The sequence below is a fragment of the Glandiceps talaboti genome, chromosome 14, assembly GCF_964340395.1.
Source record: "Glandiceps talaboti chromosome 14, keGlaTala1.1, whole genome shotgun sequence".
Classification (NCBI taxonomy): Eukaryota; Metazoa; Hemichordata; class Enteropneusta; family Spengelidae; genus Glandiceps; species Glandiceps talaboti.
This window is the reverse complement of record NC_135562.1, coordinates 10,670,591-10,775,133: the sequence shown is the minus strand read 5'-3', so window position 1 is coordinate 10,775,133 and position 104,543 is coordinate 10,670,591. Positions and strand designations below refer to the sequence as shown.

At 35.0% G+C, this 104,543-nt stretch overlaps 6 protein-coding genes across 7 annotated transcripts; 5 read left to right on the top strand and 1 right to left on the bottom strand.

Moving 5' to 3' along the window:
- Positions 1-2,557: 2,557 nt before the first annotated feature.
- Positions 2,558-8,125, top strand: LOC144445941 (xaa-Arg dipeptidase-like). Its single transcript, XM_078135596.1, has 6 exons — positions 2,558-2,935; positions 4,055-4,209; positions 4,519-4,661; positions 5,749-5,903; positions 6,184-6,424; positions 7,957-8,125. The coding sequence occupies exons 1-6, from the start codon at positions 2,558-2,560 to the stop codon at positions 8,121-8,123; spliced, it is 1,239 nt and encodes a 412-aa protein (XP_077991722.1). The 3' UTR covers positions 8,124-8,125.
- Positions 8,126-11,993: 3,868 nt separating this feature from the next.
- Positions 11,994-41,546, top strand: LOC144445645 (ras-related protein Rab-10-like). 2 transcript variants are annotated; one of them, XR_013481923.1, is made up of 6 exons: positions 11,994-12,181; positions 20,493-20,692; positions 29,477-29,566; positions 30,198-30,299; positions 31,156-36,547; positions 36,579-41,546. XR_013481923.1 is itself a non-coding variant. In XM_078135270.1 (5 exons), exons 1-5 carry the CDS (start codon positions 12,055-12,057, stop codon positions 31,237-31,239), a joined length of 603 nt encoding a protein of 200 aa, XP_077991396.1. In that variant the 5' UTR covers positions 11,994-12,054; the 3' UTR covers positions 31,240-41,546. The 2 variants fall into 2 exon arrangements, 1 of the variants encoding a protein (XP_077991396.1); XM_078135270.1 differs by having other exon boundaries at positions 31,156-41,546.
- Positions 41,547-45,626: 4,080 nt separating this feature from the next.
- LOC144445516 (ribonucleoside-diphosphate reductase subunit M2 B-like) lies at positions 45,627-51,548 on the top strand. The gene is made up of 9 exons (XM_078135103.1): positions 45,627-45,852; positions 46,317-46,379; positions 46,671-46,700; positions 47,055-47,093; positions 47,424-47,660; positions 48,271-48,404; positions 48,911-49,139; positions 49,544-49,762; positions 50,748-51,548. The coding sequence occupies exons 1-9, from the start codon at positions 45,763-45,765 to the stop codon at positions 50,898-50,900; spliced, it is 1,194 nt and encodes a 397-aa protein (XP_077991229.1). The 5' UTR covers positions 45,627-45,762; the 3' UTR covers positions 50,901-51,548.
- A 1,721-nt stretch (positions 51,549-53,269) lies between these two features.
- LOC144445654 (uncharacterized) lies at positions 53,270-75,219 on the bottom strand. Its single transcript, XM_078135280.1, has 4 exons — positions 73,717-75,219; positions 58,204-58,432; positions 57,451-57,621; positions 53,270-56,614 (listed from the first exon to the last, which is right to left on the bottom strand). Exons 1-4 carry the CDS (start codon positions 75,181-75,183, stop codon positions 56,097-56,099), a joined length of 2,385 nt encoding a protein of 794 aa, XP_077991406.1. The 5' UTR covers positions 75,184-75,219; the 3' UTR covers positions 53,270-56,096.
- A 981-nt stretch (positions 75,220-76,200) lies between these two features.
- Positions 76,201-85,604, top strand: LOC144445923 (squalene monooxygenase-like). The gene is made up of 9 exons (XM_078135565.1): positions 76,201-76,378; positions 78,696-78,921; positions 79,532-79,712; positions 80,625-80,721; positions 81,476-81,761; positions 82,158-82,373; positions 83,178-83,297; positions 84,373-84,460; positions 85,219-85,604. Exons 1-9 carry the CDS (start codon positions 76,274-76,276, stop codon positions 85,421-85,423), a joined length of 1,524 nt encoding a protein of 507 aa, XP_077991691.1. The 5' UTR covers positions 76,201-76,273; the 3' UTR covers positions 85,424-85,604.
- Positions 85,605-93,376: 7,772 nt separating this feature from the next.
- Positions 93,377-99,987, top strand: LOC144445172 (3-oxo-5-alpha-steroid 4-dehydrogenase 1-like). Its single transcript, XM_078134706.1, has 7 exons — positions 93,377-93,391; positions 94,326-94,550; positions 95,030-95,172; positions 95,680-95,772; positions 96,413-96,510; positions 98,489-98,669; positions 99,924-99,987. Exons 1-7 carry the CDS (start codon positions 93,377-93,379, stop codon positions 99,985-99,987), a joined length of 819 nt encoding a protein of 272 aa, XP_077990832.1.
- The last annotated feature ends 4,556 nt before the right edge of the window (positions 99,988-104,543 follow it).

Sequence of the window (104,543 nt, the reverse complement as noted above, 5' to 3'; positions counted from 1 at the left end):
CTGTCTGTCTGTCTGTCTGTCTGTCTGTCTGTCTGTCTGTCTGTCTGTCTGTGATGAATGTGTATTGGTTGTGTATGTATTATGTTGTCTGTCTGTCTGTCTGTCTGTCTGTCTGTCTCTCTCTCTCTCACTCTCTCTCTCTCTCTCTCTCTCTCTCTCTCTCTCTCTCTCTCTCTCTCTCTCTCTCTCTCTGTATGTCTGTGTACATGTTGGAGATGCTTTCAATTCATAATCATACCTTAACAGACTGAGAATGGATGCTTTAGAAATCACAATCAAAGAAAAAAAAAGAATATAAACCATTAGTTGTATTAAAGTTACAAATTTCACAATCAGAGATGAACAACAATGTTTGCCCCGGATACGCATACCCGCAAGCCCGATCTTCTAACGCAACGAAATATGCGAAGCCGAGTAAAGAGGCCCGTGGTTTGCGACCATGCGGATACTCGCATTATTATAGAATTCAGGAAGATTTTTTATCATTTTGCCATGAAATTAAAGTACAGACTTTTACTGACGAAATTACAATGAAACAATGATATTCATCAAACAGAATTTCACATCTCAACGTGAATATCTAAAATCAAAATGCTGGACATTTTGCTACGAAAGCAGTGTGAGTCGCTGGAATAAATAAGACATTTTTTTCGAAATATTCTATGAAGTAAGTGCAAATTGATCTTTACTTACATTCTAGCTCGTTTCTTTGGTTATGTTGGTATTCTCATTTCTGGCAACTTCTGATCATTAATGTCTATTTTATTGTCTTTGGGTGCACCACAAATCAATTCTCGCTTAAGTCCAACAAAGGACTGACTTCTTCGGCTTCTTTGCTATTTTACTAGTCTCCAATGTGGATGTATTAGCGGTGTCTTCTTTCTGAGGAACGACTCCTCCCATCAACTTTGCCCTCATTCGGGAAAATGCTGTCATTGTAAGCTCTTTGTTTATAATTTCGTTAGATGGACCGGCTATAGCTGCTTGCTATGAACTTGTGCTGGGTTTCGTAGGTATCTGTTTTACATTCAGCAAGGCCTGATTATTAATTTCCACTTCATGAGGAACGACTCCACCCATCAATTTTACCCTCATTCGGGCAAATACCCATATATCGTGAATTCGATGAAAACGGTTTTATATTTGTCAGATGGTGTACATATTTCTAGTCCGATTTGTCATCTTCCGTTAGTGCTCCTTTCGATGCAGAGCTCGAGACCAAAACAATTCAACTTTGAATAAAATTAATTTTATATTCACTTAGAATTTAAAAACTTACCTTAGGATACTGGGGCGGAATACTAGGAAATGGCATCATGATTGACTGCTTTCAGTTACAAAATATGCGATTTTTAACGTATTTTGGTTCACTTGGATGCAGTATACAAAGCTTCGTCAAAAGAAGTTCGAATGTATACGTAAACAAAAACTTTACGCGCATCCTTATGCGCATAACATTGGTCTCCTAGGAACGACCATAGTTTCTATAATTATGTGGAACGCGTGCTCTGGTGGTGTGCGCGACTTCTGTCGATCACGTGATTGTATTCTATCAACTTCGACGATTGTTCGATCGTTTATACCGTGTTTATATGTACTGGATGACATCTACATTAAAATGAGTACTGAATCTTCGACTTATTTCACATCTCGTGAGCTTCTTCAAGAAGTTTAACCGAAAGGCTGACGACATACACAGTGCGGCTGTATTGCTCAACGCGATCGTATGAAGGTATAACATATATTTTGGTGATTCCGACATAACTTTACAGTGCGTATTCGTCGCGATCATTTCAACCTAAAGGTGGTATCGTAATTATTAGAGGAAAATAACAAATGTAAACAGAAGTATAGTAGTTAACATAGACGTTGGAGAGAGACACATCTATCGACCTTTTAAACGAATCATCACCGTCAAGTAAACTGGTTCGAAAGTGTTACTATAATTATGTTAAAAGTTTCTTTTCAGTGCACGTGTGTTTGTTCGTTTTTTCTCTTCAAAAACCAATGGTATTTTTTTCATATTGATGCATTCTGTATAAATGACTACATTTTAAATAAATTTATTATTTTTTATTTTAAATTTAGTCATTCATGGAAAGTCTTTATTTTATGTTTAAGGTAGGTTTTCACTATTGTACTTTAATAACTTTAATACAAAACAGTCTTCCACTGTTCTTACAGAATGTACATGTAAGTTCTCTATTATTTTAATGAGATACACTGGATATAACACATTTGTATGATATTTCTCTTCGGAAAACAACAATATCTAAGCAATGATACATGTACATGTATGTCCCTGTGGCCTTGGGTGTTTTGGAGTTGAATATGTGTTTTCAAACTGATCCCCATCTCTGATGACCAAAGTCAAAGTGACCATCATACCCCCCCCCCCCCCCCCCACCACCACCACACACACACACACCCAGCTTACAAGATTTAGTTTTACAGCGGGCTGTAAAATGGTTGACCTCAATATGAGGCCAACTACTAGCACGTGATAAATCACCTGACACATTACATTCACAGTACGGGTGTGCTATTTTAACTTAAGATGAGTGACATTCCTGATCTTAAAGCGAAAGCTTGCAAAGCTATAGATACAGCAAGTACAGAGCTAAATGGACTGAGTCAAGATATATGGTCGCATCCTGAACTCGGTTTTGAAGAATATCACGCTCACAAAGTGTTAACAGATTTTCTGGAGAAACATGGTTTCCAAGTTGAACGCCAGTATAAAATGGACACCGCATTCCGTGCAACATTTGACATGGGGGACAAAGATGGGCTGAATGTGTGTGTTATTTCTGAATACGATGCTTTGCCAGATATAGGCCATGCTTGTGGACATAATTTGATTGCAGAAGTTGGAGTGGGTGCCGGTATCGGAGCCAAAGCTGCCCTGGAGGCAGCGGGACAAAAAGTTGGAAAGGTACGTGAATCCTTGGAGTTCTACTGTCACGGAGTAATACTAACAATATAATTACTCCAAGGTGAATCTGACAATGCATGTGTGATGAACTCGGGGACCTAAGGGGAGAACCATTTGATTTCGGGGGGGGGGGGGTGAGTATGGCACCAATTTTTTCCCCCATCACTATGACAACAAGTTTTTTTTTCTATTGTCAGTCCTGCATCAATTTGTTTTCCTTATGCAGAAGCCATGCAATTTTTTTTTCTCGGTTACCAATCTTGTAGCCCATCACAAGTTTTCTTTAGTTCTTTCTGTTGGAACAATTTTTTTTTCTCAAGCCATTATGGTATCAAGTTGTTTTTTTCCCCTTCACCTGCCGACAATTCCCTCCCCCCCAAAAAAAATCCCCCCCCCCCGAGATCAAATGGTTCTCCCCTAATCTGTCCAACAAAGGTATTAATCAGGAGTCCTTTATCATATTGTATGTATGAACCATTCAACTGCATGGAGCCTAGGAACCGTGTTACAAACAAACAAACAAATAAACAGATATGCATATTATATAGAAACATAAAATATATTATTACCCATGCATATCTGTTTGTGTTGTTTGTTTGTTTGTTTGTTTATTATGATTAGTTCCTTGCAACCCTAACAATTAGGCAAATTTTAAAAAAATGTGTGTGTCCAATAACATGACTTCAGAAAAAAGGGTAGGTAGGTTGGGATTATATTTTATTTTACATTTTATTTTTTAATTACTTTGACTCAAAGACAAGATACTGGTTGGTCACAATATTTCTCTAACAGTTGATGAGGTGTAAAAGAAGTAAATGAAGACAATTATGTGATTAAGAAATACATAAACACAATATGAAGACTGTGCTGTTATAGACTGAAATGATATCATTTCTCTCTGGAAGGTGTTTTTTTTTTAAAGTAACCAAAGATACAAGAAAATCTACCAGGAAATAGATGTAAATTGTCATAATTTTGCCTTTTAACACATTAAAAAAATGTTTAGGGCTGGAAGCTTAAACTAGGGTTGGTTGTGTTATCAGAAACACACTATTTTTTTATTTGGTCTTTAGTAACAATAATATTTTCATTATTATTTTGAAATGAAACTCTCCCCAGTTGATAGTTATGGGAACACCAGCAGAGGAAGGTGGCGGTGGGAAGGTAGAGTTGATCAAAGCTGGAGCATTTGAAGACATCGATGTTGCTATGATGGCACACCCATCAGATAAACAAAATAATGTACCTACAGCCATACATCTTGCTAAAATACAGTAAGTTCGATTTTGATGTTCAATTTTATATCCACACAGATTCAATCGTAAGTTCTTGCAATATCTTATCAGTGGAGTCATGAGGATAGATAGAATTGTTCAAAAAAGAAAAGAAAAGAGGGAAAGTAATTTTTTTGGAGATGATATTCATCAAAGCCCTGGAAAATAGTTAGTTTTACCTCAGACCACTAGAATCTTTGTAGTGGTCTGAGGTTTTACATTCATTTGCATATATACTGGAAACAAACAAATGTATGAATTTAATAACCAATTATGTTTGCTTAATATTTCTGGCTTGTCCAACCACAGAATGGGTGTAATATTTCATGGTAAAGCAGCCCATGCATCCTATGCACCCTGGGAAGGTATCAATGCTTTGGATGCTGCCGTCATGTTTTATCAGAATATGTCTGTGATGAGACAACAACTCAAACCATCATGGAGAACTCACGGTAAGTAATGCCGTCATGTTTTATCAGAATATGTCTGTGATGAGACAACAGTTCAAACCATCATGGAGAATTCATGGTAAATTTGAAATTGAAGTTTCTTGCCTGTATAACATATGTTGTTGAACTTCAGTCTTGACAATGCATTGAAATAAACATTCTGATATCTAGCGCCCTCAGTGATAGATGTAAAGCCGTGGTTTAAGTACAAAGATATCACATGACTAAATATACTGATTGTATATACTGTAAACATACTGTACTAAAATACATTTCATTACTGGAGACAGCAGCAGGATAATTTCTATTGATTTCCAGTGTATTGCTTACATGGCTTTGAAACCTTGATAGTGAAAACACAGGGAGCCCAGGAACCTTGTTACAAACAAACAAACAAACAAATAAATAAATAAACAAAGGTACATGGGTAAACAAAGTGTCATTTTAATCTCATGTATATCTAGCTATATACATGTATACAGTATATGTATCTAAGGGCCTGTATACTCTTGAAATAATATACTACTTTTCTATATATACTCATCCATACAAACCACCCAGGAGATATGACTGGATTGGGCTGCAGGCTCGTGCATCACTTCCTGACCCTCAAAAACCACACAAAATGACGATATCAAAATGTTGGGTACATAATGTACTTTATCATCACTCGCTGATTCAGCCCCCCCCCCCCCTTTTCTTGGCCTTTCATCGACAGTAATCGCTCATCCTCCTCATTTTATAGATCCATGAGTTTAAAATCTTTCATTTTCCCATGTACATTTGTTTGTTTGTTTGTTTATTTATTTGTTTGTTTGTTTGTTTGTAACATGGTTCCAGGGCTCCCTATGGTAAAAGGGGGAAACTGAAGTAAGATGTATGAAGATATATGGAATTATTTTGGATGGAAAATCTATATGGTAAAAAATATTGTGAACTTCAGTATCCGTTTCTTATTATTTCTATTTTACATTGTAAGTGACATACCTGTTAAATCCGTACAAGTTTTTTCAGAAAAGTAGCTTTCTGGATAAAGACATTGATGTTCTCTTCATCATTTTGTACACCTCCTTGATATTTCTTACTACAGGTGTAATCACCAATGGTGGTGCTAAACCTAACATCATACCAGAGAAGACAAGGCTACAGTATTATCTACGAACTCCTACTGATGCAGAACTACCAATTTTACAAGAGAAGGCAGTGTTGTGTGCAGAAGGGGCTGCCCAAGCTACAGGGTGTACAGTACGTCACAGATTGTGATGTTAAAACTTTACAAATTCAATCACCACTGAAAGTAGTTTGAGGGAATGTTATGTTGGATTAGTGCTCTGGGGTTGAATCAGTTCTGGGTTGGGGTGGGGGTTTGGGGGGGGGGGGTGGCTTAAATTCTTTAATGATTTGTATTCTTATCGATGATGCAATAGGACTTGTGAGGTTACTATGGATATAAGATAACACATATTATGACTTAATAAGTAGTATATAGTATAAAATATGGAACGTCCTTTCATTTGTGTTACAGATGGAATATGAATTTTTTGGTCATTATGCAAATGTCATCCATAATGCACCACTGATACAACTTTATAGACACAATGCTGAACAAGTAGGAGTTAAACTGTTTACTCCAGATGAAAGCAACAAAACATATGCTGGGTCCACAGACATGGGTGATGTCACTCATGTGGTACCAGGCTTCCATCCTAAGTTTGGTATTGGTTGCCAGGCAACTATTCACTCCAGAGGATACACAGCAGAAACAGGTAAACTTTATGCATATGTTGCCATGGTTACACTAGACCTGCACAGGTTTTAGTATAATTCATTTTTTGTGAAATGTTATCAATCAGTCAATCAGTCAGTCAACTAATCAATCAATCAATCAATCAACTAACCAACAAACAACCAATCAATCAATCAATCAATCAGTCAGTCAGTCAGTCAGTCAGTCAGTCAATCAATCAATCAATCAATCAACTAACCAACCAACCAATCAATCAAACAATCAACTATTAGTAACCAACCAACCGACCAACCAACCAACCAACCAACCGATCAATCAATCAATCAATCAGTAAACTAACTAACCAATCAGCCAATCAATCAATCAATGAATCACTTGATCAAACAATCAATCAATCAACTGACCAGTCAATCAATCAGTCAATTGCTCAGTCAAAGTATCTATTAAAGTGGCCATATGGATGAGAATTTGGTATTTATTTTGGATTTTTATTTGATAAAACAAATTCACTATGTTTTTAAGAGCATATACAAAGTCCATGTTCATAACTCAATACATTGCAAAAAGATGGAAAAAGTGTAAAAAGTTTGTTATTGTACGTACAATAACAAACATTTTATACATTGTTTAATGTTTTGCAGTTTATTGAGTTATGAACATAGAATTAGTATATGTTATTTCACATTATTTTTTCAAGTAGAAAAACATAGTGAAGCTGTTTTATCAAGTAAAAATCCAAAATAAATACCAAATTCTCATCCATATGGCCACTTTAACGAAATTGCTTCAAATAATTCTTAATCTACAGACTATAATACCAATTATGTTACAAAGAGCTTACATCATATTTTATTCATTGTTAGATTGTAGAGTTTACGCAGGTGCAGTGACATTTTGGCACTCAGGCATAACTGTTTTAGAGTAAACTGTACTATCTCATACACAACTAATGACCAATAGGGAACTTGCAATCCAAACTGAGCATGCTCAGATGCAAAAGACTATGGGATTATCTGTGGTTATCGTAATACCTAATCTGGAGCTACTGATAAAATTAACCTCCCACAAAGATCAGGGTGACTATGAATTGATCATTCCTGGTTATAAACAATGTAACAATATTGTTTACAATGCTAATTGATTAGTATTTATTATCACATTTCCCATGATGTAACATTCAACATAGCAGGTTTGCAAGTTCCCTATTGCATAGAGTACTCTTCATGATGCAGGTTACCTGGAAGTTTTCCAATTTGAAGTAACAACAACCGGTCAGATTGTCACATTGTTTGATAGATATGAATCACGTACTGTTAACAATTTTGATGTTGATTCAACAAAACCAGCTGTAGACCAATAAAACTTGATGAAGTTGTAGCCATTTGAACGTTGATAATTGTTAAACAAAATATGCTATCCAAATTCACCGAGTTGTATCAGATTTGTGCACAAGTCAGTTTTGTTAATTCCAAGTTGGATAGTTTAATATCTCTCCTTTAATTCTTCATCTTTGATATTTGTTCTGTGTTTTTCACTCATCTCTGCAAATAGGTAAACCTGAGGCACAGATACCAGCCATTCAACAAGCTAAAGTGTTGGCAATGACTGCACTTGATGTGTTCTTTCAGAAAGGTGCCATCAATGAAATCAAAGAAAGTTTCAAGAAAGATATGGCGAAAGAGAAAGCAATGCTTGATGGGAGCAATAAAGCAGATTAATATAGTTGGCAGGAGTTGACAGAAGAGGTCTGTCAGTGTGATGATCATGTCAAGAGTCAATAAGTTTCCTTTCACTAACTAGTAGAAGGCTTACTTTTAAATTTCAGATATCAATATTATTGTAGTTGTTCAGGTCTGGTAACAATTTTGATGCCATTTTATTTGTATTTTTCTTTATCGCAACGATAATCAGATATTACAAGAGAGCTCAACACCCCCATTGCTTGGATCAGTAGCAACATCAAATCAGTGTGGTAAACTTCCTATGTCTTGAATAAATTATAAAATTCAGTACTAAATAGATACTTTTGGATGATATACTGATTTATGTAGAGCGCCCTCTATCGGGCACATGTGACCTTATAGGGCGTCCTCTATCAGGCTACATATGCCAAGTTATAGTCATGAGTTATATACATGGATGTCATCATGCATAGCCTAATTTTGTGACTGTATACATTACAATCTATCTTTAGACTTTATACGTCCAAAACTGAAATTTTAAAAGTAATATTTGAAACATATCCTGTATCCATATATATTTCTAATAAATTGATTGTGTACAGTTCAGCAAGACCTTTAGTGAATTTTGTGGTACGGTTCAAATTCTGAGTGAGCAATACTAAATGAGCTACTGCTTCAATATGTAATTTCTAAGTAAAGATACTCGCTGTCATTCTGGGGTATAGATGAGTTTTATAGTGTAGAAGAATTAATTGTACATTTTTGTTCAAAACAATGGTGAAATTATAAAGAATGGACATCAAGATAATGTAACAATCATATCACCATGCTTACAGCTGCATATCTTGATTAAATCAATATTGCAAATACCTGATTACGATACTTTATTTTTTTTAGTGTGAAGGAAACAAGAACATGTAAACTTTCTATTTTGTGTATCATAACTTTAAAAAAATTCAAAATATTGTACAATTGTTTACATCATGCAAATAAAAAGTATTTCATGTTCAATGTGTACAGAAAATATGTAACATATATGATGCATAGTGTGGTGTGTATGATATGATAGTGGTATTATTATTTTCAAAAATTAATTCTAATACCAGAATTCAAATGTATGTTTAATAAATTATTAGTAGTATGAGCAGCTTTCACTTTTGTGTGTTCATGACTTGACCATCACCATGGTTACACAGTCATTGATCCAGCTAATCACAGGATGGGTTCATTTCAGAAAATCGCTGTTTTGTTGGCACAAGCATGGGTAGAACAGCCATTGGTAGTTGACCATGCAACTCTGGTTTATGTTAGGGAGCTTGATCCATTCTCTACTTCAAACTTCACTTTGAGGATGACCTTATTTTTTCCGACCAACCCAAATTTTAAGCTGCGACATCAAAAAAATGTTTCTTTTTATTTTACCGCCTTAATATTTTGTTGAACAGCGCCCTCTCTGGCAAGAATAAGTAAATGTCTGGATTGTCGATGTCATCTCAAGCTTCAGTTATACTATAGTGGTAGCCACGGCGCTTGTTCATGAACAGAGCATTTCTTTCATGACGGAAATATTCAAGTAGGGGCCTGAGAAGATGAATTGTGTATTGAAGTTGGGAAAGGGCTTGGAATCCAATAAAAAGAAGATAGAGAGGAGGAAAAGGATAGGCAAAGAAACGTTTAACATGAAGATGATTTTGTACTTTTTGTAATTTTTTTAAATCGACCGACCGACCGACCGACCGACCGACCGACCGACCGACCGACCCATAGTTGCTGTGAAAAAGTAATGAGAAACATGAACATTACAAAAGTAGGGTCACCCTGTTACAAAGACGAATCTATATCTTTTGATGTGAGCCAGTGTTCACTATTCTTACCCATCTTGGGCGAACAGCATTTTTATAGCTTAAGTTGCATTTGGAGAATGTCACAAACTTAGTGACCTGGATATTATATTTATCACTCAGTTTATATAAACAACAGCGCTGTAAACTTCCAGTGCTTGTCAAGTCTTGATATGAATGAGTTTAAGGTATGGAACTGTTCCCTCCGAAATTAAGAATAATAGCCCTCCCAGGCTCCAAAAAGATGTCTCCCCTTCCTTCACCATTTTTTCGCACAATCGATTTTTGTTCATTTTCATCCATATCGGCCAACACATGGCTTTGCATCATCTAGCATAAAAACTGGTAAGATAGGTTGTCCAGACGATGTCTGAGAATAAAACTAATTTAGGTATAGATTTCTGTTGTAAAAATAATCATATGATATTTTCAAATTTTTCTAAAGCTCTGGAATGAGAAAAGTGCGCCCTCGACATATTTGAGAGGACCTATTCTCATTCCATCATGATTACCCACCCTGCCATCTTTTTTCGACTATTTTCCCATGCATCGCCTATTGTTTGTGTAGTGGATAAAATGTTGCAGTAATAATCGGTAATTAATGATCACTATTTTAAAAAATCGTACTCAATTTTTAAAACATGCCAGTTTAAAAAAAAATCAAGGTGTGCTGTTGCTATGTTGTTTCACTTTTCTTTTTTGTCCTACCGTCGTCCGTCAAAAAAACTTGAATACCAAAAGCTGTAAAATTAAACTAAACTTTCTTAAAGCATTTTAACTTTACAACCTCGGCGTTAATCTATATGTTGTTTCACACGTTTTCATTTTTCATGTACAAAGACACAGTGAAGTTGTTTTAAGATTAAAATAAATATCCAAATAGTTTCACCATGAACGGTAAAAGAAAAGCGATATGCATGTAGCCGCGATTTTACCGTGACTAAAACGATGTCAAATTTTTAATTATTTTTAATTTATTTTTTTTTCGTCATTCAACTTGAAAGATTTCAAATTATAACATTTGAGACTCTGCTACTTCCGTACTAAGTAGTCTGATGAATAACATGTATTGACATTGGTTCAAGAGATCCGTTTGAGTGGCCCTAATCTCAGGTTTATAGTGCTAGCTACTTTACAGTAACTCTTTGGTCAAATACTACTATTGAAAGTCAGAATTCCATTCATAAATTTGAACGGAAGAGACAGGGGAGTCTGTGTCTTTAGGTAACCTTAATGTTATAAATACTGTATTTACGATAAAACCGCACCAAGTCGTCGTAAACCATGGAAGTACTAGTAGAACCCCACATTTCACATATCCACGAGTTTGCATGAGCAATGTAGATATATACAACCTGATAGGAATACATCAGGCAGTACTGTCTTTTGCACCAGCAATTCACTTTACACATGTATAAATCCTCTTCTAAGTTCTAAAGTGAAATTTGTGAAATGTTAAGATGCTTTCCCTATTGGTTACCACAGTTACTGTATACCTAATATAATATATTAGTGTTTATATCATAGAATAGCAAATAATGTCTGCGCTTCGGAAATCGTGGGTACATTACGTCAGTGATATACTTCCATGGCGAATTCCCGAAAATCAAGTGCATTTGGTAATGAATGTACCATTGTTTAATTTTATTATGACTTCTTTCGCGACGTGGAATGCCTTGCGTGTCCGCAATGAATCAAGACTATTGTGAGTGTGTTTCGGGGCACTCTCCCTTTGTGAACGACGTTGGTGTGTTGTCGAGGAATGTCAGGCTCGTCAAACTCACATGATTCTACATATACTTCCCCGGATGTTATTAGCATATTATGATATGACATCATGGTTCAAAGTTTATTACCCTGTTTCTAGGTGTCCTTCATATCCCATGATTCCGTACTAATGTTAGATCTTCAATGACCGACGACTCTAAATCAGGAAACATAATCACTATTTCACAGAAAATACAGAATTATGCAGAATATTAAAGAAAACAATTTTTTTTATCTCTACCCCCACCCATCGTGACACCGGAAGTATTGAAAATATTGATGTGGGAGTGAGGTACAGGGTTGCAGCCATATTGGATTTGAATGTGCGAAGACACACTTGAAGTTCTAACATTATAATCATGGCAAAGAAAACATACGATTTACTCTTTAAACTTTTGCTTATTGGAGACTCTGGAGTGGGAAAGACGTGTATCCTGTTCAGATTTTCAGACGACGCTTTTAATACGACGTTTATTTCAACGATAGGTAAGTTGTTAGTGTGGTGTCAACATGAAATACATACACAACTGGTTGCATTTGTCGTAAGATAACGCCCTGTATTTGGGGTATGTATGTTTGATGATTTTATGGTCGATTTGGAAAGGTGAATGGCGAAAAAGTGTGATGACAGCTTTTAATGGGGATAATACGAAGAAACTGTGAACGTTTTTATAGACAATGTCCACGCCAACAGGTGATGTATTGTTTTGACTGTAGCGGGACATTTTGACACGGCCATCACCGAACGAAACTGGGCGTTTGATTTTCGTCGCTCGTTACATCGTACAAAATTGACATTTTATTCCCGTTCTACTTAAAGAACGATGGCAGGGAATGTCAGATTTGTTTGTTTTAATCTGTTCTCATAAAAGACAACAAACAGTGTTAATTAAGCGCAAAATAGTAGAATAAACAGAGATTTAATTTATTTTCTGTCCCAACTGTAATTGCTGTGTCACTCCACAACAGCGGCTTGTGACTTATTTGACCAGTTTCCTGTGCTGTATGCCAAGTTCTAACGTTACGCCAGTTTTATTTTTATGGTCGTTATTATCTTTAAAAAGAAATGATTTTTCTTTTAGAATATATCTTATTACGCATGTAAGGAGTAACTCCAGACCTCTAGTAATAGCGTCTGGCTTTCAAGGTCACACGCACTAGCTAGTGGGGTCATACGTTGCATCATTTCTAGATCGTAATACAACTTACAAGACTCTTCATGGAGATGTGTGATGTGTATCATTTAGTGGACTGTGCCCTGCCCTAGTCTGTCAGCATACCCGGAACTAGTGTGCCATCAGAGAATTGTATATATGAGAGTGATATCACATTTCATACCTTGGTATTCTGGATGATGACACATACAATGATGTAGTAATGTAACCTGATACATTGAATGACATAGTTTCATGTGCAAGTCATAAGGATGAAATTGTTCATCATCATGTAATGAATTAAATTCCATGTCGATTAAAATAATTTTGGTACATCATCCCTATCTCATACTCAATTCAAGCTCCATTATAAGCAGTGTTCCCTCTAACAATAGCCAAATTTTGTTGCTGTGAGTCAAAATGATAAAAACTGGCACTTCTAGTGAGTCGCCACATAGTAAGTGATACGGAACACCAAATTTTGATGCATCACTAGAAATTGTGTGTGTCAGTGGCATGTCAAATTGGCTTAGAGGGTACGTTGATTGCAAGTGTTTTGATGTGATCTCGACGCCAAGTAACAGAGAGAATGAAATTTGTGAGAGTGGATGTTCATGGACTTTCAGTCTAGGTTCCTGGTTACTAATAAAAACTTCTACTCAAAGAGTCAAAACATTTTTTGGAAGTGAATCTCAAATTTTAGTAAGTTTTGTTGTTGCATAATAAAACAAAACAAATTCACATTATTCTCTCCTATCTTGCCAATTTAAGATTTTTGTGTGTGAGAGATTTCCTGGTTCCATGCTTTGAATTGTCATCAGCTGAAAGGAGGGGGGGGGGGGGTTTGAGCCATTTTAGGTCTCACCCTACAAATATGATTTTACTTTTAATGGGTCTGTTTGTACCCTTAATACTTCTTTAAAAAATGCCAAATTGAGAAATAGAAGAATTTTTGCTATAGTAAATGCATGGCAGTAAAATAAAGTAAAGTGTCAACAAAAGAATTATTCTTTACTCACTTCATACTGACATTGTATTCATAGCACTACATACTGATTTAAAATTGATTGTGCTGCCTGAAACATTTTCAATTTTGGCCAGTTTAGTTAGAAAGGGGGCGGGGGAGGGGATTCTAAGGCTTAACTAAACAATTTTTTTAATTTTACATTGAACTATTGATCTCGCCCCAAAGTCAACAAATGTAGCTGATATTTATAATTCAACAACAAACATTTAACTTGTTAATAAATTCTTTGATCTGTTGTGTGAACATTTTTTTGCAGAAATGATACACACAGCTGGTTACATTTAGTATTGCAGATTGATCAAATTTGATCGAAATGCCATATTGCAGCAGACTTGAAGTGATTTGCCATGTCATCATGTGAATTAATAAGTACTGTGTCTAATAATCTACCATACATTCTTTGTAGCAGGGCAGTGGCTTGTTACATTTGGACATTTGAGAAATGAGAAAAGTGATAATGTACATTGCTTTTAATTAGATACTTGAATAATAATAATAAGCGAATTTATAATATGCCTGTTCTCCGAAGAGCTCCAGGTGCAGACATAGACCTATGAACAAAATGATAGGATACAAAGAAACAGTTTCGGTTTTGCTCAACTTGTATATGTTTGTGTACTACTAATACCCCCTCCCCTCCTTCCCTAGAGAGAAGATTAATTATGTTAGACAAATCCTGTTTTCTGCAAGGTATTCTTAAGCTACTGTTCTCATTTGAAAAAATATTAACTAAACAAATATTGCAGTAAAAATTAAGCAAAAAAAAGTTTCACAGATGTTACATCCAATAACATATATGAAATAAACCTCATGGTAATACTAATGGTACTAATGTGGTTTGCAGACGTGTATAGGTCAAAGGTAGGATATCTCTACAATATCAAGTTCAATGGTCCACAAAATATACACACTGTTATCAGGCCACTTCAACAAGTACAGTGTTAAAATTGATGTACATGATGATGTTATGATAGAAAATTAGTGTTTTATAACTTGTACATTCTGATGAATTTAAATGGAAGTGGACATAGCCAAGTTTGGTGTAATGTAATATAGGCGGATCAACTATTAGTTTCCTATCAAAATATATTTTTATTTGATTTTCATATTTATGTCATAAAATATGGTTATAATGAAATGAAACTAATAAATGTATTAAGTACTGCTGTTACAGAATTATGTCTACATTGACATCAGATAGCATTTATTGCTATGACAGTATGGTGTAACTGAGATCACAGTGTTTCTTCATTTGTTTAACTGAAATCAGTGTATTCTCAGTTTGTAAAACTGAAATCAGTGAATTCTCAGTTTGTATGCTGTAAATCTGTGTGTTCTCAGTTTGTATAACTGAAATCAGTGTGTTCTCAGTTTGTAAAATTGAAATCAGTGTGTTATCAGTCTGTATAACTGAAATCAGTGTGTTCTCAGTTTGTATAACTGAAATCAGTGTGTTCTCAGTTTGTAAAACTGAAATCAGTGTGTTATCAGTCTGTATAACTGAAATCAGTGTATTCTCAGTTTGTATGATTTAAATCTCTGTGTTCTCTGTCTGTATAACTGAAATCAGTGTATTCTCAGTTTGTATGATTTAAATCTGTGTGTTCTCAGTTTGTAGAACTGAAATCAGTGTGTTCTCAGTTTGTATGATTTAAATCTGTGTGTTATCAGTCTGTATAACTGAAATCAGTGTGTTCATAGTCTGTGTAACTGAAATCAGTGTATTCTCAGTCGGTATAACTGAAATCATTGTGTTATCAGTCTGTATAACTGAAATCAGTGTGTTCATAGTCTGTATAACTGAAATCAGTGTTCGTAGTCTGTATAACTGAAATCAGTGTGTTTACAGTCTGTATAACTGAAATCAGTATGTTCTCTGTCTGTATAACTGAAATAAGTGTATTCTCAGTCTGTGTAAACTGAAATCAGTGTATTCTCAGTCTGTATAACTGAAATCATTGTATGTATATCAGACTTATTCAAGATATAATTGACCTTACCGAAGAAGAAGAAACGGCAGGAGCCATCGTATTTTTAGATTTTTCAAAAGCCTTCGACACCTTGGAACGGAATTTTTTATTTGCATCACTGCATAAATTTGGCTTTGGGGAAAAATTCATTAGGTCAATTTCAACAATGTACAACAAATGCGAAAGTTGCATTTTAAACAATGGATGGGCGTCTTCCTTTTTTAAATTAAATAGAGGCATTCGACAGGGTTGTCCACTATCCGCTTTGTTGTTTCTACTGGCCGCCGAAATTATGGCTATCAGCATTAGACAAAGTCATGAAATTCACGGTATATCGGTTAAAAATACGTCCCCAAACTACCCTTATTTAACAGAAATAAAAATATCGCAAGTCGCCGATGATACGTCGCTTTTTCTAACTGACGTCGCTTCAATTCACAATGCTATAAACGCGGTTCAGAATTTCGGCAAAGTTTCTGGACTTCAATTAAATGTAAGCAAGTCGGAAGGTATGTGGCTTGGTCCCTGGAAAATTAGGAATGATAAACCGGCAGGTTTAAAGTGGAACAAACGACCTATTAAGTCACTCGGAATATATTTCAGCCACGATCGTTTAAACTATATACTTTTGAACTGGGAAAAGAAAATAGAAAGACTAAAAGCTGTTCTAAATTCGTGGTCAAAACGAACACTGACCTTGTATGGAAAAATAACAGTCATCAAATCTTTAGCCCTACCACAACTTGTTTTTGCAATGTCAATTATTGGCGCCCCTTGTAATATAATCAGACAGGCAAATCAAATTCTTTTTCGGTTCCTGTGGAACAATGGCCCTGACAAAATTAAAAGGTCAACGGTCACCGCGGAGTACGAGCGCGGTGGTTTGAAGATGCCAGACTTGTTTGCTCTCCAAGAGGCTCTTTTTGCGTCTTGGGTCAGACGGCTGTGTGACCAAAGCAACGCAAGGTGGTTAGCGATCCCGCTGTATTGGCTAAGGCATTTTGGCGCTGATTTCATGATTTTTTTTTTTAATTATAATGATGACAAAACCTTTCCCTTTTTAGATTCAATTCCCTTTTTCTACAAAAATGTTGTTATTGCATGGCACAAAGCAGGCGATGGATGTAACAACATTCCCAAGCCTAGTCACTTGGATATACGGAGTCAAATAATTTGGGGTAATGCGTATATATGTCATAATGGGACGTCTCTCTTTTATCCGGGTTGGATTAAATCTAATATTATTTATGTACATGATATTATTGACCAATATGGTGACTTCATAAAGCCTACTTGTTTGCTTCAAAAACTGCGGTACAAAACAAATTGGATAGCGGAATGGAATAAACTTGTGAACCTGATACCTAAACAATGGAAATTGGCATTGAAAGACACCCGTATCGACTATTTATGCAGAAAAAGGAAATTCATGCTTGTCTATGGTAAACACTTTTCACTTGAAGGAGACCTTGAAAAATTGTCTTCAAAATTTCTGTACAAAAATCTCTTGGCCCCTCGCATTACCGAGCCAATTTGTGAACATAGCTGGAATGGTCAACTGCAATTGTTCAGCAAAAGTCATTGGAGAATAATATGGACGAACCAAACGATTCTTCTATCACAAGACAGAAAATTGTCAGATTTTAATTTTAAAATTATTCATAGAATTCTACCAAGTGGAATCAACCTTTGTCGCTGGAGAATAAGCAACAGCGACAAATGTAGTTCATGCAATGTACCGGACACATATGAACACATGTTCCTTCAATGTCAAAGACTTGGTTTGTTCTGGGATCACGTTCAGACTCTTCTTGGTACGAAGCTGAACATACAAGTTATAATAGATTTTAATGTTATTGTCTTTGGTTACAAACCACTGAGTGTCGCTCCAATAATTAGATTTATTAACATGGTGACTACTATTGCAAAATACTGCGTATTTGCGGCTTGGGCTAATTTCAATAATGACCCACAAAATCCCAAATCGATCCCAAGCTATGACTTATTTCACAAATATCTATCTTTTATGTACAAAATAAATCAAACAAAGAAATGTACTTATTTACCATTCTGGAAAAGATTATTATTTTGAGAGTGTACTATTGTTAACCTTTGTATTTGCTTTCAGTATGACAAACACTTTTATTCGGGGCAGTGCTTTTTTGACGGATTAATTTATATTTATTTGTTACGAACTGTAACTATTTTGTTGTATGTATATTTATTTTTTCCAGCTTGCTTGTGATATGTAAGATGTTTTTGACAGAGCAGTTATGTAAATAAATAAAAAAAAAAGAAAAAAAAAAAAAAGTATGTTCTCTGTCTGTATAACTGAAATAAGTGTATTCTCAGTCTGTGTAAACTGAAATCAGTGTATTCTCAGTCTGTATAACTGAAATCATTGTGTTTACAGTCTGTATAACTGAAATCAGTGTGTTCTCTCTGTATAACTGAAATCAGTGTATTCTCTGTCTGTATAACTGAAATCAGTGTATTCTCAGTCTGAAATCAGTGTGTTCTCAGTCTGTATAACTGAAATCAGTGTATTCTCAGGCTGTATTTAGTGAAATCAGTGTGTTATCAGGCCGTGTAACTGAAATCACAGAGCTGTGAATCTGTCAAAGTATGTGCAACAGATGGTTTGTAAGTCGTGAATCTCTCCAATAATAAATAACTGGTTTCTAATTAGTAATTTGTATGATGAACATAATGAACATAAATCAGTTGGAAGCAGTGGAGTAAGGAGTAGTTCAATATAGTAACAGCTGTTACAGTTGAGATTAAAATGATACAATTTCAAAATCTTTGTTTTATGATTTGAAAATACTAGTATTATGATTATTATCAGTGTGAGCTGTACTGTAATGTGGTACAACTTCCACAGTGTTGTTGGCCAAGAACAGCTTGTACGCAAGATCATTTACCGGGATTGCTTTCCAGAGCTATTTGATGGATCTTGAAAAATCCTTGGTAACAAAATCAGGCTTTGTACAATGTATGTATGAGTATTTTATGTAAATGTCATAAATGGGTGAACTCTCTGACAGGGACAGTATCCGGTATGATGTATATTGTAATTGTGAAAGTGCATAACTTGTGCTTACATCACTTTCATTTCATTTATTACATGTATCCCCCTCCGTGATCTCATTACAAATATATTTTGAAGAAAATTTAAAAAGAAATTAATTCCCAGAGCCATTCTGTATGTATGTATGTATGTGTGTGTGTACATACGTACGTATGTATGTATGCATGTATGTATGTGTGTGTACGTACGTACGTACGTACGTACGTACGTACGTATGTATGTATGTATGTATGTATGTATGTATATATGTATGTATGTATATATGTATGTATGTATGTATGTATATATGTATGTATGTATGTATGTATATATGTATGTATATATGTATGTATGTATGTATGTATGTATGTATATATGTATACATGTATGTATGTATGTATGTATGTATGTATGTATGTATGTATGTATGTATGTATGTATGTATGTATGTATGTATCAGGTATTTTGTTGTTATCATAGTCATTGTGATTGTGAGTATTACTGGTGTAATTACAAAGTCCATTAGTGCTAACAAGAATAATAATTAGAAATATAATATGTGGTATGTTTATGTTAATGACAAAACTGTCATCAACTACATGTAATTAATAGTTACTAGGTTGGTATGTAATCCATAACTTGTAAGTTGTAGAACTATACATCTTGTAAAATAAGGATATTGTACATGTGATTAGCAGTTAGTTCTTGACTCTATGCTGTGTTTAGAACTATATGTACACAATAAGAAAATTGTTAAGTTAGTTTACATTTGTATACCCATGCACAAGCCAAGTTACAAAATGTATTGCTTTGAACAGAAAAATATGGATACAGTGTGTATATACCCGGATAATACTATTACCATGGTCGTTGTACGTCATGACAACCTGTGTCTACATCACTACAAATGTAGTTATGTTGTGTTTGAAATGTGTTAAAACATTCTAAATCGTCATTATTTTCTCCAATTTTTCATAGTTTATGCTGTATTTTTCTAGTGTCTGATATGACACTAGTAATGTTTGTACATTTTATGTAGGCAAGTCACCATAGTAATGAAAGGATTGATTGAGAATTTATGCTTGAGGAGGTATAACTATATTATTCCCAGTATTTTTCTTCAGTCAGCCAGAAATACTCATGACTAAATGTTTGTCACTATGTTCTAGTGTCTCTTAGTGACAATACCCCTTAAGTCACTCATATTTTTCTTGGTTGAACAAAGAAAAGTATTGGGTAACAATATGTACAGATACAATGTACACTAGGATAGGGTTAAAAGTACACTGGCCTTTATAACAGATGTGTGCACAGTGCAGTGTACATTGTGTGTGGACAGTTTTTTTTGCAAGTAAAAATTAACAACATGCCTTATAATTTATTGTTATAATACACTAAAGAAAACAGAATAACATGGCAGTTGTTTTCTTTCTGTGTTGTGTTTGTCACATCAGTTGAAAGATGCCATCTGTGTTTTGCTTATAAATGTACATGTAATAGGATTTGATTTAAAAAAAAATTAAAACAGTTGAAATATGCCACTTTTTAATACTGAGTTCTTTTTTGTCTTTCACAGGAATTGATTTTAAAATCAAAACAGTTGAATTACAGGGTAAGAAAATCAAGCTGCAGATATGGGACACAGCTGGACAAGAACGATTTCACACCATCACCACATCCTACTACAGGGGAGCAATGGGAATTATGCTGGTCTACGATATCACACAACCTAAAACATTTGATAATATAACAAAATGGCTACGAAATATTGACGAGGTACGTACAGAACATGTTGCTTAAATGTATGTAAATTGATAGATTGGGAAGTAGTGACAAGGTATGTATGTACTATTAAAACAGTAATAATGTAAAACTGACTATAAGCATAATGTAAGAATATGTACAACTACAACAGTGATAATGTAAAAAATGTCCGTATTAGGATGATGTAAACATATAATGAAGTATACGACAAGATATGTACTACAACATAATGTAAAAAAAATGTTACATATAATGTAATAGTATGAAATATATGACAAGGTATCTACTACAACATAATGTAAAGAAAATGTTACATATAATGTAATAATATGAAATATATGACAAGGTATTTACTACAACATAATGTAAAGAAAATGTTACATATAATGTAATAATATGAAATATATGACACAGTATGTACTACAACATAATGTAAAGAAAATGTTACATATAATGTAATATGAAATATATGACAAGGTATGTACTACAACATAATGTAAAGAAAATGTTACATATAATGTAATAATATGAAATATATGACAAGGTATGTACTGCAACATAATGTAAAGAAAATGTTACATATAGTGTAATATGAAATATATGACAAGGTATGTACTACAACATAATGTAAAGAAAATGTTACATATAATGTAATAGTATGAAATATATGACAAGGTATGTACTACAACATAATGTAAAGAAAATGTTACATATAATGTAATAATATGAAATATATGACAAGGTATTTACTACAACATAATGTAAAGAAAATGTTACATATAATGTAATAATATGAAATATATGACACAGTATGTACTACAACATAATGTAAAGAAAATGTTACATATAATGTAATATGAAATATATGACAAGGTATGTACTACAACATAATGTAAAGAAAATGTTACATATAATGTAATAATATGAAATATATGACAAGGTATGTACTACAACATAATGTAAAGAAAATGTTACATATAATGTAATAATATGAAATATATGACAAGGTATGTACTAAAACATAATGTAAAAAAGGTTACATATAATGCAATATGAAATATATGACAAGGTATGTACTACAACATAATGTAAAGAAAATGTTACATATAATGCAATATGAAATATATGACAAGGTATGTACTAAAACATAATGTAAAGAAAATGTTACATATAATGTAATAATATGAAATATATGACAAGGTATGTACTACAACATAATGTAAAGAAAATATTACATATAATGTAATAATATGAAATATATGACACGGTATGTACTACAACATAATGTAAAGAAAATGTTACATATAATGTAATAGTATGAAATATATGACAAGGTATGTACTACAACATAATGTAAAAAAATGTTACATATAATGTAATAATATGAAATATATGACACAGTATGTACTACAACATAATGTAATTTTTTTTACATATAATGTAATGATATGAAATATATGACACAGTATGTACTACAACATAATGTAAAGAAAATGTTACATATAATGTAATGATATGAAATATATGACAGTATGTACTACAACATAATGTAATTTTTTTTTACATATAATGTAATGATATGAAATATATGACACAGTATGTACTACAACATAATGTAAAAAAATGTTACATATAGTGTAAGAATGTTACGAGATATATGACAATATATGTACAACATAATGTAAAAAATGTTCATATGGAAATGTAAGGATATAATGAAACATTGACAATTTGTATATTGTGTGCTAAACGTGATAATGTAACAATTTCATATTGATGTGACAAAAAATATGTATGTAACCATGAAATATTACAAAAGGTACATACCAAAACATAATGTAATGACTAGGTCATGTGGTGTAACAAACTCATGATAATGTAAAAACGCACTTATATGATAATGTAAGAAAATAATGAAGCTGTGACAAGGCATCCACTAAAGCATAATGAAACAATCAGTTCATATGGTAATGTAACAAAATATGTACTAAAATATAATGTAAAAAGATGTTTATATAATATAACAACATAAATGAAGTGTTGACAAGATATTACAAAGACATAATAATGTAACATGTTTATATGTTAATGTAACAAAATGAAATGTTCACAAGGTAGGACTAAAACATAATAATGTAGCATGTTCACATGATGACAAAATGCGCCTGAAATGGGACTAAACCATTATGCAAGGGGGAAAGTTTTGGTTTGTCATGGAATGTACCATTGAAAAACTACTAATGTTATACGAATGTTTAGTCTCACTTCTCAGCCAAAAAAATTGGATTTGAAAATTTTGCCAGTTTCTCTTTCACTCTAATCTCATCTACTTCAGACATGTGTGGTCACATTGTCTTGATAGAAAGTCTGAGTTTTGAAATCTTGATTAGTTTCTCTTTCATGTGTATTCACACACTCACAGACACTTTGATTGCACTGTTTACTTTGTCGTACTTTGAAGTATGTTTGAGAGTTTTGCATAGGCAGAGAGAGAGAGAGAGAGAGAGACTGACACCAGTCCCTTGAAAGATTGTTTTTGTCTCATAATCTTCAAATTTTTTTGAATTTGGTATTCATTTCAAATTTTGTGAAAGAAAATGTGGTCAACTTTCAAATTTGTTTTTCCCAGTTACTAGTAGTCTCCTGGGCTTAGTGTTCGCCTGATTGTTCACAATCACTCACTCAGGTCGCTAGTTCACACGAAAGAACACAATTGTGTTCAAAAAATGTTTTTAAATGAAGAGTGAAAAAAAGCCGAGAGACTTGAGCAAGTCTAAGGCAGTGAGAGAGAGAGAGAGAGAGATCCCCATTGGTGGTAAATACAAACTGCTATCAAACATCCACAGTTCATATGTACCAGAGATATTGTACGTAACATATCCATAATTAAACTCATTCATTTTGTAACCACAAAGACAAAACAGAATGGTCAGCATGTATGTAGATAGCTAATGATAGCCAATGATATGTCTTGCATCAAATTGACAGATTACATTTTGTATATATACCAGTGAAGTACTGTTAGTTCACAGGATAACTTAACAAAGGTAACTGACCTGGTTAAAGATAAATTGTTACAGGTCAACTTTTCCCTAAAACATTGTAACAGACTTCATATTGGGAATTACTTGACATGTCCTAACTTTTAGGACAACATGTGGGTGAGGTATTAGGCAGATTGATGTACATGTATGAGTCATAGTGGTGGGAGTATTAAACAATGTGGATGTTTGGGTGGTAAAATACTGATACATTGTACATCCTGACTTTATATGTAGGGTTCACTAGTTAGCACTTTCAGTTGAGATTAGGGCCGTGACAGTTTGAGGGTGTCTGTAAGTTTCAAACCCCCCACACATGCTAAAATTTTACAATGCTGTTCTACTCTAAGGTGTGCCAGGATTAAAGTGCCCGTATTAAATAATCCAGTTTATGTATACCTATGCATGACTCAGGTCCAACCACTCCTTGTCCTGTCATACAATAGAACACTGTTTTCAAAGTTTCAAAGTTTGTCATATAATAAATGACAGTGAAGTGGGTTTACCTAAAATACACAAGGCTCCATACATACAGTTTGATTTGTACTTTGCTTTCAAAGACGTAACAAATTTCTGACCTACTGTAGAGTTCTTAGAAAGATATTTGAAAATATTTATATTTGAATCATAGAGTGCTCTTAATTTGGTTTTGTAGCTACACACATGCACACACACACACACACACACACACACACACACATATACACACACATATACACACACACAGATACACATCCACACACACACATCCACACACATACACATGCAAAGATACACACACATACAAACACAACAAACATACCTGCATACATTTACACACACACACACACACATACACAGACACACACACACACACACACACACACACACACACACACACACATGTACATTTCCTACATTTACTTATAACTGCATGTATTATCTATACACACACAGTAATGCAAATGCAGGCAGCCGCTGGAGACAAACACAGATAAATAAATGTACACGCATTCAAAAATGTGGAAACATTAAAAGTCATACACACAGTCTGTGACACAAATACATACAGTACTATACTGTCTTTGTGTAGTTTGAAGACTGAGATTGATACAAGATAGCAAATGAAGGGAAAAAATCACACTAGCGTAAATCAATGCCTACAGGCAAACACTATCTAGTATGAAAAGTAGATTGAGGTCAGAGGTCACAGCCTAGAGATAACCCTGTCATGTCATTTCAGAACCCCTTTCCCTTCTGTATGTAACTGATGTAGTATAAGTAGTTGTATAGTTTCTAGCGATGTGACATGAAGAATTCAGTGGTGTATGCAGTTGTCATGTTATACATATTGTACAGTATAACAGCTGCATAAATACTATACAGGCACTGTCAATTTATTGGTGGGAAGCATTTGGCTAGCCTCAAGCAGTATCCTTCACTCTTAGAATATTTGCAAGAAGGAAAGCCACAAGATCATTCATGTTTGGTATTTTTCTCTTGGTGTGGAACAAAGTTGTTGTGGTGACAGTACCACTTATGTTACTTATATTTTTCAGTGTTGAACAAAAGTTGACCAGCCCACTTATGTCACTTATATTTCTGTGTTGAACAAAATGTAATGGTAACAAGAGTCTAGACCACTTATGTTACCTATATTTCTGTGTTGAACAAAATGTACTGTGACAAGACCACTTATGTTACCTATATTTCTTGGTGTTGAACAAAATGTCATGTGACGAGACCACTTATGTTACCTATATTTCTCAGTGTTGAACAAAATGTACTGTGACAAGACCACTTATGTTACCTATATTTCTCAGTGTTGAACAAAATGTCATGTAACAAGACCACTTATGTTACCTATATTTCTCAGTGTTGAACAAAATGTTATGACAAGACCACTTATGTTAACTACTTATATTCTTATACTTCTCAGTGTTGAACAAAATGTTATGGTGACAAGACCACTTATGTTACTGGTATTTCACTTGTCTTAAGCAAGAATGAATATTTTGGATAAAGTATTTTCTGGAAGTGATAAAATTTATTGACATCTCACTTCCTGGTATTATAACATTAAGAGTTTCTTCCTTGGTAAAGTTTTCTGTAATATGAGGAAGTCAAAGTCAGATCTGAAAATAACCATAAAGATTATTTTCTAAGGAAGTAGGAATTTTTTCCAAGAAATATACAAGGATACTTCAGTTAATATGGACTGGATATGATTAGGCCAAAAAAAAAAATTGTTTGGTTCCGGTAACCCGACCCAATCTAGTTTTTCACCACCAACTCTAAAGTTGTTTTTTTAGGTACATGTAATTTGAAAAAATGTTGAAAAATCTAAAGTTGCCAGAGAAATAGTCAGATTTTGATGACAGCATTTTGTGATCAAAACAACATGGCAGAATACAGTGTAGCACAAACAGTCGTCTGCATATTATACAGAAAGTGTGAGCTCATCGATGAGAAATCTCTGTTGACCTCTACGTACATTGTACGTATGTACAATCTGAACCAGACCAAATTGTTATCTGAACCACACACTTATTTAGTGTGATGAAAAAGTAGGGTTAGAGATTGTCACAGGTTACTGAAATAACTTTTCAGATTATCATAGTGTAGGCACTACCTGTGGTAGGTATCTAATCATCTCTAGATCTTGAGATTTGATGCCATGGATTATCAGGATAGCACCAGACAAGATTGTCCAGACAGTTGATAACTTTTAACCATATCTTTTACTAGTCTAGCTGTAAGACCCTTAGGTAATTCTGTTACCTCTAAAAGTTACCGCAGGTCGCATAGATCCAGGGGGCAACTATCAAGGGGTTGCCCACACCTAAGGTTCAGTCATTTTGTTTGACAACCTTCCAAGTGCAGATTAGGGATTTGCTTCAAGACTATCTTAGATCAAGATCTTCAAGATCTTTCTTAAGACACGTTGTAAGACACGGCATCACTGATTTCATTGTCAGCTATTTTGTACAAAGATTTATACCAGACATCAGACAAAATCAGGGAAACTGTATACACAATGTACTGAGAAGCAAAACTGGTTTTCAGTGAGGCAGCATGTATGAAATGTTGAGAAATAGAGACAGATAGTGAACCAAAAGCAGGAAGTGGTGATGTGGGCTTGATGGGGGGGGGGGGGGGTTTCATGTTTGGAATACTTGGAGATTGAGATAAGACGTTTTCTTCAGAGATTGTGTGTCTGCAAACTGTATTGCAAAATACAAACTCTCATCAGACAGGCAAAATGTTCACACTTTGAGATAAAATGAGGTAATTTTTCTACTTTATCTATGAAATACAGACTGTCATTAAAAGACCAAATCAGAGAAACTGTTTGTACAAAATTTCCTCAAAAGTTATCGAGACAAAGGTGGTTGTCAGTGAGACTGGATTTACATAATGTATTCAGATTGACATCAGACAGCACAATCAGGAGTCTGACTGTACAATGTGTGTACTTGGCCACGGAACTGTTTTGTCAATGAGATGACATTTCTACATGCATACATGCATAAAATACAGAGTGACGTTTGACAGCTTTATTTGCCAAGATCTGATGTATGCCTTTATACAATGTGACATATTCAAAGGAATGAGTGCACTGTATAGCCCACCTTGAGATCAACAATGTGACATCGTCAAAGAAATGACTTTGTATAGTCTACCTTTGGACTAATTCATCACAATATGTACCATGTGATTGTCAGTACCAAGTAGAAACTGTCTCTGTGTGTGGTGACTGCATTCACTGTTTTAGATTTATCTGTAGAACATAGACTCACTGGGTTTAGTCGATCAGACAAGGTACTTTCTGTTCTTTGTGACTTGATTTAGTATTCTTCTAGAAAACTTAGACTCGCTGGGTGAGATGAGGTATGTTCTGTTGATTTAGTATTCATGTATAAAACACAGACAGTATACAGATAGCTAGCAGACATGTGAACCATTGTGATGTATCTAAATATAACCTACCCTAATTATATAATTGTTCCGGACAGTTACAATGAGTGGATGTCTTTACATTGTAATTAGATGTACATGTATACTAGATTAGCATTTACTTTCAAGACTCTGAGACTGGGGTCCGGGATCTTAGAGAGGCATTGTAGTGTAGATTGTTTTCGTAATGGGTTGTAAGCTGATAAAATCTACTGGGGTTCTCCAGTTATTTTTCTGGAGTTCGACCATTCCCAAATAAAGTTATGATATATTGTAAGGGAAACTACAAATGTATGCAACTGGTACCCCATACTGTTACCGAGGTTCCACACCCTTAGCTAAACACAGGCACAGTATTTAACATTCAAGAGAGGGGGTAATGTTGCCTCAGTTTATTTAAGCGTACTTAGATTATTCCAACCCGTAAATATTTAAATCATCTCTAGCAAGTTGTGCAGTTTTCATCAGAATAGTGTATGATGTCAAAAAACTTTTACATCAATTTTTTGACAAATCAACAAAAATCACCTGTACAAAGATCATTGATAGAGGGCAGTATATCCAATGTACTTACTTTGTGAGGTAAAATGGCTGCCTTGATGGCATTTGTTAAAAAAAATAACTCCAAGAAGATCTCAGAAGAGGGAACATTCCAACACATTGTAAAGTACAAATAAACATAAATATATACAATATGAGGTTTACGCAAGTTTTTTATTTATTTACGTAATAAATGTCAACTTTATGTCACTTTTAAAGCAGTTCTCCTGAAAATCCCAAAGTCCTTTCACTTCAGCAAACCGCAGGTTTCAGGTCGTTAAAGTTTGAGTAAGTTTACCTGCCGAAGAATAAAATAACATGCAGAATTGTACTGTAAACTTGTTTATTTATAGGATGTCAGTTTTAGTATTTACCTTGAACATCACAACATTGGTGTGATGGGAAGAAACTCAAATCAAAACAAACAACACAAGATGTTCCCTTTGTACATATATGTATATATTATAGTAGTCTAGGACAGTGTGCCCTCTAATGATAGCCAAATTTTGTTGTTGTGAGTCAGTACGATAAAAACTGGCATTTCTTGTAAGTCATCACATGGTAAGAGTTAGGGGAACATCAAATTTTGGTGCATCACTACAAATTGTGTGTGTCAGTTGTACGTCAGTTTGGCTTAGAGTGCACACTGGTCTAGGAACTAAACATGTGGGCTCATGTTCTATAATCTCTTTTTCCTCCGTATAGTCAAAGGGAGTTCTCTAGCACAACATTCTGTTCATACCACTGACAGCGGTAGTTTGAGGCTATTTGAGTATCAATATAAACGTGATGACGTTATTGCATCCCCATGTGACTTACTTTCAGTCTGCAGGTGTAGTTTGTAGTAATTCCCACGATTGTCAAACACAGTCTAGTACTAATTAATTCCCACGATAGTCAAACACAGTCTAGTACTAATTAATTCCCATGATAGTCAAACACAGTCTAGTACTAATTAATTCCCATGATAGTCAAACACAGTCTAGTACTAATTAATTCCCATGATAGTCAAACACAGTCTACTAATTGAATATTCATGAGCAACTGTCTGAATGAAGTAACCAACTACAACCACCTATTAGTGTGTGGATTACTATTGACTTGTGCTGTTCACCCTTTCCACAGTAGGAGATTTAGCTAGATTTTTGCGGTAGAATTTGTCCATTTGGCTATACGTGGAGAGAGAGCGATTGTAGAAAGAAGTCCATGTGTATAGTTACTCGACTAACAGTATAGGTTCTTATATTAATGTTTAGAATCTTGTTTGTATTTGTTACAGCATGCCAATGAAGATGTGGAAAGGATGTTACTGGGAAACAAATGTGATATGGAAGACAAACGAATGATTGCCAAGGAGAGGGGAGAATCAGTGAGTCTTAATACCTACATCACCGTAATCTGTTCAGTATACTTTTGATAGTGAAACACTTCTTGATTTAAAGGGGAACAGCACTCCCGACATTTTGATAAACTACGGGTTCTGGAGAGTCATTTCATGACTTTACATCACCTACAATTACTTGCGATTTCAGAGAACCATCAAGTTGATCTTGTGCCTTTATAGGATATCTTTGCTATGGGCTATTGCATCATGGGAGTCAGCAGAAATAATATATTCATGGTTGAACAATGGATATTCATGAGATGTTTTACACTGAAGGGAATAAGCACTTAGGAGTCATGAATATTCATTGTGCTACCATTAATATATAATATGTGATGTGATGTAATGTAATGTTATGTATCTCTCTCTCTCTCTCTCTCTCTCTCTCTATATATATATATATATATATATATATATAATAAGACATGTTTAGAATATGATAAGTAGACTATGTCATACATATAAACCTCCTACTGACAGACAGAAAAATCAGATGTTTTTGTGGCAGTTTCATCAAATAGTGAAATACGAAGTACTACTATTTTATTATGAATTTATGGCTGTATTTCAGTTTTGGTACCATGTTGATGGTTTTGTGTGTTATGTTTGTTTTCAGATCTCAAGAGAACACGGAATTAAGTTTCTGGAGACCAGCGCTAAATCTAATATCAATGTTGAGAAAGCATTCATGACATTAGCAGAAGACATCTTAAAGAAGGTAAGTGTCAGAGAAACAAGGTAATAAATAGAGTGTAGTTCATCTAGAGTACACTGTCTGGTGTAAAAAATACAGCAATAGACCTCTCCAAGAAGGTGTGCCCTCTAGAGTGAAAAACAATAAAGCTTTCCAATTAAGAGTGGCGTTTAGTGAGAACTTGCCATTTGATGAAGCCATTGATTGTGAAAGAGACTAAAGGCAGATCTGTTCTACAAAGTGCGCCCTCTAGTGAAAAAGACAGACAGGTCAGTTTTACAAAGTATACCTATTTGTGTAAGAAACTATCCTGTCATACAAAATATACCCTTTCTATAGTCAGATTTAGAATTGTTTCAGCTTCAGTTTTCTATTAAATGTCCATTGGTCTAACAGTCTATCTCCTTTAAATTTGGTAGTCTAAAATCTGATGTTTAGTTGTCTGTCTGCCTAGAACTATAGCTATTTTCATGCCCTGTGTGTGATAGACCTTATTCTTGCTGTGTACATAATTCATGTTATGTGTAATTAGAGATTATTTTCAATGTTTTTCTTCATTCAGCCAAGGAAAATACAAGTCACCTAAGGGGCCTTGTCACGATGAGTCACTAAATGAGTAGTGACAAACCCTTAGGTCACGAGTATTAATATTGGAGAATAATATAATTATACTTCCTCAAGCATAATTCATGAAAGATCGGGAAAAATAATGGTGATTTGGAATGTTTTGACTCATATTTCGAGCACTGCAGGAACCAGTGACATAGACACAGGTTGTCCTTACATAGAACAATCAGGGTATATAATCCATATTTTCTGTTTGCAGGCAATGTCTTTGCTTGTGCATGATATCATAAAATATATACCTTATACTTTTCAGACACCGCAGAAAGATTCAAGTACGGATCCCAACGCAGTGAATGTAAACAGAGAACAAAGCTCTAGTAAGGCCAGATGTTGTTGAAAGTTGTATCGTCTATGTCTAAAGTGCTAGAAATGATGTCTGCAAGTCAATGGTGTGGACTGCTTGCTGACAATTGCAGAGCTTCCAACTCCTAAATCTACCACAGACTGACCACTAAAAGCACATCTTTTCTGTCAAGTGCAGTATTTAGTGCAACCTTTCACACACATATAATCCCTAACATTACCTTGTCTATATCTTGATCTGGGATTTCGCTTTACTCCTCACTAACTGTTTGTGCCGCTATCAATGCCAAACTGTTAATTTAGCCCAGCCCTCAGTGGCCAGCAGCGTGTCTGTTTGTAGAAATTTACATAATATTAGCCGATATGTAAATTATGTCAGTGTTAAATCCAGTGTTCATCTGAGTAATGAGTGTTCATTTACATAATGACTTCATTTGAATGTAGTCAGATAGTATGACAGTGTTATCACTCCCCATTGTGACCAATCAGTTTGAGTGTTCATTTACATAATGACTTCATTTGAATATAGTCAAACAGTCTGATGCAGCGTTATTATTCCCCAGTGCAGCAATCAGTTTTAAATGGCTTCATGCTGATAGTATCACAGTTGCTAGTGAGGAACGAAGTAAAAACACAGATCGCTATGTAGACAGGTTACCCAAATATTACCGGGGCAAATAATTCAATGAAGCTCACACCATATATACACAAGCCAATATATAGCAAGAACAGGGGATACCTGCATGCATACTTAGAATTATAGGTTTATTTGGCAACATTCATATAACAATATAGTCCAAGACAAACAAACTTTTTGGATTTATTTTAGATTTTGATGCAAAACGTGATGGAAACTAACTTGAGTACAACTGAATATGTAACCAATACTGTGTAATATAAAGCAACCCAATATTATGTAAATTTGATGTTCGCCTTTACGTTTCTTTTGGGTTTTTTTCTTTCCTTTTTTTCGTTACAAGAAGTAACTTCAATTTGTAAGGCCATTTTACGGAAAATAAATAAGAAGCTAAGGTACACATAAACTGGAAAGACTGGTCTTATAAGAGTTAATGTCTGATGGTCGGTTTTAGCTGTTATTCCTTCCTTGTATGGAATAATGTCTTGATGAATGCATGAGTAAGAAAATTGAAAAGTTAAATAGTGATGTGTTGAGATATTTTGTCACCAAGTATAGGCACAGATGTTCTGGAGTTAATCTCTATGTGTTGATTGTTGGTATGTGTGTATTCAGTTGCAAATGATTGCCTGATTGGGTTCTCTGGACCATGTAGTATAAAACTGTATTTGTTTTATCTGAATGTCCTGCTGTGTTGGTGTCTGAGAAACCAACGTTCTGGTCAAATGAGAGTGAAATCAAAAAGACTTGTCCATGTAAAGTCTATGGCCTTTATTTTGAAATCTAGTCATTAGTGGTGATTATATATTACTCCATACAAGTGCATGGAATGTAGCATATTCACACACCACCATAATTGGGTATTGGGTACATCATCAGTTAGTGGGTACATCATCAGTAAGTGGGTACATCATCAGTAAGTGGGTACATCATCAGTAAGTGGGTACATCATCAGTAAGTGGGTATTGGGTACATCATCAGTAAGTGGGTACATCATCAGTAAGTGGGTACATCATCAGTAATTGGGTATTGGGTACATCATCAGTAAGTGGGTACATCATCAGTAAGTGGGTACATCACCAGTAAGTGGGTACATCATCAGTAAGTGGGTACATTATCAGTAATTGGGTACATCATCAGTAAGTGGGTACATCATCAGTAATTGGGTATTGGGTACATCATCAGTAAGTGGGTACATCATCAGTAAGTGGGTACACCATCAGTAAGTGGGTATTGGGTACATCATCAGAAAGCGGGTATTGGGTACATCATCAGTTAGTGGGTACATCATCAGTAATTGGGTACATCATCAGTAAGTGGGTACATCACCAGTAAGTGGGTACACCATCAGTTAGTGGGTACACCATCAGTAAGTGGGTTTTACTGTAACATTGGCCATTAGCTTTTGATTTGAATATAACAGGCGGATGTCTGATTTGTTGATTTCTTGAGATTATCTGTGACCTTGGTAATGAAATATTTCAATACATAATGTGTTTATGGTGACTGTAACGGCATCACTTTTAATTTAGATGCAATATCAACAACTACACAAAAGATTTGTCAGTGTTTTTTTGCCTCGGAGTGGTCACAACATTTGTCAGAATCACTCTGTGGTAAAGAAGACCATGACAATTCTCTGGGCTAATCAGCAACTGGCAAGTTTAGATAACTTCAAAATGAAAATCATAAATAAGTACCTGAATAGAATAGAGATACAGCTGCAAATTTGATGTTTTATAAAAAGAAGTGTGTATGTTTTCTCAAACACCACTTTCATAAAGATATACATATAGGAAGAAATGGCAACTGCCAACATTGTATACAGGATTATGCCAATACTGTCCTAAGATAGAAATCGTCAATTTTGCTATATAAAAGGAAGTATTTTTGAAATAATTATTAAAAAATGAGACTTATTCCAAACATCCATACAGGGTAAAATATCTGAATCCTATACAAAGAATCAATTTAAGTAAAAAATTATTTGTTTTCTATTATAGTCAGTTTATTGTTTGAAAAGTGCACTTTTATCCGTTTTTCAGCTAAAATTTCCACAATTTTGTATGAAACGTTAAAAAGAGCACCTTGGTTTTAGTTATGTAGTACATTAATCCAGAGTTCACAATATAATTTTTTTTTGTCTTTTAATCGGTAGGCAACATCCTTAAAAATATGTTAACCTTTAAGAAAGTAAGGTCAAAGGTCACAGGTCAAATAACCACCTTGGTACAGCCAAAAATAGTCATTAAAAATGATGTGATCAGTATCTCCTTTATTTCTTGTGCTGGTATTTTTGTTAAAGTTGAGAACCTAAGTGGGGGAAATGTTGTAAAATTTACAGTTTCCTCTTTATTCAGTCTAGAGACTCTGATAACAGAGAAGGGTGAAATCATATGAAGTGTACGGTAATCACTGTATCGTCTCGTCAGTGCGGAATGGTTGTATCTGCTATGCATTTGTATAGGCAGATACGACGACTTTACCGTACTGAAGCAACGATATACAACATGTGGTGGGAGGCTAGTGTAGATTTTACATACATACCCCTTCACAAACAAATATACAAATAAACACTTTGTACAAGTATATAGAGTTTCAAGTGTACTTGACTAAGAAAAGATGTGCTAAAGGTGAAGCCAGTTAACGATAGTCCCAACGACAGAGAGGCCTTAAACGTTGAAATGCCATCCACCACAATGTCAAATTACTAACTCTGTACATAATTATTAACCACAGAGATTGCTGTGGGATGCTATCAATACATATACACGAATTCCTGAATGCTGTATTTTACCAGAGACCTTGAAATGACTGTCAGGGTCTGTGATTTAGCCTTGAAAGGTATAAAATCTGTTTCCTATTCAGGTTTACATTTTGCCAAACTTTTGTGTCCCTCAAAGATGTAGACACAACATAGACAGACAATTCGTACATAATTTTTTTTGTTCTGAAAAATTAGTGTAGTAATCTTGTTTTTGACATTTACAAGACGATTTCTGCAAAAAACATTTGGTACTTTGGAAGATTTTTTGATGTTTAGATTGTTTAGGGCAAGTATGGTTTATTGCTGGCATCCCACTCCCTCTATTCTTATTATGAGTGATGTAATTTGACATTTTAAAGGTCAAAGGTCAGGATGACATATAAACATAGATGATTGGCTGATTGCCAAATGTTCTAGACAGATGACCAATCAGAAGTTTGGAACTGTTATTGTGATTGTCATCATTTTTTTTAAGTTGAGGAAAATCATATCAGAGTTTCATTGTAGATTGGCCAAAAGTGAAGTCGGGTACAGATTGGGAGTGTTTTCTGGATCCACGTATAGTTTGTAGGTTTAGATTCATTATGCAGGTATACAAAGACAGATTTACACATATACATAGTATTTTCAGTTTGTTGTGTCAAGTTTTGCTATTTTTTTGTTTTAATTATTTGGAAGGGGGAGGGGGAGGGTTGAAAGTTTTGATTTTGTTGCAGATGTCTGGACAGGTAGTTTTTATTGTTTCACAGAAACATGGGGAAAACAGTTTCTTAGTTGCTATGGTTATTATAAGCATTTTATGGCAAATTTGATAAATACTGTAATTTTTATTTTCCAATATATGACAAGATGTCCTGCATGGTGTTGGTGTTGGTGTGTAGATATTGGACTACAAAGAAGTTCTTACAACAATTTATATGATAATTATTCTGGTTTACCGTCAATGAGTGTGTATCTTAATATTTTAATTACTTCTCATGGTAAGCAACAGACCAGAATGTAATGCTTTGCTATAGTTGTAGGAATAATTTAAAAATGTAAAGGTCATTGACATACCCTGACCCAGTTAATAAGGTCATTGACTACCCTGATCAGGTAGAGGTCAGTGACCTACAAAGGTAAAAAAGGTCATTGACATACTTTTGTCACATTAAGGGCAGGAAAGGTCATTGACCTACCTTTGCCCAACTAAAGGTTATTGACCTAACTTGATCAGATGGTCATTCACCTAACTTGCCCTGGTAAAAGGTCAGGAAAGGTCGGACCTTCTTGACTTCGTCATGATTGTCTGCAGCCTAAAGCTGTGTTGTGTAGTGCTTGTGATTTCATCACTTGTTTGAAGATTTTTTTGTGCTTTACAAACTAAAACCACCATTTTGCTAAAATTATGACCCAGATTCAGCAGGAATATGAAATTTTGGTTGCTGGAATAGGTAAAAGTCTTTTTGAGATGTTTAACCCTTTGACAAGAAACTTGGCAGCAAGAAACTGTTGAAAGGGAAGAAGTGAGAAAAACCCTCTTGAAAAAAAGTCAGAATTCTTCCCCTAGAGATGTTAGCGGAAAATATGTCAATTGTTGGTACTTACATATCACACAGATAGTAAATTTGAATGTTGTAATGCTGGCAAGAGGGCAGTAGAGTAACATAGGAGTCCAATCTTCCACCCCCAGTTTTCCCATTGTAAGCATGATTGTATGGAAATTTTGGAACAGCATGATGACAAACGTGTACAGATTTTATAGTACAAGTATTTTGAATTTCCACTTTCAAATGTGGAACATACCCACTGATGTGTAGAGGTCAGTTGAGGTCAAGGGCAAAGGTCAATAGTTTTGAATCTGACTTACCAATAGGCAGAAAGGTCAAATGCAAAAGTAAGGCTGAGAATCTATGTACCTGGTAGGTCATAGGTTACCAGATAAGTAAAGGGTCAAAGGTTACAAGTGCTGATATGTCAAGGGTCAAAGTTACAAGTACAGATATATCAAGGGTCAAAGGTTACTAGTGTAAGTAGGTCATGGGTTAAAGGTTACTAGTATACCCCACAACATAAAAAGAGTCATATTGAAGTAATGTTCAGTTTTTGAACCGCCTTTCCAATATACTGAACATCCTATGCAAAAATTATGAAATAATGCGATTAATTTACGTTATTCAGCACGGCATGCACAAAGTGACGAAAATCAACTACACATTGAGATATAAATGTTAGAAGCAATCTGTAATACATATATACATATATCACAGACTTTTATAGTTTGGTTGCTAAGGACAACATGTATATTTTTCCCCCTACATGTATGTGTGGAGGGTATTTCTTTTTTTTGTTTTTTGTTGTTCACAATAATGATGCACACTGCAATGGAAACTGAAATTGCTAGTTAGTTGAGTTGATGGTAGTAATGTACACATAGATGATATGTTAACAAATCCACACATACACATTTATATATATACATAAACGGACAGGTCTTTATTAGTGGCCCCGCTAAGGTTTTACAAGTATTAGTAGATCCGTGAATTTGACAGTCTGAGGGTAGCACGTTTATGGCACTTCCGGTATATTCCGTTTAATCTCTCATTCCACAGAGATAAAACGGAATAGAGATGTCAATAGGCCTTTCCAAACTGCCAACAGGAAATTGAGAATACAGCGCCCTCACTCAAATTGGGAGTATCATCACCTTATAGTACCGTTTCTTAAGATCTTTGTTCCTTGCATTCTGTAGACATGTAAATCAGAGATGTTTTTTCGTATTGTTTAGACATCGAGGAAAGAAGCAGTGCTCTATGATTAACTGAGTAACCTACACCATGTATACCCCCAAGGTACACACAGACAGGAAGTAGAGCGCCACCATGGCAAATTTTGGAAAGGCCTATTCATGCCCTCCTCTCTACCTTACTCCCCACTCCCCTCCCACCTACCATCTTCCCATTCCTTTCTTAAAGTATGACAGCTGCATGTATCGGGAGTATTTCATGAGTGATTCGGAGCAGGAAGTTTGTGCCTATTTGGGCAATTGATGGTAATGTTCCGATTGAAAAAATGATCATCTTACTTTTTGTTGTGGAAACATATTTCACTTCAAGTAGGTCATGATAAGCCTTTGAGGGAACACTGTACAATGGAGTACTGTATATATACGACACCGGTTATTGAGCCTTCAGTTTACTAAGAGACACAAACTAAATCTATTGTTCTTCAATGTGGTAGATTACACAAGTGGGTGATAGCAGTTCCTCTGCTGTGTGATTCTAATCACCCTGTGATCAACATAGTGCAAACATTGGAAGTCCCAAAACAGCACTGCAAGTTCATGGAACTCTAAACAAACTAGTTTTTAGAGACGCCGCCCTACTGAGACTATAATTAAACCAACGTCCATTCAAAAGCTCATCACTGTTCTATCAACATATTGCAATAATAGGTTTAGTTCGTGTAGATCTTAGAAAACCGGAAGGCTCAACTACCAGGGTAATATAAACCTTGACAATAGCTTAGTGATTTATGATATAGTTTTATCATCTGATGCTGCTGTTGACAGGCTTTCCTGTAAAAGTGTTTATCTTGGATACTATTCTTCCTGAACATAGCACCAATATGGGACCTGTAAACCTTACGTGATTACCAATTTTTTTACTTCTAAATGCATAGTGACATGGTGATACAGGACGTAAACCGTCAGCTGTGACATGGATGACATATTACTCAATCTGTTGATCTTGTAATATGGAAATCACTAGACTCTCTCACAGTCCTCGGCGCTTTGCGTTGCTAAAAGGGTTGTTTTGTATGTACTGATATCCAGTGCATAACTATACTCGAATATCCTTGTACTGTGCGTCCTCAATGATCACATAGGGCTAAGCATTCGTTGATGTGTTACTGTGAAGCCAGAGCTTCGCGATAACACAGTGTGTCGCAGTAAAATGTCAGCGACTGGTTAGCCGTCTGTGATCGATGAGGGCGCATAGTACAAGGATATTCAAGTACAATTATGCAGAAGATGTCGGTACATACAAAAAAAACAAAAAACAAAAAAAATTTAGCGATGCGAATCTCCGAGGACTGTAAGAGAGTCTAGGAAATCACCTGGCTTGTCAACATTGCCAGATTGTTTTATTAACTGGTGATGTCACCATACAGGGTTAAATGATGTGTGAGGGCGCCCCACCATGGTATACCTTACAGACTAAAGTTACAATTGCCCAATGAAAAGCCTAACATGTCACCAGCATGTCACCACCTGTGATGAGTTGCTTCATCTGTCACCCGGGTAACTGGATCTTAAAAACTCACATCACATCTAGTGATGTACTGATGTAAATTTTATCTCTGCAAACAGTCCAAAAGCTGTGTATGTGTAAAATAATAAATCTAGATATTTGTGACCACAAATACTATTACGGTAATCTCAGCATTATGTCTGCCATTAAAAATTTCAATATTGCACATGGACCAATAGTGTTATCAGAGGATGTGAATGAAAGCCAATCTAATAACCAGTAGTAAGCATCATAGTCTGTAGCCTGGAATCCAGGTGAATTGGGGATTTTGAATTTGTGATTTCCCCATCTCGTGCTGGAGAAATAACAAATTTAAAACCCGCATTCCATGGATTCCAGGCTTCATAGGTTCTAAGGCACATTGTGACAGAGCGCCCTCACACATCAGTCAACTCCTTTCACGGGTGTGTGAGGGCGGAACGACACGATGTATCTTACAGTTGACAAGCACCATTGACATCAAGTTTAATGCATAGTTTTCGTATCATATAAGGACCAATGATATAACAGATACCATCCATCCAACAACCAATCAGCATACTTGGTTTAAACACCCAGGAGTCTCCTGTAGTGTTAGCATCGTACAGTTTGATTGGTTAGACATCAGAAGCATCTTACAGTTGCATTACAGTCAAGTACTTGACACAAGACACATTTTGCAAAGTGGTTATGCTATATTTGTATCCTGTAAATTTGAAATATATTTTAAACTGGAAAACATGCACAGATTTTAACTGTCAACATTAGAGGGAAGCAGATTTTCTTTTTTTTAAGTTGATAGGTTTCTGTCATTTTCATGCTATCTTTCTTGTAGTAAACATTGTATGTATGGATTTCATGACACAAAAAACTATCACAGTCATTACCATGGTAACAACTTGTAAATTTTATAGACAGCTTTTTGTAGTCACTGTATACAGTCTTTCTGGTATTTCCGTCTTGTTTTGACATGGTGTAGATTTTGTTGAGTGTTCGTTCCAAATCACCATTTTCATGATAATGGTATGTGTTGACCACATCATGTTTAAAACAGTGTCTTCTGATCTTGCTTCATTGATAAGAAACAAGCCATGACAAGATTTAGAAATGTCAGCAAAAAATGTGACAATTAAAACATCAGATTGCATTATGTGCATGTCTTAAAAACCACAATACAAATTTCACAGTATTTCACAGCTATTGTAAGTAAGAAAGTCAATACCATTGTGTAATGTATGTTTACAAGGCTTAATTTTGGTAAAATTCAGTATAAATTCTCCTATTTTTGTAATGAAGCCTGCTATGCTTGGTAGATTTTACCTCCAAACTCACAAATACAGGTCAATTTTGGTGATAATTTTGACAATTTTCAGTTTGTGGCTATCAGTGTTACCAATACATATGTGCATTTGTTCCATTACATTTTACATTCTGAATTACAACACACTATCAAACCATTGCTGTTGGCATTACCTATGTGCATTGATTAATTTTCCTATACATGTAGTAGTTTGAGCTATAACACTTGTAAGTTCACAACTATTGTGTTCTAATCAGGTTACTACATGTCATTGGGTAGGTGTTGATACAGACACTGTACAACCCTGTATGGCTTCCATTGAGTCGATATGTAGATAGCTGCTATTGTTAGATGTAGTAATGAAATATTGTGTGAAATTCTAGTTTTGCATGATTCCAGGCTGTCCTACTCAGCAGTTTGGCATTACTGTGTGCAGCCTTGAATCCATGCTGTCCTGTTCTACTATACAGCATGGCTATTTGTAGCTTAAAATCCATGCTGTCCTGTGGTATACGGCCTGTTTTGCTGTATAGCATGGCTGTCTGTAGCCTGAAATCCATGCTGTCCTGTTCTACAATACAGCATGGCTATTTGTAGCTTAGAATCCATGCTGTCCTGTGGTATAAGGCATGTTTTGCTGCATAGCATGGCTGTCTGTAGCCTGGAATCCATGCAGTCCTGTTCTACAATACAGCATGGCTATTTGCAGCTTAGAATCCATGCTGTCCTGTGGTATAAGGCATGTTTTGCTGCATAGCATGGCAGTTTATAGCCTGGAATCCATGCAGTCCTGTTCTACAATACATCATCGTATTTGTAACCTTGAATCCATGCTGTCCTGTAATTATATCAGGCCTGTTTTTCAGCATGTAGTATAACTAACTGTAGCCTAGAAACCATGCTGTTCTGTTCTATTCTACAACAGCATGCCCCAACTTCTTCCTCCTGTTCTTGAGTATTGTTCAAATTATTATTATTTTCATTGACACTGTAGATAGCTGCCACTGCTAAGTATATAGTCCTAGTAAATATGTGAAAAATAGTCCACAGCAGCATTAGGAGATAAACCCTGAGATCGGCAGCAGCAGTAGTAATGACTGGGGCAGACTGATCTAGCCACAATACCACTAATAAAAGGAATAAATAACTAAGTAAATAAATAAATAAAAGATAGAAATGTAGTCAAGATTAGAAGATAACTTAGTTCTGTGTCAAGTTTTTTGGCTCTTTATGAAGTTTACACATTTGCAGTCTATCATTATTATGTACTATAGAAAGCTTGTATGTACAAAATAAGACTTGGCGTAACAACAAGTGCACATTACCTATGTACATGTTTGTGCAAATAAATGAGAAAATAATTCTACTCATGTTGGATTATATTGTGTGTGTGATTTGTATGAGGAGAATATACTGTAAATCTGGAAATTATCGCTCGACTTATTTTCGCTGATTTTGTTGGAAAACAAAAACCTAAAAATAAGTAGTGACTAAAATGCTTTCTTGTACATGAACATAATGTACCAGTCTGGTAATAGGGAACTTGCAAACCTGCCATGTTGAATGTTGCATCATGGGAAATGTGATAATAAATACTAATAAATTGGCAATACTGTTACATTGTTTACAACCACGAATGATCAATTCATAGTTACCCTGACAATTGTGGGGGGTTTATTTTGTCGGTAGCTCCAGATTGGGTATTACAATAACCACAGATAATACCATAGTCCTTTTCGCCTGAGCATGCTCAGTCTGGATTGCAAGTTCCCTATTAGTAAAAATTGGTGTTTCAGAATTGGCTGAAGATTGCAAAATCGAAAAATTTTCTGATAGCGAAAATATGTAGGTTTACAGTATGATGGACTATGACAGACGACTGATAAACTTTGTAAGTAATTCTTTCACCATAACAATGACCTCAAAGGTTTAATATGGTTGTTCAGAAATCAGTGTGGTGGTTGACGCATTCTTATCTTTATTAAAATCTGATTGGGGTGGGTGTGTGTGTGTGGGGGGGGGGGGAGAAGCAGTGTGGTTATCCAATGAATAAACAAAAGAGATTATAAGAGTTATCAAGCAAAGAGAGGAATATGGTAAATGAATGAATCAAATCTAGCCTGATTTTAATCAGATTAATGGTTGACTGACATTGACAGTTCTCACAAGGAAAACTTTTCTTGTATGACAGTCAAAGTTATAGATATCTCTCTCTCTTTGTATCTTCATTTCTCTGAATGTGAATATGGATATTTTGTTTGGCAATAAATTTGACTGATTTGCACAAGTACAAGTATTTATAGCCTGGAATCCATGCGGATTGGGATGACAAAACCAAAATTTAAAATCCCTATGCTGAAGTGTATACACATTTATATTTAAAGTTATTCAAAATAAAATTCAAAATTCAAATGGTGTCACCACACACTAGACTGTAAGATACATCATGCAGTGTAAGATATGTTGTGGTGTTGATATTGCAGCCCTATCAGGCTTCATAACCAGTGAGTGCTGGCTGATAGGCACGAATGTCTGTATCTTACAAACTAACCACATACTTGCTACTTTTTATTCAACTATTTATAGATTGTTTTTCCATTTTCCATTTCTTTTAACCTTGCCAAATTATACATTGAGATATGGGATATGGGTTGGATATATGAAAAGTCTGTAAAATGATAATCAAAGTTACTATACAGTATAATCCATTATAACAATTACGATCTCATGGCCAATATTTGTTTATACTTTACTAAATTGAGCTGTAAATGCAGCCAAGAACCCATATAACAAGACTTTGATGGAACTCGGTGTAAAATAGAAGGTAGCCTGGATCCCAGTCACTTGTGAGCTAATATTCTATTCCAGAATGGTAATATTCTAGTCTCGGATGATCATAATACAAAATAATGATGTTATTAGGTATATACAATATGTCACAAAATACTGTCGGTGGTTACTATTTTGCTCTCTTATCCAAACCAGTAACCAGCAACAGTATTTTTTGAAATATTTATCCGAATACTAATGTCATTATTTTGTATTATGATCATCTTAGACTAAAATATTACCATTCTGGAATAAAATATTAGCTGACAAGTGACTATGCCTGGAATTCATGAGGATGGGGATTTTGAATTCGTTATTTCCCCAACACTAGGGAAAATCAAAACTCAATATCCCCAATCGCCTGGATTCTAGGCGAAATACAAGATGGCGTCCTTTGAATTTTGATACCAAGCTTTGCAGGGTATTGTTATGCAAATAAATGTAAATGTATATGATATTACTTTATGAAAAATTCTTGATCCATAATAGTCTGTATTGTGTGGTTTCTTTGTGAATGACATTTGACTGTAATTGGTGTAAGCCCCTATAATGATGCATGTCTGTTCTCTGGAGGAGTACATTCAAGGATAACATGGTCCTTGGTGTACATGTAAAGGACGAAAGGTTTATTATTACAATTTTTTTAATTATATTATTTTATTTCTTGTAAGAAAACACAGAAAACACGCTCATGTGCATCTCAGGCGTTGTACAGACTGAAGTTTAAAAATTGCAATAAAGTAAAGAAAATAACAGCACAAATAAAGGGACAAGTGCAAAACCGACCGACGAAAGCTTTACACACAGCTTTCTAAAACTGTGTTGGAAATTAAGAAGTTTAAACTACATTTATATAGCATATGGTGGTGTGTGTTTATTTTCTTTGTACCATACCTTTGTACTGTTATGTAATAAATGTTGACAGACTTGGTCCAAGACTTGGGAGGTCCACAACTTTTTATTTGAACACATAATAATTACGATATTCAGAGGCATTACTCAACATGTCAAAGCTCAGATGAAATAATTGGAGTAATTGAAAATTTACATTAAAACTTAAAGATAAAAGAAAAACAGAAGACAAATTAAAATAAAAAATAAAATCTATTACATAATTGAAACATGTAATTGATATATTCTTGAACAAACCAGCTGACCTTTGGTTTATTTTCTAACTATTTCCATTGTAGTTAGGCTCCAGGACCATATAAATATGGGAAAATATGTATTTACAAAAATTAAAAATTGTCACTAAATGAAAAGAATAAAAGGAGAGTAAAAGTCTATTTGAAAAGACTATTTATACACTAAGCCTAAGCCAATGGTACATTTTTTCATCGCAAGATGGCATTTGAACACTTTTCGGGTAACCAATTTCCTTTTAAGCTTTCTTTCCTCTTTACATGTAAACGTAATGTCTGTTGAGATGTGTGTTGTGTAATAATAATAGAAGAGTAAAGTTGGTAACACTTTACTTCCTCAAAAGGTAAATACTGTAATCTCATCCTGCAGATCAGAACTTTTGTATGCTGCTACAAAAGTTTGTATTATACAAAAAAATATACATTTATTTAAAAAAAAAAAATTAAACATTTTTCTTAACCACTTCTTTGTGTTACACTAAACAGCATTTATTTTGAACCCATTGTCCGTTAAAAATCAATTGTCATGTTGTTAGATAAGTGTAGACTCTGCAGGGGGTCTATGGACTAAATAATTTTCCAATTTCATATGTTGCCTTTATAATTGTTACATAGCTTAGTACAATTTTTATGTTCGCATTTTTTTCTCTCCAACCAACATTCTGTAAAGAACGTAAGCTATAAACGCTGGCAAGATTTCAGAATTATTTCATGTCCTTTTGTTTTCTTTGTTGCATTTATTCTTTGTCTCACACTGTTTACATTTAGTTTACACATACACGTACACATAACCCAGGGGTTGGTCACCGGCCTTGAGGAGAGAATATCACTTATTTGAAACGGTCGTTTTGTGACCAATGGCGACATAAATCGTATGTGAAATTACGTGTACACGTTCGATTCTTTTTGGTTTGTCATTTCCTTCATAAATTTTTGCAAGTTATGCTCTCTGCATTTGCCAAATACAAAGAGCGCCAAACATGTACAGCTAGGTACTTAAATTTTGGCGGGTTATCTACGTCATCAAGTTTATTGAGGCTGAGGACACGATCCTGCTATTCTTTCTAATGGTTTACCCCATGACCAGTACATATCTTATACTTTTGTACCCGAAGGACGACGAGTAATAAATGGAACAGCGCCGACGCCCTCGATTATGCAAGCAGACGATTTTGGATTTACCGTTTCTATTGTATGACCTGATTGGCTGACGATATGGCTTGGTGTTCTCCTCAACTTTGCTATTTTCGTAAATTGACGCACATAAAAATTTCATCTGCACAATATTAACTTTTTGGAAAGTCCATGTCACCAATCAATCCAACTTAATGTTCACATTATGCCTGGTTCTGTGTAGAAATGCGGAATAAGTTCGATAATCAGTTTGAGAAATAAACCAATCAAAATACTCGTTTTCTAAGTTCTTTTGCATATACTTTCGTATTCGGCCAATCACAAATAAAACGGTCGACAGCTGATATCGGAGGGAATAACAAGGCGCGAAGTACAAATTTTTTCCACTCATTCCATAGCTAGGTCTCCAGTGCTAGTAGTTGCCTATTTCATTGCTTCTCTTATTTTCTTTGTCCGTAAAACATTCCAAACTTAAAAATGTTGTCTGCACGTTCACCAAAGAGCACCCAGATGGATTTGGCAAGAAATCTGAAGGAATCTTGTAATATTTCCAACCAAGAAAACCAGGTAATATAACGTTTCTTATTTTATTTATCGATCCGGTACCCGGCCTTTGTCGTCCACTTATTTTCACCAGATAAAAAACCGGCAAGAAAGCCTGAAGATTTCACCAGTTTGTAAGGATCCGTCATTTGACAGCACAATTTCTGTACAAGTCTGTAAATTTACCCTTTAGTAACGTTCTACACGAAGACGTCTTTTCCCGCTATATTTTATTTTCATGATTGTGAAATCTCCCACCTGGTCGTTAGATTCCAACATATGGCAGGATACAATCATGATTATATCGCCTGACAATGTGTCAAGCATGAATTTTGCTGTTAGGGGAGAAGAAAAAACCATACATTGACTGTACATTTCAAACATCTTCGAAATTCGAGTGTAAAATACTACAAACCGACAGTTCCACTTCGACAGATTAACTTTATTTATGACGTAAAAATAACCTTTGTTTGCTATCTTTATTCCAGATCCCTACACGGTCACTCGCTAAGAAATCAGCTGCAAGAGTCCTAGGAGAAAGACAAGAACAGGTAAAATCACTTGAAGGATTATCAGAAATATCGTTTTTGACCATTTGGTTGTGTAACCCCAAAATTTTTCTTTATGTAATGAAACCGATTTCGCGGGAAAAATTTGCCGGGAACCTTGTAGATTTGAAACGATGAATATTCATGCGCGTCGGTTGCCTTGTTTTGTTTCATGTTGATATCGCTGGCGATACCTTTTTAGGCTTTAGCAACTAGTTTTATGGTTATTTTTTTCGAATTATTAATAACAGTGGTGAAACTAAAAATATTTCTTCTTTTTTTTATAACTTTTAGAATATCAAGAAGATAGTTTCTGACGAGTTGGTAAGTACTTTTCAACATTTTTGAAAAAAAAGAAGTTTTAGTTTACTTTTCTTTTTGTAAGTTGTAAGTTAGATATGTACAATGGGTGATGAATTGATGAACACATTTTGGTCGATACACGTAGTAAATATTGTAAATGTTGTTGGCACACCCTTATTTTGCAATATTTCATGAAATGATTGTGCTCCATGAAGAGCATATTATACCTACTATTTCCAGTTTCCTTTTCGACTTTTGATCATGTTTTCACTGAAGCGGCCTCTCTGTTCATGGAGGTAACCTCCATGGTCTGTTATATGAATACACTGTGTTTTTCAATGTAATCATGTTTCTACATTTTTGTCTGGTTTGTAGGTAAAGTCAGAAAAAGAAATCAAGAAAACCGTTGAAGATGTAAGTACAATATTGATTTTTATATTTCACCGCAGTACTGAAATGTTAGTTTGCATGCTGTTAAAATAAAAAATAACTAATCTGGTAGTGAATACATTGTGTGACATGTAACAGCTGTTCAAATCCATCATGGTGTTAATTGCAAAGTCTATTGGGTATTTTTTAATAAAAATGTCCCATGTGCAAATTCCTGACAGGAATAAAACCGTACATATGGAAGTAAACTCTGTAGCATTCTGTAATTTCATTTCACTTTTTAGTTTGTGTAAAATGAACATGAGATACCAAGCGAAAGCTAATTTGTTAATTTGTGTGTTTTTCACCATACAGTACAGCAATGAACCTTTACTCCGTGAAAACCCTCGTCGTTTTGTCATATTTCCAATCCAATATCACGATGTCTGGAAGATGTACAAGAAAGCCGAGGCTTCATTCTGGACTGTAGAGGAAGTCGACTTGTCTAAAGATTTAGTTCACTGGGATAAACTTAAAAAAGATGAGAGACATTTTATTTCACACGTACTTGCTTTCTTTGCTGCTAGTGATGGAATAGTCAATGAAAACTTGGTGAGTACATTTTAAATAAAAAAACACCAACATTTCTTACGCAGTACATACTTCATTGAATTTCTTGTATAATGCAACATTTGAAATTGAAGACTATACAAACTATTTTCGTGGCTATGGATTGGCATTTACTAAACCCCATTTTAAAGAAAAATGTCAAATATTATACTGTAAGAAATCGCTGTGCATCAGTGGACCAGTACATTGAATTAGATTAGAGGGCATATACTGGTCACCACCTTGCATTTTCCATCACTTGGATTTGCATTTTGTAGATCTGTAGATACAAGATCTTAATTAAAGTGGCACAAGCTGAGTTTGTAAGCATATTACTGAAGTGAAAAATACTGTATTAAGTTATGTGTAATGTTGATGCATGTCTTCTGTAACAGTAGGATTGTTTGCTGGGGTGGTTCACAGCTGATTGCATAGTACTGATTTCCTGAACATTTTTTGATACATGTAATAAATTACGTCATCAAATTGTTTGAGTTATATCTAAATACTCGGTTTGATTTCAGTCAATTGTGTGAGTGGTGGTTGTGTGCTTCAGTAAGTACAATACTGATGGTAATTCACTCATTCTAACTGACTTTTTGTTGTATTCCAGGTTGAACGTTTCAGTCAAGAAGTCCAAATTACAGAAGCACGCTGTTTCTATGGTTTCCAAATCGCAATAGAAAATATCCACTCTGAAATGTACAGTTTACTCATAGACACTTACATAAGGGACCCCAAAGAAAGGTAAGACCTAGTTTGTTGATAATTATTATTATTGACATGTAAAAACTTTGTCTGTCAGGTTTCTACTGAGGTGAATGTATCACTTTTTGCACGTTCAGCTCTGGTGCGGGAATAATTCTGGATGTTCAATTATGTTAATTATATTGTTTTCATTTCAAGAAACGTGTGTTTGATTCAAGTTGTTTGTATCTTACACATCCAAGTAAAAAGTTAACAGTCCGTGATAATTCTGGTGCTTCAGAGTTTTACGTGGGCTGTTATTCATGGCTTCAAATTAGTAGTAGTCCATGGCACATAGACTATCAGTTCTAAACATTTGATCTTTGCCAGTAGTATCGGTAAAAATGGAAATACGTAAACAATTGTAGCTGACACAGTTCACACTGATTTCCAACACATAGAAATTACATTCAAGCCCTCATGTTTTTGAGTCTTTCATGAATACTTTGCATTTGTATGTAGCAATTATTAACAAATGAACAATACCTTGTTTATTTCTTTGGCAGAGAATTCCTATTTAATGCTATTGAGACACTACCCTGTGTTAAAAAGAAGGCAGACTGGGCCATTAACTGGATCCAGGCAGAGAACGCATCCTACGGAGAAAGAATCGTTGCCTTTGCTGCTGTTGAGGGCATCTTTTTCTCTGGTTCCTTTGCATCTATCTTCTGGCTGAAGAAGAGAGGACTCATGCCTGGTTTAACATTCTCCAATGAACTCATTAGCAGGGACGAGGTACGATGACTTGTCTTGTCAAGTACAAAGTATACATTTAAGATTTAAAAATGTGTCAGGACACCGAAATATGAACCCACATGATACTCCTATATCTCATGGCTGTCCTAAGTCCATGTAAGAACTAAATATAATAGTAATACCCATGCAGACTTCCACTTGATATTTGCTTTGTAACTATCGCCAAGTTTCATTTCACAAGCTAGCAATACCATTTTCGATCCAAGATTTCTGAAAACATGCTATCATGTGTTGACTCATACGATCCAAGACTGATAAGTAAAGATAGAAGCAACATCACTCCATGGCTGTCTTGAAAGAATAGTTCCAATTTGTACTTTGTTTAATCATACAGGGTCTACTCTACAGTGACTAATTCATATTTTTTTTTAATAATCCCACAGGGTCTTCATTGTGACTTTGCATGTCTGATGTTTAGTCATCTGGTCAATAAACCATCCAAGGAAAAAGTTTGTGCAATCATTGAAGACGCTGTCAAGATTGAGCAAGAATTCCTTACTGATGCATTGCCTTGTTCCTTAATTGGCATGAATGCTGGACTTATGAAACAATACATTGAGTTTGTAGCAGACAGACTTCTACTTGAACTTGGCTGTGATAAGGTGAGTTGATGCAATCTATAGACTATGGTTGATGAGATTTTAACGCACGCACACACAAACATTTATCAGACACCTACTTAGCCAGTGAAACCAAAAGTGATTCATTTTGACTGGATAATTATAGCCCAGTGTTGCCAAAAGTTATTCATTTTGAATGCAAAAGACACAAGTTAGGTACTAACCTAGAATCAAGTATGTGGGGATTTGGTTCTCGCTTTTCTCCCACCATGTCTGACATTTTGCTCGTGGTTTTTTACTCTATGAAGTGTCAGCCAAAAATCAAGTGCAAATATTGAGTTTTACATTTTCCCCTGTGAGTTAGTAGCCCTGTCTAGACGTAGGGAGTCCTTGAGGTAGGATAGGTTTGTGTCTGCATGCAGGAAGGTTACAACATAGATGTCACGCATTCCCTCCTGACTCCGTTCTGACATAATAGGACGAAGTCAGGAGGGTTTCAGGACATGTTTACATCTGCACAGGCTTCAAACTATCCTTAGTCCTGCCTCAGGTAGGATTTTTAGTGCTGTGTAGATGGGGCTAGTGTCATCATATGATTAGAACCAACTCAGACAGTTAAGGTATACAATGTGAACAGAACTACCATATTTAATTGCCAAGAAACATTAAATGTAATTTTAAGTTTGAATAAACAGCTGCTAGCAAAATGTCAGGTGTGGTAGGAGAAAAGTGAGAGCAAGATCTCCACACGACCAGATTCTTAAAAATAGTACTGAATGTCAATTGAACTAAATGCAGGGTTAGGATTCTTTGTTGAAACTACTTCATAGGAAGGGTTTTAATCTATGGTTAACTTTGCATATTAAAAATTGTATTGTCAGCTAGTCTAAGTACATTCTCGCAAAACCAGAGCTGTTATTTCTTCTGTTGCGGTGCGTCTTGAACGGTGCCGTAAAAGAGGGTGTGGTTTACAATGATGTGAAAAGATTGCCCATGACTTATACCATGTGTTTGTTTGACTTAACAGATTTACAAGAAAGAGAACCCCTTTGACTTCATGGAAAACATCTCTTTGGAAGGAAAGACGAACTTCTTTGAGAAGAAGGTTGGTGAATACCAGAAAATGGGCGTTATGTCAGATACAAGGGACCATGTATTCACACTGGAGGCTGACTTTTAAAACCTTTATCAAGATTGAACGACAATGGAGCCATAGCGCTATCAACAGTATGAGATGGTGGCAAAGATTCTGCATTTGCAGACTGGAACAATCTCTGTTTTCTCAAACAGGGGAATGTCTTGCTATTTGCTGAACTTGTCACATGACTTGGCTGAGCCAGTCATATTCTGTGTAACAAGCTCTTACGAGTTTCATCTCCATGAGATGGATTGTAATTGGATGATTTCCTTGTCACATGACTTGGTTCATCCAATCCTAGGGTGCGATGTCAATCTACCACTGATGGTATGCACAGTTGGCAGCTGAATTTTACAAATGTTCATATTTTATAGTCCACTTGCTTGTTTTTTAATGGTCAGACTGACAAACCGATTTGTGGAATTTTGCAGCCATGGTCAACTTTTATCGTTCTCATTTGCGAGGGTAGGAGCGGTGCTGTTACTTGTAAAATATCTCCCATTTTTAAAAAGATCTCTAGTGTAAACTGTACAGATGATGGAAGCATTTACCCAGGTGGGCTTTGCAGATTTGCTTACTGTGTTGTCTTAAATGTTGCAATATTGTTTTTATAATTTATAAATATCTTTATTCTGAGCGCTAGTAAAGTTTTTATGTATCAAAGCACTGAAGGAGACCTAGCCATGGTAACAGTATAATTTGAACTTTATAAACTTGTAAGTTCTTTTCTTTTTGTTGTTTTCTTTTTAGTTCATTTTAGTCTAATTACTTGTACAATGTGATTTAGAGAGTAGGATGATCTTGCTTAGCAATTAAGTTTTACAGATTTTTACTGTTTGTCTTAATTTTTAAAAAAAAGTTGTAATAAATAATTTAATATTATTCTTTTTGTCTATGTATTGCTTCACAAGTGACTTAAGTATCTATGTATGTATGTATGTATTGTTACTATGTATGCATGCAAGCCCTATGTGTGTATGTACTATGTGTCTGGCTCTGTGTAGTGTGGTGTGTGTATGTACTTATTACTTCACAAGTGACTTGAGGGTCTTAGTCCAGGGAAGGGTTGTGATAAAGTTGAGTGGTGGCACTCTTTCTTGCTGAAACCTTCATAAAGCAAAAGACCATCTTCAAATGTAAGGCATAGGGGAAAGGTGATACAACTTCTGACATCAGACCGTGGACAAACAGAATCTGTTACAAATAGGTAAAGTAAACAACTGAATTAGATTAATAACACTTTGTACAGCATGTTGGAAGTACAGACTTGTATTACATTCCATCATTTGATAAGAACAGTTTTATGGCCTTTTTAAATAATAGTTCAGGTTCACAAACAAATTTCCAGTTCCCCTGGCATTTCATGTAGACATAAAGAGGCCATAAAACTTCTCATCAAACCATAGTGTGTAATAAAAGTCTCTGCTGTTCCAACATGCTGTGCCAAATATTATTAATCCAATTCAGTTGTGTACTTTCTCTGTTTGTAACAGGTTCCATATGTCCACGGTCCGATGTCTGAAGTTGTAGCAAAAATCTCACACAACTGGATCCTAGGCTAGCATAATCCCTACCCTGCTTGACTTTCATCTTCAATATATTTGTATTGAAATTTGCCCAGTAATCTGAGTAGTTTTCATCATAGGATCATCAGAGATAAGTTTTTTGAAAAATACACTTAACATGTCTTGACCTAATATTTGATGGGGTGTTTCTGAGGTTGTGTAGATGAAAAATTACACCGAAAATGATGATCCCATCAGTAATATGCAAGTTAGGTCTAAAAATGTTAATTTTGGTCAAACAGATGTATCTCAAGAACTATTGGGATGATGGGGCTGAAATTTGATGGGTATGTTTTTCTAGATGTGTCAGTCTGAAGATGTACAAAACATTGACACATCTAGCCCTAGCAGCCATGACTACTTCCCTTGGCAACAGCAATTTTCATTTCATTTTGAAAAATAACATTACGTTATTGAGAAGGGAAATAAATAAAATTCAAAAAAATGTATGCAAATATGCCTAGCAACGAGAGTGCAATCACAGCAACAACCAAATGATTGTGTATGGCAAAGAATGGATAGGCAAGTGGATAACCATTCACAAAATGAACACATTTATGCATAGCAACAAGAACATGACCATGACAACAGCCAAATGATGCATAACAGAGATAACAACAGAGACAAATGGATAGGCAAGGGAATAAACATTCCAGAAATGAACACACATGCCTAGCAACAAGACAAAACCTATAGCAATAGTGAAATAATGGTATATATTGTAAAAGTAACACCAGGGATTGAATATGGATCAACATTTTAAAAAAAATAACGCAAACTGTACAGTTGTGCTACAACGCCAATGGCGCTATTTTTAATCGTTACCATCAATTGATACACACATTATTTTTATACAAAAAAGCTCCCTTCTACTCTAGCGTGCAATATTCAGTCTGCTTGTTTTGAAAAAAAAATCAACAAAGATCCATACATCTCAATATTTGAGTCAGGCAAAAATGTCAACAAGTGATTGTTTGGTAAAATTTTTTTTAGGAAGTACTAATTTGATATTATCTGGACACTCGTGAAAAACAGTGAATTGATTCTCGGTATTGTACACATATATATATATATTGCTACAATTTAGAATCTAGAATATATTTGAATGGCACCATATCATACACATTTTTTTTACAATGCAGCAAAAATCATGAAACAAATGAATACTTGTAAATATGCACTGTATAGTTGATTTCAACACAACTTTAAATTCATTATTAAAAAAAATGTTTTAGCCAAATTTCCACAACACATTAATGCTTAATACTGGTCATGTGTTCTGCCTTTATCATTATACTTGTTTCACGGTCCAAGTATTAAAAAGAGTTCAACACATTTAATTACACAAAACTTGTAATAATATACAAAAATTGAAATTGTTTTCACAATATCACACAGCTTCCAACACTATTTATGTAAACCTTATTATGGACAAAGCTCGTTAAAACTTACGGTAAACAATTACATGTATTTTCAACTGACAAGCAGTAAAACTATTAATATGACTACATCTAGAATTTAGCAGTTCTACTGCATGGGTCTTTATGCATGATGTAACAAATTCTACACACTGCTACATTTTGACCCATTGGCCATTATGCAAATAAAAACATATTTTTCTAACTGCTACATTTTGACCCATTGGTCATTATGCAAAATTATAAACATTGCTACATTTTGACCTATTTGTATTATGCATAATGTGACAAATTCTACTAACTGCTACATTTTGACCCATTGGTCATTATGCAAAAATTATAAACATTGCTATATTTTGACCTATTTGTATTATGCATAATGTGACAAATTCTGTTCACATGTACATTTTTATGCTCTTCTCTGTATGCATAATGTAACAAATTCTACACACACCTTCAATTTGATATATACATAGATCTTTGTGGCATAATGTAACAAACACTGCTACATTTTGACCAATTTGTTAGGCATGATGTAACAAATTATAACTACTGTTTTGATAATCTCTCTTTAAACATAATGTAACAAATTGCAGCATTATAATACCCATTTGTGCTTATGCATAATGTAACAAATTCAACACACTTCTACAATTTGACACAATTAAGGCACTTGAAAGTGTAATTTTCAGTTTTAAATTATACTTAAGGTATTCAGAGTATGGCATTGAAAAAATGTTGAAACAAATCTGATATCGGTCGATTTAATATATCTGTAGGCAACTGACACAGCTTACTTTTAAAGTGAGACACAAATGCAAATAAACATAAATAAAAACATGTATTAAAGTATGTGGCCATATGGATGACAAATTGATAATTATTTTTGGATTTCACTTCTTATTCATAAAAGAACTACTGTTTTCCTATCTGAAAAAAAAAGTGAAACAACATATACCAAGTCCTTGTTCAGTACTCCATGAAGTGCAAAAAATAAAAAATGTGTAAAAAGTTTATTGTACACACTTTTTAGACACTCTAGTTTTCCCCCCAATTTATTGAGTTACAAACACCGACATTGTTTTGTTTTTTCAAGTAGGAAGCCAAAGTAGTTGTTTTATGATTAAAAATGCCAAAATAATTATCAATTTATCATCCATATGGCCTCTTTAATGAACCTACTTCACATTACTGAGGATGATTTTGACTGAATTTCATCTTTGTATTCATATTCATATTCATATTCATATTCATATTCATATTCATATTCATATTCAGTAACATTGCAAAGATACGACAAATAACCTCTGTACAATTCGAGTGGACGGCATCATTCACAGAATATTTCCTTTGATACTAAGTGGGCCAAATTATGGAATATTTTCCATGGTACTAGGGGACAGAGTTACATTTACAAAGAAAACAAGAAATCATCTGATATTTGGTGGAAAAATTTATGTATAAGGCACAAGGAGTAATTAAATTCAAAACACAAACCTATATACATTTGTTGACATCAACATTCTAGATCTGATGCAGTTACGGCAAGAAATTGAGACTTTATCATTCTAAAATTTCCTGGCTCTTAAAAACTCAAAAGAGTTTTCTTTCTACATCTTCACTTGATGGCTTAGACTTGTGACAAGTGTACTTCCTGAACTGCGAGGGCACTACTGATATTCATTGACTTGTGATGGGTAAATCACGTAACCATGTGATGAGCGTCCATCCCATCATGACCTGTGGGGGCGCTGTTGATATTGACCAACTTGTGATGTATGCTCACTTGTGGTGGTGTTACTGATATCTAAAAACTAAATTAATCATCTTTGGACTCACTGTGCTGACAATTTTTGAAACCATATCAAATGGGTTTGAAACTAATTTTCATTGTACAATGAAGGCACTTTTGAAAATTACAAGAGGGCTCGGCACCCATAACCTCGTTCAGGAAGTGTTCTGCACATTAAAGAGTCAAAATGTGTTAAATTGATAGCACACATTCAAACACAACAGTGAATTCATTTTACTAGAGTTCTAATCATGGTAGATATAGTTCCTGTGACAATGCTGTGCAATCTCGTCCATGCATGCTGAGTGATCACGTATGAGCATGTAATCCGTTACAATTCTGTTTGAAAATGTTCCCTTCAGGACATCTTTGTGATCAACTACATCACCTAACACAATGTCAACATGGCTGCCATGTTACTTGGTTGCCATGGTGACAGCTTGGGGGGCTAAGGCTTGGAGCCTTACATTGTTGGTTTGTTTGTTAGGCACTTCCTAATTCTCTCCAAGACTTGGTGAAAGTTCTGTTTGAAGAGTTTGTCGTTACTCAGGTCTATCTGTACAGTCCTTGCCAACATTTTCTTAATGCTGGGTTGTGCCGTATCGGGTGGCCATGCAACAAACCTTAACAGAATGGGAACTATGGGCTTGCCGAGGTGTTCTGCCAAGGTCAAGTCTTTGATGCAGTTATCCGATTGGATGTAGCGTGGCGTTATACAACACAGCACCACGGCTGACGACTTCATATTGCGTTGGATCGTTAACTCTAACGTTTCTGCCTTAATCTCTGGTTGACCCGTTACTGATCCCCGTGTGCTCACACCGCTGTGTCCTCTCTGAGACATTGTCGGACTGATGTCTGCCCAGCAAGGCAGTCCATTGGTTTCTAGGATTCTCTGAATCTCATGGACCTTGGTTTGATTATCCCATTGGTAACTGATAAACACTTTGGGTTCTGGGAGGTTTTCACTGAATGACACAACTGTAAACGACAAATACATTTCTGTCATTATTATCCAAATTATTCATTCACTCGGTATACAACAAAATGTAAGTTATTAATACAAGAAACATCCCAAACTAGTACGTCAAATCACTCTCTGGTTACTAACTTTGCAGACATTCACAAAAGAAATGTTGTGAGGTTTCCAAAATCAGGTAAACGAGGGCTAAACTTTTGCTCATTAATTCTAATCACACTTAAGTACACTAAACAGTCAACAAAATGCATCAAACAGTAACCCCATTCTTCCATAAGCAAATAAACAGAGGTATTTGAACTGGCTGAACATTTAGTTAACTTTGCCATGAAACACAGGAATTTTTCAGATTCTATACAGTACCCCTAGTGGCCAAACTGTATATTCTTTTGTTTTTCTGAAAATATCAGTACTGTAATAGACCCCTCTGTATGACTTAACTGTTGCATGAGTGTACATAAAGAAATAATGTTATAAAAATACTAAATGAAAATGTATAGCTTTCAGTAATAGATTTTCAGGTTTACTACAAAACTGCTTCATCCTGACAAAGAATTGGTGTTACTTTCAACCCTGTAATTGTGCTATCACTGCTGCAATTCAGGTTTGCAACAGGGCTGTTTAACTCCTTGGCCTGACAAAAATAAGTACCATTTTCAGCCCTGTAACAGTACTTATTTCATTGATGGAATTTTAGGTTTGCTACAGGACTGTTTCACTTCCATGCATAACAAAGTATCACTTTTAATTCCAATAACAGTATTACAGAAAGTTATCAATGTAAATGGTTGAGAAATAGGTATGTATATAAACTATATAAGAAATAAGACAAGCTTACCTGTAGAAGCTGCTAGGATCTGCAATGGTTTTAAACCATCAGCCATTCTATTTAAATAGGCTTGTTCTAATACAACACCAGGGACTTTACGTAAGGGTTTAATTTGATGTTCCAGTACATCCATACTTTCTGAGTACATCTTGGTTTCGAAATCAACGGCAGGACATTCACCTGAAATGTAACATAGTAAGTGTTGTCAGTGAGTATCAGCACACACTGTCACTATAATAACCGCAATCGTGTGTGCATATGCTGTCTTGTAAGGTTTATTACTTGGTTGTGAGTTTACCAATGACAGAACATTCACTTGAAATGAACACAGTAAGATAATATTGTCATCATTTTCAGCACAGAGTGTCATGTTTTGTTTTGAAATGCTTTGACCAAGAATACTGAAAATCAACTTTTTTCTGCAAACATGAATACAGTAAAATAACATTGTGTTATCAGTGAATAAGTTTCAGTACAAAGCATCACTATAACCATATCTTGTCTTGTAAAGTTTATAACATGGATATGGGTTTACCAGCACAGTAGTATTAGAACCAAAGATTATAGCTATGACAAAAACAAAAGATTGTACGGTTTGGCCACTAGGGGTGCTATTCAAAACCAATGAAGTGGGCACCATTTCAAATTTTAAAGGTTGTCAATAGTATTCTTAGCCAGGATGGTATGACCAACTTTATCTAACCATAGCGGTCCACATGGAGGGTCTATGGTCTAACCAATCAGTAAACAGAGCTCACTTACCTAAAACTGCCTTGACAGATGGTCTGAGTTTTGACCACACATTCTTGAACATTGCTGTCACTAACGTCTTTCCTAACCAATCAGCGAAGAGTACTTCATGGAAGACGAACGGTGATGATGCAGAAGCATCCGTCATGACAACGATAATGTGCTTGGCTGTTGCTACGTGAGGACCATTGACTTGTAAGAACTCATCTTTTGATTGGCCAAGTTTCTCATGTGACAGCACCTATAGAAACAAGACAGGAGATGATTTTGTGAGAAGTTCCATCCTGGTTCTGTGGAATTTAAATAAAAAAAAAAATGTTCTTGTACATCCCAGATATTTCATGTGGATAAAACTTTCTTCCTAGCAATTAATTTCTGAACAGCCGTGAGTAAAATATAAACAGACTTCTTTTTTTTATGGATGACTTTATTACCTTTTTTTATGAAGTGAATAATAAAGAACTCAACGTAAACCCTGAAACCATAATATTTCATATAAAATCTGTTTACAGACTTTACCTTGAGTAAAGAAAAAACTGAAATATATCGTTTACAAATGTACTTTCTCTTCATAGTTGGCATACAGAAACTTAAATATGTGATCATATTAAATTATTACCCATGTATTATAAGTTTAGAATTTGGTCGTGAATTTGGACTTTTTACTTGAAATCATGAAGGACAGGATATTGTAAATGTAGATATATAGCTACCAAATACACAGGCAGCTTTTATTACAAATACTAGTAATGCTCTAAATGCTTCTCAGATGTTCTACTCTGGTGTCGGTTCTAAATGTTAGCACTGAGATAGCCTGGTGTTAATATCACTGGTTTGGTGTGGCCATTCACCCTTCCAGTTACTAACACATACAGGGGAGGTGTTAGTACCAGCCCAGTGTTAGCACTGAGATAGCCTGGTGTTAATATCACTGGTTTGGTGTGGCCATTCACCCTTCCAGTTACTAACACATACAGGGGAGGTGTTAGTACCAGCCCAGTGTTAGCACTGACTTAGCCTGGTGTGACCATACATTCTTCTAGTTGCTAACACATGCCGATGAGGTGTGTTAGTACCAGCCTAGTGATAGCACTGCTGCTAACATTGGGCTGGTGTAGGGAGTAACCCTCCCAGTTGCTAGATAACACATGCTGGTGAGGTATTAGTGTAAGCCAAGTGATACCACAGAGTTAGCCTGGTGTTAACATTGAGCTGGTGCGGCCATTCACCCTATCAGTTTCTAACACATCAAATCAGTCCTTGGCTCATTACCATTTCTTTTCTGACTTCAACTTTTTTTTTATATCTAACTTGTATTGTCTCATTATCAATATGTTTGTGTCCAGCTTTTGTTAATTCCTTCCTGTCTTTAGTATTCATTCTTTATTTATCTCAATTTAAGAGCACATTTGGAAAGTTATTTTCCATAGTAATTCACAGGTATACAAGTATGGCAATGAATTAGATAATACCATGTACGAGCTAAGTTATTGTCTTTGAACAGAAAATATGGATTATATATCCTGATCGTTCTACGTCACAACAACCAGTGACTACGTCCCTGGTTCTGCAGTGCTCAATACATGAGTCTAATCATTCCAAATTGACATTATTTTCACCGATTTTTCATGAATTATACTTGAGGAGATATAATTATATTATTCCCCAATATTTTTCTTCATTCAGCCGGAAAATATCTGTGACCTAAGGGTTTGTCACTACTCGTCTAGCGGTTTGTAGTGACAAGACCCCCTAGATCACTTGTATTTTCCCCCTTGCTGAAAGAAGAAAAATACTGGGGAATAATATAGCTACACCTCTTCATGAAAATCGGGAGAAATAATGACGACTTAGAATGTTTTGACCCGTACTTTGAGCAGAACAGAACAGTGACATAGACACAGGTTGTTGTGACCTAGAATAACCAGGGTATATAATCCATATTTTCTGTTCAAAGACAATAACTTGACTTGTGCATGGTATAATTAAGTACATTAATACTTAATGTGAGATACCGTGTAGATCGTCTACATATTATAGACAAATATACATTGTAGAGATAGATACAAATTGTAGATGAAAATACACTATAGATGGGAGTACCGGTAGATATATAATATATACAGATTTTGTAGACCAGTTAAATTTCATTTCAGAGGTAGAATTTAAAGCTTCGTCTTGTGTCAATTTCACCAGTCACAAAGCCAGGTTTGTTTATCGTATTGATTGGTATACCATAAAACAAACCCACTATGCATCAATCAATACACTCACCATCACAACTAACATTCCGTATGTATCACAATAGAAGGTAAACTCAATAGAAGAACCACATAGACTGTCTGACATTGGACAGACTAGCTGGTATAGCTAGTTATCACAATAGAAGGTAAACTATAGAACCACATAGAATGTGTGACATTGGACAGACTAGTGTATCTAGGTAATTAGCTACCTCTAAGTAGACACTATAGAGATAATTACTGGTATACAAAAGAATTGACATTGAGAATGTACAGGAATTGGCAATCGTAATCGGCAGTGATCAAAACTTAGATAGTATACTACACAATGTTTAAGACATTCTAACATTGCATACACACTAGATTTACCATCATTTTCAACAATCTTCGCTAAGGTTTTGGGAAAAATCTCATAAAACTATCATACATCACCAGTGTGCCCTCTAATGATAACCAATTTTGTTGTTGTGGAGTCAAATTGATAAAAACTGGCATTTCTTGTGAGTCACCACATAGTAAGAGATAGGAGAACATCAAATTTTAGTGTGTCACTAGATTTTGTGCGACGGTGTGCATCAGTGGTGCATCAAATTGACTTAGAGGGCACAATGGTGGGAACCCAAGTAAAATATCTGTGAACTCAGGTAGAATTTACCTACATGTATGTACTACTACCCTAAGTAAAATTGCCACTAGAACTAGATACATGATGCAATACACACAAAAAAATAAATAAATAAAAACCAATTACAGTATGAGAATATCTGACTCTGAAAACACACAGAGCATTTTTATAATTACTATCAATGCACGTTATAGCCCATAAATATTCAAGTCAATTCACTAATTTCCAGAGATGACCTTTATGTAGACATACAAAATCTAAGTTTTTTTTTATCCATTTTATTTTTTGTCATAAATGTACAACTTGCAGTCTATAACATTAATAATGTCATTATCAACACTCCAGTAGCATAAACTGTTGCTGTCAGTGGTAAGAACAGAATGCTACGCTAGAGAAATTTGATTATACGAGGGAGACGACTATAGCATTTATAGTTACTACTACTAGATACGCAGAGATGGTTGTAATGATCTAAGGTTTAACCAATGGAGTATTAGTTTGAACACAAATAATTACTACTACATGTTGGAAAAAAAAACAGGATTAATTTATTTCTAATACAATTTAATATACAAGATGATTTTTTTAAATTACAACATAAATCTACAAACTTGTTAATACTTTTCACAAACATAGTTATCGTAAACTAATCTTAGATGGCATTATTATCAACTATTAATCATAAATAGATTAGTTTTGCAAGGACAACTACAATTAATATTGCAATGACAAAGAGTTGATTATCATCCGATACAAAAACTTTAATATTAGCTCCGGTAGAGGACTGCTAATCCTGTACATGTCAAACATTGAGTCAATATATTGACAGCTAGAGGGTATAAGAAACTTTCTTACTGCATGTCTATGCAGGTACGTAATCTAAGTCCAGCTTTACATATCATATGATCCATATGACCTTTAACCTTTTAATTAATCTACCTCTCAGTATCATGGGGTGGGGGGCACTTCCTTTATTCGACTTTAGACACACGTAAACATCCCAATTAATGACAGTTGGAATTTTACCAGGGTTCCTTAAAAGTGTTTTGAGAAAGTGGTATGTAACCGAGTCAAATCTCCCTGAATTCCCTAGTTTCATTCTACTAGGGTTCACTATAGTTGTAAACCACTGGCTTTTTACCAATGTTCTGTCAAAATCATGTTTAAATAAAGAAGATTTCTATCACACTTATTCCTTTCTGTTACTAGGGTTCTAATACCAGCTTAGCGACAACTTCTGTAATTTATAAACCAATTTGTAGTACCCCAAAGACAGAGGAATCCTCCATCCAATGATACAAGCAGAGTACCCTCTAAGCCAATTTGACAGATGCACACAATTTCTAGTGACACACCAAAATTTGGTGTTCCCCTATCTCGTACTATGTGGTGACTCACACGAAATGACAGTTTTTTTTCTCGTTTTGACTCAGAACAAAATTTGGCTATCATTAGACTAGAGGGCACACTGAATACAAGCATAGACATTGGTACAAGTACAGATTTAGTGACTCAGACTACATTTACTTATACATTCGTAAATCCTTCTTGTGTATAACCATTAAAGAAGTGAACTCATTCTGTGAAGGAAATCCCAGCTTTAGGCTTAGGTATACAATGGCTGACATAATTCAGAAACCATCATACAATACAGAACACGGTTTTTACCAAATAATACCAGCTTTTGTATTGAATTGACAGTACGGCCGTCATGTATTATGCGTTCTCCTCTCAATCACATCCATCTACAAAGAATGACAACAGAACAGAAGAGACCAAAACAATAACAACCACTGCCAAGAGGAGGACGATAAGACAGACCCAAAGACAATACAAGAAACGGCTACGAAAACACTCAAGACGTTGATGTATAGAAATTCCTCACAATGGTAGATGAACATCTTAGCAATAGCATGTCTTGAGAAAATCTCTATTTGTCAAGAAATGGAAACGTCAACTAGGATAAAAACAGAGGTGTTAAATTTCAAGTTAAATGTAACATACATTTATCCAGGGAGAGTAATTCAATTCGTGTTACCATGGCAACTAGACACTAAGTCTTTCAAGGTATCCTCCTTTTCAACTGCACACATTTTGAATTGACAAAGGATACAGAGAAACTATCAAAACAAACTCAAGTTGTTGATTTTCAAAACACTATTTTATCTCAGCAGCTAGTTTCGAGGCTACTTGTGGCTTTCAAGATCTCTTCACCTCGTCTGAAGATATCCGATGCCATAGGCAGTCTCTGTCTCAGTAACAGTTTTCTATTTGTCTGTGGTTAACCAAAAGAAATGCATTGGGCCTAATGAAAAAAAAACAGTTTTTCACGCTGACCCTAAACTTATTTTTATGTATTTGAGAAAAAAAATAATAAAATCATGAAAATTGTGAAGTCTAGAAATAATGGATGTGGAAACTGACATCAACTTAAAAAGACAATATAAAAAATATAAAACTGTTCTACCATTCTGTAATGGCTGTACATCTGATGAGAAGAAATCAATAACACAGAGACCATATGAAAAACATAAGAAAACACAACTACCTGAACTAGCCACTCACATATGAAAAAAACATATAAGAAAAATTACCAACCCCACCTACTCTAAAATTGAGCGGAATGAGAACCACACAATTTTTTTCATTAGGCCTTAAAAAGAAATATATTTCTTATTAAAGCGAAGTTTATACTTTTTGATCCACACAAATTCCAAAACATTGAATTTTTTCATAAAAGTTTTTAAGTCATTTACAAAATTTTGTCACTCTGAGAAAATGTAAGTGTTTTTGTGAATTAAATGAAAATGAGGTCCTCGTAAATATCAACACTGACTTGACCCCTCCATGTGGTGGTATCAAAATGTGGATAACACCAGCATAGCTAAAACGAAGGGTGCATATACAGTAAAAGAATTGCATGGGGTGGTAAATAGGTAAAATCTACCTCAGTTCCCCATGGGTATTTTACTAGGATTCCCAATATTATGTTATAATAATATTAATGTATTGGAAACTACTAGTATGTCAGTTTGACCAGATTTTCTCATTTCTGTTACCATGGTTCCTAGCCCTTAGCAAAAACAGTGTAGACTAAGATCTAAAAAATCATGCTGAATTCCTGGGATATTTCACTGCCACTCGAAAACATCCAATAATTTCTTGATAGGAAAGCCATTAACAGCCTTGAGCATTCACAAACCTTGTTGATTTTACCTACATACCACCCAGTACAAAGGTACTAAAACTAATACAACATGTCTATATTATTGTACAGGGTGTCTCTAGTCATGCATTCATCAACTCTTTCTACACATTTATCTAACACATGAATGATTCCCATCAGTAATTTTCTACTCCAGTAGTACTAAAGTATTTATCTTCAATACTGGCTTTATTTGTAGTCATAAAAGACAACTCAAGTAGAACTGACATACGGTATCTACCTGTGTGTAGAATTGACATATCTACCTGTGTGTAGAATTGATATATCTACCTGTGTGTAGAATTGACATATCTACCTGTGTGTAGAATTGACATATCTACCTGTGTGTAGAATTGATATATCTACCTGTGTGTAGAATTGATATATCTACCTGTGTGTAGAATTGATATATCTACCTGTGTGTAGAATTGACATATCTACCTGTGTGTAGAATTGACATATCTACCTGTGTGTAGAATTGATATATCTACCTGTGTGTAGAATTGATATATCTACCTGTGTGTAGAATTGACATATCTACCTGTGTGTAGAATTGATATATCTACCTGTGTGTAGAATTGATATATCTACCCGTGTGTAGAATTGACATATCTACCTGTGTGTAGAATTGACATATCTACCTGTGTGTAGAATTGACATATCTACCTGTGTGTAGAATTGACATATCTACCTGTGTGTAGAATTGACATATCTACCTGTGTGTAGAACTGACATATCTACCTGTGTGTAGAACTGACATATCTACCTGTGTGTAGAATTGACATATCTACCTGTGTGTAGAACTGACATATCTACCTGTGTATAGAATTGACATATCTACCTGTGTGTAGAATTGACATATCTACCTGTGTGTAGAATTGACATATCTACCTGTGTGTAGAATTGATATATCTACCTGTGTGTAGAATTGACATATCTACCTGTGTGTAGAATTGACATATCTACCTGTGTGTAGAATTGATATATCTACCTGTGTGTAGAATTGATATATCTACCTGTGTAGAACTGATATATAAATGTAAGTACCTGTGTCCAGAAACACAATCCCTTTATTGATAGTCACTACTATGTAAATCTGTGATAGATATCTTTAATACGATTCCATGACATATAATCTAATCTGTTTATGAATTTGTAACACCTGAACAATCTCTAACTTGGTTACTACATTGAATGTTTTTTATCAGACAACCAATAATATATTCACTGAAAAATGTTAAAATATCAATAATTAGATATTATTCATCTTGATTAGAAGTCTATTTTATCTATAAGTAGTATAGTAATAAGTTGAAATTGTGATTCATGGGGGGGGGGGGGGGGCTGTAATTTGTTCGGATATATTGCACCATGTACTGCTACACAAATACATTTACCCACAGGTGATTCAATAATGTACATAGAGTATGGTATTATGATTAAGTCATTACATCTAAAAACAGTTTCAATAAATGTTGCAGTCTGCAGCTGGTGATGAACTAAGATATTAGTCCAAACACAATGTTGACACCAAATTTCACATCAAAATACATATACAGGACACTTTGTCTATGTGCCATCACGGTGCTACTCAAGTAGTTACTAATGCATTGCTTAATTTATTGGTATTACTTTGCTCTCAGAAAAATACTGAATTATGATTTTAAAAATGCATGAAAACATAAATCAGCAATTGGGTTGTCATTCAAGAAAAGTCTTTCTTTATACATACTGTACTGTAATTAACCACAGTGTTTATTTATACTGTTATCAGCCTCATACATGTATGTACACAAAAACCACCTGTTGATTCAGGTGGCTTCATACACTATTCAAAAATATAACACTATGCATGTTCATCATTGAAATACTAAGATACCTACACAAGTTCTCTTCTTCCACTTTTGGGTGACTGAGAAACAGACATAATCACTTGTCCTTCTTCAAAGTCTCACTGGATCTGACAAAAATGATCCAAATTTGCTAGAGGTGTTGAATATATTTTATACCAGAGGTGTGAAAAGATTAGCTTCAATATATGTAAATTTAGGTGTGAAAGTACTTGTCAGTTTAATATGTACATCTAACTGTCCACCTTCTGTGATGATGTCACAGTAGACTCAATTCAAAAGTGTGTGTGTGTGTGTGTGTGTGTGTGTGCGTGTAATGTATGTATGTATGTATGTATGTATGTATGTATGTATGTATGTATGTATGTATGTATGTATGTATGTATGTATGTCATGTATGTATGTATGTATGTATGTATGTATGTATGTATGTATGTATGTATGTATTAGAAGTTTTTGTTTTAGTGTGAATAGGTCAGTATGTGTTGTTTACAATTACCCACTTTATATATAAATTGTACCACTGTAAAATACTTCAAGAATGTCTTCAGGGAACGTTTAAAAGAAACACTCAACTGTGACTTTCACTTGTTTACCAACCTGTATCTACTGACTGTGCTGTGTGTCAATTTGTGTGTGTGTGTGTGTGTGTGTGTGTGTGTGTGTGTGTGTGTGTGTGTGTGTGTGTGTGTGTGTGTGTGTGTGTGTACGTGTGGGTACTGGGTATGTGTGCATCTATGTGTGTCTGTTTGAGTGAGTGAGTGAGTGTGTGTGTGTGTGTATCTATGTATGTTTAGAGTACAGAATCCTGGATTTGTTTACTGTTGGCATGGTGTCTGTGAGTGAACTTGAGTACATACGATAAACACACACAGTAATGAAACACCTTGGTCAATATGGGCTTTAGATGAATTCCATTGTTGCACCACAATAAAGTGGCAAGTATTTAAAAACTGACTGCCACTGTGTATTTGTACAAATGCTGTATTCCTAACACGGTCATTTGCAATAATGGAATGTGAAATTGTTTCTCAATACAATTGCAAATGTGCGAACAACATCATTTTAGTTGTTAAACAGACCATAACATGCCAAAAAGTGAGTGTGTAGACATAAACACATAACCACACTACCAGGACTGGTTAACATAAACACAGTCTACAGTAGTCAAAGGCCTGTATATGCATGCAATGAGTGTGCTTACAATAACACACCACAAACCACAAATACAAATTTGTACTCACAGTAAATAATGTCACAAATAGAATTCCAACAAGCTACTATTTAATATTAAACTTAACTTTTTAGACACTTTCCAATAATTTGGTATAAACAATCTAGTAACTGGGAAAATTCTTTGATGAAAAACATGATGCCACAGCAATTTCTTTAGTAGTTGTGTGCTCCCAGTGGTGAAAGGGTTAAGTTATACTGACAACACCATGGCTCGACTATGAAAGTATCACTTAATATTTTTAAAAGATATTTCAAATTGCAAAGTATATATATCAGAGTGGTATAGTAGCAAACATACTTCACATTTGAACAAATAAAATGTGATTGAAAATCTTCCTTTTCTTTTTTTTTTAAGAATTTTTTTATTCAAGGAGAAACAAAAGACAAGCTGCTGCATGATAAAAATCTTCCTACCTACTTTTTAGCTCAGTTTTGCCAGTTTTATAGTAAACAATGCATATACATTTTTTTCCCAACTTCGTTCGTTTTTTGGACAATTTTTTTTGGTGGGTTGGTGGGGGCTGGGGGGGACTCCTATAGTTGGCACAGTTACTAAGTGACCATTTCGATACTGTGTTATGCTATCTGGGTCACTCTGAGTAGTGATAGAGGTACAATGTTACAGTGATATAGTTACTACCAGTATGTTATGGTTTAGATACAGTGTTACCAAAGCCACTCAGTCTGTGTTAACTGATACACAACAAAGGCCACTGGAGGGGTTCCATTTTAGACTATTAAGTCTTCCATCTATGTTACAATGGTTTAAAAGTGACAGTGTACTATAAAATTCTTTGTCACTTCAAGTACATTTCATAACATTGGATACTTTCCAGGCTAGCTGGCTTGGTACCTGTTTTCTCCTGTATGCAGATAGATTGTCAGATGGGAAATGTCTATCATTCCAGGCTACTTTTTTTCATCATAGTTAACTTGGTAACTATGGTTACCAACTGTTGGTAACCATAGCAATTAAGTTATGCCGAGTTCTGACACACAGGTATTGAAAATTGACGTCATCAGGGCCTTCATCCTTTGAGTTCCATACTGTTTGTATAAACAGTTGGCAGTTTACTATCAGGTACTTGATAATTCCACTTGTTGAAAAAATATCAAGAATGTCAAACTTGAAGTGGTTGAAGTACAAGAACACAATACAATGTATGCACAGAGATCATGGCTTAAGGCCAGCAGTTCAGGATACAATGAAAACACTGTATTCTTTCACAATAGCAACAAAATCTGAAATAAGACATCATTTTTATAAGAAACTCATGAATCAAACAAAACCAATGAAATAAACAATCTATAGGGGGAAGATTTGGAACATTTCCACTGAATTTATCAAAATAATTTTTTACACTTCCTTCTGCGTAACCATGAAGTTACTACCATTATTGAATATCATAAAATTTGCCCTGCTGAAAAAAATATCCACAATACATTTTAACTTTAGATATATTTTTTTCCACTATGTCTGAGGTACCATACTTGGTGTAATAATCCTGAAAATGGATTACAAACCCCCCCCCCCCCCCCCCCTTATGTTATTTGAATAATATCCCCTCCCCTTCATTGTTCATGTGATAAAAATAATACATGTTACAAAACTGTAGTTTCTCGTAGACAGTAAAAAATGACATTATTGCTACATTCAGATCATTATTTTTCAATTTCTCTATAAAGCCCACACCCTGATGATAATATACTTTGTTCTGGTAAGCCATTAAATGACTGCGTGGACCAGCTGACAGGTATGGTGCTTGCAATTAATCACCACGATAACACACATTAAATTGGAACAAACCAATCATTTCAGGTAAACTGCCAAAAATAATTGACTATGTTATTTATTAACTGGTCATGGTAGGAATAGCATGTTTACGACGCTTACGGAATATTCCGTTCAATCTCACTTATCCTATGAGATATTAATTAAATGGAGTATACCATTAACAGGCTATGATGGGAAAGTCCCATAACAACCTGTTAACATATACTAGTATATAGAAAAACATGATAAACAATATCATAATATGGTATTTATTCTTGGCGAATTTCTTAAATGTGCGTGTGATGATTATGAAAATGACCAAAATTAAAATGACCAAAATGGAGTAAAATAGCAAGTACGTATATAATACACATAAATCCAATTTCAAATGCGAAAGCTCAAACAGACCACAAAGCGTTATTACAAAATAAAAATAACCATACTTGCTTTATACTATGTGACATGTACTTTCAAAAAGATAACCATGCCAACATGAAAATGGAGGAAAACAAAAAAGTAAAAAAACACCCCAAAAATAACAAAAACAACCCACCCTTTTAATTAAGCACTTCCTGATTGACATAACAAAACTAAAGAGCATCTTAATTTAGCAATACATGGACAAAACCTTAACTGTATTACGTTGACAGTACAGTTCAAGTGAGCATACAAAACAACCAAACTATGTAACCATAGCAACTAAAACACTGAGTATGTGGAAAGAGATTGACAGTTGACCTGACTGAAACCGTTGTAATAACAAAAAATAAATTTATATTTGTTTTCCAAAGTAAACCAGATTTCAGTGGTTTAAAAACTTTATATAATTTATAAAGTTACTTTTTGACTAATTGATTCATTTACAGGTTTAACTATTTAATATAAGACCTACACCACAATTGGAATTGTCGGTGGCTGAGTGGTTAAACCACTTGCCTCTTACCACTGCGGCCAGGGTTTGAAATCATTCTGGGTTTGATTAAATTTACCACACTGTAAGTAAGAAGAGTGTCGTTCAGTTTGACGCAGGTTTTCCCCAGGTACTCCGGTTTCCTCCTGCATTAACACTGCGGGGCAGCCCTCACTGGACTTCTTGGGAGACAAGTGTTTATATACTTAAAGAACTATCTAGTATAAATAAAGATTATTTATTTATTAATTAATTCTAAATTGTCAAAGTCTGACTAGACACATTCTACAACATGTTGTAGGTGTACACATATTTCAAGAAATAGAGTCAACACAATTTTCAATTAGATATATTACATAATTGATTATACAGTAAATTTTGTCTAAATTAAAGATTGGATAAGATAAGATATGGAAGTAATCAGTGATTTTCATTAGTTCTGGGCTGTAAGTAAGTAAAATCTACCCGAGCTCCACAACCACTTTACCACAGGTAGATTTTTTATTTTATTTTATTTTGTTTTGTTTTTTCTGTGTGCGTGTCTAGTTCAGGTTTTCCATGTTTTCCAAATGGTCTCCGAGTTGTTTATTTCTTCCTATCAGATGTACAGCCATTACAGATTGGAAGAACAGTTTTTTATTGCTTTTTTTTGAAGTTGATGCCAGTTTCCGCATCCACTATTTCTCTTGAGACTTCAAAATTTTTGGGATTTTATTATTGTTTTCTCTCGAATAGCCAAAAAAGTTTAGGGTTGGCAGTGAAAAGCTAGGTGGGATCGGGTAACCGGAACCAAACAATTATTCTTTTTAGGCCCTAGTACATTGCACAGAGGGAAATTTTAGTTTTTACCAAATTGCTGTCATTCTGTTTCCAGGGTTCCAAAACCTGAACAAAAACGCTACCTGAAGTGTGAAGTATGTATAAACATGTATAAATGCCCCCCCCCAGAAATTCCATATACAGGTATCATGTTGTAAAAATAATAAAAAAATTTACGGTTAAAGAAGAACCTCAGTGAATCCATATATTATGTACAGAGAATAAATGGTATGAAACTACATGTAAAACCAGCCTAGATAAAAACAGTCCTGCACTGTACTGTAGCAAGCTTTTAGTTCTACAAATACACAGTTGGTCACAAACAGCAGTAAGTAAGTTCTACTCTTCATTTTAAAGTGACCATTGAATAGTTGCAACAACAGGACGCCTGGTAGCCAACTTGTAGAGCAATATTCACCACTAGAACGACCATGTCAACAGTACTACGTTGTCTATTGTTATGAAGACCATAGCTACTACACACAATGCATATATCTTCACCCTAAGGTGAGTCTGTACATATATATGTGACAACAACACAACAGGTCTTTGTCCACCATGTTCTGCCCCCCTAGAGTATTTTCAAAGTCTTTATTTATTGGCTTCAGTCATTTACATCTTGACACCACTAAAAGGCCATTTGTTATATGCTGATAGGCGTAAAAACTGACAGCCATTTACAATGTTGTAATGACTTTGCTGAGTCTGCTAGCTCTATTCTGCACAGAGGACGATTTACTGCTACATCATATCAAACTAGAGCATGTACAAACTCTTCAGACAATCCCTTTGTACTTATATTTACATTTTGTACCATGTACAGCTGATAAACGAAAATACGGCATACCTTTAAACTCACCTTCATCATTTACATCAAATTTGTATACTATAAGAGCACAACATACACTTCATATTGCGTAAATATCTCTGTGGAACCAGGAAGCATAGTCAGTGCCACTGGAGTGAAGAATATGATAGCTATACATGTAAGCAAATCTGTGCACAACAACCACCAGTGTTAACCTAAATTGTATGTGATTGTAGTTGATTTTAATAGAGTTATGGATAATCAGCCCAAATCAACTACATGTACAAGCATAGAATCTAGGCTACTGCAGTGTGGGTCTATGACTTGCAGACTAGTAGAGAGACTTGGCTATCTGACTTGACATACTGACTTGACAGTATAGCCCAGAGACTTGGCTATCTGACTTGACACACTGACTTGACAGGATAGCCCAGAGACTTGGCTATCTGACTTGACATACTGGCTTGACAGTATAGCCCAGAGACTTGGCTATCTGACTTGACATACTGGCTTGACAGTATAACCCAGAGACTTGGCTTTCTGACTTGACATACTGACTTGACAGTATAGCCTAGAGACTTGGCTATCTAACTTGACATACTGGCTTGACAGAATAGCCCAGAGACTTGGCTATCTGACTTGCATTTCTACTGAGACTATTTCTTCACCTTCAGACTGACTTCGTTGACAACCACTGCACAGGTCTTACAAGGTTAATCTGTCACTTCCTTGACATTCCACCGTATCTACTCCATACCTAAATACACATTGATGGTTCAAATTGTAATCTTATAGCTTACACTACAATTACTGATTATTAATGATATAAATATGATGTCATTTCATCAACTCTGAATCACACAATAGTAGCCTGGAAACAGAGTGTAAGAAGTGTATACACTACTCAACTTAGATACCAGTCTATGTGAACAGTGCAGTGTTTACATTTGTTGGATCTACATACTTGTTTAGGCTACACATACATGTGAACTGAGCTGTGCTATGTTTACTTGTAAGTAGCTCCATACCTGTGCTGTTTATAGTTTAGAATACACACCTGTGTGATATGTGTGCAGTGTTTGACTATTTCTTAGGCCCATACCTACAAAATGCACAGAGGCTGTAGACATGAACGGCTCAGTGCTTTCAATATGACTCCTGACTCCCCCGGCCCATCACTGTACACATTTTGAAATTTTCATATAATTTGTGCAACTGTGTGCTTTCCATGACTTGACTCTCCCTATCAACATCACCTACATATATATAACTAAGACGTTCTTTGATGGACTATTGTTTGCATCATCAATTTCCATTGCCATGACTACAATCTTCATCATCTCTCTCCTCTGTACAATAAATACTTACAACATAGGCAACAGATAACCTGAAATTGATCTCAACAAAACTCTAACGCATACACACACACACACACACACACACCTACAAACTAGAAATTCCACAGTATTGTGGTATACTGTACTTATTACAACTTCTCCATGATTGTGCGACCAACTGCACACAGTGGAGTACATCACTGTACATGTATTTCATTTCATGGGCATTACCACTTTTCCATTGTTGAGTAATTGGTAAAAGAAGCCCAAACCCATTTGTATCCAGGAGTGATGTATACAATGCTGTCTGGGCTCCTCCTAAGCCATATAAGTGAATCTTGAATTCAACTGTAATTTTGATAAATACAATGGAAAATTTACATAACAATATAATTCTTTGTTATGCAAATTTACCAAGCCTCCATTACTCTCAACAGGATAGTGATAATGATAACATTACAACTTTCCTTAGCCATTACTCTGATAATGGACGGAAGGAAGCTATTTAGAATGTCCTGGAATGGCTAACAGATTCGCCCCATTGCATGTACTGTAATGTTTTCAATTTGTCTGTCTGCAGGCATTGACTGAGACTGTGCATTAGTGGATCAATGCAGAATCCAGTGCTGCTTATAGACAGACTGTAATTATGAAGGTAAACATACTTTTTAACTCCATGCTATGACTACAGAGAAAAAAAAGTGAACGTTTCACCTACCTGTAGATTTTTCTTTCTCAGGTCTTGTTTGAGGTTCTGTGCCAATCTGACATCAGTTGGGTCATAGACCAAGTAGACACTATCTGGTCTGGCACGTACAGTCCTTGATCTAAGGTGCCAATTATCAGGTAATTTGTGTTCCTTCTCTAGTATTACTAGGATCTGTTGTAGGATCTTCTTCCTTACCACCCTACTATCCACACCAAGTATGTCTTGCATATCTCGATCCATAATGGACATTAGAAGGAACCCATCTACCTGGCTCTCAGCAAAACTTTGACGATAAAACTCACGAACTCCCAAGTTATACAACCACTCCTGTAAATCGTACTGAGTCCACTGACAGATTTTCTTCTTCTTGTATTCACATGTGCACTCAGTGGGTGGAACTACAGGCTGGGGGGCCGCATTCACTAAAGCAAACGGCTCTAGTTTCTCCATCAGGTTGCCAATGACGATAGATGCTTTCTCTGCAATACTGGTTTTAGCACGAGCTCCCGTCAAATCAACAAGGTTGTGCAAAAATTCATTGTACATCCGGGGTATTTCTGTGTGATTGTACAATACTAGGAATATCTGAGGTATGGAAGGCCCACTCTTAACTCTTTCCAATAAACACCGTCCTTCATAAATTGATACTGGGCACTGGAAGTAACTTTCTGATAAGAAACATATCGCTGCCTTACATCTTTCCACAGCTTCCATCCTCTGAGAAAACCAGGCTGGACTATCTGTATTCTTCTCATCTTTATCGAACCATATATCCTCACTTAGGTTATTTTCTTTCAACTGTCTAACAGCTTCACTTACAAACTTTCTCTCCAGGAACCCTGCATCCGGCGAGTACGATATATAGATGCACTTCTTCATCTTCTTTCCGCCCCCCTGGTGAGTTTTGCGAGGAGCTGCAGGTACTGTTCTTTGTATTGTCTTTTCCATTTTCTTGGCTTCTTTCTGAACAATATCTTCTATATTAGCAGCTTGCACCATGTTGATGTGATCCGAGTCGGACGGTTTTTTCTTTGTCGGTTTTCTTTCAGTATCAACCTCAACGTCTTTATTTGTCGTGTCACCTGAATCTTGTACCGCGTTGACGTGTTCAACAACACGGTCGTGATCATCGTGACCGTTCTCTTGTGTTACCTGGTTTTCGGAGGTTTCGATTACTTGTTGACCGTCTCCTTCACCCATTTTGTGATCTTTTACTGACGTGTGGCCGTTTTGATCACTTTTACCTTGGCTGCCACTAGCGTTATCGTCTACGTTATTTTGCTGGGAGGGCACCACAACAGGTGCTTTTGAGACGTGATCTACAACAACTCCGTCGCCTTCCGGCAGTTGCTGTTCAACGGCATTAATCTCTGGGTTTAGGTTTTCTGACGCTATGATCTCACCCTTGTTGTCCGGTAGGTCCCCTTCTGGTTTTTGGCTGTCAGAAATATTCTGATCTTCGCCGGTTTGGCTCATTTTCAGGGCATTGATCACGTTGTTCACTTGGTCACTCCGCCACCTTGCAGTGCTGAACACTTAGAAACCAAACACTGCTAAGTTACTTATGAATATTCAATTAGATAAAATGGCAGCTCACTTAAACATTTGCACCCCAACTTATACACAATGTATGATATAGATGTCATTTTAAGTTTTTAAAAATCGACGTGAAATTGAAAAGATTATAAGGCGGGGATTCCTAAGATTTGATCATCTTAATGGTTACTCAAAAGTTAAAAGTTCACCTACTTGACATCACTCCAATTCCCCATTTGCCATGAATGCATACGTATGCTGTTCTATTAGTTATCAACACACCAATTGGAAATGGAAGGCACCGCTATTCTCGCGATACTTCACGAGAGAATGAGACGATCAGGCGATGCTATATTTAGCATTTATGACGTCACCATTTTTATTAAGACGTCCAATTCGCCACAAGAGTCTTGATTGTTTAGCTTTAGCTTGTTACATCTTCATCAATAATCACTGGGACTTTGTCTAATAATAATTTTTCAACCAATTTCATCAAAATTGAACAACTTTCACTCGATAGAATACCGACCATTCATTGGCTAATAGTCATCAGCAGAGTTTACCATGAATTTGATTGGTTGAAAGACGATGTAATACTGGGTGACCTGAGGTCACATTAATTGGGAACAGAGAGACGGCAGACGCGCTAAACTCCAATGAATGGTTTGTTGTGTGATGTTATGAATATGTACACTGTCGCGTGAAGGAATAAGTGGTAACCGACCACCGGAGAAAATGAAGAGAATCAGCATTTTGGATTAATTCATCTCATGATCTTGGAAACTACACTCACTCATTGAATTTTCCACAGGATCTCCGAACAGATACTAGATTTTACGTAACCATCGCATTTCAGTCAACATTGAAGTAACGTGTTACGTGACACGACTCGCAGACAGTTTCGTAACATAATAGAGAGAGATATATTTTGCAGATGTTTCCTACGCTACAGTTCCTGAGTTTTTAGATCATACAATACAGAAAATTATCCACTGAGATTTATAACGGACTAAAAAAAAACCCCGCAGCAATGTTTATCAAAGACGACCCACAGTCTCTTGCAATAGTCGTCATTTTTTGCTCCATCGGTTTGTTACTTTACGTAGTTTTTGGGAATCCAAAGCAGAAGAAACAGGTAAGCCTTTGATTTTGTATCGTTAATTTCCAAAATGACAGTTTTTTTCTGCAGAAAAGCATGCTGTAAAGTTATTTTTTCAGAGAGATATTTTTGTGTGTGTAGTTGGTGGTACAAGTTTGTATAAATTTGCCCTACCCATTTTTTGTGTGCTAAAGACAGCAAACTCGTTTCCACAAACATTATTAAAATGTATCATAAATGTATTAGCACAAAGTTATTTGTCAAATATGAGGGATTAACATAAACAATATGAAAATAATTTAGAATTATTAAAGATATAAAAATAGCATTATATGAATTACGTACCTGTAGTGTTTACAGGCTAGACGTAGACCGTCTAAGATAAGGAGGAGAAAAATTGCAGTTACTAAGTTAGGATAGCTGAAAATAGTAGTGTCATCCGTCAATCAAGAGTATAGCCTAGGCAGGCTATTGTGGGAGAAAAAAAAATTGAATCTTGAAAAGTTACTTCATATATTAATATATCACGGGAAAAAACACTTGGTGTTAGAATTGTATGTATAACGGTATATAACTGTCTTGCATAGAAAAAAAATTAAGTCATATGGTGTAGTACCATAAAGTCCTTTTTATCTTGAGTATGCCAGCACATTAGCTAGCCCACAGATCTACTGTGGTAACTGCAGCCTGTTATGGCCATGAACATAGTCTGTGGGCTACCATATGACATACCCTCTACCAATGATGCAATAGACACAAATACACACAAAAAGTCATACTCCACTCGCAGGTTCCTTTCTACTGTAATTTATTTGGAAGTACATTACACCCAGAATAAGTGAAAATGTTAAATATGTATCAAAATTAACAAAAATGACATCAGAAAATGTTTCCGCACCTGTAATTGAGACACATCACACCATATGACATCACACAAAGTGCACGGTAAAACTGCACCCACTTTGTTCACAAAGTGTTCCGTGTACTTTTTAACCATGGCAACAGTTGCTAGGTGTTGACTTGATTATTTGTATCAGAGGTGAAATCAGAGATGAGGTTGTACAGTTATCAGACATTCCTCAGATTTGTGGTCTGAAATTGTGTCATGTGACATCAGATGTTAACTCGGTGATGTCAATTTAGGTCAGTGGGCCATAATGTGCCATGTGATAGGTACTGATTATTAGCTTCAAAGTCCAACTATACTTGTGCTACTGATATTAAGTTGAACCATTGTGTGATGCCTATTAGCCTTTAGAAGTCCTGAGTTGTAATGTTTGCTTTCAAAATGCGTTTGCGGTGACACAATGTTTTTGTAACTTGACTATTTGTAAAGTTATGTTAGAGGCAGCGATATAAGAATTAAGATTGAAACATGAGCACTGAAATTATTCTACTTACCTTCATTTTGAACTTACAAATTTATGTGTGATTTGAAACCATTCAACTACCCATAGGGGCATGTAGTATTTCTTAGATTGTTGTTTTTCTTGTGTAGAGTCTAAATATGAATACATTTCCCCTACCTCTGCAGAAAGAACACAATGTTTAATATCATATTGGAATGCTTATTGTATAGAGCATAAATTGATACATTTGTAGTAGCAGGATTCGTGTGATGTTTACTCAGGAAAATAGCAATCTAAGCAATAATACATATCCCTTTGAACCTACCAGTAGTCTTGAAGGACTATATTGCTAACTACACTAATATTCAGATATCCTGACTGCCATTTTATGGAAAACGAGAGAAAATTAAAAAAAAATCTTGATTTTTGATTACCAAAATAGCAGTTTGATAACTGAAATAGTGTAGTACTAGTAGTGACTACAGGCTATGCAACCATAAAAAATGAGATGTTAAAATAATTCTCAAAATTCTGCTTCTACTTTTGTAAAAAAAAATGTATTGATGTTTTAAATCACACAGGTGGACACCTGTAGAAATGACAATTTTAATGTATCATGTCATGATTTAAGAATTTCCAACTTGTAAGTGAAAAAAACCTGTAGATTTATGATACATGAACATTGGCCAGCTGCTATAGTCATGCTATATTTCTGTTGTGTACACAGTACTTACAGGTAAATAAAGCAAACTTTCAAGATATGTCAACCATGCAGACATGTTAGTTTGACCTTTGACCTCTACTGACCTACTGACTTAGAATTCAGTCTAAAGGTATACAAGCTATTGAGCATTTTGGCATCCAAACAGAAAGAAACATCACCAACTGATTATTGTCTCATTTTCCATTTATGCTGATTATTAAAAGTACATGTACTTTGTTCTCAACAGAAACATACAAAACATTACCAACATATGCTGAATAAAGTATTTTGTTCCCAACAGAAACATAGAAGACATCACCAACATACCAGAGACACAGTAAATGATGAAGAACCAGAAGTACTTGTCATTGGATCTGGTGTTCTAGGTTCAGCTATGGCAGCTACTCTAGGCAAGGATGGACGACGAGTCACGGTTATTGAGAGAGATCTGAGTCAACCAGATAGAATTGTTGGTGAATTATTACAACCAGGTGGTTTTAAAGCTTTGAATGCGCTAGGTTTAGGAGGTAAGAAAGATGGTATCAAGATATTATTGCCCAATATTTTTCTTCGTACATCCAATGGAAAATACAAGTGACCTAAGTGGTCTTGTCACTATGAGTGCTAGATAAGTAGTGACAATCCCTTAGGTCACGAATATTTTCTGGATGAATGAAAAAAGTATCGGGAAGTAATGTAATTATACCTCCTCAAGCATAATTCATGAAAAATCAGGAAAACTAATGTCAATTTGACTCATATTTCATAGACATGGGTAGTTGTTGTGTCGGACAACCAGGGTATATAATCCATATTTTCTGTTCAAAGACAATATCATTGCTTGTTCATTGTATAACTATAAGTAATGTCATTTTTCAACATCAAAATAGTGAGTGTCTCAGTGTCAAACTGAAACCAAATAATGCTGAAGGCTTTTTTTCCTCAATAAATTATGTGTTTACTTTCAAGATATGTATGTTTAGCAAAGTAGCAGACAAAAAAAAGAAGTGGTGCATTTGAGAAATGTTTTATTCCCATAATTGGTGTAAATATTAAAAACTACATGGAAATGTAATGTTGATAAATTTTGTATGCTTTGACTCAGTGTAACAATAACAATTTTGAATCTTTATACAGATTGTGTTGCTGACATAGATGCCCATGTAACCCATGGTTACATAGTACACGACAGATGTACTGATAGTCATGTCAAATTAGAATACCCACATAATGATGATGGCTCCATACAGACAGGTAGAGCTTTCCATCATGGTAGATTTATTATGCAGTTAAGGAAAGCAGCTCAGGCACATAAAAGGTAAGTCATCTAATGGTATCCAGTTAGATGTTTGAGTTGTTGTGCCACCCAATCATTCAAATGAATGAGTGGTGACAGATATAGGGATGGTGGTAGATATGTATGGCTACACAAAATATCACATCTTACAGACTACCAGTTGTAGTATCTAGCAACTCTACATCTGAGATTTTATAATGGTTGCTCTGGAACAAAGATAAACAAATGATTCAGAAGTTTATCAAATTCAGTTCTGAAAATGACCCTTGTAAACTTAAACTGTATGATACATCATGTTGTTCAGCCCTATCAGACTTCTAAACCAATATAAGATATGTTGCGTTGTTCAGTCCTATCAGACTTCTAAACCATTGTAAGATACATCATGTTGTTCAACCCTATCAGACTTCTAAACCACTGTAAGATATGTTGTGTTGTTCAGCCCTATTAGACTTCTAAACCACTGTAAGATACGTCCTATTGTTCAGCCCTATCAGATTTCTAAACCACTGTAAGATACATTGTGTTGTTCAGCCCTATCAGACTTTTAAACCAATGTAAGATACATCACATTGTTCAGTCCTATCAGACTTCTAAACCACTGTAAGATACATTGTGTTGTTCAGCCCTATCAGACTTCTCAACCACTGTAAGATACATCACATTGTTCAGTCCTATCAGACTTCTAAACCAGTGAGTGGTAACCGATAATGTGGCATGAATGTTGTATCTTACAGACTATAGTAAAATATGAAACATTTTACCTACTTGATATTTACAGAACGCCGTGACCTGCAAGTGTCAATGTGGCATACTCTTGGTACTTATTTGAGTTATTATATTCTAGCTGAAAAAAGATTGACATTATTTCAGTTTGGAATCTTTATACCTACATTTAATTCAATGTACACTTTCTATTTATCATTTTGACAGTGTGACATATATTGAAGGTACCGTCAGTAAAATCTTAGAGGAAGATGGTAGAGTGATTGGTGCCAAGTACAAAGATAAAGAAACTGATGAAGTAAAGGTTAGACTTTATGTATTATATTTTCAATTCATAATTAAGGCAATCATCTGGATAGATTACTACAGGACTTGTTGTGTCTAGTTTATGCAAATTAAAGAATATGTATCACCATGAGATGTAGGATGCTTACATGATCTACTTTGATCACCAACAGCAACAACAACAACAACAACAACTTACAGACTCATAGTTATAGACCCAGAATCACATTTTGAAATATGATACAAGATTCTAAGAAATTTTGCTGAGCAGAAAAATGTTTTATACACAATCATATTTTGTAAGATAGGTATGTGCAGTCACAGTATGAACCCACCATTCAAATCTGTAATTAGATATTATTCCCCAATATTTTTCTTCGTTCAGTCAAGAAAACTATGAGTGATCTAAGGGGTCTTGTCAATACGAGTAACTAGACGAATAGTAGTGACAAACCTAGCTGCATGATAATTATCACGTTAGTTTTGACTTTGAGTTGTTGTTTTGACAACCCTTAGGTCATGAGTATTTTCTGGTTAAATGCAGAAAAATATTTAGGAATAATATAATTGTACCTCCTCGAGCATAATTCATGAAAAAATCAGGAAAAATAATGGACATTTTGAACGTTTTGACTCATATTTCGACTCATATCAGTGACGGAGACACAGGTTGATGTGACATAGAACAACCAGGGTGTAGAATCCATATTTTTTGTTCAAAGACAATAACTTGGCTTGTGCATGGTATAATATATATTTTCTGTACTTTACAGGAAATCTATGCTGCCTTGACAATAGTAGCTGATGGCTGCTTCTCAAGATTTCGTAAAGACTTGGTTAAATCATCCGTGAAGACTACGTCACACTTTGTGGGAACCATTATGAATGACTGTCCACAGTTTGTACCTCATCATGCTGAGGTTGTACTAGCAGATCCATCACCTATTCTATTCTATCAGATTGAATCACATGAAACCAGGGTACTGGTTGACATCAGGGGTACTATGCCTAATGATGTCAAAGATTATATGTTAACACACCTACAGCCACAATTACCAGGTGAGTTGTGTATTAATATGCAAATTAAATTTTAAAAGGGTATTGGTTGGCATAAGGAGTTAGGGGTGCTATCCCAAAATGTCAAAAATGATATAGTGCTGACAAACATATAATGCAGCCACACAATAACCAGGTGGGTTATGTATTGGTATGCAAATTTATAATAAAATGGGGAGGGGAGACAGCTATTGGTTGATATCGAAGATTTATACCTACAGATGTCAGTGATTATAAAATGTCATCGAAGAGAACTACCTGGAAAGTTTCTGAAAACAGCACTCCACATTGTACGAATACAGTGAACAGGAACACAGTGAAATTAGAGTTTGATATTTATCTTGTTCGGGGTACTTGTTATGACTTCATGAGTGTGTTTTTGTTCTTTCTACATTTCAGAACATTTACAAGAGCCGTTTAAAGACGGCATTATCAATAATCGTATTCGTAGTATGCCCAACAGTTTTCTGCCTCCAGCACCAATAGAGAAACCAGGAGTCTTGTTGCTAGGAGACGCTTTGAATATGCGTCATCCTCTGACAGGAGGAGGGATGTCAGTAGCCTTGAATGATGTACTGATGTGGAGTAAACTTCTTAAAGACATTCCAGATTTAAGTAAGAAACATTAAAGTGGGACCATTTCTAACTTCGGGACGATCATCACAGTGTCACACAAGCTCAATAAATGAACATCGTTTATTTAGGACAATACCCATCCCCCTCCCCCTAAACAAACTTTCACAAGTGCGACATTACATGTTTTTATATGATGTAAACCATTATGGAAACTGTAGCGGTCACACCGCTACCGAAAACATTATTACAAATCTGCATGCAAATGATATGCAAATAAGGACCCAAAATTTGTTCTACAGGAAAGAGTATCATTTCTACAAAAAATGTTGTTTCGCATAAACAATCATGTAATAATAACAGAACCCAATGCCACGTGAGTTCCAGTGTGGGTACTCAGGGTATTGGCACTCGCACTATGCTCATGAAAGTGCTGCTGCAGAGAACACTGCAAAGCACTCGTGCAAATACCCTGAGGTACGCCACACTTGCACTCGTGCATCATGGGGTTCTGTCATATAATAAATATTGTCTAATTACTGGGACTGTGTTGAGTAAAGCAGTACTGTCGCTGTTAGTGATGTGATTAAAAAAAATTACAAATTGACATAAGATTGCTCTGATGTACTTTTACAAAACATCAATAGGAATTTGCGCTGTAAATAGAATATGTGAAGCTTCACAACTACTTGAGAACTGTAACTAATGTGTTGAAGGGGAGTTATTGCATGAGAAATTGAGAGGATGGCATGTTTATATACAATGTCAGTTGAATTTGACCTTCAAGAAATTTACAACACTAGTCAAGTCAAATGTGACATGACGTTTATTTTCTCTTTTTTTCAGATGACTTAGATGCCGTGTCAGATGCATTAGGAAAGTTTCATTGGAAGAGGAAGAACAATCACAGTTTTGTAGTCAATGTCTTAGCGCAGGCTTTATATGAACTATTTGCTGCTAAAGATGGTAAGCAATTTATAGCTAGCGTCTAATAGGTTACTATGGTAACCAAGTAAACATACTAGATGGTCTAGGTAAAAGTGGCACATGGTACATGTATATGAACTCTTTGCTGCTAAAGATGGTAAGCAATTTATTGCTATCGTCAAATAGTTTACTATAGTAACCAAGTAGACACTACATCATCTAAGTAAAAGTGGCACATCTATGTGAAATCTTTGCTGCTGAAGATAATCCATAGCTAGAGTTTCATGCATTGTAACTATAGTAACCAAGTCAGTACACTAAATAATTCAAGTAAAAGTGTTATATGAACTTGCAACTAAACAGGGTATCAAAGCTACACTGCCTAGCTAGAGTCTCGTGGGTATAACCATGATAACTGACTGAAACGTACTAGGATTACCACTCCAAATCCTGTTTAAAGCCTTGGTTAAGAAACTGATCATGCTACTAAAATGAGTTCCACATCTTCTCTCTGTTATATCCAATATGGGGTTTTAAAAAAGTGGAAAGTTCATACAATCATTGATAGTATGTTTTTCTTTGGTATTAATGCAAATATACTCATGACAAATGGTGTATCTAGACTGTATAATATAATATAAAGTGTGAGATAAAATTGTGAAGAGTAACAGATATCTCGCCAAGGTCTGTATTACAGTGTGTTAGATAGTATATAGTAATCCGTGTGTTTTTAAAAACACTTAGAGTTACTTGAAATATGTGAAACATTTGTGTTATAGTGTACTAATCAGCGTGTTTTTAAAAAATATGTGAAACATTTGTTTCACTTATATATATGAGTACAAGAAATTAACCCTCAAACTGATTTGTAGTTAGAACCAGTTAACTACAGATCATCTGTAGTAAGAACCAGTTAACTACAGATCATCTGTAGTAAAAGTTGGTTAACTACAGATCATCTGTAGTTAGAACCAGTTATCTACAGATCATCTGTAGTAAGAGCCGGTTAGTTAACTTTAGTCCACTACTGTACAGTATTCAAGATAGATTGATTGGTGTCATACATTGTTTATAGAGCTAATTGAAATCTGAAATGTGTTGTTTTTGTCAACAGATGACTTAAAGCAGCTAAGGAAAGCCTGTTTTCAGTATTTTAGACTAGGTGGTATGGCGGTATCAGGACCAGTTGGTTTACTATCCATGTAAGTATACATAAGTTACTAGTCTTGCTGCTAGATCCCTCGGGCTATTCTGCTCACTATGAAGGCGCCCAACGATCGCTGGTGAGGGCATCCGACCCTAAGCTCGATTGCACCTTTCAGAAGAAAGCCTGAGGTCTAGCAGCTGGACTAATCGGTTACCACCATTGACACAAAGTACTTAATGTTAAGAATATTTGATTTCAAATCTGTGGTTATGTGCATACGGTGTCTTGCATTCAACCAGAGAGATACTAGTAAGTTTTACTGAGATATCGGGAAATGCCACCACTATATCTTGCAAACTTAACAATTTGATGTACCGGTATTGTATTACAACATGTTATCACTTTTCTTTCTTTCATTTCAACTGTTAACTGTATATCACTTTCTTACAGTATTATAATGTAACACTACATCACTGTGTAACATTACAGCATTTAATATTCTATCACTTGTCTATTTCATTACAACTGTTACATTACATTGTTGCCTTATATTTTCTCACTTTTGTTACATTACAACATTGTATCACTTTTATATATTACAACTCTTACATTATATTACTTTGTTACTTTTCTTACATTACAACATTGTATCACTTGTCTGTTTCATTACAACTCTTACATTACTTTGTTGCATTATATTTTCTCACTTTTGTTACAACATTGTATCACTTGACTTTCATTACAACATTAATTTGCTACATGATATTGTAACATTGTTATTAATTCGCTGCTTTGTTACAATTATATCTACAGTCTGACCCCGAAACCAGAGATTCTGATTGGTCATTTCTTTGCCGTGGCGATGTATGCTATCTACTTTGCATTTAAAGGCGAACCATGGTACAGCAAACCAATGGCATTGTACAGATCATTGCAAATATTCATCAAAGCGTGCAGTGTACTATTTCCATTGATTTGGTCTGAATTCTACTCTGTCATCAAGTACAAGAGTGCTTGAACTTGAAATGAACTTGAAATACAAAACACTTTTCCTTTACTTCGGGAAAGGTAAATTCTTTCCTGTGACTAATTTCAAGTTAAGCTTCATGACCCCAAGTATCCCAGGGGTCATGAGAAACAATAAAATGCAAACCAAACCAAACACTTTAGAGTATTCAAAATATCAGTGTTCTGTCCATGTTTACAACTATATAGGCTTGAAAAGTGATTGACATTTATTTATTTTGAAATTTTATAATTATGAATTTTAGGTTTTTTAATGCTATCAGACACCAAATATATGACAGTATTTGATGACAAGATGATTCATGGATTTGAAAATGGTACAATATCCTTGTGTGTATGGCCAAATGTTATCCATGGTCTGGACTTATAAGTTTAGTCAATACAAGTTTTGGTTGAATGGAATGAAAACTGTGCAGTGTCATATACTATAAAACTGATGACACTGTGTATTGCCAGTTAATTATCACTCTAGTAGTTGAGCTTTCGGTTTCTAAGATAGACACAAACTAAAACTATTGTCACAACATGTTGATACAACAGTGATAAGCTATTGAATGGATGTTGGTTTAATTGTAGTCAGGCATGTGTATCTGAAACTTGTCGGTTTAGAGTTCCATGAACTTGCAGTGCTGTTTTGGGACTTCCAATGTTAAGACTATTTTGATCACAGGGTGATTAGAATTACACAAAAGAGGAACCACTATCACCCGCTTGTGTAATCTACCACACTGAAGAACAATAGATGCATCAATCTTAGTAAACCGAAGGCTTGATTACCAGAGTTGTAACTCATATTATTCATGTTTAGTCAACACAAGTTTTGGGATGAAAACTACAATGTGAAACTGAAATACTAAAAACTGCTTGATTTACCATTTATTTGATTCATAGGCGATATGAACTATTTACAGAATGTTATTTAAATAATAATTTAAATCTTGTTATTTTTCACCTGTAATGTTTGAATATATCAAGTGGTCACTTACTGTAATCATTAAAGTTATGCAAGCTGAGTTTATTAGCTTTTTACTTCAGTGAAAATACATGGATAATTGAAAATTTATTTAATTTTATTTTATACAGAATATTTTCCGTAAGCCCGGAGAGTTCATTCCTCTTCAGATCTTTGGACAAACGCACATTTACACAAATGTATCAAATATTCACACAGCTCTCTCAGGATGTACATGTACGTCATTCCAGAACATTATGGAGTGTAATTGCACAGCAATTTGCCAGCAGGTTTGCTAACCATGCAGTCAAATACATATAGAACTGTGGTTACCTTGCATTCAATGATATGAAGACTAACTAATTGCTTTGCATAATTTTCCCATTTATAATCTTTTATCAACATATGCAAGCACATGTTCAAATCCTTAGTTTAGTTGAAGGCTGGTATGGAGAACACCGTAAATTTGTCTCTGCCTACTAAGTCCAACCCACCCACCTTGCCCATCACCACCTTGGCATACTCATGTTCATCAGGCATTTAGCGGGACATATTGATCTATCTTTGCCTCAAGTCTACAGAACTTAATTGTTCTCCAGGGTTATTGTTTTAAAAGGATTTTAATATCAATGCATGCCTTCTATAACATCACAATTATTTCCTGGTGTTGTTAAAACAGTTTATTCCATAGTAGGGATTTCTTGAACTTTTTTATTATGTTTAATAAATTATGTCATCAGATCATTTATAAGTTATATCTTGATACCAGGTTTGAGTTTAGTTAATTACAAATGGTGGCTAATTGTACCCTACCAATTACAATAGTATGAGTACCTTATAAATATTCAGCATAAACTTTGCCCAAACAAGTGTAAACTCAGCATGTGGTCCATTAGTACTAATTACAGTGCATACAGTATAAATGGTATTTTACTTGTTTGTAAAACTTAATTTGACTTTTTTTTGTAATTTTGACATCTTGATCTAGAAAAAGAAAGATCAAAGTGCATTACTGTAATCATATGTGTTTGAGGCACTGATTTATTTTAGCTAAATACATGCAAAAAAGCTTTTTCCACAGATATATGTCCCACGATACAGGGAAAACTTTTCAGTCATGCATGCATTCCTGCCACAACCCTGCAGGAAGTTGAATGTTTAACATATCTTACAAGTTGTCATATTTGTGTAAAGGTGTCAACAACAGTTGCACTAAATACGGCAGGTCAGATGGATTATAAGTAGTGTCTACTTTCCCCTTGTTTTCTCTGCCAAATGGGGAACTTGCAATCCAAACTGAGCATGCTCAGATGCAAAGGACTATGGGATTATCTGTGGTTATTGTAATACCTAATCTGGAGCTACTGATAAAAGTAACCTCCCACAATGATCAGGGTAACTATGAATTGATCATTCGTGGTTGCAAACAATGTAACAGTATTGTTTACAATACCGATTTATTAGTATTTATTATCACATTTCCCATGATGCAACATTCAACATGGCAGGTTTGCAAATTCTCTATTAAAAAGTGCCTGACATGTCCCCTAAATTGTTCATGCGCCTAAATAATATGTTTACAGTATTCATCACATACAAGCAACAAATGAACCAAGGAGTTTACTTTTAATACTTGATTGCTGTGACTTATTACAGCTACTTAATATTTAATTTTTAAAATATTTGAAAAAGTATAATACTAAGTATATTATCATGGATGTACAGAGTGGGCATTACATGACATTGTATTTGTTTTAACATAACATATATCGCAAAACCAGCTGATTTTTCGTCTACTATTTGTTGTCTTTTTTCAACCGATATACTAAGGTCTGGAATAGAATTAAAAGTAAAGTTGTGTACATCATAATATTGTAAGCAGGGAAATATTGTGAGTGTCATGTGTTTTGACCAGTGTCATGATAGACCACATGCTGTCATGTTATACAGTGTTGTCTTGATGCATTGATTAAGTATATGTGACACCAAGTGATATCTCTCTCATATACATGTACATAGAATCTATAAGTATGCTTAGAAAAACACTGAAATGTTGTAATTTAATCATGTTCTCAGAAAATGTGTACAATTCTTACTGTGTAACTATGACCACACTCTTAGCAACAGTGAAATTATATATATTACATGTATATTACAAAGATAACAGCAGTACTGCTGTTGTGTCTTGTGATGCCAGTAGTGTCCTCATGTTGACAATTTTGATAACTCACCCAGGAGGTCAAGTTCAAAGGTCAGTGTCTTAAAAGACTGCTTGTATCTGATAATAAGGGGGTAGACACTTGAATGGAGTCTATGTGTATTACTGTAACAGTTTTTTAGTTATGCTGAAAATCTGAAAATAGTGAGTCTATTTCTGCCAGTTAACAGTTAACATGACCTTTTCACAGTTTTTACCTCCAGCAATGCCAATCTAACACACAGTGTTTTTATAGAACTCTTCCAATAGCAGCGTATTTGAAAACGTGATTCATGTCGTCTTTCCAAAATCAAGATTTTGGAAAAAAAGCGCCAATGTCGTGTAGCACAACTGAACATACTTCTACATAGTTATGTATTTCAGAACTCACACCTCACAATATCAGCAGTCGTGCTAAAAAAACTACTCATTTAGTAGTTAGAGATTCATTTATCATTAGAATACAATACATTACAACTCATTAGTTGGAAGCCATGTCATGTGAAATTAGTTTTGATGTACTTTTTAGAATTCATAATTTTCTCTACCAGACCTGTGTACATTCCAAGCATTCTCTGTCAACGTTTATTGAAGACTAGTAAAATAACATGAAATTCATAAATAATGTTTCCATTTTTATTTATTTATTAATCATGTGATGATAATATAACAATACTGAAGGAGACTGGATAGTCTAATAAGATCTCAGATCTGTACTCAGGGAAGGTTGCCAAAACAGAGGATGACAGTAATACTGGTGTGCAGTTCCAGTCTCTCCAAGCCTCTTGAAAGCATCTTTCATGCTTTGTGACCTGTGTTCTAAACTTTAATGTTAGTAGAATTGCCTGAGGGTCTAACAACTACTCTAGAAAGTAGAGTGAAAGTGGATCCTTACTTTAATTTGTTTGCACACTAACATAGTCTGATTACGTGATCAATCTCAGCTGTGGGAAGACGACTCGATTGCCTTATTTACCACAAATTCGTTGTATATTATTTGTTTTCGATTTTGTTGTTCTGGGAGTGAGTGCCTTGGTGTATCATTATTGGGCAGAACATTGAAGTGCCTACCAGAATAACAACAATATCAAAGACTAAAGGCTATATGAAGGAAATAGAGGTAAATAAAACAATCAAGCTGTGTTCCCATATCTGATTTTAATCAGACTGGGTGATCATACAATTGAAACATTTTACAACTGTTGGTGTTTTCAGTCTTGCAACCCACATTAATAGTGGACTGGTGTACGGTGAAGAGATGATTTGGAACATATCATTGATGACAGACATTTAAGATTGTGAACTTATAGTAGAAACAATATTATCAAGTCAGCAATTTCGTGTTTGTAGTAGTAAATCACCAGTGGTGCTGACACTTTGGCAAAAGATTAGTATTTGATTTCCAAAAATATTTCAATTGATTGATTTTAAGTTGACATTGTTATTTGTTACTATGACCCCAGAAGTCCATGAACACTCATTCTTGCAAGATTTTATCAATTTAACTTTACTGTTGCCATGGTTTCGGCTTTGATTCCATGGCAGATTCTAATGGTTGTGTGTTTGTTGGTTGGATATTCAAGTCCTTCACTCCAGGCAATGGCTCCCCTTTCTCAATTTTCTTTATAATGTCAAAGAAAGATGTTGGATATTGTGGACCAGAGTCATCAGATGTTGACTCCATATGATCTTCATGCAAGGTATTTGACACACTTGCAGCTGTGTCTGTAGTTGTTATTTCAGATATTTGACCTTTGACCCCACTGTGTGGTTTTGTGTCATCTCCACTAACGGCAGATTTGGTCTTGCTTAGCCAGTCTTTATAACCATCTGATGTGACTGGATGGTGAAATCTAGTACAAGAGAAAATACAGTTATTACAACATAAAGAGTGGTCACTGTTGTCTAGTAACTATATGTGTGTTCATTTTGTACTTCTCTCTCCACCATATAGTCAAATGCCATTCTTTAGCAGGAGATTTCATTCTTCCCATTGATACCAGTAGTTTAATGCTTTTGGAGCATAAACGTCGTGACATTATCGTGTTCTCACAAGACTGACTTTAACACTGAGGGTTGAGTTTGTAGTAACTGAACGAAGTGACCGATTACAACAGTCAGTGTGAGGTGGATTACTTAATCTGACTTGTGCTGTTCATCCTTTCCCCAGCAGGAGATTTAGCTAGATTTTCGGTAGAATATGTCCATTTGAGTATACATTGAGAGAGAGAGAGCGATCATACAAAACCACCACATGTATAGTTACTAGACTGGACACTTACAGTTATACTGTGTTTCTGCAAACTTATGGAATGGAAGTTAATATCTGTTGAATTTAGAAGCTGAACATGGCTCTTAAACATGTTTTAATAAAAGGATCCCATCATGTGTGGGTACAGTGCCAGCATGGGTGTTCTGAGATATTTGCTTATGGTGCTTTCTGCTGCACCCATGATGTGTGCAAGGCACTCTGTAGTAACATCTGAGCAATATATGCTTATAAGTTATTAAATACTGAAAATCTGAAATTTAGTATATTTGTGATACTGTAATATACATCGTGCCACTCCACCCTCAATAGCATGAATGAAAGGGGTTCAACTGATGTGTGAGGGCGCCCTGACACGGTGTACCTTGCAGACTAGTGAAAGATGTTTGACTGATGTGTGAGGGCGCCTTGACACGGTGTACCTTACAGACTAATGTGAAAGGGGTTGACCAATGTGTGAGGGAGCCCTGACATGGTGTACTTTACAGACTAACATGAAAGGGGGTTTACCGATGTGTGAGGGCGCCCTGTCATGTACTTTACCCACTATACTTGTGACAGTGACTGACCTTGTGTAATAGAATAACTTGGCCTGTAAAATGGCATTAGTATCACCAGTTGAACTATGAATAGCTGATAATATACTCTGAAGTCCACCTTGGAATTTCATATCATAGTCAAATTCATAATTATGAAACCTTTCATAAATTTGATATTGTTTCTCGTCGACTGCCTTTTTCACTTCATCTATATTACATGGTTTAGGTAACAAAAGATTCCATTCAGTGCTGGACTTGATGTGATCTGTAGGTATAAAACAAAAATGACGATAATTAGAATTTGTAAACCAGAAAGAATTCAACAGTTTTTAATACTTACTTTTACCACCACCACTACTACTACCTCCACCACCACATATTTTACTGCGGTTTTTCATAACAGTTTGTTTGAAATTTATTTCCTCTTAAATACTTTCTTTATCCGATTTATTTCATTTAAATAATTATGTTTGCCAAATTAGTAAATTATAAAATCAATCAATCTCGTATAAGGGGCAAAATCTATCACTAGTAATCTACATTAAAATTGTTGTACAATGGATCTATAGCAATAGTAATAAAGTTATATAATATACCATGTGACAATAGCCTCTGTCAAGGAACATCATATCATATCAAATATTCATAACCACAGCCTCGTACATGGATTTAAACTCCAATAACGCCTGTGGCTGTTATTGTACAGGATAAAAAACTGAATTCTTCTAGTTAGGCCTTGGACCCCCCCCCCCCTTAACTTAATTGATCAAATACATTTACTGTAACAGCAAAAATGCTTCCATTTCTCAATTTGACATTTTTCATAAATATTTGTATTTAGGGGTACAAAACAGATTCCATTAAAAATCACAAAAATCATTTTATCAGATAAGATTAAGAACTAAACTGGTTCAACAACCCCCCCCCCCCAAAAAAAAAAAATTAAAAAAAGAATTACACTTTTTTCCATACATTCACATTGCACTGTTGATCTCGCCCCTAATCGAAGTAAAATAATAAATATATAGAGAAAACGAGTGACGGCTTTTTATAAGACATAATTGCAAATCTGATTAAATTCCATCAATTTATACAAGTACCTATACAAGCTGAGTGTAACCATTGTGAAATAGGGGTGGCTAGTTGTATCCATACATAGAGTACATCTTCTCCAACCGTTCCATCACTTGTAAATAATTGACAGTGTTTTAATACAAAGTTCAAATAGGAGACGGGACTACACATTTTCAGTGGAATTGTAGATTTGGAGCGATCAAAGTTCACTGCTCGGTGGAGATAATCGTTCAGTGTCTGAATTATCGAATCTCTCACTTCCGATGTGTCCGATTTCACTGTAATAAACACACCACATAACAATAATCCAAAGCTAGTCACTTTCAATCCGGGTTTCGATTCATCGTGTTGCGTCGTCTGCAATGATGACTCAAAACACAGATCTCGAACGCTCGACGGCAATGTTGTCATCAAGTTTTCAGCCATAAAATCACTCCCTTTTTCACTCACACTTGGCTTGAGATCTTCAATATCCCACAATAGATCCGTAATTTCTTCTTTGCTAGGCGTTGCCATTTTCAACAGCAAGATCAAGTGCGTTTGAATGAGATGTACTTGCTGTTGCGTCCACGCTGCATTCGATCTTAGGGTCAAGGGTCAATGATCTAACATGCTTTCTAATGTCTATTTTCATTGGTTCTTTAGTCAACTCTTGGCCAATCACATTTTAGGTATCGTCCCGACATTTATTCGTCAGCTGATCTTGTTGACAAACCCCGACCCTTGACCATGTCGTCCTCCCCTCGCTGACTAGCCTAACTTTATGTTCAATACGGGGTTTGCGTACTGTTTATAAAGATAAATTCTAAACTTTGTAATGGTCGCAGTACCACATTGTATAGGTGTATGCTTGTGTGTTGTCATGTGACACCGAGAGTCTCACCTTTACAAATTACATAACTTAAACAACTCCCATGGCAGTGTTTCAGGTAAGTCACTCCGTGTAAACATAAAACATTCACGTTTTATGACAGGACATTCAGGAATTCACATTTAGTTTAATCACATTTGAACAAAATGAAAACAAACTTTTGTTTGGCCCTAAATTTTGAAGTTCATATATTTTTATTTATTAGTTTTTTCCCTCTTTGTGTGTGATACATTAATATAAGCAGTCAATCATGTGATTCAATGTTTTGATATTTTCAAATAACACTATTGATTGAAATTGCCAACGAAACGGTTGTCACGGAACATTTCGTCAAGTGTGCAAAATATCATAATGAAATCATGAGTACATCACAAAAAGAGCATTGATTTAAAAAAAACCTCAAGAATATTGAAATAAACTTTGAAATACAAAACTTACTTGTATGTGTTAATTTTGTCCTCTATGACGTTTCTGTATAAACCTCTTGATGATATTGACATTTTTATATAATGTAGATTGATCTAGTCATCAAAAATATTGTAGATTATACCATGCACAAACCAAGTTATTGTCTTTGAGCAGAAAATATGGATTTTATATCCTGGTTGTTCTACATCACCACAACTCATGTCTACATCACTGGTTCTGTGGTGTTCAAAATATGAGTCCAAATATTCCAAATTATTTTTCCAGATATTCCATGAATTATGCTGGAGGATGTATATTACTCCCCAATATTTTTCTTCATTCAGCTGGAAAATACTTGTGACCTAAAGGGTGTGAAACAACTCAAAGTAAAAATTTATAATGCTACAATTATTTCAGTCAGGGTGGTCATGTGACCTGGCCCTTTGGCTAAATGGTGACAAATAGTGGGTATAACATCTAATTATATATAACCAAAAACATTACTTTCCTCTAGTTCTTTCCATCATACATATACTGTACACTGTGTTAGAATGTTAACGTCTCTATATCATGTCTAATTTCAGCCAATTCCCTGGATATTTGATGTAGACGATGTTCATTTCTGGATTCACTATGGTTTTGTGATACTAGGATTTCTATTAGCCGTCATATCTACCATTGTACAGTTTAGTAAACCAGCTCCGTATGGCCGACACCAAGACACGTCACCAGGATGGGGTCCATTGATAAATCAAAGACTAGGACACATTGTATCTGATCTCATATCTGGAGTTATTCTATTTCTTCTTGTAAGTCATTTTATCATATTACATATGAATCGCATTTAATATGTCCTGGCATCATACCAGTGACCTGCATGGCCAGTCTAATTTGCATAAGCACTATACCTCAGATACATACAAATGCAAGTCACCTGTGTGTCCACTTAGGGACGATTGCACAATGTCGCACAAGGTCAATAAACAAACCCTCCCCCTCCCCCTAAACGAATGTTCACAAGTGTGACATCGATACGCTTATATATAATGTAAACTATGATGAAAATTGTAGTTGTCAAACCACTACGATCAATACAATGTAAAAACCTGATGGTACTTACTACCAGAAACCCAGCACTGTATATCACATTAAGAGTAAATTTTTTAATCAACTTATCAACATCTCCTGTTATCACTGAAGGTGTGACAGTTTTTGACACCCCCCCCCCCCCAACCACCACCAACCACCACCACCACCACCACCTCATCTTCTGTACCTCTAATTACAGGTATACTTTCTATATGGAAGTGAAGCAGCAAGATTTGGATATGCAAATCAGACGTTTCTATGGTTATGGCAAGCCCATTATATTCATAGAGGTTTGATACATCCACTTGTCATGAAGTACAGTAGAACAGAAGTCTCACTGGGGTGAGGACAATTTTAGCTGTGTAATAAATTTAAGTGGTTATGAAATATATTTTTTACAAAAAATAGCCTCCTTACGTGCAAAGCTATTCAGATATTTCAACATGACCTAGAAAGCCAAGGTCAAGGTCAATTTGCATTTTCCGACTTATCAAAAAAATTTTCAACCTAATCTATATTAGGTCCTGTACGTAGTACATTTTCTAAGGTACTATTGCATACATTTGATAAATATTAGATCTACATTCAAAATTGAAAAAATAAAGTGAAAATATAAATTAATACATCCAATACCGATTCACCTTGTACCAACTTTGACAACAGTGTTACTGGCATGTTGTAGAAATGAGTGTGTATGGACAGACAGTTGGCTACAACCAGGCTAAACCTATAGCACTTCTTGGTGATGACTGTATGCCCTGTTAACACTACAAACTATCCTCCATATTGTTTACTTCTAGCCATTACAAATAAATCACATGTTTCTATTTTTTGTGTGATTTTTTCCAGGATTACTTTAGGTGGTCTGTTTCCAAATCTAATTTTCAGTTTCATCTGTTCAGATTGGATTGGTTCAGCAGTGTATGACTCCAATTATTACTAGTAAGTTATGTATTCCAGTATTAATAGCTAGTAAGTTGTGGGTACCTGTATTATTATTATTATTATTATTATTATTATTATTATTATTATTATTATTAATAATAATTAGTAAGTTGTGGGTACTGATAATAATAATAACTAGCAAGTTGTGGGTACCAGTAATTACTAGTAAGTTACATTTCAAACATTTATTAGTTTTTGCACAAACTGTGTAGTGTTTGATTTTAAGACTAGATGTCATGTCAACCAACATGTATAAATTGTTCCAATCTAATATGAAATGTATATCCACAAACTCATTAAAACAGCGGGATCTATATAACTATGGGTTATCAGTGGCTGAGTGGTTACACCACTTGCCTCTTACCACTGTCGTTGGAATTCCAACCCATTCAGGGTTTGATTAAATTTATCACACTGTAAATATGTAAGAAGAGTGTCATTCAGTTTGACTCTACCGAACAATGCAGGTTTTCCCTGCATACTCCAGTTTCTTCCTGCACTAACACTGAACCTTCATCCTGGTCTTGAGCAATGCCTGTTGGATGGTAATACCGTAGTGTATAAATAAACTTTCAGAATCAGCTGTAATGCCATGGCCCATGCTGACATTATCTCTACCATTACATTTATATTTCAGTGATCCAAGATTCTTACTTGGCGTCATATTTTTTGTGGTTGGGTTCTGTATCAATAAATGGTCAGATTGGAAACTAAGAAGTTTGAGAAGTTCATCAGGTGAAATACAAAAAAAAAATGAAATAATTTAGTCTATAAGATACAATGTTGAAGCCATTCTATCAACTATTATTTACAAGTATGTAAGATACACGTCATATCATGCTATTAGTAATCACTCAACAATATTTAACCCCTCCCCCCCCCCCACACACACATGTGACATTATGTTTTCACTCCCCATTTGTCTGTTCATTAAATTTATTAGCAGTATATCTACAAAAAGTATGAATAGATTTAGTTCAAACTTTATGAAGTGATTGCCTGTGAGAAAAAGACCAATTTATTAGGTTTTGGTAAAGATTCAGTAGATTTCAGTGAAGAGTTCAGAGAAGACATTCCATTACCAGCATTGCTTATTGAGTGTTAAACCTTGAGGGCGTCCTCAGCATTGACAATGACATATTATGCCGTACTGAAAAGTGCATTCTTGTATTTTCATTTCTTTTATACTGTCTTCCTGAAATGACTCTTTGTCTTTAACATATCCCAGAATTCATAGCGGTCAATGTGGTCACCATCATGGCACCGATGACTTGGCAACCATTTCTCTCCTGACGTCTCTAATTTCAACTGTTTTTTTGGATCAGGAAAACCCCAACCACCCATTCTTTGACATCTTCTTGACATACCTTTTTTTCTGTCTTTCTCTCCTACGTCTTCCGCCCATAGTGCCCTGCAGAATAGTTTTTGCCCACCCATACAATCACTGACTGTCAATGGATGACCTTCCTTTTAGGACCCTTGATGAAATTTTGCTGCCGACTTTGTTAGTCCCCGCCGGACGAAGTCAGGGACGGGGACTTATGGATTGGGTTCCATCTGTCCATGCATCCGTGCGTCCGTCCGTCTGGCCATCCGTCCAGAGCCATTTCTTGAAGATGTCTGGACCGATTTTTTTCAAACTTGGTACAGGGGCAACATGCAATGGCATACATATGCACGTCAATTTGTTTCATGATACAATCCAATATGGCTGCCTAGCAGCCATTTTGTTTGCGAATTTTTCCAGTCCAAAGCCATAACTCAGACATGCTTGAACAGATCTCATTCAAAGTTGGTATTAGGACAGTGTTCTATGACATACATGTGCATATTCATTGTTGTCATGATACAATCCAACATTTTGTTTGCGAATTTTCCATGTCCAAAGCCATAACTCAGACATGCATGAACAGATCTCATTCAAAGTTGGTATTAGGACAGTGTTCTATGACATACATGTGCATATTCATTTTCGTCGTGATACGATCCAATATGGCTGCCTGGCAGCCATTTTGTTTGTGAATTTTCCATGTCCAAAGCCATAACTCAGACATGCTTGAACAGATCTCATTCAAAGTTGGTATTGGGACAGTGCTCTATGACATACATGTGCATATCTATTTCCGTCGTGGTACCATCTAATATGATTTTGTCGGCACAGTTTTCATGTTCAAAGCCATAACTCAGACATGCTTGAACAGGTCCCCCCCCCCCCCCCCCCCCCCCCCCGGTAGGCCGACCCATCCTTCATTGTTGAATGGTTTATTCCATCACGTCATCTTGAAAAGTAGGCATGTCTCACATCCAACGGGGAGACACAACATGAGTAGGCATGTTCCATGTCCAACGAGCAGACACAAAATATCTAAGTCTGTTTGATTTAGGTTCACAAGTGTTGTTGCGTGATCAGAGTAGTGATATCAAGAAAATGACAACATAAACTGCCAGTACCTTAAAACCCAATCATAGCGGGGACTATGTCATTCTCAGTGACTTGTTGTTGGTGACATAGTGACATAGTCTTTGTAAGAGATGTACACAATATTCTGGCAGCAGTTAAAGTAGTTGAAATGACTAATAATCTATTTTTAATACCTGCTTTAATGTGTGTAAAAAAATGTATAATATGAAATTTTTGTTTTGTTTTTATTTTTCAATATTTCATGAAAACAGCAGTTAGTGATAACAGTTCTTATTTTGTGTTGACTCCTAGATACTCAACAATACCACATTCCATATGGGGGTTTGTTTGAACTCATATCTTGTCCAAACTATTTTGGTGAAATGTTAGAATGGATCGGATGGGCTCTAGGAACATGGTCATTAGCTGGCTGTGTGTGGTTGTTATTTGGTTGCTCCACATTCATCCCAAGAGCTAGGCATCACCATATATGGTAAGTATGCAAATGATACCAGAGGTCATGTGACATCAAGCAAGAAATAAGTATGTTAAACAAGGGTGGTTATAATGTGACTCTCTATCTAATTTTTCAAAATATGGTATTGTATTCAAAGAAATGTGTTGAATCCAGAAATTAATTAGTCAATGGAATGATTTATTGACCCAGTCTGTAACTTGGCACCTGTTTTTGGCTAAACTAAAAATACACAATGTCATACAAGTGGCCGTATCAGTGGATGAGGATTGGATATTATTTCGGATTTTTAATTTATAAAACAATTTTATCATGGCTTCATACTTGAAAAATCAATGTGAAACAACATACATCAAGTCTGTGTTTGTAACGCAATTCATTGTAAAAAACTAAAATATGTGTAAAAAGTTTGTGATTGTATGTACAATACAAACATTTTGTTATGTACCATGTTAAATGTGAGGACCGTAACTCTGACTATATTCATGAGACATCGGCTAGACCACAGGGCATTTGCTTAAAAAGAAAAAAATTAGTGGTCACAACCATTATCAGCTATAAGAGAACACTTGATGAAGTCACAACATAAATGTGATATGGAAAATGTCAAAATCTTGGATAAAGAAGAACAACTTTACAGACGTAGATTGAAGGAAGCCATATGTATTCATCAAAAGAGGCACACTTTTAAACCAATATGCAAGCATGGAGATCTCAGCTATTTCTCTCAAGCTCATTTCATCATTCGTGTCTCTTCTGAGATACATGACAATAACCCATTGTAGTACATCATGACGGTGCTGACAAGACGTAAACGAAACTTTGGGATTCACTGCCAAGAATTTTTTTGATTCTGTGAGTAGGAATTTTCATTACTAAACATCTGACATATTTATTAATCTTTTACCATGTACTGAGTTACAAAAATTGACTTGGCATATGCTGTTTCAGATTGATTTTTCAAGTAGGAAGCCATGATAAACCTTTTTTGTAAATTAAAAATCCAAAATAAATACCCAAATTCTCAACCATATGACCACTTTCAATACACACTTTATTACAATGTACTATACGTGACTCTCATAAAATATATTTAATCATCACTACGTACATGTATAGACAACACATTTCTTACAGTGGCTGTATTTATTCAATGGAAGCAAAATTAATACTGGATCTAATGTTGTGGCATTGCTATTGCCAAGCTACCCAGATAAAAAATGGTCAATCTTCAAGTCAATTTCTCTGTGTTCTATTTATATACTTATCCAGGTATCAACAACAGTTTCCGGAATATCCAAGTAGCAGGAAAATATTAATTCCGTTTCTTTACTGATAACTACCCAAGTACTTGTAAAAATGATTGAAGATGGAAGAATTCTTGTTAGTGGCATTTTAGTATCACAACAGTTTTCAAATTTCTGGGTATATCAGTTAATAGAGATATACACAGTAATGGTGTTTATCAAAATGTGGATACTTTATATATTTGTACACATCATGCAGTGTCCCAATCTGATTAATTTGTGATGGGTTGAATATGATGTCTTTATTTAACTCAGACTAAAACTTCGTTAAGTGTCATTTGTACTATTCTTTTTTCCTCGCAATGAAATTTAAAAAAAAATATAATTCCCTTTAAAAAAAAGAAAAAAGAAAAAGAAATTGTCTTTTGCTTTTTAAGTGTGTTGTTCAGAGTGATTGTTTCAGAACAAGGAAAGTGAAAACAAAAAGCAATACACAAGGAAAGTGAGTAAATAAAGAAAACAAGCCATATTCACCACATCAGAGTAGGAGTGTCTAACACTGTGTACAGGCTAATGAGATATATCCCATAATATCAACAATTCATTCCCATAGGAAGAAGGTAGCTACAGATTGTGCTGCCCGAGTGGATCACTTTTTTCACAAAAAAATCCGCAAACATGGATCAAAATTATTTACACAAGGGGAGTACTCAATGTTCTTTTTGAAACAGTATTAAATCAAAACTTGGGGTAATATGTTTTAGTACTATTAAATTAATATGATCTGGAAGACAAAAACAAAGTGTAAAATGTAAAATTTCAGATACCAATATATCTATTCATTTAGAACTAAGTTTAACCTACTCTTGTCAGAGTATATTTTTTCGAGCAATGTGTCTTGGGCAGTGTTGTAAAGTGGCCCATGGTTTTTTGATATTACATCAACTGGATGTTGATAGTACAACTCATTAAGTTTTGCAGAAATCTATGAACAGACAGCCTCTTGCTTCATAGATGAATCCTTAAAAATCAAAACATGGCGAAATTCAGAAAAAATTAATTCATTATTAAATATCAATTATTAAGTATGCAAAATGTAGACATTATCATTATTATTAAACTTTATTTAAACTTGATGGACTGTTTGAGCTAAAGACTCTTCTCACAGTGTCGAGATAAAAATATACAAATATATACATTAAAAATATGAAGAAGTAAAAATACAACCCAATGAAATGAACACAAAAGGCTATAAAATGACAAAAAGCCAGAAGAACAAGACTACAAAACTATTTTCTAAAAAGATGAAATTTACAATATATTGTATATTGTCAAATATGATCAATGTAATGTAAATACATATTTATATTTACATATTTGATATTTTCAAATTCAGGTAGGTCACCGTAGTACATAATTTCACACTGATAAAGGTGACAAATATTTATTTTTTGTTGTCATGAAATAAACATTGTATGCAAATACATAGTGATCTTGCTTTTGACTCTGATTGTGACTATTTTCTTGTGTGTAATATTCAAACTATCATTATTTGACTTTGAATTTGGAAAGTACGAAATCAAAGTTGGAGCTACTACTGGAAAATAGGTGTAGTGAAGGCTCCGAGTAACTGAGGATTAGGGTTATAACGGTACAAAATTATAGAATGCGATGGTGTGGCGCCCTCTACAGTTCACATGCCAAAAATCATTCTGATAGGATGGGCTTTATTGGCTACTTTATTCACCCCAGGAATCAATGGTATGTGCCAACTTTATTGCAATGAATATGCATGACCTGATTAAACTATTCTGTAATGGGTGGCAAGGATGATGAAAAGAGAGAGACAGAAGCTACTTGCGTGGTGTGGCTATAAAATCAGAATAACTTGACTTCATTTATCACAAAGTAACGATACACTAATAATTAGAAAGATAAAATCAATGAGTGTTTATATAATGATAACTGATTTGTGATGATAGGTACATACATGTTAAAATAGAAAAACAGATGTTGCATATATGTCACACATTCCTTACATGACTTTGACCCATTTTCTAGAATTATTTTTTTTTTTTTATTTTAATTGAAAAATCCACCCATCCATCCATCCATCCAATTAAAATTTCGAAACATTAACGTTTGAAGCAAGAATTCACTTTTTTGTTTTGATGTGATACATAACTTTTCTCATACATTTTTTAAACTTAAATTTGTATCTATGTCTGTCTGTCCACGTTGCCACCCCATGGTGAGGTGTAAAGAAAAATTGTTTGGTTCCTGTCACCCGATCCCACCTAGTTTTTCACTGTCAACCCTAAACCTTTTTTTATATGCATTTAAGAGCTAATAAATAAAATCATAAAAATTGTGAAGTCTCGCAAGAAATAGTGGATGCGGAAACTGACATCAACTTAAAAAGACAATATAAAACTTTTCTTCCACTCTGTAATGGCTGTACATCTGATGAGAAGAAACAAATACTATATGGAAACAACGGAAAACATAACTACCTGACACTCTCACATAGAAAAAAAAAAAAATTGACCTACCCCACCTACTCTAAAATTGAGTGTAATCAGAACCACAAAATTTTTTAGGTCTGATATAGTAGAAATACCTACATACATATTTTTGGAATATACAGGCCTTTGAGAACACTTTTCACCAACTACCAGTACTCATAAAACAATATTTTAGCTGAGAACGTCTCCAAAGAGGTACAATGGTGTAACATTTGGGGATTTTTTTGCACACATTTCCTAGAATTGTTTTTGTTTGGCTTCTACGAATCCTTTTATAAGGAAAAAAACTTCCTTTACCTGGGAAGTATGTATCAGTTTTAGATTTCGGAAGGATTCATTGTTATGTACATTTCACTAATCGTTCATTTTTTAGCTATTTATTAACAGTACAACAATCTTTTACTGACACAGTCACAGCAAGATGAACATTTACTGGTACATGTATATCAAACTATTATAGCTAAAATGATGTAGGCTTTGTGTTTTATTCATGGGACATTACATTTTTGACAATCATTTTAGCTGTAGTGTAAATGTAATGTCACAAGGGAAACACCAAGCCTACATCATTTTTAGCTGTAAATACATGATTGTAATTGACACAAATGTTCTTTTACTTGTCAATAATTGTTAGAGTATTTTACACACCGTGACAGAATGGATTCCTGATAATATCCCACTTAAAAACTAATCATCCAACTATAACTCTACAAAAGTCTATACACGATACAACATTGATAGATTCATATCTAGAGAAAATAGATGGTGTGTGTATTGAGTGGACTTATGTCCTACTATGTACCCTTGTCACAGCTTTTCTATGTGTTGTATTGTCAATCCTGTCATTATCATTCATTCCATAAAGCTCTGAATGAGACATGCTGAGTCAATATTTAAATGACTTTTCTACATCCATCTGTTATATCCAACACTGAGAAGGCCAGCGTGGCATAAACTGGGTCAAACTCTATACACAATGAAGCCCAATCAAAAAGGTCCTTACATGGCATTGTTCACAATGAAGGCCAATCAGATGCTTGGTTAGATGATATTTTGGATCAAGGTTACCTTGATGTGTGACCTCCAGTAGGTTATTGATCTACCCTAAATCTTTCAGCACATACCAATAAATGAATTCTAGTAATTTTAAAGTCACTTCTGTTAGATTATTACCACAAGTTTTGAGCCTGATTTTCCATCTACAAGCCCTCCCAAACTCCTGTTGAGTTTTACTGTAAGCTCTAATTAACCCTGAATTTTCATTGTTCTGTACTTGTGATCTGTGTGAAGGACATTAAAAACCTCATATCCTCATATCCGCGACTAAAAAATAGGCATTTTTCAAAATTCTCATCAAATTTCTACTGTTGCGATGATACTCACTAATCATGCTACAATGCTTGGATTGTTAAGAAATTGTTTAGAAACTTGTCCAAATTACTCATAAAGTCAGTCTTTGAAATTCATCTCAAGTAGAATATGTTTGGAAGTTCGTGTTGTTTGGGGAAATGTTGACAAACACAAGAAATTCGAAAATTTTTAAAATCATATCTTCTCCTAGTAATGATCAAAATGTATTATATTTGACCACAGATTACAATGTCATAAATAATGTCATAAATAAAGTAACCCCCTCCCCTTAAAAAAAAATGATTTTCAGAGTATACTTTACAAACGTATATGATCAATAATGAGAACAAAACTGAACACATTTTATCTTGGCTGAATATTTCCATTTTGCTTGGGGACCTTGAAGAGTCATGTTCACCACAACTGCATCACACTACCTCCCAAAAATAAACTTACACAAATCCAATCTGGCTGAGGAACATGAGGAAGAGCCACACTTTTCACTGGGCTGAGGCATTAGGGGAAGCTAAGTTTGAAAGCTTCACATCTCCTTGAAACATTTTAATGTCAACATTGTTTGAGGAAGGTTTCTAGGGGTGTGAAGCCTCACCTTTGATCTGTAAATTACTTCTCACTAGTTCAGTTGTACAGTAAATCTTTGTATTGAAATTTACATAAAATTTACATACATAGAATTAAAGCTAGAATTAAATTCCGAAAGCCTCAGAACGTGTGTTTTAATATACAGACAAATGAATCAGCTAATATTT

Excerpts from the sequence above, each read along its gene's own strand:
- LOC144445941 (XM_078135596.1), top strand. The coding sequence starts at position 2,558 with ATGAGTGACATTCCTGATCTTAAAGCGAAAGCTTGCAAAGCTATAGAT. Across the intron at positions 4,210-4,518 it reads ATACATCTTGCTAAAATACA|AATGGGTGTAATATTTCATG; the intron begins GTAAGTTCGATT and ends GTCCAACCACAG. Across the intron at positions 4,662-5,748 it reads ACCATCATGGAGAACTCACG|GTGTAATCACCAATGGTGGT; the intron begins GTAAGTAATGCC and ends TTCTTACTACAG.
- LOC144445645 (XM_078135270.1), top strand. The coding sequence starts at position 12,055 with ATGGCAAAGAAAACATACGATTTACTCTTTAAACTTTTGCTTATTGGA. Across the intron at positions 12,182-20,492 it reads GACGTTTATTTCAACGATAG|GAATTGATTTTAAAATCAAA; the intron begins GTAAGTTGTTAG and ends TGTCTTTCACAG. Across the intron at positions 20,693-29,476 it reads GGCTACGAAATATTGACGAG|CATGCCAATGAAGATGTGGA; the intron begins GTACGTACAGAA and ends TATTTGTTACAG.
- LOC144445516 (XM_078135103.1), top strand. The coding sequence starts at position 45,763 with ATGTTGTCTGCACGTTCACCAAAGAGCACCCAGATGGATTTGGCAAGA. Across the intron at positions 46,701-47,054 it reads AGATAGTTTCTGACGAGTTG|GTAAAGTCAGAAAAAGAAAT; the intron begins GTAAGTACTTTT and ends TCTGGTTTGTAG. Across the intron at positions 47,661-48,270 it reads GAATAGTCAATGAAAACTTG|GTTGAACGTTTCAGTCAAGA; the intron begins GTGAGTACATTT and ends GTTGTATTCCAG.
- LOC144445654 (XM_078135280.1), bottom strand. The coding sequence starts at position 75,183 with ATGAGCCAAACCGGCGAAGATCAGAATATTTCTGACAGCCAAAAACCA. Across the intron at positions 58,433-73,716 it reads TGAGAAAGAAAAATCTACAG|GTGCTGTCACATGAGAAACT; the intron begins GTAGGTGAAACG and ends TTGTTTCTATAG. Across the intron at positions 56,615-57,450 it reads GATCCTAGCAGCTTCTACAG|TTGTGTCATTCAGTGAAAAC; the intron begins GTAAGCTTGTCT and ends TGTCGTTTACAG.
- LOC144445923 (XM_078135565.1), top strand. The coding sequence starts at position 76,274 with ATGTTTATCAAAGACGACCCACAGTCTCTTGCAATAGTCGTCATTTTT. Across the intron at positions 78,922-79,531 it reads GAATGCGCTAGGTTTAGGAG|ATTGTGTTGCTGACATAGAT; the intron begins GTAAGAAAGATG and ends ATCTTTATACAG. Across the intron at positions 83,298-84,372 it reads ACTATTTGCTGCTAAAGATG|ATGACTTAAAGCAGCTAAGG; the intron begins GTAAGCAATTTA and ends TTTTGTCAACAG.
- LOC144445172 (XM_078134706.1), top strand. Across the intron at positions 95,173-95,679 it reads AGAACAGAAGTCTCACTGGG|GATTACTTTAGGTGGTCTGT; the intron begins GTGAGGACAATT and ends GATTTTTTCCAG. Across the intron at positions 98,670-99,923 it reads GCTAGGCATCACCATATATG|GTATCAACAACAGTTTCCGG; the intron begins GTAAGTATGCAA and ends ATACTTATCCAG.